We start from the raw sequence: 141,439 nt of genomic DNA, 5'->3' as shown, positions 1-141,439 counted from the left end.
CATTTCAGATTTAGACCAGATCTCCTTTAGAACTGAAAGCGAGACTAAGCTGAGACTTTTTGAAACTTTTTTCTGGAGGCAAGAATGAGAAACAGGAGACATAAGCTATCGTCTCATTTTAGTTTTAAACAGATCTCATTGTTGTCTAGGAGACAGAAATGAAACACTTTTGAGATCTCCTCTCTACATTTATTTTCCTATGGGTAGTGAAGGAGAAAAAGAGAGAAGCACAAAAAATTCCAACAGTTGCATGAATTTAAATTTGCAGGATAGAGATCATATTTATCTGCTTCACTCTATCTCTTCCTGCATGTGTAGACCCAGAGACAATGTGATGCTGGAGGCATTGCAATCAATTACATGGATCAACACGTCTGATAAAACCTTCTGACTGCAGAACACATCAGAACAAAAACAAGAGTTTTTATGAGTAAAGACACACAGTTTGGTTCTGTGTGTGTCCAGATGTGATTTAATTGAATGATATAATTCATTGTGCTGCAGAAGTTTTTGATCAGCTTCTCTGTGATTCCTCAGCGATGATCCTCAGAGTTTGGCTCATGCCTCTCGTTATATATGATACCCACAGCAGAACAAACACTGGTGATATATGGAGTGCTCAGCGGTGATTAAGGATGTGTGTTCTTCATAATGAAACTATGCATGTTTTTTTTTTACAACAACAAAAGGTTTATAAGCTAATTTATTGGCTTAATTATTGTTTCATTAACTCTTTCTGTGGACAGATGGAGTCATTGTGGATTATTCTTTATTTCGGTCCCTTCAACGCTTGGCGCCTCGCTGCAGCAGTTTTCATTTCACATCATTTTACAGTTAACATCCATAAATCCAACCTTGTTATCTTACAATTCTGCTGCAATTCATAATTGTTTTTGTCTGTGTCAAGGTACCCTAAAGCATCATTATCAAAGGTTTCAAAAAAGCCTTTAGTGTCTGTTTGACAGTCCCTGTAAGCGTCTGTGTCATGGAACCTTTAAGTGTCTATTTAAAATGACATTAAGCATCTGTCTCATGGTACCCTTTGTGACATACTCCCCTTAACATCATGTTAAAATAATAATTTAGTGTGTTCAAAGTTTCCCTGAACTGTGTCAGTTGTCTGTTTAAAGGTACCACTTTTATGATTTTCAAAAATCTCTTCAAGTGTCTGTTTTAAGGAACCCGTAAAAGTGGCATCTGGTCTAATAGTGGTGCCTGTGCAAGACAGGCTTTATATCCTCTGTCAAGGTTCCTTTAAGTTTCTGTTTTTGGTTCCCTTTTCCATCTGCCTTGGGAAACCATTCATCGTTCGTGTCATGGTACCCTCAGTGTTTGCTTCAAAATGCTCTGCCATCCGTTTCATGGTACCCTATATCAGGTTCAGGTTACTGTAGTTGTACCCGTAGGTAAATTAGTTCTGCAGCCAGTGAGATATCAGATCATGACATACAGAGTTACAAAACAGATGTGACACGAACAAACTATTTTTAAGTGCTAAACATATAAAAATATAACAAAAACTAATTGAACAATAAAAATGATAAAATCAATAAAATGATTAACTCAAGGTTCCATTGTTTGTGTTTTGGTTTCTCCTCTCCCTTCTTATTTTCATTTTATTTTACTTTATCTAATTTTTTTTGTTTAATCTTGATCTTTTTAGGGAGCTTTTTTAAAATCTGGCAAGGGAATACAGATATAAAGTAGCCTTTTGGCTAATTCTGGCATATTTACAGATGTGTTAATTAATATGAACGGTCCTTTTAAATGAAAAATAAATAAGTAAGGCATAATAGAGAACAGGCTGCACGGTGGTGCAGTGGGTAGCGCTGTTGCCTCACAGCTAGAAGGTTCCTGGTTCGAATCCCCGGCCGGGCGGGTGCCTTTCTGTGTGGAGTTTGCATGTTCTCCCCGTGCATGCGTGGGTTCTCTCCGGGTTCTCCGGCTTCCTCCCACAGTCCAAAAACATGCTCAGGTTGATTGATCGCTCTAAATTGCCCGTAGGTGTGAGTGTGTGCATGAATGGTTGTCTGTCTCTCTGTGTTAGCCCTGTGATAGGTTGGCGACCTGTCCAGGGTGTGCCCTGCCTTCCGCCCGAAGCCAGCTGGGATAGGCTCCAGCCCCCCCGTGACCCCTAACGGGATAAGCGGTCAAGATAACGGATGGATGGATATCAGAAAACAATCAACCAGTAAAAATAATAAAATCAATAAAATGCTAAAAGTGCTCAAGGTTCCATTGATAAGGCATATCAGAAAACAACCAATAAAAACGATAAGAATAATTTGATTAAATGACTTCAGTTTGTGCCAGGGTAGGAAGATCTGGACTCCAGTCTTAAAATTAGAGTTTTGAGTTTGCATGTGCAAAGAAAACGCTTTGATAGCAGCAGGAACAAAGCTGTTTTTGTACTGCTTTGTTCTTCACCTATCGGGACTGAAAACTGTCACCCAAGGTGAAGAAGCTGGAAATCACTGTGCAAAGGATGTGAGGCAGAGAGGTCCGTATCTGCTGTAACTTTGTACAGGGATGCTAGGTGGCCTGTGTGTGGCTCACCAATGAACCGGCTACACCATTTAAACATCTGGTTTAAGGGATTTATTTCCTTTAAAGGTATCTGACCAAACCATGAGACTACAGAAAAGGACAAATGAGATTCAATGAAAGCAGGATACACACTGCTGTTTGTACACACTGCTGCACAGTCGGCCTCAAAGTTCAAATCCATGTCAGTGACTGTCCCAAGGTATGTGCAGATTCCTTGGATTTTCTTGCATCTGAAACATCTAGGGTCCACCTCAAGGTTTCTTTGGCGTCTGTTTCATGGTACCCTTCTAACCTATCACAAACTACCATTAATGCAATGCTTTAAAGTGCACTTTATCGCCTGTTTGAGGGGATCCATTATCTGTGTCACGGTACCTTTACCATCTGATCATTTCCATTTAGAGGAAGGGTGAGGATTTCTTCTTCACTGATGTGTGAGTCTGGTTTTAGGTTCTCGTAAGCCTCTGTTTGTGGTTCCTTTTAACCATCTACTCCCTGATCTCCTCTCACCTTACAAGCTTTTCCTCTGCTTCTGTATTACGGTACCCTTTAGAGAGGATGTCTTAATGGTTCAAAAAATGTAAGAACACGTCAAATCTAATGGACCAAATCAAATGTCACATTTTGAGACTTCATTGCCAGTAAAATCTGCAGTTTCCAGACTTCCACTCTGACGCTGCTGATGAGCCGTGTTCTTTTGACCCAGTTTATTTGTGATACTCAGTGGACACACATCAATGAGAGCCAAGATCCTGTTTGCAATTACTCTGACCACACACACACGTAAAACCTCACACACCCCATAAAGCAGACACTTCTTACAAATCAGGAAGTGGAGTGTGTTAAGTTCTGTGTAGGCGTGAGTGTTTTATACAAGTGAATTCATGCATGGTTGTGTTACTGGCAGCGCTCGCTCTGATTCAGCGTTTTTCCAAGGAAATAATCTGCATTTGCGTGAATGTGGGTTACTCACCAAACCTGTTTGTAGTTTATATCTGAATGCATTCTAACTAATTCTCCAGTGTTGGTAACCGGCTCAGCTTACGTCTTTGTCTCCTCTTTTACCAAAACTCCTTGGAAAGGTTCAGAATTGAAACCATCAGGGAGAGAGTAATTACACTGCTTCTGATAAATGATGACCTGTCGCTGTGTGCTTACAAGGATCAACATTTCCAACTATAGACAGTTAACTGGAGCTGCTCTGATTTCACACTTTGCACATGCATCGCTCTCATAATCACTCACCTTCCCATTTAAGCTGCAAGATTCCCAGACTCTTCTTCTGCTCTGACTTTGCCACCACTGCGCTCGTACAGTTCCTCCAACATGGAAGCAACCACCTGCAGGCTTTTTCTGCAGGTAAGATCAATCTGCAAGAAGCATGGATACCAAACACAATGTGCTGCTGCTGCAAGAAAAAAAGATTTGTACCTAAGAAAAAACATTTTTTTAATCTCAGAATGGCATCCCTAATTTTAGCATGATTCAGCCTCTGCCTGGAACACTTTTACCTGCTTCTCTAGTGATATAAAGTCAGAAAAGATTTTGGGCTTGAGGGACCATAGACTGTATAAAATATGGACGTAGTATCCATGACGTCATCCATCTGTTTCTGAAGAGCTGTTTTGAGGCCAATCATCGGCGGCAGCCATATTGCTGCTGTGAAGCCAGTGTGACGTTAAGAGGCGGGCTTTGAGCCTCCTAGCCAACAGCTGCAGTGTTCCCACAGTCAGCTGAGCCTCTCATTGGAAGACTCGTAATCTCAATATCTTCAAAAATGCAGCATTAGAAATAAATTCACCCCCTTCACAGTGTGTGCCGATCGAGAAATGAGCTATCCAGACTACACTCGCTTTTTGTACCAGACTGTAATGTTTATTTCTGCTGTAAAGATCGGCTTTTTTGAATTGGTGTGTATGTGGTTTCCTGTACTTCTGGAGCCAGTCTCAAGCAGATCCTCGATGAACTGCAGTTTTTAACACTTCCCCATTGGGCTCATATTTTTAGACCGGAGGTTGCCGCTTGGACATCCCATGTTCACCACCTTACCCTCAAGCAGACTCAGAAGAATCCTCACACGGACAAACAGATTTAAGAACAGCTTCTTCCCCAAAGTGGTGGACATACTGCAGAACACGTGACCCAGCCCTACACCCAAAAAACTGTTTTTATTGACTCTAGCCACTTTTGCTAACAGCGCACTGCACATAACTGTCAGTTGCTTACTTACTTAAAGCGACGAATGCACATATTTTTATTTTTAGTACCTTTTTAAATTGTAGGGGAGAGTGGGGTAAGGTGAGCCAATTTTTACTTTTGTTGCTCTCTAGGCTAGAAATAAATAGACAGAAGTACACTTAAAACATATAATATATTTCAGGATGTTTCCTATCAATTGCAATTGTAAAAATGCTTCTAGTACAAAGAACCCTGAAAATATGACTTCCCAAAAAAAAGTGTAACTGTGGCTCAACTTGCCCCAGGTTAGGGGTAAGTTGATCCAAGTCAGTGGGTAAGTTGAGCCATCATGAGGTAAATTGACCTTCTGATTCTTTTAGTTTAAACCTGAGCCATCTCGACCATAAACAATATAATTCATACTATCAAGATATAAGTTAGCCTTTGCAGACTTTCAGAATCATGTAATTTCATGCACACCCTACCTGCTAAACCCTTTTCGTTCCAGTTATTGGGTACAGGAATGTTGTTCCTCTCTGCTAGTTCTAATGCCAATTCACAGCATTTCTTTGGAGTAAGGCCGTGGAACTGCTCAGCTAGCTTTTTTATGTGGTCTGCTAGATCCTTCTCCACCTCCTTTGTGAAGACCCTCTTTGCTTCTGCTGTTCCACTGTACCCTACTGATTTTACTTCCTTTACCTCCTTCTTTTTTATGTATCTCCGCAGGGTTGACCTGTCAACATTTCTGTCTTTAGCCACTGATCTGATGGATTTTCCACCCTTGACATCAGCTGCTGCTCTCTCCATCTCTTCAAGGGGTGTTGAGCCCCAGTTGGTCTTTCTTTTGTAGCTCCTTGGCATGATAGCTTTTCTAAAATGTTTAAAACCAAATCAGGTGTGTCATTCTACACTGAAATACAGTTTTATGCTTCAGAGACTTTACTTAACTTCAGTGCATGGTGGCGAGGTAAATTGAACCAGTGGCTCAATTTACCCCACAGCATATGGCTCATTTTGCCCCATAGACGCCATTTTGGAAAAAAACAGCCTAGCTAAGCCATTTGGGCTAATCTTTAGCTAAATGCTTCACTTGGTTTTATACGTTAGCAAATCACCAACATGCATAATATGCATTTTTAGACCTATATACATTTGCTTTGAAATAATATTCATTATAGCTGACATGCAGAAAATGTACTTCGACTAGTAAAAACATGTTTTTTGTGAAAAAAAATACCAACCAATTGTCCCATGTGCTTCTCTTGAACAGTGCCAGGTACAAATGATGGGTGCTTCCTGAATTTATGGTCACATGACAACAAATGTACACAGTTGCCTAGAAACAAGGGGTGGGTCAACTTACCCACTGGCTCATCTTACTCTCCCCTATTTATTGATTGATAGATTGAAAACGGCTGTCTGGAACTGCTGGCAAACGAAGTTTCGTTGTATCTCTTTCCAATGACAATAAAGTGCCTCTCCTATCCTATCCTATCCTATCCTATCCTTGTAGTCATGAAACAAGCTGAAAGTTATGCCTCAGCCGTTAGCTCTCCATTGCTAGCAGTTATGTTACATTACCTGCTGTTATAATGTTACAGCCGTCATGGAAGGTCCTTGCCGGCTGAATACCCTCAGGTTTCAGTAAGAGTTGAGACACAGATCCAGCTCCTTCATGTTTTTGTTTACTTTTATTCATTTAACCTTTATTTTACCAGGTAAGTCAATTGAGAACCAATTCTCATTTACAATAACGACCTAGGCGAAGAGGCAACACAGGCGGCATGATAATAAATAAAAAACAACAAACAAAAACAGAGAGGACAAACAAAAGGAGTCATTCATTCTTTTTCCTCTTTGGGAAGACATCGCTGTGACTTTACTTCACAACCAAAAGAACACTTATGAGCAACTTTCTAACAACGGACTTCCACCAGATCTGTGCCCGGTCCGGCTCCAACACGCTGCGGTCCAGCTCTGTGCTCCCTCGTCCATCGTTTTCAGAACGCAGGAGCAGGACCGCCGGACAGCTTTACTAACCATAGACCTTTCTGGAGTCCCTGAGCTCCATTGTCTCGTAGATTCCTCTGAGCTGCCGTAGACGTCCTCCTGCTGTGGACGATCTGGACTCCAGCTGATACGGACGTGCTGGACTCCAGCGGCAACAGCTTCTACAACTCGTCTCATCACTATCACCTCTCTCTCTCTTTTACTCCCCTCTATCTGTCTTTCCAGACCCAACTCAGTCGAGGCATGATGGCTGTCTAACATGAGTCTGGTCCTGCTGGAGGTTTCTGCCTGTTAAAAGGAAGTTTTTCCTCACCACTGTAACTAGCTAAATACTGCGATGTGCAATGCTCATGATGGATTAAGGTGGGGTCAGACTGAGTCTTACCCTGTCTTGGTGTTGGGTCTCTGTTCATAATTTGACATAGTGTGGTCTAGACCTCCTATGTTTGTAAAAGCGTCTTGAGATAACGTTTGTTGTGATTTAGCGCTCTACAAATAAAGATTGATTGATTGATTGACAGCTGGAGTCATGTGACAAAGGTTATCCCCGCGGTATCACTGAATCAAAGATTCTCCTCCTCCTCCTCTCCTCATCCATGTTGTCTTTCTGGTCCTCTGAAAACCTCTGACTTGTTGACTCCAGGCCTGGCTCCGCTCATCATGACTTTGGTTTGTTGTTGTAGTTAAGTGAAATACGATCTGGTGATAACACAGAGTGTTTTATTCTGAAAATTAACCGGATGTTTTCATTTTGTTTTGGTGAAACCTGACTTCCTGTCCCGCTCCATCTGCTCTGTTGAGATTGATGCGTCGTGCTCCGGGATCCGGCAACAGTAGAAGTCTTGCGTATCTGATCCGGAGGGCTCAGACCTGCCGGATCAGAGACGCAGCTGGAATGCAACGGAGTGGATCCAGTGGAAGTTAACACTTTAAACATTTTGAACATGCTTAGATGAACTTAATTTGTGTCAGGGTGGTTTGCAGCTGAAGCCGATTTTCTCTCAACTTGGCCTGTCCCTCGATTTCACTCTTCACTATCAGTTACTGTTTAAGAAGAGTCGCCTTCCTGCTGCAGTTTGTGTCGAAGGCATCAGAGGGAAAAGTTCATTTGTTGGGACTATTTTCAGCAACATGTTATGGTCTGGTGAGTTTTCTGCAGCCTGATGGTGACTGTGGGATTAAACTAATCTGATAAACATTTGGATCGTCAGTGAAGCATTACAGCAGTCTGATCTGAAGTCAGTCTTCTTCTTCCTCCTGTTGCTCAGCCAGTAAAAATAGTCTCTGAATTAACTTCCCTTACATTCTCAGTTCTTCCTACACCAAACAGCAACAATCAGACTCGGGGCATTGGTCCAGCTGTGAGCTTTTCTTGGCTCGAACATTCAAACTGCACAGTTCACGTTAACACACATGTCCCATGTTAACTGAACTTTACACACATATCTTGAAAACTAATCCTTTAAGGCTGCGTTTTCCCAGAAGCCTCCTGAAAATAATTCCTCCTCTGCTGCTCGGGAGGTGAATGTTGCCCAAATATGCTTCAGGGAAACCTGGGAAAGTTGCTTTCTGGATTTCAGCCGCTGTCATCATCTGAGCGGAGAGTACAGCGCTGCACGGCAGACAGAAGAAGAGGAGAGTCTGAAAGTTTCACAGGTTGCACTATGTCTGAGAAAAAAAAAAGGAGAACATGAGGCAGAACTTTTTGGTTTTGGAGGTTTTCTTTTCCCCGTCTGAAAGGTTTTCACCCTGAAGTCACGTCACTCATGTCACCTTTTAAATTCTGCTGCAGTTTTCCTTCAAACAGGGGGAACTTGTTCATGTTGTAAAACTTTGAAACTTGACTTTGTGCCAAAAACTAATCCATAAAACTGAGACAGTGTGAGCACTGATACAGGAGTTACTGTCTGTCATCAGACTAACAGATTCTGGTATGTCAGAGTCATAAAAACATGCTGATGCTCCTCTGAGTAAAATCAACTCTGTGTGTTGAGATCAGTTTCCTATAAAAATCAGAACCAGGGAACGTAAAATGAATCTACTGCAGGATATTATTCACATGCAGCTGCTCTGAAATCACTCAGACACACTCAGATCTTTTACTTTGAAGAGAATGTGTGTTTCTACACCGAGGCCCTTTTTTGTTTCACTGTCAATCAAATTAAATCCATAAACGTCCGCTCAGAGTTCTTGTTCTGAAATGTGCATGCTCAGATTATTATTTTAAGTGTTTGATGGCGTTACAGAAATTATAATAATAATAATAATAAATAAATTTTATTTATAAAAGTGCTTTAAAAGTCTTTCCAAGACACTTTACAAGAAAATAGATTATAAAAAAAAAAAACCCCAAAAAAACAAAAAAACAATAAATTATAGTTTAAAAGCCTTTGTAAATAGGTGGGTTTTGAGTGAGGATTTAAAGGTAACATGTCACGCTTTTTTCATCAACATATATCGGTCTAAGGGGTCCTCAAAACATGTCTTTAAAGTTTATGCTCAAAAAAACACTTTGAAATCAGATTTTGGTCTGCCTGAAAAACCCTCTTCTTCAGTCCTCCTCAGAACAGTCTGTTTTCTCTCTGACCACGCCCCCTCAGGAAGTGGGTGTGGCCTCGGCTGTCCAGCACGTTGATCTAATGTTTACATGTTGGCTGAATGTACACGGCTGCTCACAGACCCGCGTTACTTCAACCCTCTGAATCTGATCCAGAATCTGAACCTGACGGAGAGGCGCCTGCAGCAGGACCTTTCTGAACCATTGGTCACAGATTTAGTGTTTCTTGTTGTTTTATTTATCAGTATGTCGACGTGTGTCTTGGTACACAGCTACAGCTACGACATGTAGCTATGTGGCTATGCTAACTAGCGCTAGCACTTTTCCATGAAAACTAAAAATCATCCACTAGATCTTCAAATCTGCAGACGTGGGGAGTAAAACCGACCTTTGTGTTTATTAAGACAGCCTACAACTAGCATGCCTCCCTCCTAAGCTCCTTGTTAGCACACACGTGTGCAGCGAATGAAAAACGGAGGAGGGGTTGAGTTGTATTTTATACAGTCTATGGGCTGAACAAGCTCCGAGCTCTGACTTCCTGTTACAGACCGGATATTGTTGTTACGTAACAAAAACACGGAAGTCTGAAACGGCTGGTTTCAGCACACATTTACAGAAAGGTGGAGAAATCAGAACAGGGGCAGAATGGATTCTTTTCATTCTCGGGGGGTTTGTAGACAGGGACACAGATTTCAGGTAGAGAACCATTAAAAAGTCCATTTTGCATGATATGTCACCTTTAAATTTGGTGAGTGAGGGAGAGTCTAAGGGGTTGGGGGACAGAGTTCCAGAGGGTGTGTGGGGGGTGTGTGGGGGGTGGGGGTGGGGGGGCAGCGACAGAGAAGGCCCTGTCCCCCCAGGTTTTGTGCTTGGGTTTGGTGAGAGGCGTGAGGAGGTTGGCGTTGGTGGAGCGGAGGTTGTGGGTGGGATTGTATGGCTGCAGAAGGTCGGTGAGGTAGGAGGGAGCTGGGTTATGGAGGGCTTGAGGATCTTGTACTGTATTCTGGAGGTGATGGGAAGCCAATGGAGGTTCTCTGATCACTACAGAGATAGATAGATCCTATTTACCTTACAGCTCGTGGGAGTTGCCGGTCTATCTCTGCCTTGATTGGCTAATTAGCTCCTGTTACTGTGTGAGTGAAGTGTTTTAGAAGTAGACCAGCATCTCTAGTGGTCTATAGAACTGATGTTTATGAGAATTAACGTCTACTTTTGAAGCCATTCTTCAAAGTGTTTCACACTGAGCAGATTTGGATTGTTCCTGTGTTCACTACAACTCAACCCTGACTAACGTGTGGCGATGGCAGACAAGCAACTCTCCTGTTTGGTGATGTAATTACAGTTTTTGTCAAAGGTGTTTGGTGGCTATGAAGCTAGGAAAGGAAACATCTGATTCTGAAGGTATACTCTATCACTCTAAGATCTTTTAAATAATGTTGTCAGACATTTAAAATAACGATCTGAGCATGTAAGAGTCAAAACAAGCAACGCATTTCAGAGGACACATTTTTGCACAGGAGGATTCTGTTGCAGCAAATCTGAGTCAATTACATCTGAGTCATTCAAGCTTGAAGTGTGTAAACTTGCGCTCAAAGATACCAATATGTTACCTTGGAAGTCAAAGATTTTTATGATCAGAGCACTTCCTTCCTCTGTGTTTGTTTCAGACGAGCTGAAAGTACACAATCAAAAACAATGATTCAAAATATCCTTACTTTTGAATCTGAGTCAACATGTTTCCTCTACATCTTAAACAAAGCTCTTCCTCTCTGTAAACGGACTCACTTTAATGTCTCTGAGCTGAGATTCTCAGTCTCATTTTCACTTTCAGCTTTAGTCATATTTTATTTTCATTGTTTTGGTTACGAGACGGCAACACTGAGTGAGCTGACGGGTCGGTCTCTGTGTGTCTGCAGATATGCTGTGTTTCTCTGAGTGTTTGGTATGTTGTGGATCCTTTCTGCCTCAAGGCTTTAAAAAACAAAGAGCTGTTTTTTTTTAGTATACATCATTAAAGCTGCTGTGAGGAACTTTTGATTTATATCAAATTTGGCACCCCATTGTGGACAAAGTGATACCTCTTATCTCTTGTTCTGTACATGCAGAAGTAGTGTTTTCAACAAAAACCTCACCCTGCTGTCTTTTAAAGGTGACATATCATGCAAAATTGACTTTTTAATGGTTCTCTACCTGAAATATGTGTCCCTGTCTACAAAGAGCCGTTTCAGACTTCAGTGTTTTTGTTACGTAACAACAATATCCGGTCTGTCACGGAGTCAGAGCTCGGAGCTTGTTCAGCCCATAGACTGTATAAAATAATACTGAATCCCTCCCCGTTTTTCATTCCCTGCACACATGTGTGCTAACAAGGAGCTTAGGAGGGAGGCATGCTAGTTGTAGGCTGTCTTAATAAACACAAAGGTCGGTTTGACTCCCCACGTCTGCAGATTTGAAGATCTAGTGGATGATTTTTATTTGTCATGGATAAGTGCTAGCGCTAATTAGCATAGCCACATAGCTACATGTTCATAGCTGTAGCTGTAGCTGTGTACCAAGACACACGTCTACATACTGATAAATAAAACAACAAGAAACACAGAATCTGTGACCAATCCTTCAGAAAGGTCCTGCTGCCTTTCTGGCAGAGGTTGGTTTTACTCCCCACGTCTGCAGATTTGAAGATCTAGTGGATGATTTTTATTTGTCATGGATAAGTGCTAGCGCTAGTTAGCATAGCCACATAGCTACATGTTCGTAGCTGTGTACCAAGACACACGTCTACATACTGATAAATAAAACAACAAGAAACACAAAATCTGTGACCAATGGTTCAGAAAGCTCCTGCTGCAGGCGCCTCTCCGTCAGGATCAGATTCTGGATCAGATTCAGAGGGTTGAAGTAACGCGGGTCTGTGAGCAGCCGTGTATATTCAGCCAACATGTAAACATTAGATCAACGTGCTGGAGAGCCGAGGCACATCCACTTCCTGAGGGGGCGTGGTCAGAGGGAAAACAGAGTGTTCTGAGGAGGGCTGAAGAAGAGGGTTCTTCAGGCAGACCAAAATCTGATTTCAAAGTGTTTTTTTGAGCATAAACTTTAAAGACATGTTTTGGGGACCTCTTAGACCAATATATGTTGATGAAAAAAGCCTGATATGTCCCCTTTAACAGCCAGATTTATCACTCAATGTGATTATTTGCCATGAAAACAGTCAGAAAAGGATGTTTCTAAAGTCAAATGTCAATCATGTGGTCTGATACCTACCCCCACTGAGTGGTTTAAGGCATTAAAAATGACAACAGAGTAGGTATCAGTGTTGTTGTTTATGGTTTTGTTTGCTTTTGAAGGTCATAAAGAGGCATCAGTGTTGGTTTCAGTCTGTTTCTCAGCTGGTGAAAAACTCCTCACAGTGCCTTTAAACAGAAGATAAATAATAAGATAAAATAGATCTGAAATATGAAGACGTTTTGTCACATTAAGCTCTGTGAAAGCAAAGTCGTCTGTTCTGCTGCAGACCCGCCTGACGTCTCTCAGTGGACTTGTTTGTGACAGTCTCTATTGTCTCTGAGTGAGATGCTTACGTAACATGTTTCTGTTTTGGTTCACTCTCCGGGTCGAGACAGGTAAACACAATTTAAGTTCAGTTTAGGTTTCTGTTTGATGGTTGTTTAGCCGAATCCCACCCTGAAGCCAACTTTCACCAGCAGCTCGGTAAATAGGTCGGAGAAGAATCTTGTTTTGATGTGGAGGCGAAGCCGGAGGGAGACGTGACGAAGGTCATGTTGGAGTGTTTACGCTGCTGAAAACAGAAGTGACCGGGTTACTGGGGTGGTTTTGTAGAAGCTGTGGAGATATGAAGTTAGCTAAGCTGGATTTCTGCTCCTGATGTGAATTTTATTCAGGAGTAAACTTGATTATTTGACTTTGACTTTTACATTTGACTCTTCAGGACTTTAAAACCTCCTCTTCTGGTGGATCTGCAGTTTGAACTGTGAACATCTAAATGATCATTGCATGAAGTGAATTCAGTCAACCAGGTGTTCACTTCATGAAAAGTGAAGCCAATGCAAAAGTGCCAAAAACTGCAGTTCCTCACGTGACCACTAGAGACTGGCCCAAAGAATGAGTCAAACCCAGGCGTGCTGGATACGGCCCTGGTGGTGAGGCTTTCAGCAGTGTGACTGCACTCTGGTGGCTGGCTGCAGTATAGGTCAAAAAATCCGTCTCCTCCATTCATTTGAATGGGGGAGCAGTCAAACTTTAAAAAATAAATACACGTGGTACGAATGTTTCTCACATCCGTATGCTGTGGTGATATGTAGTTAGTATTTGACTGTTTTCTGTCCAAGGCCTCTTTTTCCTGAAAAGTTTCTTTTTCGTTAGTTATTAGCATAGACTGTATAAAATATGGACGTAGTATCCGTGACGTAACCCATCTGTTCCTGAGAGCTGTTTTGAAGCAAATCGACGGCAGCAGCCATATTGGTAATGCGGAACTCAACTAGGCAGAGTGTGACGTAGTGTGAGCCTCTTAGCCAATGGCTGTGTGTTCCCGACCGGGAGTCACGTCAGTCATGTCCTTATTTGGGCAAAACTCGTAATCCTAATATCTTCTGAACCGTCACGTTAGAAAAAAATTCACCCCCCGTACAGTGTGTGCCATTAGAGAGATTAGCGTTGTAGGGCCAAGCCGTTTTTTGAACCAGGCTGTAAACATGTTTATTAATGCTGCAAAGATCGTCTTTTTCCCATTCATATCTATGTAGTTTCCGATGTTTCTGCAGCCAGCCTCAAGCGGATTCTCGATGTACTGCAGTTTATAGCACTTCCGCATTGGCTTCATCGTTTGAGACCGGAGTTTGCCGCTTGGTCCAAGGCCTCTTTTTCCTGAAAAGTTTCTTTTTCATTAGTTATTAGAATTTAAAAAACGGGGTTTTACTTCCTGTTTCCTTTGATTCACAGCCGCCGTAGAACCAAACTTCAAGGGCACACAGCGTCTTGTGACGTTACGCTGTAGGGCGGAGCTTATTACAAAGGCTTCACAGGCTCTGGCTGCACAATGGCGGCAACCAGGAGAGGGATTTTTTGGCTTCAGAGCTGTACAACGGGAAGAGGCGGAGCAACGCTGTCCATTTTTATTTACAGTCTATGGGTCAAACCCAAGCGGCAACCTCCGGTCTAAAAATATGAGTCAATGCGGAAGTGTTAAAAGCTGCAGTTCATCGAGGATCCGCTTGAGGCTGGCTCCGGAAGTACCGGAAGTCACATACACATGAATGGGGAAAAGACGATCTTTGCAGCATTAATAAACATGTTTACAGCCTGGTACAAAAGACGAGTGTAGTCTGAATAGCTAATTTCTCGATGTCCTCTCACTGTGAGGGGGGTGGATTTTTTTCTAATTCGGTAATTTAGAAGATATTGAGATTACTAGTCTTCCAATGAGAGGCACAGCTACCTGCGGGAACACTGCAGCTGTTGGCTAGGAGGCTCAAAGCCCGCCTCTTTACGTCACACTGGCTCGACAGAAGCAATATGGCTGCCGCAGCCGATTGGTCTCAAAACAGCTCTTCAGAAACAGATGGGTGACGTCACGGATACTACGTCCATATTTTTTACAGTCTATGGTCAAACCCATCAGGCCCCATTTATGTCTGAATTTATCAAGTTTACAGCGTCATCCTAAAGTAGTTTTGACTCTTTAGATATTTACTTTATATATGAGAACTTAACGGCACACTTTGTTGACATATATCGTACTAATTTAAATGATATTAAGGCTTTAAATGATGCATTATTAAAGGCGGGTCCAGTCTGAAAAACGTGTGTTCTGAAAGCTGTCACTTTAGCTTTCTCAGCCTCCAAACTTATCAGGCTGGTTTGTGTTGTTTGTGTATTTCAGGGATGTATTTGAGTAAATACTGAACAAACAAAGTGTCCTGCTGTTTGGTTAAAGAAGTGTGTGTAAAGTTTTGATAGTTTATGAAGTCTAGCATGTTTTTGTTTAGGGCTTCGCTCTTATTAACAGAAATGTGAATGAACTGCATTTATATAACCCTTCTCTGCATGAGACTTTAAAGCTATCCCTAATAGCTGTTGGAGCTCCCCCTTCTGACAGGCTGCAGTACAGGTCTTAAACCCCGCCTCCTCCATGTAAACAGATGGAACATGAGTCAAACTAAAAAACTTAAAAACACGTCAAATAGATGTTCCTTAAAAGTGCTTTCTGTTTTAGAAGTTACTTCTTATGCTGAATTATGTGCAACCGTCATTCTCCAGAGGAGTTAAGTTATTTATTCAAGGTCTAATAATGATGATTGATCGACAGCTCTGTAGACAAATGAGGCTCCTGCAGCGCTCTTTCTCTGATTAGCAGAGTAATGCTCACACAAAAGTCACTGAACTGCAAGTGTCTGCTTCAAACTGACTCAAGGATCTGTTCTGCTGTGGACCGTACCACCTCAGGGATCTTTGTTTTATTGGGAGGTTAAATACTTTGTTGTTTAACAGAAAGAGTGTGAAATCACAAACCTCAGATTTTCTTGGCTCCACCTGTGCGATATGTCAGCGCCCATCGAGGGGGGGGATATTGGCTTCAAACCTCACTGTGGCAGGAGCCTGAAGGCATTTATATAATATACAATCCTTGCTTTTCTAGTCTTCGCAAAGAGCTTACACATGACATGTCACTTTCACACACTGATGGCTGTGTCTTTGGTTGCAACTTGGGGTTTGGTGTCTCCTCTTTGACGGTAGACTTCAGGAGCTGGGGATCAAACCGCCAACCTTCTGATTGAGAGATGACCGACTCCACCCCTGAGCCGCCTCACAGCTTCTAAAAACCACGCCATTTATTGCAGTCATTGCACGGGAGTCAGGATTGAAGTTTGCTTTTCCCTGAGAAGTTTTTAAGGAGCGCATACTGATGAGATGATCGGTCATTCCAAGATATCCTTTCACGACCTCCACCCTCTGCTCCCACGTGTGATCTGTGTGATGTGAGCGAGGGAGCCGGAGTTTATTCAGTTATTTACACAAATAAATAAAACCTGGAAAGCCTCCTCCTCAAAGATTCTCGTGAGAAACTGTGACTATACCTAACCCAACGCCTGCCTGCTCCTCTCCAGCTTCATCCTCACGCCTGAATTCATCCTGGCGTCAAAAAACAACATGGCGTCCGTTGTTTATTCAGTCTATTATGTAAACGCATGATCTGACAGTTAAAGATAACAAAGACAAGACGTTGTGATTGTTTATCTTCACTACAAGCTTCTGCAGATATTTACTAAAGAGAGCCGTGTGTGTGTGTGTGTGTGTGTGTGTGTGTGTGTGTGTGTGTGTGTGTGTGTGAAGTGTTAAGTCTTTCTGTGGTCACTCACAGCAGCATTCCTCACATAGTGCTGACCAAACATCATGAAATCAAATGCACCCTCCTCCCAGCCCTGCACACACACACTCTCTCTCACACACACACACACACACACACACACACACACACACACACACACACACACACACACACACACTCTCTCACACACACACACGGTGTTGATATCTCCTAAGCAGGACAGAATACAGCTGTTTCACTGCGTTAGGTTGTGTTGCGTTTAAAGCCTGTGGGAAAACTCGACTTTGGTGTTTAGTTGCAGCAGAGCTCAGAGGAGGGAGTGTAACTCCACAGACTCTTGTGTTTGTCAGGTGTGTGATCGTTACAGCATGTTGTCATGAAGGGTGAAGCCCGTGGTGTCACCAGAGGGAGCTGTGTGAAGTCTGAAAATGTCCTCCAGTGATGTCACTCGAGTCAGCATCCATCGACGTTGAAGACTTTAAGTTTTAACACAAATCTTTCTCCATCTCTGCTGCAGGCGAGATTTTGGAGGCTGCATTAGCTTCCACTGGAAAAACACGCCACCAGAGTCACAACACACAACGGTCTGAGGAAGAAGTGCATTGTGGGTAATGTAGGCACCGGGTTGGGATTTGCAGAGGACTGATTAAAGTTAACAACTACTTTATTAGTAACTTAACATCTAGAGCACGTTTCCCGATATGATGTCTCCTTGTTTCTTTTCCTATCTCCTTCTTCCCTCTCCTTACATTTTTTATCTTGTTATTCTCCCCTCTAATTGTCGTCCTCTTTCCTCATCTCCTTAACTCCTCTTCATTGTTTCTCCTCGTCTCCTCTCCTCCAATCTTTCCTTCCCTCTCATTTCCTCATTCCCCCTCCTTCACTCTCCTCCTCTCATCTCTCTTTCTCCTCTAACTTCATTCACTAAGTCTCCTTCTTTCTTGCCTCCTCTCCTTCTTTTGCCTCATATACCTCCTTATCATCACTCCTCCTGTCCTCTCCTCTTTCACTCCTCGCCTTCCCTCTTTCCTCCTCACCTCTCTTGCTGTCCTCATCTCTCCTCTCCTTTCCTCTCAAATCCTCTCCTTTTCTCATAGCCTCTTCTCCTCTCCTTCCTTACTCCTCTCATCTTTACTCTTTTCCTTTCTTGTTCTCTCCTCTCCTTTATCCTCCTCTCCTCCTTTCATTTCCCTCCCTTGTCCTCTCCTCTCTCACTCCCCTCCTCTCTCCTCTCCTTCCTTACTCATCTCATCTTTACTCCTCTCATTTCTTGTTCTATCTTCTTCTCTCCTCTCCTTTCCTCTCCTCTCAAATCCTCTCCTTTTCTCCCCTAGCCTCTTCTCCTCTCCTTCCTTACTCCTCTCATCTTTACTCTTTTCCTTTCTTGTTCTCTCCTCTCCTTTATCCTTCTCTCCTCCTTTCATTTCCCTCCCTTGTCGTCTCCTCTCTCACTCCCCTCCTCTCTCCTCTCCTTCCTTACTCCTCTCATATTTACTCCTTCCCTTTCTTGTTCTCTCTTCTTCTCTCCTCTCCTCTCTTTTATCCTTCTCTCCTCCTTTCATTTCCCTCAATTGTCCTCTCCTCTCATCTTCACTCATCTCCTTCTCTCCTCCGCTCTCCTCCCTCATCCCTCTCCTTCCTTACTCCTCTCCTCTCATTTCCTTCACTTGTCCTCTCCTCTCTCTCTCTCTCTCTCTCTCTCTCCTCACAACCTCTCTCCTTTCCTCCCCTCTCGCTTCTTCACTTCTCTCCTCTCCTATCCTCCTCTCTCCTCTCCTTTCCTCTCATCTCAAATCCTCTCCTTTTCTCCCATAGCCTCCTCTCTCCTCTCCTTCCTTACTCCTCTCCTCTTTACTCCTTTCCTTCTCCTTTCTTCTCCTCTCCTCTCGTCTCTCTGTGTGTTTCTGGCTCTTCTTTTGGGTCCAGGTTTTTAGGTTTGTGGTAGAATGAAATGAATACGCCCCATTAACAGATTTTCTGCCTGTCGTGTTTGTGTGTGTGTGTGTGTGTGTGTGTGTGTGTGTGTGTGTGTGTGTGTATATATTTGTGTGTGTGTGTATGTTTGTGTGTGTTTATGTGAAGAAAGGCCAAACTCCGGCAGAGAGGAGGGGAGGATTTATTACTGAGCTTAACTCTTATCTTCCTCTAGAGGGAGGACACAAAGTCCACATTATATAAAAGTCCCAGAGCTGTGTGTGTGTGTGTGTGTGTGTGTGTGTGTGTGTGTGTGTGTGTGTGTGTGTGTGTGTGTGTGTGTGTGTGTGTGTGTGTGTGTGTGTGTGTGTGTGTGTGTGAATGGATCATTTAGCCTCTGCATTATTTACTTTATAAGACATGGATGTCACAGCTCTGGAGTCCCATGTCAGAGTAATGTAAATATGCTCACTGTTTAACTCCTTCATCCTCATGTTTCCTCTCGTTCCTCTGAGGAAATCAGAAGAAGTTGAAGTCTAAATAATGTCTTCAAAGAAAAGAAGCGAGCAGATAACTTTAGTTTCCGTGTTTTGGCAAACTTCCAGGTCAGTGTGTCAGACGCTGAGTCCAGCCTGACAGCAGTGATGAACACCAGTCATTATCTGACCACGAGGCTCCTGGTGTTTCCTCTCCTGTGACTCTCAGTCACGGCCCTGCTGACTCCAACACGGCTCGCTAAATTTAACCCTCCTCTGTCCTCGCTGCAGTAAACACCTGCATGATGTCACCGCCAGCAGGAAACAAACAAACACGTTAAAAGCACTGAAGGAGTTACAGGAATAAATCAAACTTCATGCCTTCTGATTGTTTTGTCAAATGACGTCATGATCCAGTTATATTTAGGTCGAATGAGTCAGATCGTCACACGACATGTAGCCACAGTGTCTCTGCTTCAGATCCAGCTGAGGGTTTGTATCATCTCTGTGTCACAAATACTGTGTGGAAAAAGCGACCAGCATGGCAATGCTTAAAACTGTGATCACTGTAGAGGTGATGAAATACACAAGGAAGCATTCACAACAAAGAAAACACAAAGAGACAGCTTCAATCAATCTTTATTCATAAAGCGCCAAGTCACAGAGCAGGTCTAGACCGTACTCTATGTTCTATTATTAACAAAGACCCAACATCAAGACCGGATCAGATCCAGTCCCATCTTACAGACAGGACTCAGTCTGATCTCATCTTAATCCACCATGAGCAGAGCACTTTGCAGCATTTAGCAAGTTACAGTGGCAAGGACAAACTTCCTTTAACAGGCAGAAACCTCCAGCAGGACCAGACTCATGTTAGACACACATCTGCTGAGACCGTGTTGGAGAGAGGGATAGAGTCACAGTTATCACCTGCCACACCTGCTCAGCCTCTCAGCCCACTACATTTCCACTCCCCTTCGTTTACCTGAACCACACTCTCCTCATTAAGCCAACACAAATCACCTGTTTCTCATTACCTGCTGCCAGTATTTAAGTCCCGGTTTCAGCTCACTCAGTGCCAGATTGTTCTCTCTGCAAATGCAAGACTCTCCAGCACTTTTCCTCGGACTGATCTCCCGGTTTCGACCCTGCCTGTCCCCGACCTTCCTTCCTCGTTTCTGCCCTGGTAACTACCTCAGCCTTCTGTCCCCGACCAAGAGATTTGCCTGCTCCTCTTCTGTTTCCAGCCTGATCCTCCACACAGCGAAACCAGCTTCTCAACAGACATTGTGTGACCTGGTTAGTAAAGACTGTTACCTGCTGTTTCCTCCGGGCTCCAGTGTGCTGCTTTTGGGTTCACCCTCACACCCGTTACAGATAGAGGGAGATGAAGAGAGAGAGAGAGAGAGAGAGAGTCTGACACGTCCACAGCAGCAGAGATCCAGAGGAATCTACGAGACAAGGGAGCTCAGGGACTCCAGAAAGGTCTTTGGTTAGTAACTTTAATGGGACAGGAAGAGTTAAAGTGAGAGACAGGCAGATATATATTTTCATTTTATAGTTTAACCCAAATACCCAGAAATTGATGGATGGCTGCTTCTTTGTGGGGAGTGAGTCTCTGCCTCGGATGAAGGAGTTTAAGTATCTTGGGGTCTTGTTCTTGAGTGATTGTGATTGTGAAGCAGGTGGAGAAGAAGGTTGATCTTCTTATACTTACCAATCATTAAGACTTGTAAGTTGTGACCATAGACTGTATAAATAATGGACGTAGTATCCGTGACGTCACCCATCTGTTTCTGAAGCGTAGCTTTGAGGCCAATCAGTGGCGGCAGCCATATTGGAAATGTTGAACTCAACGTAACTGCTGTCGAGCGAGTGTGACGTAAAGAGGCGGGCTTTGAGCCTCCTCGCTGCAGTAAACACCTGCATGATGTCACGCCAGCAGGAAACAAACAAACACGTTAAAAGCACTGAAGGAGTTACAGGAATAAATCAAACTTCATGCCTTCTGATTGTTTTGTCAAACCCTGTCACGTCATGATCCAGTTATATTTAGGTCGAAATAAAGATTGATTGATTGATTGATTGATTGATTGATTGATAAAATGTTCCTGGAGAGAGGAACGTTTGGGTCTACTTGCTCATGCTGCCCCTGATGAGCAGCAGAAATTAGAAGTATGCAGACATTTTGAGAAATCAGCGTTTCATAGTAAAAAAGGAAACAAACATCACTTGCATGTCCTCTCCTCTGTGTGATTTACAGAATGACCTCACATGTAAACAAGAAGAAAATGTGCTGAGCGTCCACCACACTGTTTGTCAGAGCGGTCAGCAGAACAGGCCGTCTGAAGGTTTACAGCTCAGAGAGGAATAACTTCATTTCACTGTAATTTCATTTTCTAGGAATGATCCCTGTCAGAGATGTACAGATATGACTACGTACAGTTTAATTACAGGCTTCTCTAACCGCCATTGTCTCCTTCATTCAGTGTAAACATAAAAACTCAACACTGAGTCAACAACAACTACAGTCCACCCACAGGCTCCGCTGGGACCGGCTGTGATGGGCTCTCTGTGTGTTTGGCTCGTTGGCCATGTTGACCTTCTTCACATACGGCTCGTCTATGAGCTGCGGACAGACGAGCTAAACACTGACAATCCTGGTTTTCTTCCCGGCTATTAACGAGACAAAGGGCTGAGAGTCAGAGGAGTAGACTGAGTGTTGTGCAGCTGAATGTTCTCTTGTTCTCTCTCATTGTTTCAAAGATCTCACGACCCTCACATTTACTTACTGACCAACTAAAAAGGTTCTTTCTCTCATCCAGTGCCATCATAAGGGCAACGTTTTAACCAGTCTATACTTTTGGTCATGTTTAAATGCATGTAGAGCAACAGACATCCCATCATCCTCAGCGTTTCTAATTAATGCATGTCAAACATCTATAATACAACGAACATTTTACAGTTTTTAGGAAGGAAACAAGTCCAAGGTGGAGCAGACGGTGTGACATTCAGAGGGAGGACTTGTACAGTTTGATTGCTGCAGGCTAGATCGACTTCCTGGGGCTCTCTGTGCTGCAGAATGAGCCTAGTCGAGTCTCAACCTGCTCCTGTGTTTTATCAGGACGTTGTGGAGTACGTGTTGGAAATTGTCTTACACAGGACTCCCACCAGATCCGTGTCCTGTCCGTCTCCGATCCGCTGCGGTCCGGCTGGACAGTTGGAGTCACATGACCGAGGTTTTCCTGCGGTAATTCCCAAATCAAAGATTCTCCTCCTCCTCTCCTCATCCATGTTGTTTTTCTGGTCCTCTGAAAACCTCTGACCTGTTGACTCCAGGTCTGGCTCCGCTCAAAATTACATTTTGTTTTCATAGTTAAGTTAAAACCAATCTAATGAGGGGCGCTGTTGGCCGAGCGGTCTAAGTGCAAGCCCCATACTTAGAGGCTATAGCCCTGGTTGCAGAGGTCGCAGATTCGATTCCAGCCTCGACCATTGACTGCATGTCCTCCCCCACTCTCTACTCCCCACATTTCCTGTCTCTCTTCAGCTGTCCTGTCCATTAAAGGCGAAAAATGTCAATACAAAATTCTAAAAATATTCTGAAAATTAACCGGATGTGTTCATTTTGTTTTGGTGAAACCTGACTTCCTGTCCCGCTCCATCTGCTCTGTGCATATTGAAGCGTCGTGCTCCGGCATCCAGCAAAAATAGAAGTCTTGCGTATCTGATCCAGAGGGCTCTGACCTGCCGGATCAGAGACGCAGCCGGAACGCAACGGAGCGGATCCAGTGGAAGTTAACACATTGATTAGAATAGAAACCTTTCAGATCCGGTGCTGTGACGGATGGGAGACGAACTGGACAAGGATCTGGTATTTCTGGTATTTCTAAACCTCTGCCTTATTTCTGCACAAACCACAAAGCTGCAGTGTAATCCCTGCAGGACAACATGCACAATGGAGTGAAATGTGTCTGAAAGAGTTGTTTTTGTGAAGAGGAAGATGCATTTTTCAAAAGATCCCTTCAAAGACAGAAGACTCTGTTGGCAAAAGGAGTCATTTCACTTATCAGGTTAAATGTGCGTTGTGATATTGCTGCTGCAGAGCCATGTGTATGCTGTCCATTCACGTATAGGACTTCATCAGGACTTCTTCAGGCCAGCTGTGCTCCAGGTGTAAACCACAAAAACTCCAACCTATGACAACCAAATCATAACGGCATGATGTATGATTGATTACGCCTAATCTCTGTTTTCATGTGTGCAGCGTTTTCCAGATGTGTCAGAGTTTAGCATGGAGGTAAATAGAAACAGAGAATATAAACATTTAGGAGAGGAGTTTTGGCTGACAGGTTTTTAATGGCTCTCATTAGACAGTAAACTGCTCTGAGTTCAGACCACACCTTCTGCTGCCTCGCTCTTCCTTTCTCTAACTTCTCTGTTCTCCTTCTAAACCCCCTCCTTCCCTCCTTCAGGCCCCAGGCACTTCTCCCTCTCTCTCTCTCTTTCTCTTTCTCTCTCTCTCTCTCTCTCTCTCACCTACGCAGGGTGTCTCTCGCCCCGTCTTGCGGGTTTGGCAGGGCAAGGCGTTATTGTGCTTTGTGGTTCTGGAGGAACGAAGCGAATGAACCTCCAGCATGCCGAGTCATCAATCACCAAAACCTGTCACCTAAATCATGACACAGTCGTCATGGGGGGTGCAAGTCTCTGCACATGTGTGTGTGTGTGTGTGTGTGTGTGTGTGTGAGTGTGTGTCTTGGTGTGGCCAAATGCCATCACAACAACCCGAAGAGGGAAATAAAAATCCTCAGGGTGAGAACGTTTCTTCCACTCCTCACCTCTTCTGAAGGTCTTTCAGGTCGAGCCAGCACTCGTTCATTTTATGATGCACTTTCATTAACTTTCAAATTACATCATTAAAAACAAAAACACAGGATCAGGAGCTGTAGTGGATTTGTTTATGGGTGATTCATGGAGGCTAAAACCACGTGTGTTGCAGAGTCCTGCTGATGTAGTAGACATTGCAAAGAGAGACGTTTGAAACGTTTCCTGAAGAAGAAGGAAAAGGAAAACTGTGCGTGTGCTGGTGCTTCAGCTGTGCAGCTCTGACTAAGGGTGCTGACAGAGTTGATTTATGCCTGATGGGCTTCTGATAAGGCTGCACGGTGGTGAAGCAGTGGTGCAGTATAGCAAGAAAGTTCCTGGTTCACTCTCAGCTGGAGTCTTTCTGGAGTTTGCATGTCCATGTGCATGCATGGGTTCTCTCTGCATACTCCAGCTTCCTCCAACAGTTAAGAGGCATGCTCCAAACATTAGTCTTTGGGTTTTGACACGTTTTTGTAGAAACACAAAACACACAGAGCCCTGTTTCAGGATATCAGGCGTATATGGTTTAAAGTGCATGCTGCAGAGTTTATGAGAACATGTTCATCTACCTTTTGCACATCAGGGCGCTAAGTGAGGGGCTAATTGCAAAGTGAAAGGTGTCAGTGTTTATTATTTAGTATCGTTGAAGTGTTCGTTTTTCATGACTTTATAAAGACTGACAACTAAACTTTGCCCTGACGGATGATAACGAGACAAAACAGTCGGATCTGTTCGGATGGACAACCAGTCACATCTCTGCTTTCTTTTTTTAACCAATCATGTATCTGTAAGATATGCTGGGGTTCAAATTCTCTTCATCTCCATGCATCTTTTTCAATGTCATTGGATGATCTCACCGAGTGCATGTCAGTAAAAAGTCTGTTAAAGTAACTTCTCTTCTCTGCATCTAAACCATGCATGCACAAAGTCTCAGTGACAACTCTTACAGTCTCATATAGTGGGTTTTTTCATTTACCGAGTTGTGCAGCTGAAAGATGAGAGTTGGAAAGATGAACCATGTCTAAGACAAAAGCCCGAACATGGCGATCGCCTCATTGGAAATGCTGGCTACGAAAAACGTCCAACTACTACAGACGACTTCAAGGCATCCACCTCTCAGTCAACTCAGCTGCGCCTCTGATAATGTCTAACCCGGGACTTCCACCAGATCCTTGTCCGGTCACTCTCTGATCCGCTGCGGTCCAGCTCCATGCAGGACCGCCAGACATCTGGAGTCATGTGACTGAGGTTTTGATTCTCCTCCTCCTCTCCTCATCCATGTTGTCTTTCTGGTCCTCTGAAAACCTCTGACCTGTTGACTCCAGGCCTGGCTCCGCTCATCATGACTTTGGTTTGTTGTTGTAGTGAAGTGAAATACGATCTGGTGATAACACAGAGTGTTTTATTCTGAAAATCAACCGAATATTTTCATTTTATTTTGGTGAAACCTGACTTCCTGTCCCGCTCCATCTGCTCTGTTGAGATTGATGCGTCGTGCTTCGGCATCCAGCAAAAATAGAAGTCTTGTGTATCTGATCCGGAGAACTCCGACCTGCTGGATCAGAAATGCAACGGAGTGGATCCAGTGGAAGTTAACACATTGACTAGAATAGAAACCTTTAAATTCCTGTGCCGGGACTGATCAAAGGGACTGGGTATGGATTTGGTGGAATTGTGCCGTTATAATGCATAACTCTCAGCCTTAATAACCAATATGAGTGAGCTGCATGATAAATCCAGCAGAAGTGAGGTTCATAAACTAAATCTGTTTCTGTACCAGGCTGTGAAAATGTTTATTTATGCTGTAAAAATGAGCGTTAAAATGTGCTGCACTGCAGCATTGGTTTCATTTTTCAACCCCAGAGGTTGCTGCTTGCTCTCCCATAGGAAAATAAATGTAGAGAGGAGATCTCAAAAGTGTTTCATTTCTGTCTCCTAGACAACAATGAGATCTGTTTGAAAGCAAAATGAGACTACAGTTTATGTCTCCTGTTTCTCATTCTTGACTCCAGACAAAAAGTTGCAAAAAGTCTCAGCTTAGTCTCCCTTTCAGTTCAAAAGGAGATCTGGTCTAAATCTGAAATGGTTCTCAGGTATTTCTCAAGTGTTGTGACTCCTTTTGAGCTCAGGTGGAGAAATCAGGGAGCTCTCTCAATTGTCTCAATCTAACCTCATCCATTTGTTTTTGTCAGACTCAGTTTTTGTGTCTCAAGTTGAGCTCAGATGGAGCAAAGAAAGAGCCTGAGCTCATCTTTTCATCAACATTTACAGTGCCCTGCAAAATTAACATTTCAATGCAATTGTCCACAAACTTACAATTCTCATTAAAACATTTGAACCACTTCAAGATCAGATATTTAGATGTGAAATGATCTCTTCTTTGACTTCACAGTCTGGTCCTTCCTTTACAAGTCTGTTTGAAACAAAACAACTTCACAAAGATTTAGTGGATTTGAGAGAAATTGCAAAAGATAGAGATTTCATACCAGGTATGACCGACCATTTATTTAAAATATGGGCCGCAAAAAGGGCTGAACAGATTTATCCAGATTGTTACAATTCAAGAGATTGATTGGCAGAAGTGCTGGTCGCCTAGTGGTCTAAGCGGCTCACATACAGAGGCTACAGTCCTCGTTGCAGGGGTTGCCGGTTGGATTCCTGCCCGGTCAGCCATTTCCTGCATGTCTTCCCCCGCTCACTACTCCCCACATTTCCTGTCTCTCTTCAGCTGTCCTGTCAAATAAAGGCAAAAAGGCCAAAAATATATTTTTAAAAAAGAAGAAAATGAGCCATTAATGAGATCTCTCATTTAAGTCTCAAATAAGACTCATGTCATGGTCTCAACTATTTCTCCTAGTGAATTTTAGGAGAAACTAATGAGAACTATTTGAAACTTAAATGAAGTGAGAATCTCAATTTGGTCTCCGGAGACTTAGAAGAGAAAGCCTTGAGCAGGAACATTTTCCTCTGGGCTGACAGCACACACACTACTGTATAAAAAAAACTGATGCTCAGAGTTAAGTTACACTCTCTGAAGCAATCCCACAACATCAGAACAATTTGTTTCTTTTCAAATTTAGAGAAACAGTGTGTACGATAAGGGACAACAGCATGACTTCATTAGTTATTTAAATCTCCCAGTGTGCCGACAGCACCTGAAAGGATCTGATGTTAGCGAGCGTGTGCTTAACATCAAAAGAGGCAAGCTGTAGACGTTTAAATCTTAATATATGCAGCTGGGATCTATCGTTTTATGCATGCATGAACACTGACTGCATTAACGTCAGTGGGTCTGCAGACTTCAGTCAGTCCGATGAAGTCTTCTTCTACTTTCACTGGGCGTGCAGACTTAGAAGCTGCAGTGGGTCATCATTTGCATCCAGAGGAGATATTGAACAAAGGTCAGAGGTCATATCTGTCTTTGCTCCAGGTTCTGCCCCTCAAACTGATTGACTGTTTCACCTGCAGCCGCTGGACGTGTCGAAACTCCTCCACTGTTGCTTCAGCGCAGCAGATTTTGAAACCGGCTTGGAATGGAGACAGTTGCTCTTTATTGATGTCCTGTGGTCGAGGTAGTTCTGCAAAAATCTCGCCTTCGCTTACGGGACGAGGACGAGCTGATTGGCAAACCACGCTCTAAACAGGAAGTTGCAGGTTTTGTCAAACAGCGTTCGTTAAAAACACCCGTAAAGTGGTTGCTGTGTTCTCAGCTGCGTTCAGGCGGCATCTCCGACTCGGACGTCACCGAGGAGAAAACGGGTTACCTAACAGCTCCGGGTGTAGGACGGCAGCCAGGACGGATCATTCACATTGTTAATAGGTTTTATTTTTTTGGGGAACAATCAGTGCTGTTACGTCGTCCAGCTGTTGTGTGTTTAATAAGTCTCCATCCAAGAATGCCCAAAGATCTTAATGCTCTTATAGCTGCTGCTCAGTTCCCAGTGCCAGCCAACCAGTAAACCCATTCGATGTCATCCAAGGCTAACGCAGGCCGTCCAAGGCCATCCAAGGTAAGGCCACGAGCGGCTGCCATGTTATGACGTCGTCTTTTCAAACCCTGGAATTAAAAGTGCAAAGTCCAAACAGAGGAAAGTGCAGCGCCAGAGAGTTTTAAATTTGACATTTCAAATAAAACATTCAGATTAACATTTTTCTGTTCTTTTTACCAAAAACGGGCCAACGTGAGCGCAGAGGCCAAAACTCCAACGTGAGCGCAGAGGCCAAATCTCCAACCTGAGCCTCTTAAAGATGCAGCAGTCTGCAAGCATTCCCATGTTACAAACTTCACCTGTGCAGCTACACTTTACTCACAGTTTTATAACTTTCTAAGATCCTGACGTGTCACTGATGCAACCTGATACAATGCATCAGGAGAGTGGACGTTTCCATCTGATGTGAGGACGCAGAGAAAACACAGCAGAGCCTCAGTGAAGAGCTGCAGCTGCAGACTAAGATAGTTTAAACACGGACCATCAGTCTGCAGGATATTTTACATCCACATCCCCTTTGCATCCTGACTGTGAAGACTGGATGCATATCTGTTACTGTCAAAGCTGCTGTGCCAGAAATATGAAGCCCACAATCTAACTAACATGAGTCTGAAACGTGTCTCTGCAGAGCTTCTTTGAAAAGGGGAAAGGTCCAGATGGGAGCAGAAGAGCTTAACACTTCCAAGAAACAGAAAGCTGCATTTAATAAGAAATACCAGGAGTCCTACGGCTTTATCGCAGCCTTAAAAGTAAGTTTGAGATCACTTTAACTCTGGAGACATTAAAAGGAAGGCTGAAAACTTTCTTCAACTTCCAAAAACCTGTCCTTGTGAAGTGACGTTTTCAGTGACACGACCAAAATATTTACAAGAACTCTTTTGTTCCAAGAGCAATTCAATTATTAAATTCTTAGATTGCAAAATCAAACCAAACTTTTAAATTTCAGTTTCAGGAAACTCAAACAAATAAATAGCAAACTGTAGTATCCGTCTGTCCCCCGTCCAGGGTTTACAGGGGCCTGCATCATTTTATGACCTCAATTGTAGGATTTATGTATGTATGAACACATGCATGTGTCTATGTGCATGTGTATGTATATGCACATATATGTATATATGTGTATACATATGTGTTCTTATGTATGTGTATGTGTATATGCATATGGATATGTTTTATATTTTTATACTCCATATTTTATACTAACTCCTTAAAGGTGACATATCATGCAAAATGGACTTTTTAATGGTTCTCTACCTGAAATCTGTGTCCCTGTCTACAAACCCCCCGAGAATGAAAAGAATCCATTCTGCCCCTGTTCTGATTTCTCCACCTTTCTGTAAATGTGTGTGAAACCAGCCGTTTCAGACTTCAGTGTTTTTGTTACGTCACAACAATATCCGGTCTGTCACGGAGTCAGAGCTCGGAGCTTGTTCAGCCCATAGACAGTATAAAATACAACTCAACCCCTCCTCCGTTTTTCATTACCTGCACACGTGTGTGCTAACAAGGAGCTTAGGAGAGAGGCATGCTAGTTGCAGGCTGTCTTAATAAACACAAAGGTCGGTTTTACTCCCCACGTCTGCAGATTTGAAGATCTAGTGGATGATATTTATTTATCATGGATAAGTACTAGCGCTAGTTAGCATAGCTACATAGCTACATGTCGTAGCTGTAGCTGTGTACCAAGACACACGTCGACATACTGACAAATAAAACAACAAGAAACACTAAATCTGTGACCAATGGTTCAGAAAAGGTCCCACTGCCTTTCTGGCAGAGGTCGGTTTTACTCCCCACGTCTGCAGATTTGAAGATCTAGTGGATGATTTTTATTTGTCATGGATAAGTGCTAGCGCTAGTTAGCATAGCCACATAGCTACATGTTCATAGCTGTAGCTGTAGCTGTGTACCAAGACACACGTCGACATACTGATAAATAAAACAACAAGAAACACTAAACCTATGACCAATGGTTCAGAAAGGTCCTGCTGCAGGCACCTCTCCGTCAGGATCAGATTCTGTATATTCAGCCAACATGTAAACATTAGATCAACGTGCTGGACAGCCGAGGCCACACCCACTTCCTGAGGGGGCGTGGCCAGAGAGAAAACAGACTGTTCTGAGGAGGACTGAAGAAGAGGGTTTTTCAGGCAGACCAAAATCTGATTTCAAAGTGTTTTTTTGAGCATAAACTTTAAAAACATGTTTTGGGGACCTCTTAGACCAATATATATTGATGACAAAAGCGTGATATGTCACCTTTAAACAAATTCTGCTGTCAATCACCAGGAAGAATCCAAAGCACTCTCTCTGTTCTTGTCTAAAAATATTGTATTGTCTGTTTGTCTGTGAAGGCAAAGGCAATTTTCCACATTGTGGACAAATAAAAGTTCTAATCTAATCTAAAATGAAGTAGACTGGATGTAAGGAACAAAACTCTTTGTGATGGCGTCGTCTTGAGTTCCCCTGTGAAGTTTCTTTGGCATGTTGTGATACGTGATATCGAGGGAAACAACAGCTTCACTCCTACAGGACGTGTATGAGAAAATAACCAAACTACAACTCCTGAAAAGTGCAACTACAGTCGCATTAACCAGGAATCACTGGACTTCAGTGAGTCATAAAATTATCAAGGAATGACAGCACACTCAACTTACACTGATTGGACATTTTGCACATGCAGTCTGCATTTTATTTTATTTTTAAAGTTATATTTTTGGGGCTTTTTACCTTTATTTTATAGGACAGCTGAAGAGAGACAGGAAATGTGGAGAGTAGAGAGCGGGGGAAGACATGCAGGAGATGGTCGACCGGCCGGGAATTGAACCGGCGACCCCTGCAATGAGGACTGTGGCCTCTGTAAGTGGGGCACTTAGACCACTAGGCCACCAGCACCCCCATTCTGCATGTTTAAGATCTCTAACAGTGTTATCTTTAAAATAAAGAAAATAATACACTAGATTATCAGAACATGCACTGTGCAGCTGTCTCCTCACTTTAAGTCACAGTTTCAGTCTACACTGGTGCAGCACTGCAGCTTTTATTTGAGTAATAAATCATAAATAAAGTGTATTTTATTGCATTCATTTGATTCCCAAATAAAGACCCTGGTGAGAATAGCTTCACATTGTTAATTCAGACTTTAAACTGTTTCAAAATGCAAAATGATTGGATTTTTAATGTGATCAAAAGTGTGATTAATGGTGATTAATTTTGCAATGAATCTTGATTTTAAAGATAAATTGACAGCTGCAGTAATTCTCTTCAGTCTTCTTCTTCTGTGTCTTTGAATCTCACATGTTTTCGTGTTCAGCTCAGATCTTCTGTAGAGAATAATAATCCGTTATCACGAGAAAACATTAAGATATTTCCTCCATGCTGGAGGTCAAACTTTAAACCTTCCTTTCATCTCTAACAGGACGATGGTGTGTGTGCTCTGTCGTCATAAATCCCTGCAAACGTGGTTGTGATCTGCTGGAATTAGAAACTCTGCTAATCCACCGCTGCACTGCTGGCTGCCAGTCAGTGATCAACACCGAGCACTCCCAGAAACACACGCTGAGCGGCCTCTGAGGAGGAAAAACCCCTGAAACAATGAGGAGGAAATGTGAGAGCTGCTGGAGGATTTTCAGCCCCACTGTTTACGCCTCTCATTACTACTGAAACGCCGCCTCTCCGAGTGTTTTCATGATCTTGTCATCCGCTGTATCGGCTGCTCTGCGGTTCACCACTGTCCTGTTAAGTTACCAGAGTTTTCTCTGCAGCTCAGAGCTATAATTGTGGTTCAGAAACAATCTGTGGAAAACAAATAAACCCCTCCGAGCGAGGCCCGGCAGCTCCGCTCCGCCCTCTGAAGACTCTTTGAAGAATTTTAATCTGCTGACTGATTGAATCAATAAAAATCTCAGTAATGTGTGTTTGAAACCAGTTATTACCTTGTCATAACGCTGCGGTTTCCTTGATGGATGATGAGCTGATAGCGCTGCCTCCTCTCTTTAATTAAGGACAGGGTCAGCAGCCAATCAGAGCAAGGCTGCATGCTCAGTCTCGCCATTGGACGTGTGGGAGGTGTGATGTCACAGCTGTGGTACAATGTGGTGTTATGCCCGTACAGGTGTAGGGCAGCGGGGCTGATGTGTGGCGTAACCACAGCGGCACGTTAATGCAGCGTCATTATGTGCTCAGGCTGGTGATTGTTTCATGTCGCAGGGCAGACGGCGAGAACTTAGCGGCTGTCTGGGGTTTGTTTCGGTGCTGTTTCACCACACTGAGGGGCGGGGGGGGGGATGTCATCATGCGGGTGGACCCTGCCCAACAAAGAACTGACACAGGAGCAGACTGGGAGCTTAAACTGGGAATGCAAATGTCTAAAAATGTGGGGAAAACTGCTCCAAACAGAGGCTGAACTCCACCGATACAACTTTATTATGCTTCCTACCACGGGCTGTGTGACCTCTGACCTCTCGTCCTGGTTATCTAATTAATCCAGTTCTAAGACACACTGCAGCAAATGTACTCACCAGGATTCTTCTAACCTGTCTCCACTTGCCAAGATTCGTCTTCTGACTTCCTGTCATAAATTCAAATAGACTAAAGCCACACTTTGCAGCATTTAGCAAGTTACAGTGGCAAGGACAAACGTCCTTTAACAGGCAGAAACCTCCAGCAGGACCAGACTCATGTTAGACACACGTCTGCTGAGACCGTGTTGGAGAGAGGGATAGAGGGAGATGGAGAGAGAGAGAGAGAGAGATGATAGTGGGGAGACAGCAGCAGAGATCCAGAGGAACCTACGAGACAAGGGAGCTCAGGGACTCCAGAAAGGTCTGAGAAAAGAGAAAACTGAAGGAGATGAATAGAAAGAAAGAGTAAAATAAATGGTGAGGACAGGATAAGAAAAGGAGACACAAAGGAAGAAGAAAAATTGAAAGAAAGAAGGAATGAAAGAAAGAAAGAAAGAAAGAAAGAAAGAAAGAAAGGGGGACAGCAGTAAAGATAGAGAATGAAAGAAAGAAGGGATGAAATAAAGAAAGAAAGAAGCTTCCTTTAACAGGCAGAAACCTCCAGCAGGACCAGACTCATGTTAGACACACATCTACTGAGACTTACCGTGTTGGAGAGAGGGATAGAGGGAGATGAAGAGAGAGAGAGATGATAGTGGAGAGACGGATAGTAGTAGTTGTAGCAGCTGGAGTCTGGCACGTCCACAACAGCAGAGATCCAGAGGAACCTACGAGACAAGGGAGCTCAGGGACTCCAGAAAGGACTAAGAAAAGAGAGAAGAGAGGGAGAGGAGAAGAAAGAAAAAGAGGAGAATAAATGGTAAAAGAATGACAGAAGGAAAGGATGGGATAAGTAAGGGAGACATACAGGATGAAAAAACATGGAAAGAAGAAAGAAGGAAGGAATGAAAGAAAGAAAGAAAGAAAGAAAGAAAGAAAGAAAGAAAGAAAGAAAGAAAGAAAGAAAGAAAGAAGGGATGAAAGAAAGAAAGAAAGAAAGAAAGGAAGAAAGAAAGAAAGAAAGAAAGAAAGAAGAAAAAAGAAAGAAAGAAAGAAAGAAAGAAGGAAAGAAAGAAAGAAAGAAAGAAAGAAAGAAAGAAAGAAAGAAAGAAAGAAAGAAGAAAGAAAAAAGAAAGAAGGGATGAAAGAAAGAAAGAAGGAAGAAAGAAAGAAAGAAAGAAAGAAAGAAAGAAAGAAGGAAAGAAAGAAAGAAAGAAGAAAGAAAAAAGAAAGAAGGGATGAAAGAAAGAAAGAAAGAACGAAAGAAAGAGAGAAAGAAAGAGAGAAGGAATGAAGGAAAGAAAGAAAGAAAGAAAGAAAGAAAGAAGAAAGAAAAAAGAAAGAAGGGATGAAAGAAGAAAGAAAGAAAGAAAGAAAGAAAGAAGGAAAGAAAGAAAGAAAGAAAGAAAGAAAGAAAGAAGGAAAGAAAGAAAGAAAGAAAGAAAGAAAGAAAGAAAGAAAGAAAGAAAGAAAGAAAGAAAGAAAGAAAGAAAGAAAGAAGGAAAGAAAGAAAGAAAGAAAGAAAGAAAAGAAAGAAAGAAAGAAAGAAAGAAAGAAAGAAAGAAGCTTCCTTTAACAGGCAGAAACCTCCAGCAGGACCAGACTCATGTTAGACACACATCTGCTGAGACCGTGTTGGAGAGAGGGATAGAGGGAGATGAAGAGAGAGAGAGATGATAGTGGGGAGACGGATAGTAGTAGTTGTAGCAGCTGGAGTCTGGCACGTCCACAGCAGCAGAGATCCAGAGGAACCTACGGGACAAGGGAGCTCAGGGACTCCAGAAAGGTCTAAGAAAAGAGAGAAGAGAGGGAGAGGAGAAGAAAGATAAAGAGGAGAATAAATGGTGAAAGTATGACAGAAGGAAAGGATGGAATAAGTAAAAGAGACATACAGGATGAAAAAACATGGAAAGAAAGAAAGAAAGAAAGAAAGAAAGAAAGAAAGAAAGAAAGAAAGAAAGAAAGAAAGAAAGAAAGAAAGAAAGAAAGAAAGAAAGAAAGAAAGAAAGAAGGAAAGAAAGAAAGAAAGAAAGAAGGGATGAAAGAAAGAAGAAAGAAAGAAAGAAGAAAAAGAAAGAAAGAAAGAAGCTTCCTTTAACAGGCAGAAACCTCCAGCAGGACCAGACTCATGTTAGACACACATCTGCTGAGACCGTGTTGGAGAGAGGGATAGAGGGAGATGAAGAGAGAGAGAGAGATGATAGTGGGGAGACGGATAGTAGTAGTTGTAGCAGCTGGAGTCTGACACGTCCACAGCAGCAGAGATCCAGAGGAACCTACGAGACAAGGGAGCTCAGGGACTCCAGAAAGGTCTATGGTTAGTGAGTGTGATGACAGATCATGATGTGTTTCTAGTTTATGACTCCCTGTCGTCACATTCCTCAATCAGCGTTCATGTTTAGAAGTGCAGAAACATGAATACCTTGCAGAGTTATAACAGTCAAACACACTTTGGGCAAAGACAGAAGTAAAACTGAAACTAAAGAACATCCTCTCTGCAAAGAAAAACACTAAAACCAGTCTCTCTAACATGCTCCAAGTCTTTCGAACAAACTCCCAGAAAGTGTCAGGTCTGCTGAAACTCTCTCAGGTTGAAGATTCTCCTATTTCCAAACTGTCAGATTATATTCTGACTTTCTGTTTTTGCTGTTCTTTCTTTGCTCAGATTTTTCTCTGCTTGTTTGATGATGATTTTTAACTTCTCTCACTGTGTTTTTTTCCTGAGTTTTGTAATAATTATTTTTTGCCTTACTTTCATTAATAAAGAAGACTTCATACATTTACTTTTTACACTTCAAAGCCAAATGTTCAAAATCTGTCATCTTCTGTTTCCTTCCTGCACTTTTAAAAGTCTACCACTGTGATCAAAAGACCGAAAGCAGAAGTGAGACTGAGTAAGAGTAAGACTGAAACTCATTAAAGGAGACACATCACGCTTTTTTCATCAACATATATTGGTCTAAGAGGTCCCCAAAACATGTCTTTAAAGTTTATGATCAACAAAACACTTTGAAATCAGATTTTGGTCTGCCTGAAAAACCCTCTTCTTCAGTCCTCCTCAGAACAGGCTGTTTTCTCTCTGACCACGCCCCCTCAGGACGTGGGTGTGGCCTTGGCTCTCCAGCACGTTGATCTAATGTTTACATGTTGGCTGAATATACACGGCTGCTCACAGACCCGCGTTACTTCAACCCTCTGAATCTGATCCAGAATCTGATCCTGATGGAGAGGCGCCTGCAGCAGGACCTTTCTGAAGGATTGGTCACAGATTTAGTGTTTCTTGTTGTTTTATTTGTCAGTGTGTCTTGGTACACAGCTACAGCTACAGCTTCGACATATAGCTATGTGGCTATGCTAACTAGCGCTAGCACTTTTCCATGACAAATAAAAATCACCCACTAGATCTTCAAATCTGCAGACGTGGGGAGTCAAAGCGACCTTTGTGTTTATTAAGACAGCCTACAACTAGCATGTCTCCCTCCTAAGCTCCTTGTTAGCACACATGTGTGCAGGTAATGAAAAACGGAGGAGGGGTTGAGTTGTATTTTATACAGTCTATGGGCTGAACAAGCTCCGAGCTCTGACTTCCTGTTACAGACCGGATGGCGTTGTGACGTATGAAAAACACTGAAAACTGAAACGGCTGGTTTCAGCACACATTTACAGAAAGGTGGAGAAATCAGAACAGGGGCAGAATGGATTCTTTTCATTCTCGGGGGGTTTGTAGACAGGGACACAGATTTCAGGTAGAGAACCATTAAAAAGTCCATTTTGCATGATATGTCACCTTTAAGCTGCAGACTAAAACCAGACTGAAGTTGGAACAAAAAGCTTGAAGACTCTCTTCTCTCTCTTCTCGGCCCTCAAACCTTTCATGTTTGCACTTTGCTTTTATTTCATAACATCACTCCCTCCGGCGTCCGTTCTGCAGGATGTGAAGTGCCAACATGTAGAATAACACGCAGCGTTTTCCTCCCTGCGATGGTTCCTCTTCAGGAATGTTCTCATCACTCTTCAGTAAATGAAGCTCCTGAGGAGCTCTGACCATCCATCTGCTGGGAGGACGCTCGGCTCTAATCCCTCTGATGCCTCACAGGAACACGGATCCCGGTGTTAGCGCCCTCATATTTCTTTATCTTGTTAACTGCAGCGCCATTAGCCGCTATCATCTCGATTTATGTGACGGCATTACCGTTAACCTTCTGTTTCCTGGCATCAGCGCGCAGTTTATGGTTCAGAGTTCACCCCAACAGATTCTGCAGAAATTAAGCAACATGCGTTAAAAGTGCCTCCTTATCTGGGCAGTAAATTCAGTGGAGACATGGAGGGGTAGAAGCTGCTGCCGCTCAGTATTTATTAAGAAACGTTGACCCTCAGGCCGCACTGCTGCTACCGAAATATGTAGGTATCCATCTGCATCAGATTCAATCAGAGAAATGTACATCTTCTCCTTTTTTCATCAAATACTGAATCAGTTTGTGGAATAAAACTCTGCATTTCTTGTCTCATGTTTCCTATCTTGTTTGATTCTGATGCATCATGAGTTCTCCTTGTTGTGTTTGTCCTCCTTGTGATCACGTCCTGTGTTATACTGTCACTACCCTTATGTGTCCTCTCTCCATATGTGTGACATGTTTCCTGTTTTATTTTGTGAGTCCGTGCTCCTCATGTGTCAGGCCTTGTTTTATTTCCTGCCCTTGTGTTTCCCTCTGTTTTGATTGCTCCCCATTCGTTTCACCCGTGTTTTTTTGTCACATTGCTTCCCTTCTTCTGTGTTGGTTTATGACATCTTCCTCCTCCACAGAGATTCAGAGTGCATTATGTTAATCCACAGCTGATGCATGTTGCTGTTTATCATACAGACATGATTACATGAAGATTAGAGAAGAGGAGATGAAATACACGGCCGATGAGCGGGATCTCAGAAATGCTGTAAAAGCGGGAAATACAATGCTCCCGAGCCAACCAATCACAGGGCTTGCAGTCTGCGTCGATTCTACGCGTAGTTACATTTTGGAGGAGGTGCACGTCAGCTCACACGTAGGCCTCTGCATCATAGACTGTAAATACAATGGACAGCGTCACTCCGCCTTTTTCCGTTGTACGGTTTTGAAGCCAAAATATTCCGTTCCAGAACGATGCCATCTTGTACATTTTTCTGCAGCCAGTCTGTGCAGTAGGGAATTTGTGTGTTTCCCAAGCGGCAAACTCCGGTCTCAAACGATGAAGCCAATGCGGAAGTGATATAAACTGCAATACATCGAAAATCCGCTTGAGGCTGGCTGCAGAAACACCGGAAACCACGTAGATATGAATGGGAAAAAGACGATCTTTGCAGCATTAATAAACACGTTTACAGCCTGGTTCAAAAAACGGCTTGGCCCTATGAAGCTAATCTCTCTAATGGCACACACTGTACGGGGGGTGAATTTTTTTCTAACGTGACGGTTAAGAAGATATTAAGATTATGAGTTTTGCCCAAATAAGGACATGACTGACGTGACTCCCGGTCGGGAACACACAGCCATTGGCTAAGAGACTCACACTACGTCACACTCTGCCTAGTTGAGTTCCGCATTACCAATATGGCTGCTGCCGTCGATTTGCTTCAAAACAGCTCTCAGGAACAGATGGGTGACGTCACGGATACTACGTCCATATTTTATACAGTCTATGGTGTTTCCACTGTAATTTCTGTGTTGCCACGGTAACGAGCTCCGCCCCACAGCGTAGCGTCACGGGGTCCTACGGAGTTTCTCTCTACGGCGGCTGTCAATCAAAGTAAACCCGGATGTAAAAACCCCGTTTTTTAACCTCTAATAACTAAAGAAGAAGAAACTTTTCAGAATAAAGAGTCCTTGAACACAAAACAGTCAAACAATAACTACATATCACCACAGCATACGGATGTTAGAAACATTGGTACCACGTGTATTTATTTTTTAAAGTTTGGCCACAGACTTGTTCAAATGATTGGGGGAGACGGAGTTTTTGACCTATACTGCAGCCGGCCACCAGGGGGAGCAGTTTTTGTGGAAGCTTCACTTCCAGCTGAGCGAGCTGCACCCCTGCTCTGCGTAGGTACAGGAGCGACGCATTGTAACATGTCAGACTTTGTAAATATGTTATAATTCAACGCTCTGCAGCTTTACAGTTTTCACGTTACTGTTTTTGTGGATCTCAGATTTTATCAGGGAAAACTGACATATATATATTTATATATAGAGAGAGAGAGAGAGAGAGAGAGAGAGAGAGATTCATAAAAGTAAAATTGAACCTTCTTAATTTAAAATATCATCTGTTTAATGACAGACAGAGGGACGTGTGAGACGTGCTGTTTTGATGAAGTGTGACTGTGTTTACGAGGTTACATCAGATATTTTAGTGAGGAAAAAAACTCCTGAAATATGTTGAGAAAAAGTCCTAATCTTATCAAATCATTCAGATTCTTGTCAGATCTTGTTCTCGTTCTTTCTCCTGTGACCAAATATTTAAAAATCTACACTTTGGTTTTAATTAGAGGAGAAAAGCTTTTGTCTAATTGCACGTTTTTGTGAATTTTCAGGGTTGTAATGTTTAAAAAAGGCTCAATAAATAAAGTGTCTGATCTTTTTGAGTGACTGGAAGTAAGGTTGGCATGTGTGTGTGTGTGTGTTTGTTTGTGTTTGTGTGTGTAGCTTTGGAGAGCAGCAGTGAATCAGCACAAAACCTTAACTCTGAAAAAGAAAGAAGTGGTTTCAGAGACTTCCTCTTTTAGGGTGTGCAAACAGAAGAAGGGACGAGAGAGTGAGACACATGATGGACAGCAGGGAGGACCACGGGCGTCTCAGGACCAACACAAAAAAAACCTTGAAAAAAACAAACCCTGCAGAGCGGTGTTTGGCAGGCCTCGAATCCTCTTAGGGACCATGTGCCTGCTCGTCATCACAGCGTCTGCACAATAACACACAAATACCGAGCTGGGTACAGTCAGTTATATAAGAGTTCATACAGGCGGAGGGACTGTTCGCAGACCTTTAACAGCTAAAGAAAGGAGCAGTAAAGAGCTTAAAGAACCTCCAGTCAGCATGAAAAACAGTTAAAACAAAGCTCCACGTCACAGAATCAGACGCCTGAGGGTCACCGCACACCAAGCAGCTTCAACAACTGTAATCACTTCGGGACATGACCTCTGGCCCTGAAGGGACAAACTCCTGACTTAAAAGTGGACTCAATGCAGCCTCTGTGTAAGCTTCAGCAGGAGGATAAAAATAATACAACTCTGCGATTAAGCATCCATATTTAGCACAAACAGACCAAACTATTTCTTGGAGACGTTGACGATGCAGAGGTTTAGTAGGACGTTGATTTTGGGGGGTTTAATAAGTTATGTTAATTTATAAACAGCTGCAAAGATGCATTTAAAAAAGAATTAAAATCACAAACTCAGTGTCTGAAAGTAAGACGTTTCTGACTGGACAAACTGTAAGACATATAAGAAATAACCCTAATCATCAGGCCTCTTCTTATCAGATTAGAAATGGAAAAACGCCCTGATGAGAATCAGACTCGCAGCACTTTGAGCTCCACGCCCTCACAGACTTGTTGTGACTTCCTCAAACCTTCTGTTTTGGTCTCCTGACTGAGCTCCCACCACCTCAGGAACGCCCCTGGGTTCGGTGGGTGGGGGATTGACATATGACGGACACTCATCGGAGCAAGTCGTCCTACAGAAAGCTGTGGGTGTTGTTTAACTGTGGATGGAAACTGGTTGGACCACTCATCCCCCTGACCTTTGACCTTTACTGAGGGCTGCTGGTGATGACCTTTGGTGATGACCTTTATCGAGTCTAATAAACAGATTTCTGTTGTTTTGTTTTGTTTTGTTTGTCTTTGTTCTGTCTGTTTATTCTTCTTCTTACCCACTTTGTTCCCTTTCTTCAGTTTTGTTTCCTTATTCGTGCAAAGATAGATGCTTTATTTAGCTCTTCTTCATTTTGAGGTGCACGGTGTTTGACCGAGAGACGTGTTCAGAGAAACACACAAGTGCAGAGTTAAGTTTGGAGATAATCTAAAGAATTTACAGCTGACTGTGTTTTTTTTTTATAATTTACAAGATCCAAAAGGGATTCAAATATGTAAAGATATGAATGTAAACAAAATAAATATGAAAGTCAATTTTACAAATGTAAGAAAAAACCACTGAAACAGAAGACAACACATGGAGGGGATGATACAATATTTCATAACAGCCTCTTCAATCACTGAGATAACCCCTTGGTTAACATTCAAACAAAATTAATACTAACATAAATAAATAAATAAATAAATAAATAAATAAATAAATAAAAATGCAAAAATTGGTGATAGAAATAAAGAAAAATTAAAACAGAAGAAATACATATTAAGGTATGATCTTAAACAAGCGAATTTTAAACATTTATTATTTCATTATTATTTATTTTTTATTATTTCATAATTTAATTTACCTCTTTAATACTTTTTTTTTATTGAATGAATGTATCTATTTTGTAATTAAATTATTATTATTTTCCTATTAATTTATTTCTCAAATCATGTATTGTTATTATATTAAAACAGAAGGAATAACTTTAAAGGAATGAACTAAAACAAGTGTTTTTTATACAAATGAACCAAAACTAAAAGTCCTCTTGACCTCAGGACTCCTACTCTGTGCTGTTACCTTTTATTCTGACTTTATTTATCCCTAAAGATAATTAAAAAAATAAAATACACATCTTTAATCAAATATTAGAACATTAATTACTGATAATGTATGAAAGATTAATTCATAATTTAATTTACTTATTTAATACTTATTCATTCGTTTTTATTTTTGTTATTCTTTTTATTTTAATTTGTAATTTAATTATTTATTGTATCTATTTTCTATTCAAAATTATCATTATTTTTCCTCTTAATTTATTTTTCAAATATTTTTATTTTTTAATCAATTGGATATTATTTTTCTTGTCTTTTTTATTTTCACTTTCATTTTTTATTTTCATTCTTTTCTTTATATGTATATAATATATATTTATACGTGCCCTACATTGAAGTATTTTATGGGACATGTCATGGACTTTAATTAAAATGTTTACACTTTTTATAAATCTATTTTATGATTTATTTTTCTTATGTTTCCTTGAAAAGAAAAAACACTTGATTAAATTAAAAATATCTTCTGTACACAGCGTGTAAAAACTCAAATAATCAGCTTTGAAAAAGATAATAAAATAATAATAAAAATGACTGAATGAAAAAGTTCAGTGTCTGTGTCTGAATGCTTCTTTGTTCCAGCTGGTTCTTGTAGTGATACTTGTAAACAAACACACACCAACACGCACACACCGGGTTCATCAGCCTGCAGTTTAACAGTTTGTTAGACAGAAGAATGAAGCTCTCAGGTCTCAGATGTCCCGTGTGTGTGTGTTCACTTCCTGTTGTGTTATGGCGGCAGACTGTCAGGAGTCGCCGAGCCATCAGCCCGAGGTCGTCGGCCCGGTTTGAGGAAAAACAAAAGACGAAGATAGACGGTGGAGGAAAGGTTAACGTTACCAACAACAGAAGAAGACAAATATTCATCCTCTCCTTGTTTCCTTCACTATGTCCTCCTTTTACTCCCTTCCTACACCTGTCTCTGTGTTCCCTCTGACTTTTCTTCATCCTCTCCTTTCTGTTGTCTCCTAGTTCCCGACCTCCCTTCCCTTCCGTACCCCGCTTCTCCTTTCCTTTAATGCACCCTACTTTCCTTGAAAATCTTTCACTACCTTCTTTTCTCCTTCACTTCCTCCTTCCTTCCCTCCCATATATAAATTTTCCCTCTTTCATTTTCTCAAACTCAAAGTGTAAACTCACGGAGGTCAGTCTGTGGTTAACGTTGTTTTTCTAACTTTCTGTGAAATTCACGTTTGGAAATGTTGTCTGAGGTTTTGTATCCTCTCTAACCTCTGCCTGTCTGAGTCTGCCTGTGTGCCAGTCGACTCTTGTAAAGATCAGACAGCTCCATCAGCAGGTCACTTCATCGCACAGGTCAGTTTAATGCAGCTTAATTGAGTTTAAAGAGTGTTTGAAGAGGAACGCTTTGTCAGTTCAGGCAGATTCAATCAGAGGGGTGAAGTTAAACTCAACCTACAGAGTAGTGTCTCTGTGTCTCTCAACTCAACTTTCCAAAGAGGATGTTACTGTGAAAAATAAGACTATATATAAGGAGTGAATGAAGCCAGTGTGTCTTCATTATTGCAGCCTTTCCAACTCCAAGTTTGAACATTTTTCCTGTGCCATCATGTTTTCTCTGAATCAGGAAAGACCAAATATGGACGAGAGGTTTGGTGAACTGGTAGCGTTTATACACTGTGTGCTTATTCATTGACTGGTTAGTTATATAGTTAAGCACAGTCGTGTCCCTGGGTCTGTTAGCACTATTAAGTCAACACTAAGCAAAATAAGTTTTGATATTTGCATGAAAAATTGTAAAAAAGTGGTGGAAAGTTCAAAAATCTAACTTTAATTTGCATAACTTGAAGAACTAATAAAATTTACACAAGTGAGATTTGATGATTAGAGTGAGCTGCAGAAAAAAAATGTCATAATAGTCTGTAAGTGTGTTAATGACTGATGTGGAGTTTAACATGGCGCTCTATGAGGATCAGCTCACTTCTGAAGTCAGCCTCAAGTGGCCATCTGGGGAACTGCAGGTTTTAGCACTCAGCTTCTTTTTTGGGCCAGTGTAAAACTGGGGTTACCCTTGTTGGGGGCTGACTAATGATATTAATAATAATCTGTATGTATATAGAATTGTTCCGAGCTCCTGTTACAAAGTGCTTTACAAGAATGAAATGAAACGAAGCATTTCAAATCATCCATCCATCCATCCATCCATTTTCCATTCATCCATTTTCTTCCGCTTATACGGGGTCGGGTCGCGGGGGTAGCAGTCCAAGCAAATTGACCCAGACATCCCTCTCCCCGGCGACACTTTCCAGCTCCTCCTGGGGAATCCCGAGGCGTTCGCAGACCAGGCGGGAGATATAATCCCTCCACCGCGTTCTGGGTCTACCCCGGGGCCTTCTCCCAGTTGGACGTGCCCGGAACACCTCTAAAGGGAGGCGTCCGGGAGGCACCCTTATCAGATGCCCGAACCACCTCAGCTGACTCCTTTCGACGCGGAGGAGCAGCGGCTCTACTCCGAGCTCCCTCCGGATGTCCGAGCTCCTGACCCTATCTCTAAGGCCGAGCCCAGACACCCTTCGCAGAAAACTCATTTCAGCCGCTTGTATCCGCGATCTTATCCTTTCGGTCATGACCCACAGCTCATGACCATAGGTGAGGGTTGGAACGTAGACCGACTGGTAAATTGAAAGCTTTACCTTCCGGCTCAGCTCCCTCTTCACCACAATGGTCCGATACAACGTCCGCATCACTGCTGACGCCGCACCAATACGCCTGTGGATCTCACACTCCATTTTACCCCCACTCGCAAACAAGACCCCGAGATACTTAAACTCCCCCACTTGGAGCAAAGTCTCACTCCCCACCGAGAGAGAGCAATCCACCGTTTTCCGGCAGAGAACCATGGCCATTTCAAATCAATAAAAGCTAAATGTACTCTAATAAAAAGGATTAGCGCTCAGTGGAAAAACCCTTATTCTATGTCTGTGCTCTACTAAGGAAGTATATAACCTATGTGTAAAAGGTCATACTTTCTCAATTCTGCTGCACACAACCTTTATTTTGAAGGACCCAAATTAGCACCCACGACACCAACACAAAACTGATCTAACCAAACACTCATCTGGTTCGAGCACTTGTCTCTTTACAAACTTTGAGCATATGAGGTGACGCCTGCAGCTAGTCTGAGCTTCACTGATTTCAGACTTGACATGCCAGATCTCCCAAACCTATGCTCCCAATATGGTGGTCTATTAAAGCCCCAAGATGTCTGCGGTGTTCCTCTGCTCTTGTAATATTGTGCTTAGTTTTTGTAACCCTGGTGTTCTGTTATTGTGTTTAGTGTTACTTCCTTTCTCCATACACACCTTACACACCTGTGCCTCTTTGTCAATTAACCTGGCCTGTGTATAGACCCCTGTGCTTCCACTTACCCTCTGCCAGACTGTCATTGTCACTTTAGTGTGTTCATGCTCTCTAGCCTTGTTTTCCTCGTGTTTGCCTGCTTGATTTCAGACCTTTGTTGAGATCTTTGGATTTGAATTTTGTGGATTGCTGATTGCTGACTGGCCTGCTGTGGATGACCCATGGCCTGTTAAGTAAAGAAACCTGTCTTCTGAACTGCAATATGTGTCCTGGACTTTTCTCTGCATCTGAGTCCCAGTTTTGTCTTAAATTGTCACAGCTCTGTCATCGCCTCTGCAGCCCTGCGCCAGTACTGCGTTCAAACTTTCAGCCCCAGCATCCACCTGCAGGCTCAAGCTTTCGGGGCTTAAGACATTATCTTATCACTCCTCAATTGCATGTAAATAAACTTGCGAGGAGTGATGAGGCTGGACAACACCTACACTGTGTCTGAGCAGGGTGTTATGGACAGGAGTTTGTTAAATGCTGTGTTTTTAGTTCACAGTATTGTCATGTCATTTGGAGTTGTAGATTTTTTTTCTTACTTCTGGGAACAAAGCCAGAGAGCTCAGGCTGTCCAACTTTTACCTGCAACCACATGTATAAAAATAACCAGATGAGGAATAAGAAAAGATGGATGACGATAAGAAGGAATGGATTAAGCTAAAAACCCTCATATCTGCCCTTCGGCTGAGCGATGGTTGTTGGCGGTGCCTGACTCTGCCTTGGTCCTTCAGCACAAGGTCAGGATCTATAGTCATGATGCTCAGTGTGCTGACTGTTTTGGTGTGCCATTCCTCATCAGATTTACTCACACTTCCCTCCTGCACTGTTCACATTCTCCTCCCTTATGAAGCCTTTAAAAGCAGTCCTGATCTGTGATAAGCTCCTCCACCATCTTAAGCTCCAGTAAAAGTGAGGGAAATGAGCATGTGATTGCAGGGGCTGATGGGAAACCCACAGAGCCGTGTTTGTTTAGGTGACATTTTCAGTTTCAGTCTTAGCATATGACTATAGGAGTCAGCTTAAAGGAAGGTAATACACAGTCAGTCATTTCTAAGAACAGTCTACCTTAAAGTGGGCTCAGAGGGCACGCAGGGGTCAACTGGTTTGGGATCTTTAGGTTTAAGCTGATTGGACCTCATGCTAGCCGGCTAATACTAGCGGATAACGAGCCCGATGAAGGTGCGCGGTGTGAGGTAGGCCATGAAGAAGTAATCTACGGGCTTTACCTTGACCTGCTTTTACACCAAAGCTCATTTAAGTCACAAACTGCACTGAAAACACAGGACAAATAGAGGCCAAGCACAGGTCAACAAGGGTTCAATACATAGCTGGGATCAGGTGTAAAGGTCCAACTCATTCACTTAACTGTGTCCACAGAGTCTGCCTCATTAAACCTGACCAGGGTCCTTCAGTTTTTGTTTGGTTAGATCAGTGGTGTCCAAACTTTTTTCAAAGAGGGCCACATTTGATGTTGTCAGAATACCTCAGGGCCAGTGGCTCCTACTGAGACTTAGGAATCCTAAAAGTTAGATATGAAATCTCTATTTAATATATATATATATTTTTTCTCAATAAATCAGTAACTAGGTAGTCCTCAGTTCTCCACAAGTCACGTAAACATTAGCAAACTTTATCTTCTTCTGGAGGAAAATGTTTTTAAGCGTCGGGCAATGTGGGAAAAATAGTGTCTCATTATTTTCCTATGGCAGGATCACGATCTGGATTTAATCACACTTCTTCTTCATGTTGTTTTTAACACTGTTCTGACCAGCAGACAACATTTTTTAACAATAATTATTTTCCTGCGTTCTGAAGTATTTCTATGCATCAAATTTTGCCTTTTCTGTACAATTTCATAATTTTGATCTCGTCTTGTGTCCTCTTTTGTGTCTTCTGAACTTTCAGTGTTCATAAAGAACATTTTTAAATCATGATAAAAACATTAATTTGAAAACCTGTCAGCTTTAAGAGTTCTTGTGTTTCTTCTGTATTGCCGTCTTGCAGAATTCCCAGTGTTTTGGCTTTTAGTAGTCCATATGAAGCTTTTTGAGACGTTTCTGGATTGACTTTAGTTTTATTTGTGCGCTTGAAAGAAACTGCAAATGTACTGATGATTCAGAATGTGATTAATTTCTGTGCTATAAATAACACAATTTAAGATGGAGGCTTGGGGCCATAAATAAATGGACCTCGGGCCGCGATTGGCCCCCGGGCCGTACTTTGGACACACCTGGGTTAGATGTTTAAAGGGGACATATCACGCTCTTTTCATCAACATATATTGGTCTAAGAGGTCCCCAAAACATGTCTTTAAAGTTGATGCTCAAAAAAAAACTTTGAAATCAGATTTTGGTCTGCCTGAAAAACCCTCTTCTTCAGTCCTCCTCAGAACAGGCTGTTTTCTCTCTGACCACGCCCCCTCAGGAAGTGGGTGTGCCTCGGCTGTCCAGCACGTTGATCTAATGTTTACATGTTGGCTGAATATACACGGCTGCTCACAGACCCGTGTTACTTCATCCCTCTGAATCTGATCCAGAATCTGACCCTGACGGAGAGGTGCCTGTAGCAGGACCTTTCTGAACCATTGGTCACAGATTTAGTGTTTCTTGTTGTTTTATTTGTCAGTATGTCGACGTGTGTCTTGGTACACAGTTACTAACATGTATCTATGTGGCTATGCTAGCTAGTGCTAGCACTTATCCATGATAAATAAAAATCATCCACTAGATCTTCAAATCTGCAGACGTGGGGAGTAAAACCGACCTCTGCCAGAAAGGCAGCGGGACCTTTCTGAAGGATTGGTCACAGATTCTGTGTTTCTTGTTGTTTTATTTGTCAGTATGTCGACGTGTGTCTTGGTACACAGCTACAGCTACAGCTATGAACATGTAGCTATGTGGCTATGCTAACTAGCGCTAGCACTTTTCCATGATAAATAAAAATCATCCACTAGATCTTCAAATCTGCAGACGTGGGGAGTAAAACCGACCTTTGTGTTTATTAAGACAGCCTACAACTAGCATGCCTCCCTCCTAAGCTCCTTGTTAGCACACATGTGTGCAGGTAATGAAAAACGGAGGAGGGGTTGTGTTGTATTTTATACAGTCTATGGGCTGAACAAGCTCCGAGCTCTGACTCCGTGACAGACCGGATATTGTTGTTACGTAACAAAAACACAGAAGTCTGAAACGGCTGGTTTCAGCACACATTTACAGAAAGGTGGAGAAATCAGAACAGGGGCAGAATGGATTTTTTTCATTCTCGGGGGGTTTGTAGACAGGGACACATATTTCAGGTAGAGAACCATTAAAAAGTCTATTTTGCATGATATGTCACCTTTTAAGGGACTCCTGAATGCAGCAATGGTACCTGCAAACATCTGTAAAACACTTGGATGTCCTGGTTTTAACCCATTGACATATCCAAACAATGCACCATCATGCTCGGTGTTTAATTACGTCAACCCATGATGTTGCCAAAAGTTGTTGCTGTTTTAGAAGAACATCCTTTTTGCACAGTGAGTCATAGATCAATACTGATTTGTCCGTACATGCGTCAGTCGACCTTGATGTGCAGCTGTTCCTTAACCTAGCAAGTCATTCTGACGGGACCTGCTGAGTAACGTCAGGTACACAAGCTGACGTGCAAAAAAAAAGGAAGTCACAATTTTCCAAAGCGCTCCAGGAGAGATACAGTTTCCTTCGTGAAGAACAAGACAATGCAAACACTGTTTTGTGCACACTGCAGGCATCCATTGTGGATTTTTGAACTTCATTTCCATTGTTGCATTTGTTTTGGACTTTGGCAGGTGTTAAAGAAGATGCATTGTGTCTGAATTTTTTCAACACGTGTCACCTTGTAATGATCATTTAGGTTGTTGCACTTTTGCTCTGTTGCGCCTAAATGCAGTCGCAGTGCTGGAAGAATAAATCTCTAAACATTCTGAGAAAGTCTCAAATGCCTTAAATGTCATTTTGATTGATTTTCTCTCTTGTTTTCTTTTCTTTCTTCTTCCTGCATCTCTGTTCTTTTGTTCTCTGTTCTTTTCTTTGTCAGTGCATTTGTCACTCTGTCTTCATCTGTGCCATCTTTGGCCTTTTCTTTTGTTGTCATGCACCCAAGAAGAAATATATTTTCACAGCCCTGACTTGTAAAGATCGTGTTTGGAGAAAATCACAGAATGGAATGACGGAGTGGAAGCTGGTGGTTCTTTCTTTCACTCCTTTTTAGAGACTGCGGACAACATGTTTGTATAAATGAAGTCTAAATGCTTCTGACTGTAAAGACATGTTTCCACCTAAACTAACAGGAATTACTTTTCTGGAACTAAAAGGTTTCTCCAGCCTGTTTCTGTGCTTTTGTTGCAGTCTAAAGAGCAGGGATTTCTCCCCAGAACATGTTGAGTATTGACCCTCTGCTTCATGTATTATTATGGCATTAGTTATTGGAAAAGTGTCACTATACTGTGTGTGTAAAGTAAGACTAAATAAGTATTTAACTGTCTGTTAAAATAATGCATGACTAGCATTTCCTGCATTGGATTCACTTTTTTGAAAGATTGAAACAACCGTTATGAGACTCTTAAAGTATCTAAAAGTAGTATGGGAGGTCGAGCCTTCAGTTATCAGGCCCCTCTCCTTTGGAATCATGTACCAGTCAGGGTCCGGGAGGCCGACACCTTCTCTACTTTTAAGAGTAGGCTTCAAACTTTCCTTGTTGATAAAGCTTATAGTTAGAGCTGGATCAGGCTTGGACCAGGTCTTAGTTATGCTGCTATAGGCTTAGACTGACACACTGGGATCCTGTTTTCCCCTCTCTCGCTCCTCTCTCCTCCTGTCTCTCACTTTAACTCTTCCTGTCCCATTAAAGTTACTAACCATAGACCTTTCTGGAGTCCCTGAGCTCCCTTGTCTCGTAGGTTCCTCTGGATCTCTGCTGCTGTGGACGTGCCAGACTCCAGCTGCTACAACTACTACTATCCATCTTACCACTATCACCTCTCTCTCTCTTCATCTCTCTCTATCCCTCTCTCCAACACGGTCTCAGTGGATGTGTGTCTAACATGAGTCTGGTCCTGCTGGAGGTTTCTGCCTACGCGTTGGGTAAAGCTCGACTTCACCACCAGCATTATTTTTACAGCATTGTTATTGAGACGTCTGTCATGTGCCTGTCGGTTGCTATGTTGAAGCACAATGAAAAAATAACAAATACTTGTTTGCAGTGGAAACTTTTCAAACATTTTGCTGAAGCCCCGCCCCCAAAGTTCCTGTACTCTTTAAAATTACTTCTCCCAAAGGAGACATTATAGGAGTTAAAATAATGTCCATGAAGCTTCATTTAGATCCTGGTTCCTGCGGTGGAAACGCCCCCAAAGGTTCCCGGTCCCTGGTGGAAACGTCCTGTGGTGATAACACAGCTCAAATTAACCTCACACAGCCGCTCTTTATGGGTGTTTTTACAGGGCGGCGGAGGAGATGGCTGACAGACACACAAACAACTGTTATATCAGATGTTTTATGAACCGGAGGAGGTAGGAAAAAGAAATACTCCCTCATTGTTTCCTCAAGCCAAACATGAATCAAAGAGGAGCTCCGATATCAGCGCTCCAACAGACCTCAGTACGGAGCTCTGCGATGAGGAGGTATACGCAGATAAGGAGTGATGAAGATGGGGGTAATTGAGAGGGGAGAAGAAGGGAAAAAAGAGAGTGGTGAAACGAAACTCTGTGCAAAGCTCAGTTCAAGAGGCTATTTTTAGTCACAAAGTAAAGAACTGATAATGAGGGATTTAATGGATTAAGCACTTCAGTCAGAGAAAGAGAAGTCAGGTAAGTCTGGACCTGAGTGTGCAGGGTTCATCGGGCTGATCGAGGCATCACTTGAAGAAACTCAGACTCCTGCACAGCCTTACTTTTCAGAGATACGGTCGATCTGTCTCTTTCTGTGATGTTGTGAACAGAGGAACTCTAAGTGGTCGCTGTGTGATTGGCTGCAGAGATTTCTAGCTGCCTGTTTCATGCTTCAACACAATTCCTGAAGCGTAGCGTAGCAAACGTGAAAGTTATTTACTGCATCGGCACCCACTGTTTCTCTCTCTTTCAAAAACCACACACAAGCCCCCTTTCCACCTCTGCCCCTCCACATCTCCTGCTTTCCAAGACACTCCAAACTCTCTCCCTCTCGCTGTCCAAAACTCCTCTCAACTCCTCAAAACAAATCTCTCCTCCTCCTCCTCCTCCTCCTCCTCCTCCTCCTCCTCCTCTTCTCCTGGCAGCTCCCAGCGCCATGGGAAACGTCCTGCCTCAGTTCCAGGTTTCTCTCTTTTTTTTATTTGCTCCCCCCTGTTGAATTTTATTTACCCTTTTAGAGGTTTTGATGATGAACAGCCGTACAGCACTATCAGCTCTGCTGGGAGGAGGCCAGCAGAGAGGGAGGGGAGCTGGTGGAGGGGATAAGGAGACGGCCCGGGCTCGCTGACTTTAACAGAAGTTTTTTATAAAGTTTATTTAGAAATAAAATTCTTCCTTCTTTTCATTTACCAGTTTGATTGATCACTCTAAATTGCCTGTTGGTGTGAGTGTGTGTGTGAATGGTTGTCTGTCTCTCTGTGTTAGCCCTGTGATAGGTTGGCGACCTGTCCAGGGTGTACCCTGCCTTCAGCCTGAAGCCAGCTGGGATAGGCTCCAGCCCTCCGTGACTCCTAACGGGATAAGCGATCAAGATAATGGATGGATGGACTTCTTTTCATGACTTTATGGAGACGATAGGACAAAGGATAGAGCAGAAAACTAAGGAGAGAGAGTGGGTTGTAACCAAACCAAACCCTGAACACACAGTCATCTATGTGCTGAGTCTCAGTTTCACTGTAAATATGAAGAGACTTCCCTTTCAACCAGCACACCAGTGACATTCAAAAAAGGAGCCATCAAAGACTGTCAGCCATCTTTAAACTCAAAGGACTCTATGTTGCCCCCCGTCTCCTTCTGCTGCTATATCAAAGCATGACTCAATCCATCCTCCTGTACTGCTCCACCTGCTTCTTCAACATGTTGTCTGTTAAAAACAAGGCCAGACTCACACGCATAACCACCACAGCTTCTAAAATAATCGGCCTCCCCACACCAAACCTCACAGACTTAAACCACAAGGCCATCATATGCATCGCAACCTCAACAGAACAGGACATCACACATCCACCAAACACCCACCTCATCCCACTCCCCTCAGGACGCAGGTACACAGCACTGAGGTGCAGAAGGGCTCAGAGCCTGATCCCTGCTGTTATAGCAAGCCTGAACTAAAGGCCTCACTGAATTACACAACTCTGTCTGAGTGTTGATGTCTTGGTGGACAGTTTGTTGAGCCTACAATGTGTTCTTGTGTTGGTCTATGTCTGAGGAAATGCAGAGAAGTGCTGTGGAAAAGAATTCCCCCAAGAGGACAATAAAGCAGAAAGTCTCTCAAAGTCTTCACTCTGGCTCACTTCAGCAATATGAACCCCCCAAAAAAACCCGACTCACGTCCTGACTTTGCCGACATTAGGATGCAGACTTCTAACGAGTGAAGAAGAGACAGAGCTGATTTTGAAAATGTTTGTTCTTCCTTCTTTTCATGCCTTTATGGAGACGATAGGATAGAGGATAGAGGATAGAGGACAGAGCAGGACACTAGGAAGAGAGAGTGGTGACATGCTGCAAAGGGCCATGGGTTGGAACCAAACCAAACTCTGAACACAGTCATCTATTTCTGATCAGTCTCAGTTTCACTGTAAATATTAAAGGTTACATATCACACTTTTTTCATCAACATATATTGGTCTAAGAGGTCCCCAAAACATGTCTTTAAAGTTTATGCTCAAAAAAACACTTATAAATCAGATTTTGGTCTGCCTGAAAAACCCTCTTTGTCAGCCCTGCTCAGAACAGGCTGTTTTCTCTCTGACCACGCCCCTTCAGGAAGTGGGTGTGGCCTCGGCTGTCCAGCACGTTGAGCTAATGTTTACATGTTGGCTAAATATACACGGCTGCTCACAGACCCACGTTACTTCAACCCTCTGAATCTGATCCAGAATCTGATCCTGATGGAGAGGCGCCTGCAGCAGGACCTTTCTGAACCATTGGTCACAGATTTAGTGTTTCTTGTTGTTTTATTTGTCAGTATGTCGACGTGTGTCTTGGTACACAGCTAGAACATGTAGCTATGTGGCTATGCTAACTAGCGCTAGCACTTTTCCATGAAAACTAAAAATCATCCACTAGATCTTCAAATCTGCAGACGTGGGGAGTAAAACCGACCTTTGTGTTTATTAAGACAGCCTACAACTAGCATGCCTCCCTCCTAAGCTCCTTGTTAGCACACATGTGTGCAGGGAATGAAAAACGGAGGAGGGGTTGAGTTGTATTTTATACAGTCTATGGGCTGAACAAGCTCCGAGCTCTGACTCCGTGACAGACCGGATATTGTTGTGACGTAATAAAAACACAGAAGTCTGAAACGGCTCGTTTCACACACATTTACAGAAAGGTGGAGAAATCAGAACAGGGGCAGAATGGATTCTTTTCATTCTCGGGGGGTTTGTAGACAGGGACACATATTTCAGGTAGAGAACCATTAAAAAGTCGATTTTACATGATATGTCACCTTTAAGAGGCGTCACTCTGGCTTACTTCAACGATATGAACTCAAAAAGAAACCTGATTCACTTCGATTTACAGGTCTGAGTTTGCCGAAATGACGTCAGGATGCAGATTTGGAAAGATTACAGAAGAGACAAAGCTGACTTTAAAAATGTTTGTTGAACGGAGATCCAATCGATCATTTGTGATGCGTTCCAGGACATCAGGAAAAAATGAATTCTCTGTTTGGCTTCAAGAAGATTTGTTGCTCATGTTAAATCTTTGATCTAGAACAGATTGTTTTCTGCTCTTCATGCAGATATCTGTTCATAAAGAGAAAGAAATGATTGTCAGATTCCATACGGGGGATTAAGCTCTACCTGCTTTTGCTCTCCATACACCGCTCACCCTGCAGACACTAAAACCTGCTGATACATGATCTGTCAAGACTCCTGAGTACACACACGTTTCACATCTTTAATCTGTTAATAAAGTTTCTTCTCTTTTCCTTCAGAACTTCTTCTTCTTAACTTTCCAAACTTCTTCCTTACTCCCTTCTTTCCTTTGTTTTCTCCTTCGTCTATCTTTTTATTTCTCCCCTCTCTGCTCTTCCATCCAAACTTCCTCTTCTTCCCTCCACTCTTCACTTCCTTTAACTTCCCACCCCATCTCCCCTTTTCCTCCTCTTTCTCTTCCATCTCCTCCTTTGCTTCACTCCCTTCTTTTATGCCACCTTTTATCCTCTTTTCCACGCTCCTCCGCTGCTCCTCTCCGTGTTCGTCTTTGGCTGCTCTCAGTGCTTGATGGTTGCAGAGTGTTGCCTCATGCAGCAGACCTGCAGAGGGAGATCAGAAGCAGCTCTAACTGCTTTAGTCATGACTTTCTCTCCAGCAGCCTGAACGCTGCTGTCTTTAATATTTCAGGCGTCTGCTGCCGGCTCGGCATTATCGCACCATGATGACATTTAGAGGCGAGGAGGTGTAACGCTGCTCCGACACGACCGCAGGACACAAACAGCCGATGAAGAGAGAAGAAGAAGAACTACTTACATCCCTTCACTTCGGCTGAGGATGTCAGTAATAAGATCATTTCAGGTTAAAGAAAAGTTCATGTGTGTTATCAGTTACTGATTTATACCGTCACTTTGTGTCTATTTCTCCCTCCAAAACTCTTCCCGCGGTCGGGAGCCAAAGTCAGAATAACTACATGAGGAGAAGTTTGACTTTTTGGACACAGCATCGATCAGGATGCACGACTCTCAGAATCAATTGATCAGTTTCAATTCATCGTACAGAATTGTACTTAAAGTTAAGACTTTAAATATGCACATGAGAGACCGAAACCCTCTGATCGTGCACGTTGTTTCATGGTTGCTGTGGTAAGCAGGGTTCAGGCTAACCTTTCGTTGACATCATTAAAAACTGAGTGACTCTGAAACATTTTTCTGCAGGGCCCAGTATTTTTGTTGGAGCTCCTGATCTGACGGACGGGCTGCTGTGTTCCTGAGGATGATCAGGCAGTCAGAGATAGATGTCTGCATATCTGGAGGATTGTCTCAGTGGATCAAACAAGCAGAGGGTTTGTTTCTTTGTTGTTGTGACTGCGGGGGTGATGTGGAAACCTGTGGCTAAACGCAGCAGCCAGGGTTGTAAATCTTCACACATGAACTCCTGACAGTTCCTGGATGATTTCAGGACATTTGGGCGCTGATATGTTCAGAAACGTATTCACACATGCAGCTCACAGCAGGAGATCGTCAGTGATGGATTCACTCTCACAACTACAACATGTACACAGACTTTTCAATGATATAAACACAACAGTGGAAAATAATATTGACGACTGAGGCGAGCACTGAAGAGGCTACAGCAGAGAAAATGTACTCAGAGTGAACGTCATCACTCCAGAGGGCACTCTGGTGGTCTGTCTGGAGTCTAGCTATGGCAGCGTTGAGAACGTTGGACGCTGTAGTCAGGTTGGCAGAGGGGGGGTGTAAACAGCTACCAGTATGACATGTGAGATCTCCCTGTGCAGATAATATGGTCTGAGGCCCACAGCGCTCTCTGTGCTATCCCGGTCTGCCCGGTCAGTCAGGAAGCCGTCAATGGAGACGTTGTGGTGGGGAATATCCTGATGCAGCCACGTTTCCATGAAGCACACCATGCTACATTCCTGAAACTCATGCTACGGACTATCACCTGCTGCTTGGACCAACTGGCTGTCACTCTGACTTTCTTCTGAACATGCAACCACCTGAACAATACCGGGGATATTTAGGAGAGCAGTGCATGTATAAAATGATCTGTCACTAAGTGGAGGATCTCTAAGTGGTCCAAGGATGGATGTACTTTCTCTGGCATGTTGATGACAATTTCAGGAAGTACAGGGAAAGCCAAAGCAAGAGACATTAAGGTAAACTGAGCAGCAGCTCCTCTCTGGAAGTTGTCATTTAGTTGAAGGTTATTCTATTTTTGTGGAATCTTAAGAGCAAACACGTTCTGCACTGAGGGGCTTCACAAGGACAGAGATAAGCACAAGGAAGCATAAAAACAGAGAACGAGTTCATTTTCAAAAACATATTTCTTTTTGATATAGATTCCTAATAAAGTTACATTTTCAAGATATCTCTGATTAGTCAAAGCCACCCAACCTCAGTTGATTGATCATACCAAAAGCTAGTATTAGAAAAACTCACTATCACTTCTCTCTCTTACTCCCCTCTATCTGTCTTTCCAGACCCAACTCGGTCGAGGCATGATGGCTGTCTAACATGAGTCTGGTTCTGCTCGAGGTTTCTGCCTGTTAAAAGGAAGTTTTTCCTCACCACTGTAACTAGCTAAATACTGTGATGTGCAATGCTCATGATGGATTAAGGTGGGGTCAGATTGAGTCTTACCCTGTCTTGAAGTTGGGTCTCTGTTCATAATTTGACATAGAGTGGTCTAGACCTGCTCTGTTTGTAAAAGAGTCTTGAGATAACGTTTGTTGTGATTTGGCGCGATACAAATAAAGATTGATTGATTGATTGATTGATTGATTGATTGATTGATTGATTGATTGAAAAAATATGTTTTTTTGAAACATTTTTTTAACTGTTTTTGCAAATGAACTCTTCTTCAATAATTACTCAAGAAACACAATTAAAGCCAGGACTTATGAACAGGTCTTAAGCTGTTTCTTAAAGCCTCAGAGTTTGCCTGTCTGATGACCTCTGGCAGGTTGTTCCAGAGTCAAGGAGCTGCTGCAGGAAAGGCCCTGTCCCTGGCCCTTTTTCTATCCCCGATTAGGACACAGTCAAAACCTCACGTTGGGGGTTTTAACCCTTAAAGACCTAGGCCATTTTTGGGAGCGCCAGACTCTCCTAAATTTATTTTGAATATGCTGAATGAGACAAATGTGATATCAATGGAAAGTTGAGAATGTCCGCTGTAAATGAGTTTTTAAAGCTTGTTGATATGATTAGTGGTTCAAAAGTTATCAAACATTTAAGAACAAGTCGCTGCCGCTGGCTGTCTAGATCTTTGAGGGTTAAGGAGTCTGGTGGTGCTGTAAGGGTTGTGGAGTTCTGAGATATAAGTAGGGGTGAGACCAGGGAGATGTTTGTGCAAACAGCCCCTGTAAAATATCTGCAGGCAAAACAGCCCCAGGAATACACAGACCCTCCAGATGTAGGTGAAGCTGCAGCATCTTGCATGAATGCGGGAAAGCAGGACCTTAGAGCGTCAGGTGTCAGGTCCTTGGCATGCCTGGCTTGACCGTGCACAGCTACAAAATGTTCCTACAGTCCCTGAGGCTGAACATATGCAGGGCATGGCTTCAGGATCAGGTGGTTATTCTGTTTATAAAATATAGAGACAGATTTGTTCATATCTAATCAGAGGAATTACTTACTTACTGAATCACACATCCAGCTCTCCTCTTCAAGGCTCCCTTTTTCCCACCTCCTCTTTTTGGTCCCCACATCCTCCACAACTTGTTCTCACTCTTCCCTTTGTGGTCTCCTTCACCTTCTCTTTTTACCCTACTCCGCCCTTTCAATTTCTTCTCCACCGCCTCACGCCTTCTCCACATCTGTCCCTCCTTTCTCATCCTATTTCTTTCCATCATAACAATCCCCTCTCATCCTTCCCCCACCATGTTATTCCCCTCTATGCCTCTGCAGCTTCTGTTCTTCCTCAGCCTATGGATGCTTTCGTTGTCTGTAATTTCCTGAATTGACATGCAGGTGAGGGAAGCTGTGTTTAGACTCTTCTCTGCGTTTAAGAAACACGCCTTAAAAACTTTAAAAAAGAAAACCCTGTAACCAAAACTCAAGCTTCAAAAGTCAAAGTTTTCCCGCTGAGGAATGTCTCAAATCATACGGCATGTTTAACTTGTGTGTTTGTTGCATCATGCTGCAGAACTTTACACTCCGTGCCTCCTGTTGGGGATTTTCTGCTCTCAGATTCTCTAATGGATCAATAAGGGGTTGAGAAAATGTACCCTGAGGTGTCGGTTGGTGTAGCGGTTTCAGCTTTCTCCCCTATAAACAGAGGCTTTAGTCTTTGTGGCAGCCGGCCCTGGTTCGATTCTTGACCTCAACTCTTTGCTGCATGTCTCCTCCGCTCTCTGCTCCTCACATTTCCTGTCTCTCTTCAGCTTTAAATATGCATGATATAGAAGCTGTGTTTAGCTTATATGTAATAGAATGTTAGTTATTTGATTATTATGAATGCTTTCTTTAATAGATTAGATTTATGATCATATTTTGTATATTTAGAATAATCCGTTTTTTAATTATTAGTATTTTTTGCTGCAGGTACCAACATGCACCTGTGTGGGCACAATATTTTTTTGATAAGTGCAGCCATGCTCTCATTTTGCTTATTTACTTTTGGACAATGCACCATAAGAAATGCAGAACTCTGGCATGAACGACGGCCTTCTCTCACCTGCACACACCTCATCCCCTCACTGCATCAGAGCCTCTTTCATAATGTTTGATTTGAATGTGATTTTGATTTCAACACAGGTGGTCACACACACACATCAAATACGGAGCATGCATGTAAACACAAACAATGGGTGCAACACTTCTCTGCAAACTTTTCCTCACTTGCAGAAGTTAAAACCTGTGACCTGTGAGTAGAGAGTGACACCTGGTGGTCGGCAGCAGAAGTGCAGTCTCACTCATCTTGACAAACTTGAGGCCTTATGATCATTAATTCCACTGCTTTTAATGTTTTTGACTTTAACTCAAAATGCTGAATGGTAAGAATACTTCCTTTTAGCATCCTTTGCTTGTTTGTTGTCCTTCAGCCTCACTGAAATAAGAACAAGTCATAGAAGACATCAAATATATCTTATTTTTAAGCACCGAAGGACAAAACTTGAACATGTGTCTCTGAACTGCATTATCGTGTTTTATGGTCACACCCTTTGGATGGACTTGGAGCCCAGATTTAGACATAAAGTTTGGATGTTTGCATGATCTAATATAAACAGAACATTTTGTTATATAAGCAGAAGAAGCTGTGAGATCCCCAAAAAACGTAACCTGGTCTTCTTCACGCTCCTCCCTTTCTTCTAAAGCCAGCATCCACTGTGTCACTGTGCAGGTGTTTATGTTAGTGTATCCTCCCCTGCATGTTCCAGCATGCTGATTTACTATTAAATGACCTCAGCTGTATTATTTTATAACTGTAATTGTGTTAGTTTTCTTATGTCGTGTTTCTTCAGCACTTTCTCTCCACCCTCAGGGGGGGCGTCAGCACAGTTCAAAACGCACCCTCCTGATGTCATGGTGATGTCATGCACTCAGCCGCTGCTGTGAGAAAACACACACACACAAATGCACGCATGCACGCACGCACACACAACCACACACACACACACACACACACACACACACACACACAGATTTGAGTCAAAGCTTCATGAGTTTACTCTCCAAACTGTGCTGACAGATGGAGTTCAGGCTGCGTGAAGCTCAAACTCGTTCAAGATGACTCCAACCTTCTTGGTCCAATGACCGTTTTTTCACAGTGTAAGAAGAGAGCACTGCTTTCACTCTGAGCCAAATGGACTTCATTGGGCCAGGATCCTCTTTCCCCCGAGGTGGACCTCCAGCTGAGTCCTGAAGCCACCCCCTGCAGAGATCCTGCAGAGCTCCTGCAGCCTCCACAATGTCCTGCTGTCTCCTGGTCTCTCTTGGTCTCTCCTTTCTTCAAGCTTTTCTCAAAATGAGTCCCGACCATCTTCTGGTTCTTTCTGGCTCTTTCTTCTGGTACAGTCCTTGATATATTGTGGCTCCTACTTTGTTCTTTCCATCCTTTTTGGCTCGTATCTATCTCTTGTTTTTCCCTCTATCTTCCGCCTGAATTTGAGCTATCTTATGACTCTTTTCTGGATTCTTCCTCTTGTTTTGCATCGATCCTCTGGGTCCATCTTGGCTCTTTCTCGTTGGCTCTTCCTGGCTCAGCCCTGGCAAACCTCTGGTCATGTTCTGGCTGTCCCTTTGTATTTTCTGGGTTGTGTCCCTGACATTGTCAAACTACTGTCTGGATCAAGTCAAGTCAAGTCAAACTTTATTTATACTGCATGTGGCAAACACAAGGAAACACAATGTGCCTCACAATTATGACTCATAAGAGTACGAATCAAAAGAATAATCATTGTACAAAATACACAGCATGCATACAAATACACACACACACATACACATCCAAAAACCTACATGCACAACACAGTTATTGTCCTCACACAGAAATATAAGCGCTGTAATTGGTGTGTAGCTGATTAGCATGTGTTTTGTTTACTGAGGAGCGGAGCCAGTTAGAGCTTTGTACACAGGTTTTAAATCAATCCTCACTTGGACCAGGAGCCAACAGAGAGAGAGACCTAAGAACCTTTGTGATGTGCTCAAACTTGTTATTTGTGCAGCTGCACCTTGAATCAGTTGTAGTCGCTGGATGTTTGATTTTGGAAGGCTGGTAATTAGACAAGTAGACTATACTTGATGTAAAAGCATGCATTAAATATCAGCACCTGATTGTAAAAGACAGACTCTGAGTTTTGAGATATTTTAAGATAAGGATGATGAAATGCAAATGTGTGTTTTTGGATCTTTGTTTTTCTTCGTTCAGTTGTCATGAATTCTCTGTCATCCAGGTTTTATCATCAAGGCTCTAAATAAGGGAATGTATGTATAAAGTCGGTTGAAGTGTTGTGAATCATCTGTGTAATCATGGTATTTATTTGGTCAGTACTTCCTGTACTCTGGCTCTTTCCTGTTCCAGTTGCAGCTATCTGCCGGCTCTTTTCCTGGCTTGCTTCTGGCTATTATCTTGCTCGTTCCCAGCTATCTGGCTCTTCTTCTGTGTCTCATTCTGGTTATCTCCATCCTCTTTTCATACTCAGCTCTGGCTGTCTAAAGTCTCTTACATGGCTCAGTCTTAAGTGGCTTCCTCTGGTCTTGTCTTGGCTAGCCTATGGAAGTTAATTGTCCTGGTCTGCCCCAGTTTTCTTCATGTTCCTTTCTGGTTGAGTTCTCACTGTTAGACTCTTGTGTCCAAATCCCACTAAATTGACCCTTCGTTCCCCTTCCTTCATTCCCTCAGTCCTGCTCTGTCCAGGTTTAGTTAGTATAAACCCCTCAAAGTTTAGCACTTGCTCATGTTACAAAGACCTGGGAGGATCTGTTATTTCTGTGTGGTCCAGGGGGGTCTCAGATTTGGTGGTATACAGAGTCTTTGTTTTGAGCTAAGGTGGGTGTTTGGTTTGCGTCATGCAGCGTCATTTTCAGAGATCACTGAGGGGGATCTGAGTGATGTCAGGCCCAAAGGAAACAAATGACAAACTGAAAGTACTGTGGGGGGGACACCTGATAGCCAAGACCTCCACAGGACTGCCATATCTATCTATCTATCTATCTATCTATCTATCTATCTAGATCTTATTTATGTTACCTTTATTTTACAAGGTAAGTCAACTCAGAACCAATTCTCATTTACAATAACGACCTGGGTGAAGAGGCAACACAGGTGGCATGACAATCTATCTATCTATCTATCTATCTATCTATCTATCTATCTATCTGTCTGTCTGTCTGTCTGTCTGTCTGTCTGTCTGTCTGTCTGTCTATCTATCTGTTTATCTATCTATTTTTAATTTATTTATTTTAACTTTACTTTACCAGGTAAGTCAACTCAGAACCAATTCTCATTTACAATACCGACCTGGGTGAAGAGGCAACAGGTGGCATGACAATCAATCAATCAATCAATCAATCAATCAATCAATCAATCAATCAATCAATCATTCTATCTATCTATCTATCTATTTTAAATTTATTTACTTACTTATTTACTTAAAAGTGGCGTATTTAGATAATCAAAAAGAAGAAACAGCCAATCATTAAGTTCTTTAAACTGGGACCATGAAATAGCCTATAATTTCATGAAAAACTCCTATAATGATAATTATCTGGCATTCAACTAATCGATTAACCGACTATTCGACCCTTCATTTGTACTTTGGCACATGTTTTGCAGATATCTTGGTTTCTTTAAATTAAAAACAACAATGCAATCATTTCCAGACACTCACATTTCAGCATCCCTCTCACACGATGTCGTCGTTTCTCCAAAACATCTGAAACCTTGAAGTCATTCGCTTTTTGGTTCCTAGATTTGTCCTTCAGCGGCTTCCGTGGTCGCGGAAGCAACATGGCGTCCGACAGCGACAGCGACGAGGATTTTGTGACTTTCGGGACTCCTTTGGAGCCTCTGGAGGAAGGTAGAGACACTTTTAAATCCTCTATAATCTAACTTCTTCATTGCACATTAACACGCTTCATATTGAGGCGATAATTAGAACCCAACGGCTCTAATGGGTGCTAAGCTAACAAACAGCTAGCTGGCTAACAAGCTATTTAGAGAAACACCAAATGTTATTCAAGTGTTTACTAATTTAACTTTATCCTGCCAAAGTGATGAAAATACATCTTTTTAGATCTCTGAATCAGATTTATAGTGAAAGAACACTTTGTGCTTGATAATTCGGCTTACAATAAATTATCAAAACAGGTTATTATTCTATTCAAATTCAAGATTTGTTGTCATGTTGCTTGCACAATTATAGTGTGTTGTAAAAGTTACTGTATTTTAATAACCCCTGAAATACAAATTAAACTATCACCACATTAAGAAATTGTATAAGTTTGGTCCTTCATGTGAACTCATGTATCCTCTTGGTGTTAAACTTATGTGCATACTTCTATCATCAGATATTAATGTAATACATCAGTTTTAGGCAGCTAATGGTTAGTATCATCCACCCACTTAAATTAATCTTAATTATGAGGATTTATAATGCATTTAAGAGAGTCAAGTGTAGGATCTGAGCCCTGTGTTTACTCTCTCTAACATTGAGAATGTGAAATAATGTGTGTTAAACATGTGGTTGTATGTCTGTGTGTGTTTGTTGTAGATGAGGCCCCAAAGAAACCCGTCCCTCTCCACGAGCAGACAGTGAAGGATGAGAAGGGACGATATCAGAGGTTCCATGGAGCGTTCACTGGAGGTTTCTCAGCCGGTTACTTCAACACAGTCGGCTCTAAAGAAGGTCAGTGCTGCCAAATCCTTACACCTCCTCACCTGCTGACCTTTTCTGACCCGACAGATCACTGCTGACCTGATGCACACTTCCAGGAAGGTTGTCAACAAAGATAATAACATGATTATCCAGAAAGTTTGACCTTCACTTAAATATGTTCCACCCAGCTTCTGTCTTCATTGTTTCTCTGAGCATCTGTGTATCTACTGTTGTCGCTATTTTCTTAATAAATCAGTTTATTTCTGTCTATTTGAACGAAGTAGGATGGTAAGATAGTGAAAAATGCCCGTCTCTTCCAGAGTCACAGCTGTTGATATATTTAACATTGTGTAAATAATGACACTCAAATAACTACAGCCACACAAATCCATCTGTAGAAGTGATTGCATCTCTCCAAACCAGCTGAGGATTCTTTTTAAATTGAACATTTTGTTGTCTGCTGACTGGCAATCTTCAGAATTGCTGCATCAGTATTATCTTTAAAACCACTTGAAGACTCATTTGTATCCAAAGCTTCCTTAAATTTCTTACATTTGATCAATGGTGCTTCATTTATGCCTTCCTACAGTCCACCAGTGTTTGAAAGTCCTCTTTTATTCTCTCTGTTTTCCTCTTTTATTGTGATATTTCAGTGATCTATAAGCACACATTCTTCTTCTTCTTCTTCTTCTTCTTCTTCTTCTTCTAATTGTTATTATTATATGTGATTGTTGTGTTGTTGTGTCCCTCTGTAGGCTGGGCCCCGTCAACCTTTGTGTCATCACGGCAGCAGAAACCTGACAAACAGCATCATGCCAGACCTGAAGACTTCATGGACGATGAGGTACTGCTGCATTCACTAATTACAACAAAAGTTATCCCTCAAACCTTTCCATTGGGGCTTAAATTCGTCCATTACAGCCTTATAATGAGAAAACTAAAGGCTGGAGTAATAACAGTCACTTTAATTTACTCTTTGTGCAGAGAGACGTAACTTACTATTTTTTTTTCTTGTGCATCAGGACTTCGGTGAGCACGGCATCGCTCCCAGAGAGATCACCACCAGTCTGGAGTTCACGTCCAGTCGCAGAGACGCCGTCAAAGAGAAGGCGAGAGCTGTCAATGCTCAGTCAGCACTGATCCCTGGAGACACTCTCCTGGAGGAGCTGATCGCACCTGCCAGGTAATTATGCACACCTCTGAAAACCAGGACCAGGATCTTCTGAAAAGGAAGTGTATTCAGGAGTTAGAGCTGCTTGTTGAGTACTCTCTGAGGTGTGTTTGATTTGTTTCTCAGGTTATCCATCGGGGTGGAGCTGCTGAGGAAGATGGGCTGGAAGGAGGGTCAGGGTGTCGGGCCTCGTGTGAAGAGGAAAGCTCGCAGACAGCAGACTGGTACGTCTGAGAGTCCAGTTCAGAGCTGCTCCCACTGCAGACTGAGTTCTAGTCGTACTTGTAATGTTTCTTTATCGGAGCCTGTGTATCTTTCTCTTGTAACATGAGTCCTGTATCTTTCTAACCTTCACTTCTCTCTCCTTGTGACAGATGGAGGTCAGAGACTTTTCGGCTGCACGCTGCCCCCTGCTGGATCAGAGGACTCAGAGGTGGGTGAAACAGCTTCTGTCCTTTCCAGAACCATCTGCTATTGTCTGGAGATGTTTTAGCCTCTGTCTTCTGATTTGGCCACCAGATATTAAGTGTTATAGATGTACCTCGTCCTTTAGATTCTGGGGTAGTCCTTCCTACGTCAAGTCTGTCCTGACTCGTGTCCTCTCAGTTCAACACCAGACTCGTCTTTAGCTCAGGAAAAAGAAAACCCTGCTCCAGCAGACACAGGTTTCATGTCTCTTCCTCTTCCTCTCTGCAGGAGGGTGATGACGATGAAGAGTTTGCTCCAGAGAACGTCACCTTTGCACCTAAGGACGTGATTCCGATTGACTTCACTCCTAAGGTGGGGGTTCAGGGTCTTGGATACCGCGGTCTGGACCCCGGCCTCGCCCTGCTGGGTGGGGGAGCCTCTGAACACATTGACCTCTTCAGACCTCAGTCTGAGGCCAGGAGCCGGCTGTTTGGAGGAGCACAGAGAGGCCAACGGAGAGGAGGTGTAGCCGGACAGGTGAGCCAGATGAGGTTTGACATTTTGACGCAAGACAAAAAGTTATTGTAACTTAATGTGGCTACCTGTGACCTTTGACCTGCAGGCGTTCGGGGTGGGAGCCCTGGAGGATGACGATGAAGATGTTTATCACAGAGACTCCATGTCCAGATACGACAAAGTGCTGGGAGGAGAGGAGCCCGGGGACGGCCTGTACGGCTGGACGGCTCCACAGCAGTACAAGAAGAACAGAGGTAACACAGACGGGAAAACCTGAAGGGTTCTGGGAAGTTTGTCAAGTTTTGAATGACAAAGATCAGGCCAACAAACTTAGGATTGTTTACTCAGACACGGCAGCTCTTCAGATAAAAGCTGGAGCTGACAGAGTTATTGGTCGACTATTATTTTACTGCTGATATGAGACAAGTTGCTAAGTCCACATAGGAAAGGATTTTTAATTCATACACAAAAAGTTAACAGAAGAGAACCATGTGGGACTCTTCAAGATGAAATCTTGAGTCAGATTTTTCTGCAATAAAATGTTAAAAAAACCTCTCATTTAGATTAAGGTTTAGGCAAATGGGCGGTTTGTATCACAGACCTGTCAGGGTGCAAACCGATGTTTAAACATAACTGAATATACTTTTTAATAAAGTCTCTTTTTTGATGAATTCTTCTTTTCTTTCACTTTAAAATGTTCTGAGAACTCACCCACATTCTCTGTTCTCAGACAAAAGCAGAGATGCGTCATACCTCGGCAAAATCCTGGAGGGATTCACTCTGGCCCAGAATCCAGCCAAGGATAAAACTGTGAGCATCATAAAACCTTTTTTCATCCATCACTGACAAATGAACTCTGTCACTAATGTGATCGTCTCTGTCTGTAGATCTTCCCTCCTCCTGACCTGCCCCGAGACTATCGTCCGGTCCATCGTTTCCGCCCATCAGTTGATGTTTCCACTCTCTCTGGGGTCAGCCCCGCTCTGGCTGAGGCTCTGAAGACTTCCAGAGGACACATGGTCAAAGAGGAGCCTGAACAAGGAGGACGTCACCAGCTGGACTCCAGCCAGAGGAGGACGATGCTGGGAGAAGACACCCTGCAGGGTACGACTTAGTGTCAAAACCAGCTGATAAATGTGTGAGAAAGACTTGCAAGAAAAAAAACTGAGTAGACATTTTCTGTACAAATCTAAACTCATGGAAAGTCTAGGTAGGCAGAAATGAGTGTGTCTTTATTCATAAGAACTTAGTGCTGATAGATTTCTTTGATCTGAATAAATAAAAATGTAAGTTTCCCTCTTCTTCCTGAACCTGGATCAGGTCCCAGCTCAGTCATGGAGCTGCTGAGTCCTCAAGACAGAGAGCGACTACAAAACCTCCGTAACTCCTCCGGTGTGCCCCCCATTAAACCCCCAACCTCAGTCTCCCAGGAAGCCTTGCGGTCTGCAGTGACTCTGGCTGGGTCTCTTGCTGCAAAGGCAGCCGGCCCCTCCGACTTCCTGCAGCAGCAGGAGGCTCTGGCAGCCTGGAAGGGAGTCCAGACCACCTCACACACCTTCAAACCCTTTGAGAAGAACCCCAGCAAACAGGCGCGCTATGAGATGTACGTGAACCGCCTGAAACAGGGAGAAAAAGGTGAGAGGTCCAAGATGTCCCATCATCCTTTGCAAACGTGTCTTACCACAGTCTGTTCCTCAGAAGACTTTCACTGTTCATTCATTGTTGAGAGAGGAGAGAATCTAAAACAGTTAGATTCAGGCGTCACGGATGGATCCAGATTCAAACCGGTCCTCTTCCTCTGTGTGTCTCAGACGCTCTGGATCAGAGTTTGGACTGCGGGTTGACGGAGTGGGAGCGAAGCCGTGAGCGGGAGGAGTTTGTCCGAGCCTCCATCCTCTACAGACCCAGCTCCTCTATGCTCAACTCTCGCTTCACCCGAGGCAAACACGAGGAGGATACTGACAGCGTGGAGGTCAGCAGGGACGAGGAGGTGAGGGGACAGCTTCAGAAATGATTCTTAAAGTGTTCAGCTTAGTTTGAATCATCCTAATTTAATGTGTTTGTTTAGGGTTGTTGCTCTGTGAGACATTTGAAGGGATCACCCTGAAAGGTCTAAATCTAAGAAACAGAGGCTAAGACAACTGAGCCTACATTTCCCACAATGCACCTGAATATCGCCTTTTATTAGAGCATATCTACAGTGTAAATGTCTGCATGCAACACAGACTGTACGCTTCAAAACAAGGCACAGGGAGTATCTGAGCAGAAGGGTTGAGTTTGGAGTCTAAGCGTCTGTTTGTGGTCGTTTTGGTTTCAGGGTGACGTGGACGACAAACAGTCCGCAGTAAAGATGAAGATGTTTGGAAAACTGACCAGGGAATCGTTTGAGTGGCATCCTGACAAACTGCTCTGCAAGAGGTTCAACGTCCCCGACCCCTACCCCGGGTACGTCACACAGCCGTTTGATCATGACAGGAAGTCCCATCCTGATTCCCCTGTTTGTCTTTGAACGGTTTCTGTTCAGTTTGACTCTCATACATCCTTCAAACTAAATAACTCTGGCTGTTGTTGCTCCCTCAGGTCTGGTATGATCGGTATGCCGAAGGTGAAGAGGGACAAGTTTTCAGTCTTCAACTTCCTGACTGTAACTGAGACCAAAGACACAGCAGGTAAACTCTTTGGGCATTTTAAAATTCAGTTAATTATGTAAACATAAAGATAAAATATGCCTGAGCCCTAAAAGGCAATGATTCAAATCACTTCCTACATTGAAGTGTGATGCAATTATTCCCATGTGGGTGACATTATCCTCTGGACTGAGTGCTCACCTCCTTCTCTTCCTCCTCAGCTCCTTCACAGCCTCCAGAGCCCGGGAAGAGGTCTCGGTGGGACGTCTCAAAGCAGAAGGAGAAAGAGGAGGAGGAGAAGAAGAAGGACCCGCTGAGTGAGCTCCTCAGCGCTGCAAGAAATCAAACTGACACCAAACCCGTACTTGCTCTCCCTGCCTCCACCAGCACCAGCCATCAATCTCCAGACCACAAAGCAGAGGAGGTGAGTCCAGAACATGTGACCAAACTCACTGAGTCTTTCAGTCAGTGGGGAAGTCTGACCCTGTGTCCTCTTTGTTAGGAGAAGGCCAAGGAAGGTGTTGCAGAAGAAGAGGAGGAGGAAGAGGAGGAGAGCAGACCTCCAATGGATCTGTTCAAAGCGATCTTTGCCGGCTCTTCAGATGAGAAATCCTCGTCTTCATCAGAGAGTGATGATGAGGAGGAGGCAAAGGAGACAAAGAAGGACGAGGTGCAACCGCAGCCGATAAACCTCTTCAAAATCCCCGCTGTTCCCCCTTTCTCTTCCTCTGGCCCCTCTTCTTCAAAAACATCCAGCAACACGTCTAACAAACAGACAGGTAAGAACAGACGTAACATATGAAACACACATTTGTTTTTATTTGTTATCTTATAAAAGTCAGGTCAGGTTTTTGATGTGGAGGAGAAAACTCTGTAAATATCTAAGAAAATGAAGCTTGTGCTGCCGGTAAGGTTGAGAATACATCTCTAGCTGTCTTTTGAAAGTAGAGAGGGACTCTGCAGATCGAATGCAGTTGGCCAATTCATTCCACCATTTAGGGGCAACAGAAGAGAAGAGTCCAGCTAGTGATTTTGAGGCCTTGTGTGCTGGAAGCACTAGGCGCTTTTCAGAGGCTGAGCATAGTGGGCGAGAAGGGCAGTAGACCTGGATGAGGGGTTCCAGGTAAACTGGAGCGGTTTTGGTTCCTGCTTTGTAAGTCATGATTAGAGTTTTGTATCTGATGCGAGCTGCAACTGGAAGCCAGTGTAGTGAGATGAGCAGGGGAGTGACATGAGCTGTCTTAGGCTGGTTGAAGAGCAGACGTGCTGCTGCTGCGTTCTGGATCATTTGCAGAGGTTTAACTGTGAATGCAGGGAGGCCTGCCAGTAGAGAGTTGCAGTAGTCAATGCGTGACATTACAAGAGCTTGAACCAGGAGCTGTGTTGCGTGTTCTGTCAGGTAGGGTCTGAAATGAAACAATGCCACTGTCATGTTTTATTTTAACGTAGACTTTGTCATTGATTCAGTAACATAGCAGGCTGTCATTGAATGAAAACTGTCTGACGATGGAGAGATATCAGAGAGGAATTGAGGGATTTTCAAACTTCCATTTTTTTTTTTTTTACATGTTTTAGGGTCTAAAGAACTAAGAAAAAAGAAGACAAGTTTATTTATAGAGCTCATTTCTGTTACAAGGTACTTCAAAGTGCACAAAATAATGTTGTGATTGCTTCAGGAGATGCTTTAGCCAGCAGGAGCAGGTACATCTGACCACATTCAGCTCAGAGTTGAATGGTCATTTCTGTTTTTAGAGTCAGATAAAATCACAAAATCAAGATCAAGTTGCTTTTTTGAAACCAAGAACATCTTTTACATTAAAATATAAGCCAGCAGACTTTGATTTAGAAATATAGTACCTATACCTAAAAGACTAAGGAGTTGCTGATCTGCCTTAATTGTTAGCATACTGATGCTGTTTGACTTCCAGACTTGAAATATGGAAACTAACTGTGCATAAGTGAACACAATTAAAAAGGGATAACAAACATGCAGTTTAGGGGTAGAAGTGGAGTTTAGATGTTCGTTTTTGTTTCTAACTTTCCCTGCTGTTTGTTTATTTTAAGCCGTGGTCTCAACTCTGAAGTCGGCACGAGAGGAAGAGGAGTTTGGTCCGAAGCTGCCGCCTCCTTCAGCTTCTCGCTGTGAGTCCACGATCATCTGAACATCGAAGACAAACAAACATCACACTCCTAAAAACTGAAATTATTTTAATCTGGTTTCACAAAGTTTATCCTGGAATATGAATGTTGAATTAGCTCTGCCTGTTGTTCCCCTGCTCAGCCACAGGAGGCGCCACCTCCGCCCGCTCCCTGACTGAGGAGGAGACGCCGAGCAAGAGGAGCAAAGACAAAAAACACAAGAGCAAGAAGCAGCACAAACACAAGAAGGAGAAGAAGGTAGAGAAGTGAATCAGAAGAAGATCAAACTTCTCCCGACTGTTTGGTTCTTCTCGGCTCACTACATGTATATTTATTTTTCCCACAGAAGAAGAAACATAAGAAGCACAAACACAAAGGGAAGCAGCAGAAGAAGAGTAAGAAGGAGGCGTCTGACAGCAGCTCAGGGGACAGTGAGGAGGACAGCGACGGTGAGGGGGGACAGGTGTCAACGGAGGAGCTGCTGAAGAGGTCAGAGAGATAGTTCAAGAGTTAAAGAGTGACATCAAAAGAATACTTTCTTAATATATAACAAACTGTTTTAATATCTGTGTTTCCTCGACAGACTGAAGACGATCAAGTCACAGGAGACCTGGTGAAGAATCATGAAGCGTGTCCTCTGTGAGGACGACCAACACTAGGAAGAAAACACACATCAGAGCCGACCTCTGTCCTCTCTGCCTTCAGCTACACTAGAGATTTTCTGTTGGTTTTGTTTAGAATAATAAAATGATTCACTTTTAAATGTGATGGTTTTTGTTTTTGTTGATTTTTACTGATTTGGTGTAATTTATGTCAAAAATAAAGTAAAAGGTAGGAGAAAGGGAAGAAAAAGTTAGTAAGAAAGGAGTAGGATGTTCAGAGGAAGTATTCAAGGGATTAAAAGTCTAAGATTCATTAAAAACCTTTTATTGATAAGTAAACTTTCTTTGAGAGCTGAAACTTCCACAGTCTGTTATTGACTTTAGTCCGTGAAGGCAACATAACAATTAACTGTTGCTATGGCGACTGTCACAGTGAGGAGCTAAAGTTTATGCTAACAAAGTTTCCATCGAAAACTTTAAAATGACTACGAAAACCATCGACCCGTTATCAGTGAAGGATCCTCCGGGAGGAGAGGAGGGGTCAGAGGAGACTGAAGAGGAGGAGAGATCAGGAGGAGAGAGGAGCCGAGAGACTCAGGTAAGAGGAACGTTAGCTCGACCGTTAGCCAGGTATGCTGCGTTCACGGACATGCATCGTTCGTCTACAGCAGGGTTCTCAAACTTTTTGGAGCCAGGGACCTTACAGGTGAGAACACTGTCTAAGGAACCCCTCATAACTGTGACACAGATTAATCACATTAGTGATGTGTCATGATCAAAGTCTGCGGCTCTGAGAGTCGATGCTTTATAGTGAATCAGAAGAGCCGGCTCGTATCCAGAGAGAGCCGGCTCCCAGTTTGTTCCTTTCCCTGCTAGCTCTCACAGTGCTCAGCCCCAGCTCTGCTGGCATGGCGGCCATACGGCCAATCACGTGAGGATATAGGATACAGGTGATGGAGGGGAGGCTGTGTATCATATGGAGATAATATTGTGTCTTTAATATGCAATCAAAAATAATGGATTTGAGAACAAAAAACAATTTTGCAAACAAAATTATGATTTGAAAAATATGAAATAATGCTATGAATAAAGGAAATATATTTGTGATTAAAAATGTATCTTTATAAATCCACTCTTTTTTTGTTACAAACAAAATTATTATTCTCACTAACCACAGATTTGTTTGCGTTTCCAGTTTTTGCGTTTGCGTTTCCAGTTTTTGCGTTTCCAGTTTTTGCGTTTCCAGTTTTTGCGTTTGCATTTCCAGTTTTTGCGTTTCCAGTTTTTGCGTTTCCAGTTTTTGCGTTTGCGTTTCCAGTTTTTGCATTTGCGTTTCTACATAACTGTCATGGGCGGGACCTCCCCTGAGAGATGCAAGAAGCCTCCTGATTGGTCAGTCTCACTCAGAGAGACGGTGTGACAACTTCCGCCCCAACAAGCTGTTGCCGCGAAGGGAGACATATCAACATCGAGAAACAGGTACGTTTTGCGTAACATACCTGTCTATTTTCTGTCTTATTGGTGCTATTAAGGTTACACTTGTCGTTCGTTCTTCCAGTGTTTTTTTCCCCTAACCGTTTTAGACGGCGGTATCAGACATTAACACCTAACACGCTGTGTGCTCGTCATTAGTGACTGACTTTATTACCGCCCGGCTTTAGTGACAGTTATCCCAATTTCATAGTTATTGGCCTGTTTATAAATAAATAAACGAACTTTTTCATTAGATATACTATCAGAACAAATCAGGAGGCGTGTGTGTGGATTGTTGAGGGGTCATTCCTCCTTTAAGTTAAGTAAAAAGAAACTAAAAGCATAAAAGGGGCCATATTTTCACTGATCTTCAACCCTTAGGGTTTGATCATGTTTTATTTATCACTGTCGCTGGTACCAGAAAGCAGCATCAGGAAGCAGTTTACTGAGGTAACTGTTATTATGAGCCGGGCGGTAATAAAGTCAGTCACTTATGACGAGCACACAGCGTGTTAGGTGTTAATGTCTGATACCGCCGTCTAAAACGGTTAGGGGAAAAAAACACTGGAAGAACGAACGACAAGTGTAACCTTAAAAGCACCAATAAGACAGAAAATAGACAGATATGTTACGCAAAACGTACCTGTTTCTCGATCCAGCTGTGTTGTATTTACTTACAGACAGGCGCTGTGTTCTGCTTCAGACACAAGATTCGCCACACATTTACAAACATATTAACAGAAGTTCTTGGGTCTCATCTCACATCTACTGCAGCAACAATGGTCGGATCAGTGAGCAGTGCATCACAGCTACCCACGAAAGTCATTAAATATGTAAAAATAAAGTATTTTCAAACTTAAACAGAGTTGGATTCGTTCCCACGAGAGCAATATGTGATTAAGTCAAGAGACCGCTACCTAAGCTCGTGAGCCACGAAGCTCACTTTGATTCAGTGATTCTGACAGGTATCCATCAACTACGTCATCATCCAGGTCACAGCCAGGGAACATGTTAGTCTGTGTTCACCTGAAACAACTGGTTTCCTTGAGTTCATATCAGGAAATACTGGACCATGTTTAGCGAAAGTTTCCTCCAAACTACGGCCTCATTAACCTCTGAACTGCAGCACACTACTACACCTCACTCTGTGACAGGTAAATACTTTATAACGGTGACCATCTAACCCACAGAACTCGGTTAAAGTACACCTTTAGACGGTTTACGTGGAGCCGTGGGAACACAGTGCAGGAGGAGTTTTCAAGTCGTGTCTCAGTTAGAGTTTACTACAGGAAGAATAACTCCGGTGAAGGAATCACAGGATCACAGACATCTACAAAAATATATGCAAAGACGAACAAAAACACAGACTCGATCTTACGCGAACAAAATTCACGAGGCCAAAAGTCTCATTCCACAAACACAACCACTATGCCACGAACTCTACTGAGATAATATAGTTCTGTCACTGAAATATTATACACGCTCACGTGGGGTAACATTTTGGTCTGTGCTCGTCTAAAACAACAGATTACTCTGTGTCTGTGTGAGGAAATACCTCAATATATTTAGTAAGGTGTTTGTAGGTAGAGATGCTTTATTAGCTGCTGCCTTACAGCACACTTCAGACCTACACATATTCACAAAGGCAAAAAGTGACGAACATCAGGTAAAGTGTTACCTGGCGTGGAGTTCAATAATGTTTTAAACAGTGATTATAAAATACATTGCGGAGCAACACTGTCCTTTGTCTTTTCTTAGCTGTATTTTTGTAGATGGCTGTGATCTTTTGATTCCTTCACCCGAGTTATTCTTCCTGTAGTAGACTCTAACTGAGACACGACTTGAAAACTCCTCCTGCACTGTGTTCCCACGGCTCCACGTAAACCGTCTAAAGGTGTACTTTAACCGAGTTCTGTGGGTTAGATGGTCACCGTTATAAAGTATTTACCTGTCACAGAGTGAGGTGTAGTAGTGTGCTGCAGTTCAGAGGTTAATGAGGCCGAAGTTTGGAGGAAACTTTCGCTAAACATGGTCCAGTATTTCCTGATATGAACTCAAGGAAACCAGTTGTTTCAGGTGAACACAGACTAACATGTTCCCTGGCTGTGACCTGGATGATGAAGTAGTTGATTGATACCTGTCAGAATCACTGAATCAAAGTGAGCTTCGTGGCTCACGAGCTTAGGTAGCGGTCTCTTGACTTAATCACATTTTGCTCTCGTGGGAACGAATCCAACTCCGTTTAAGTTTGAAAATACTTTATTTTTACATATTTAATGACTTTCGTGGGTAGCTGTGATGCACTGCTCACTGATCCGACCATTGTTGCTGCAGTAGATGTGAGATGAGACCCGAGAACTTCTGTTAATATGTTTGTAAATGTGTGGCGAATCTTGTGTCTGAAGCAGAACACAGCGCCTGTCTGTAAGTAAATACAACACAGCTGGATCACGGAAACCAGTTAGCGTAGAAACGGTAGAAACCAGTAGGGCGATAACAGCGGCAACAACTTGTTGGGGCGGAAGTTGTCACTCCGTCTCTCTGAGTGAGACTGACCAATCAGGAGGCTTCTTGCATCTCTCAGGGGAGGTCCCGCCCATGACAGTTATGTAGAAACGCAAATGCAAAAACTGGAAACGCAAACGCAAAAACTGGAAACGCAAACAAATCTGTGGTTAGTGAGAATAATAATTTTGTTTGTAACAAAAAAAGAGTGGATTTATAAAGATACATTTTTAATCACAAATATATTTCCTTTATTCATAGCATTATTTCATATTTTTCAAATCATAATTTTGTTTGCAAAATTGTTTTTTGTTCTCAAATCCATTATTTTTGATTGCATATTAAAGACACAATATTCTCTCCATAAGGGTTAGGGTTCTTCTCAAAGACCGGGCAAATACTCACTGAGAGGAGAAATCGGATCAGCCCATCCAAACTGAGGCATCTGATTTTACTCAATGCAAACCTGAGGACATTAATAATGTTTGGTTCTGTTTGCTTGAGTTTGATTCCGGTTCGGTTCTGGTTCGGTTCCGGTTCGGTTCTTGCTTGGTTCTGGTTGAGTTTGGTTTTGATTCTGGTTCAGTTTGCTTGAGTTCGGTTCCGGTTCGGCTCTGGTTCGGTTCTGGTTCGGTTCTGGTTGAGTTTGGTTTTGTTTCTGGTTCGGTTCTGGTTCGGTTCCGGTTCGGTTCTGGTTCGGTTCTGGTTCGGTTCTGTTTCTGTTTCTGTTTGCTTGAGTTCGGTTCCGGTTCGGTTCTGGTTCGGTTCCGGTTCGGTTCTGGTTCGGTTCTGTTTCTGTTTGCTTGAGTTCGGTTCCGGTTCGGTTCTGGTTCGATTCCGGTTCGGTTCTGGTTCGGTTCCGGTTCGGTTCTGGTTCGGTTCCGGTTCGGTTCTGGTTGAGTTTGGTTTTGGTTCTGGTTCGGTTCTGATTCGGCTCTGGTTCTATTTGCTTGAGTTTTGTTCTGGTTCTGTTTGCATGAGTTTGGTTCTGGTTCTGGTTCTAACCCTAACCCTAACCCTAATCCTGACCCTAATCCTAACCCTAACCCTAACCCTAAACCTAACCTTAACCCTAATCGTAATCCTAACCCTAACCCTAATCCTGACCCTAATCCTAACCCTAAACCTAACCCTAATCCTAACCCTAACCCTAATCCTAATCCTAACCCTAACCCTAACCCTAATCCTGACCCTAACCCTAACCCTAATCCTAACCCTAATCCTAACCCTAACCCTCACCCTAAACCTAACCTTAACCCTAATCGTAATCCTAACCCTAACCCTAATCCTGACCCTAATCCTAACCCTAAACCTAACCCTAATCCTAACCCTAATCCTAACCCTAACCCTAATCCTGACCATAACCCTAACCCTAACCCTAACCCTAATCCTAACCCTAACCCTAATCCTAACCCTAATCCTAACCCTAACCCTAATCCTAACCCTAATCCTAACCCTAATCCTAACCCTAACCCTAACCCTAACCCTAACCCCGACCCCAACCCCAACCCCAACCCTAACCCTAACCCTAACCCTAACCGTAATCCTAACCCTAACCCTAATCCTAATCCTAACCCTAACCCTAACCCTAACCCTAACCGTAATCCTAACCCTAACCCTAACCCTAATCCTAATCCTAACCCTAATCATAACCCTAACCCTAACCCTAACCGTAATCCTAACCCTAACCCTAATCCTAATCCTAACCCTAATCATAACCCTAACCCTAACCGTAATCCTAACCCTAACCCTAACCCTAATCCTAATCCTAACCCTAGGATTAGGGTTAACCCTAACCCTAACCCTAACCCTAATCCTAACCCTAACCTTAACCCTAACCCTAACCCTAACCCTAATCCTAACCCCAACCCCAACCCCAACCCCAACCCTAACCCTAACCCTAACCCTAACCCTAACCCCTAACCCTAACCTTAACCCTAACCCTAACCCTAACCCTAACCTTAACCCTAACCCTAACCCTAACCCTAACCCTAACCCTAATCCTAACCCTAATCCTAACCCTAACCCTAACCCTAATCATAACCCTAACCCTAACCCTAACCCTAACCGTAATCCTAACCCTAACCCTAATCCTAATCCTAACCCTAATCATAACCCTAACCCTAACCTTAACCCTAACCCTAATCCTAACCCCAACCCTAACCCTAACCCTAACCCTAACCTTAACCCTAATCCTAACCTTAACCTTAACCCTAACCCTAACCCTAACCCTAACCTTAACCCTAATCCTAACCTTAACCCTAACCCTAACCCTAACCCTAATCCTAACCCTAACCCTAACCTTAACCCTAATCCTAACCCTAACCCTAACCCTAACCCTAACCCTAACCCTAATCCTAACCCTAATCCTAACCCTAACCCTAATCCTAACCCTAATCCTAACCCCAACCCCAACCCTAACCCTAACCCTAATCCTAACCCCAACCCCAACCCTAACCCTAATCCTAACCCTAATCCTAACCCCAACCCCAACCCTAACCCTAACCCTAACCCTAATCCTAACCCTAACCCTAATCCTAACCCCAACCCCAACCCCAACCCCAACCCTAACCCTAACCCTAACCCTAACCCTAACCCTAACCCTAACCCTAATCCTAACCCCAACCCCAACCCCAACCCTAACCCTAACCCCAACACACACACACACACACACACACACACACACACACACACACACACACACACACACACACACACACACACACACACACACACACACCTTGCTATGATGTTTTCTTGTTCCTGCAGGTCCCATTCAAAGTGTTGAAAGGCCACAGCGACACCGTCACTGCAGCTCAACTCTGCTTCAATGACAGCCGTGTCCTCAGCTGCTCCTCAGACCGCAGTGCCATCCTCTGGGTGAACTATTCCTCTCATTGAAGAAGTCTTCATCAGTCTGTGGAGATGTCTTCAGTCCTCTGTTTGATGATCTGTAAAAGTTGTGAACCTGGTATTAAACTAAAGCTTCTGACCTTTGACCTGTGCAGAATATAGAGAGCTGCAGACCTCTCAGGGTGTTCGATGGACTTCACAGCAAAAACATCACTGAGTGCGCTGTGATCCCAAACAGCAACAGGTGAGACAAAAACAGGAAGAGTCCACTTTTAAGATGAAGAATACATGGATCAGTTTCAGCCGTTTGCAGGATTCAGGGGGGCCTGCCAGATACAGGTTATCTCTGCCTAGAACACATCCTGCTATATGGTCTAAATGGAATACTCATGGACAAAATGAACTGAATCCTGTATCATTAAGGGCTTTAAACTAGTGATAGAAACAACTAATCAAGTGAGAAGTAGACCTATTTTCTCATAGACCATTATGAGACCACCCTTTAGCAAGCAGAGGAGTCAACCCATGAGTTTCACCCATTATAAAGAGGGCAGGGTGAAGGCTTTGACTTCAGATTCTGCATCCACCTCTGATTCAGTCAATGCCAGAAACTAAAGCTGAGTCTAAAGTTTCTCCAGAGAAAGTCAGAGGATTATTAACACCAGGAAAACTCTGAACAACTACTACACTAAAGAAAAAGCTGAAATAAAACCTGAAGAAGTCAAAATAAAGTCAGTTTTCTGGGTATCAAGTGGTTTAAATCAATAGATTTGCATTTAAAGGCACCTAAAACTAACAAAGTTACCTCATGTCAGGTTAGATTAAACCTTTATTATATTAATTATATTCATCTTAAAATATAATGTTAACAATTACAGGACGTCTTGTGTCTGTCAGGATGGTCACAGTGTCCTGGGATAAGGAGATGGTGGTCACAGACCTGGAGACCGGACAGACTGTGGTGGGTCTTCTTCTTCTTCTTCTTCCCATTCTAGTCTTTCTCTTTCAGTTACATGATGAGGGTGGACTATTTTTCTAATTAAGCAACCTGTAGTGAAATCTCATCCTCTTCAGTTAACAACTTCTTGTTTTATTTAACTGGTTTGTAATAATCAGTCTGCAGGGTCACTTAATATTCTTCTTCTTGACAACATTATGCATGTGTTAGAAAACAAGCTTAAATAAGCATGTTGATTTATATATGTGGCCCTTATAAATTAAAGGAGCAGATTATACAAAATAGTTCTTAAGCAGTCTGGTCATTGTTTCAGTGGAGGTGCAGACTGGTGGGGCTGCTGACCTCCTGCAGCTCCTCGTCTGACGGCCGGCTGCTGGTTTGTGCTGCAGATCCTCAGAACAGCATCTACATCCTGGACGCAGCTGGAGGAGAGACGCTGCACCACGTCGGTGGTACTTCACCTCAGTGTGGTCACACTCTGTCAGCTCTGTTTATTGGTCGTCTTTAAGTTTATGTATGTGTTTGTTTCCTCTCTCAGGTCATCATCGCTCCACCATCACACGTTGTCGGTTTGACCTTCAGAGCCAGCGAGTGGCCACCGTGTCTGCAGACCGGAGGATCAAGCTGTGGGACCTGCAGAGCCGGAAAACCACTTTGTCTATTGACAGGTGAACAACGGTCCACTGAACCTTCATCAGACTTTCCACCTCTCTTCATCTCCTGGTTTTATCTCCAGCTGCTTGTTAGTTTATGCTCAGATTAACTCCAGTGAATGATCCTGGAGCCTGTTGGAGTGAGGGCCCTGGGTATTTGCTGATCGGCCTTGATGATGATGAACCTGAAACAAGCTGGATTATCCTATCAGCTCTTTCTCATCCTGTCTTCATGTGTTGTTGGTGTTGTTGTTTACGTCTCTCCTGCAGTAACCACAACAACGTTGTCTCTGACTGCTGCTTCACCAACAACGGGCACTTCCTCTGCACGGCATCCTGGGATAAGAGTTTGAAGCTGTGGGACCTGCATGCCGGAGGGTTTCGTTCTCACGGTGGGACGTCCTTACAGAGGAGCCATGAAAGCAGCGTCAGCTCCTGCAGCTTCTCCACTGACGGTGAGGAATCTGCTCTCACTCTTCACTTCAATCTAACCTTAGGGTGAAAATAAATGTGTAATAAAGTGTGCAGGAGGGTTTTATGGTTTATGTTGATGTTTGAGTCCAGCAGATTTTCATGTCATGTGTCCGTAGCAGACTTGCTTGTGTCGGGCTCCTACGACCGGACTGTTGCACTCTGGGATATGTCCACCCTGTGTCAGACTCTCATCCTGAAGGTAACTCAACGCTCTGTTTTGTACAGCTCACTCTGTGTTAATCATTCAAAGGTATCATATGAGTGATTTTTATTTTTATAAATGATATTTGTTGTCTTTGTTTCAGGGACACACTGATTGTGTGACAGACGTGTCGGTCAGCACTGACAAGAAGTTAGTGGCCTCTGCCTCAAAGGTACTGAAGCTCTCAGTCTGTTATCTATATGAACTCATTAACTCTGCACTGATGAGTCTGCTGCGTTCATGTTAAATATAATAATGTTTTCCTTTCATGCTGACTTGTTGAAATAACGCAGGACTTTCAGGATGGTTTTGTGTGGTCGGGAAATACAATTAGGGGTTAGTGTCTTATTTGTATTCTTATTTTTATTCTGAGAATTTTGGTTTTTACATTTATATTTGAGTCTTCTTTTTTATTTTTTTTATTTATTTATAACTTCATTTTTATTTGTATTATTGTACTTATTTATTTATAAGGAGCTGAGCATTTCAACATATTGTTATTCTACTTTAAACTTATTATTATTTTTCTTCTTCCGTGCCGGGTTTCACAGCCTTCAATTTTGACTGATTTTAACCGTTCAAATTTTAAACTCTTCAGCTCCTTCACCTCTTTCAGGCTATATCTTTTCACATATTCAACCCATAGACTGTATAAAATATGGACGTAGTATCCGTGACGTCACCCATCTGTTCCTGAGAGCTGTTTTGAAGCAAATCGACGGCAGCAGCCATATTGGAAATGCGGAACTCAACCAGGCAGAGTGTGACGTAGTGTGAGCCTCTTAGCCAATGGCTGTGTTCCCGACCGGGAGTCACGTCAGTCATGTCCTTATTTGGGCAAAACTCGTAATCCTAATATCTTCTGAACCGTCACGTTAGAAAAAAATTCACTCCCCGTACAGTGTGTGCCCTTAGAGAGATTAGCTTCATAGGGCCAAGCCGTTTTTTGAACCAGGCTGTAAACATGTTTATTAATGCTGCAAAGATCGTCTTTTTCCCATTCATGTCTATGTGGTTTCCGGTGTTTCTGCAGCCAGCCTCAAGCGGATTCTCGATGTATTGCAGTTTATAGCACTTCCGCATTGGCTTCATCGTTTGAGACCGGAGTTTGCCGCTTGATTCAACCCTTATACTTTTTGAATAATTCAACTTTATTTAAATTTAATTTAACATTGAAACAGATGGGGCGGAATCTTCAAATCCACTTCAACTTCTTCAACTACTACAGCTCATAGCTTCAGCATACTTTCACTTATAGACTCCATTCAAACTTTAAACTGTTCACAAGACTTTCAGCTATCTACACATGTTTCACTTCTTTGATACCTTTCACAGTTTCACAGATTTCACTGTTCAAAAATTCATCAAATTTCAGCTCTTTCCTCACTTTAACATTGGTGTGTGTGGGGTGGAACTCTGGTGAGCAGAGTGAGAGGTTCAAAACTTAGAGTGGGCAGGCTGGAAAAACGATGGGACATGGCCTCTGGAAAAATTGCCAGAAAATCCACAAATTTCACTCCACATACACAAATAAGACATCAAAACGTTCCCTGCCTTCTCCTGCTTCTGTCAAAGAGGTAACCAAAACCAAAGATTGTACCGTTGAGCCAGCAGATCACCAACTGTCAGAGAAAGTCTCTCTGCTCGGCCATCTGCCGTAATGTTAAATATTTCTGGAGGGCAGCACACGTTTCACTTTTCTTAACTCGCTGCCCTGACTACATTTCTGACTGTACAGACATGAAAAACACATCACTGTGTTCATCACAGTCTTCTGATGCTCACGGTTTGATCCTTTTTCTGATAGCTATTACGGTTATCGCACAGTGTCGCCATATGTAGACCCTAATTTACTCCATGAATCCCATTCTTAATCAACTGTCCCACAGCAGTTACACAGCTGGTCCCATCACCATGGCAACAGTTAATGACAGTTGGAGACACAGGTGATTCAGATGACCTCATCAGTTCTGACTGACACAAAGACACACGCACACACACACACATACTCACACACACACGCACACACAGGTGACTCAGATGACCTCCTCAGTGAGTGACAAACACACAAACACACAAACACACACACACACACACACATACACACATAGGTGATTCAAATGACCTCATCAGTGAGTGACAAACACAAAGACACATGCACACACAGACATACACACATACACACAGGAACACAAACACACACATGTACACACACTCTCTCTCTCACACACACACACCCGCACACACACACACACACACACACACACACACACACACACACACACACACACTAACACACACACATACACAGACACACATACACAGACACACATACACACACAGGTGATTCAGATGAACTCATCAGTGAGTGACAAACACAAATACGCATGCACACACACACACACACACACAGGTGATTAAGATGACCTTATCGGTGAGTGACAAACACAAGCACGCACAAACACACACACACACAAACAAGTTATTGAGATGACCTCATCAGTGAATGACAAACACAAACACGCATGCACACACACACACGCACACACACACACACACACACACACATACACAGGAACACAAACACACACATGTACACACACTCTCTCTCTCACTGGTTTAATCAATGAGACCTAGTGAGACCTAGTGTGAGAGACCTCCTGAGACCTAGTGAGACCTAGTGAGACCTCCTGAGACCTAGTGAGACCTAGTGAGACCTACTGAGACCTAGTGAGACCTACTGAGACCTAGTGTGAGAGACCTCCTGAGACCTAGTGAGACCTAGTGAGACCTACTGAGACCTAGTGAGACCTAGTGAGACCAAGTGAGACCTACTGAGACCTACTGAGACTAGTGAGACCTACTGAGACCTACTGAGACCGTCTCCGAGTTCCTGACTGTGATTGGCTCAGATGCTTCAAAGGCTTCACTACAGACGGAGGGCGTCACTATGTCTTCTCATAGTGAGCTGGATATACTAATATTCAGTCATGTTATTCTTTAGGAGAAGACAGCTCTGCTCTAAAGGAGCTGTTTCATTGTGTGCATAGAGTTTGAGGAGGAAGATTTATATCTGATTTAAAGAAACAGTGTCTGAAAACTGAAACCCACCCTTAAAAACAACAACTTCTCTTTCTTTCTTTCTTTCTTTCTTTACTTCTTTCTTTCTAAATTAAAACTCAAAACAAGATCATTTTAAGATTGTTTGACTGAACAAGATATTTATTTGTTAAGTGAATTTATCTTAAATCAAGAGGAAGAAGACATTAAGACTGAAAATCATAATCTTTCACTTGGTAAGATTTGGAGTTTTTACAGTGTTCAATGTCAGAGGACCCGATGGTGTTTTCATTCCCATGGATTTAGTCAGCATGGAGTTTCAGGAGAGTGAATCAGTGATGGTAGGCTGATAAAAAAAACACTCATTTTTAACATTGATAAGTAACACCATGAAAATGAATTCAGATGGAATAATAGGAAATAAAGTGATATATAAAAACATTTTCTTTTTTTCTACTTCTACTGAGACCTAGAGAGACCTACTGAGACCTATTGAGACCTAGTGAGACCTATTGAGACCTAGTGAGACCTAGAGAGACCTACTGAGACCTAGAGAGACCTACTGAGACCTATTGAGACCTAGTGAGACCTACTGGGACCTAGTGAGACCTAGAGAGACCTACTGAGACCTAGAGAGACCTACTGAGACCTATTGAGACCTAGTGAGACCTACTGAGACCTAGAGAGACCTACTGAGACATAGTGAGACCTAGTGAGACCTGGTGAGACCTGGTGAGACCTGGTGAAGATGAAAGCATGTTGGAGAAGTTCGAGCAGAGAGACAGTAAACAGTAGATACACAACAACTCTGAGTCAGACATGCAGGAATCCAACTTCATAGAAATAACTTTCATTCTAAGAATTTAATGTTAAAGTTGTTTTTTTTTTTATTGACATTTTTTAGGCTTGATGCATTTTTTACTATTCTAAAGGTTTTTTTTCAAAGTTGATTATGATGGGAAGAAACCGGAGAACCCGGAGTAAACCCGTGCAGACACAGAGGAACATGTTACTCTGTGTCTACCTGATGGCCCGTTACGGTCTGGGCATGTTGGGGGGGATTGGGGGAACAGATGAGCTGGGGTTTTCCTCCTGGTCCTGCCACTGCATTCTCAGATGTTTGTATTGGCGCCGACTGTCAGGAGTGATGGCCTTTTTAAACCTCCTCCACAAAGACACGTTCTCCATATCAACGAGTCTGTCCTGAACTTCCAGCCTTTCAGTCTGCAGCTGGTTCTTTGAGGATGCAACAAGATCTTGGAGCTCTTGAATCCTGTTGGTGTTGTTTGTTTCCTCTGCTGCTCTTCTGGAGACCTCTTCCTGCAGGGCCTTCATCTCCTGCTCCAGGGAACGTTTCTCCTCCTCCAGATTCTGAACCTGCTTCAGGTCTCTGCTGGATTTCAGTTGTGCCTCCCGCCTGAGTTCCTCCTGTTTCTTTTGGAGGGTGTCAGTCCTCAGCCTTTCAGCCTGCAGCTGGTTCCTTAAGGACTCAAAAAGATCGTGGAGCTCTTGAATCCTGTTGCCATTTTTTATTTGCAGGCCCCTCGCCTCCTGCTCCAGGGAATCTTTCTCCATCTTCAGATTCTGAACCTCCTCCAGGTCTCTTCTGGCTTTCTCTTTTACTTCCCTCCTAAAGTCCTCATGTTCCCTCTGGAGGGTGTCAGACCTCAGTCTTTCAGCCTGCAGCTGGTTCTTTAGGTCCTCCAGCTGCACGTCGGTGCTGGTCTCCCTCCTCATGTATTCCAGCTCCTGATCCTTTCTCCTCAACCTCTGGGCCATCTCTTCACGCTCCTGTTTGGCCTCGTCCAGGCTTGTCTGGAGGTTGCGAGACAACACCATCTTATTTTTCAGTTTGAGGTCCTGAGATGCAATGAGAGAATTCAGGGACCGTTTCTCCTCCTCCAGATTCTGAACCTGCTTCAGGTCTCTGCTGGCTTTCTGTTGAACCTCGAGTCTAAAGTCCTCATGTTCCTTCCGGAGGGTGTCAGCTCTCAGTCTTTCAGCCTGAAGCTGGTTGTCTTTGTTCTCAACAAGACGTTGGAGCTCTTTAATCTTGTAATACTGTAACCCTCTGCTTGAGGGGAGCCTGTCGTCCAGATCCAGGTTTTCTGTCTGCCCTGTGGTGTTGGTCTCCCTCCTAAAGCGCTCCTGATCCTTCCCCATCAACCTCTGGGCCATCTCATCACGCTCCTGTTTGGCCTCCTCCAGGCTTGTCTGGAGGTAGCGAGTCATCACATTATTCTTTTGCTGATGCTGTTCCCGAGCAATTAGCTCCTCCAGCTCTTTAATCTTGAGATCTTTCATTTGCAGGGCCTTCGCCTCTGGAGAAAGTCCCTTCACCTCCAGATTCTGAACCTGTTTCAGGTCTCTGCTGGCTCTCTCTTGTCCTACAGGGGGGCGTTCTTGCCTAAATTCCTCCTGTTGTTTCTGGAGGGTGTCAGCCCTCAGCCTTTCAGCCTGGAGCTGTTTTTTTAGGTCCTCCAGCTGCATGTTCGTGTTGGTCTCCCTCCTCATGTCTACCATCTCCTGATCCTGTCTCCTCAACCTCTGGGCCATCTCATCCCGCTCCTGTTTGGCCTCGTCCAGGCTTGTCTGCAGGTTGCGAGACGACACCATCTTATTTTTCAGTTTGAGGTCCTGAGAAGCAATAATGGAATCCAGGGAGTCTTTCTCCATCTTCAGATTCCGAAACTGCTTCAGGTCTCTGCTGTTTTTTTCTTTTACCTCCCTCCTAAAGTCCTCATGTTCCCTCTGGAGGGTGTCAGACCTCATTCTTTCAGCTTGCAGCTGGTTCTTTAAATCCTCCAGCTGCAAGTCAGTGTCGTTCTCCCTCCTCATGTCTTCTTGCTCCTTTCTCCTCAACCTCTCTGCCATCTCATCCCTCTCCTGTTGGGCCTCATCCAGGCTTGTCTGGAGGTTGTGAGACACCACCATCTTCTTTTGCAGCTTGATGTCAGCGTTCAGCCTTTCATCCCTCAGCTGCTTGTCCTTACTCTCAACAAGATCTTTGAGCTCTCTAATCTTGTTGAGCATCACCTCAGCCTCCGTCTCCTTCTCCATGGTATCAGCCCTGCTCAGGGACTCTGAGTTCCTCTTGTTGTCCATGTGGAATCCTTGGGTTAGTTGGTGTCTTGAATGTAGACCAGTTTAAAGTCACGAGCCTTGCTGACCGCTTGTCTCAGGTTGGATCTGTGAACTGCTGAGGGTTTGAGGCTTGGTTTACTAAGTCTGAAACCCTTTACTACTATGACATCACAAGGAGATCTGCCTTTGATGTTGCTCCTAGTAAATCCTTATGACCTCATAGTTTTCTTGTCACACACTCACTGTTGCTAGGCGCCGTGTGGGCAATCTATGCATTAAAAACCAAATTATTCAAGATTAACATTCCAATTAGAATCTGGACCAAAATATTCGATAGTGTGATTGTACCTATAGCTCTGTATGGAAGTGAGATCTGGGGCCCCCTCAGTAGACTGGAGCATGGCTCATGGGACAAACACCCAATAGAAGCTCTCCATACTGAATTCTGTAGAAGAATCCTAAATGTTCAAAGAAAAACTCCAAATAACGCCTGCCGAGCAGAGCTGGGACGTTTCCCATTACTATTAAACATTCAGAAACGGGCAATCAAATTTTGGACCCATCTAAATTTAAGCCCAAAAGACTCACTTCAATATAAAGCACTAAAAACCCAAGAGCTGAACCCTGAAAACTGTCCCCTTAGTCAGATGGTGAGGAAGCTAATCAGCCAGACTCCAATCAGCACTGATCCAAAACACAACCAAATGAAACTCATCATGAAGCACTCCAAAGATCTGTATTTAGATCACTGGAGAAACCAAACAAAGACCCAAAGTAGAATGAATTGTTATTTGACCCTAAACCGTGATTATAAATTATCTGAATATCTGTGCAGTGTCAGAGATACAAAACAAAGATGTATCCTGACCAAATACAGGCTGAGTGACCACCAGCTGGCTATAGAGACAGGGAGACACAGACAGACATGGCTGCCCAGAGAGGAGCGTCTATGTGCTCACTGCTCTACAGGGGACATAGAGACAGAGATGCACTTCCTCCTCCACTGCAGCAAGTTCTCTTCTCTAAGAGATTCCCACTACAGGGACATTACTAACATGGTACCAAACTTCCCAACATTAACCCCAGAAGAGAAACTGTCAGTTCTCCTGGGGGAAGGGTCAGCAGCTCCTCTGGCTGCTAAATATGTGTCTGCCTGTCACAGCCTGAGGGACGCACCATCCCATGGGGTTTGATTTTGGGTGGAGGTTTTGTGAGCGCGCCGAATCGGGTGAGGACATTGAGATATGCTGTATAGGTGACACCATCGTTCATTAATGCATATAAAAGATGTAATACATGGTTGATATGTATGTGATGAATATAATATGTAATGAATATGGTGTGTGATTAATGTATATATGGTGAGTGTAGTGTGTTGTGAATATATATAATGTACTGTATGAATTTATGTGCTTTGGCAATAATATCTCGTTCATGCCAATAAAGCAAATTTGAATTTGAATTTGAATTTGAGTGTCTGCTTGTTGCAGCAGCTCTCTCTTGGTTCGTCTTCTTTCTTTCTTTCTTTCTTTCTTTCTTTCTTTCTTTCTTTCTTTCTTTCTTTCTTTCTTTCTTTCTTTCTTTCTTTCTTTCTTTCTTTATTTATTTATTTATTTATTTATTTATTTAACCAGGTAAGAGAATCATTATGTTCAACATATTGCTATTCCTAAACTTTATACTTTTTATTATGTTATTATGTTATTATGTTGAAATGCTGAGCATTCAGAGACCTGAAAACCTTCTTCTGAGAAAAGGTCCCACCTACGTGTTCTAATGACACCAGCTGGTTCATGTTTTCTCTGGTTTTGAGTCCCTGTAATAATCTTCTTGCTCTCCTCAGGACTGCACCGTCAGACTGTGGAACATAGAAAACATGGAGGAAATCCCAGAGGTCGTTGAGAAGCGGGCGGCTGAGGGAGCTGGGAATCCCATCCTCAAGGTAAAACACTATCTCAGCATCATTTCAGATAAAAAGTACTTGTTCTGAGAAACTATACTGACAAATTCATCAGCAAAGAAAGTTTGGAAAACTCTAGGTCTGGATCGAGTATATTAAGAATTTTTATTTCAGCTTACAATTCGCAGCCAGGTTTCAAAACTATCTCTAAGCTATACAAAGGCCTCCAGGAGTTAAGAGGAGCGAGTACATCCTACATAAAGGAGAAATGGGAACGTGAGGGTAACTTTGCAATCTCGATGGGGGAGTGGGAGGATTTAAATGCCAAGCAATGGAAGTCAACTAACTCCCTGTCATGGAGAGAGTACAATTGGAAGAACTTGGTTAGGTTTTTTATAACACCTGTACAAAAACATTCAGAGGGGCAGACAGCATGTTGGAGAGGGTGTGGGACTCGGAGAGCAAACCACTTTCATGTGTTTTGGGATTGTTCAGAGATTGAAAATTACTGGAAGTCAATCAGAGATAGTATGGAACAAGTTTTAAAAACTAAGATTGATTTATGTTTTCAAGTATTGTATCTGGGTAAGATGCCACCTCAACTCCTCAGCTTTTCCAGAGTGTACAGTCATGGCCAAAAGTTTTGAGAATGACACAACTATTAATTTTCACAAAGTCTGCTGTTTCAGTTTTTGTAATGGCAATTTGCATATACTCCAGAATGTTATGAGGAGTGATCAGCTCAACTGCAATTAATTGCAAAGTCCCTCTTTGCCTTGAAAATGAACTTTATCACCAAAAACACATTTCCACTGCATTTCAGCCCTGCCACAAAAGGACCAGCTAACATCATTTCAATGACACACAGGTGTCACACACATTAACACAGGTGTGGGTGTTGATGAGGACAAGGCTGCCGATCAATCTGTCACGATTGAGTGACTGGACACTTTAAAAGGAAGATGGTGCATGACACCATTGTTCCTCATCTGTTAGCCATGGTTACCTGCAAGGAAACACGTGCAGCCATCATTGCATTGCACAAAAAGGGCCTAACAGGGAAGTTTATAGCAGCGAGTAAGATTGCACCTCAGTCAACCGTCTATCCAATTATCAAGAACTTCAAGGAGAGAGGTTCAATTGTTGCCAAACAGGCTCCAGGGCGCCCAAGAAAGTCCAGCAAGCGCCAGGACCGTCTCCTGAAGGTGTTACAGCTGCGGGATCGGGCCACCACCAGTGCAGAGCTTGCTCAGGAATGGCAGCAGGCAGGTGTGAGTGCATCTGCACGCACAGTGAGGCGAAGACTTTTGGAGGAAGGCCTGGTGTCAAGGAGGGCAGCAAAGAAGCCACTTCTCTCCAGTAAAAACATCAGGGACAGACTGATATTCTGCAGAAGGTACAGGGACTGGACTGCTGAGGACTGGGGTAAAGTCATTTTCTCTGATGAATCCCCTTTCCGATTGTTTGGGGGCATCTGGAGGAAGGCTTGTTCAGAGAAGATGAGGTGAGCGCTACCATCAGTCCTGTCTCTTGCCAACAGTGAAGCATCCTGAGACCATTCATGTGTGGGGTTGCTTTTCGGTCAAGGGAGTGGGCTCTCTCACAATCTTGCCTAAAAACACAGCCATGAATAAAGAATGGTACCAGAACGTCCTCCGAGAGCAACTTCTCCCAACCATCCAAGGGCAGTTTGGTGATGAAGAATGCCTTTTCCAGCATGATGGAGCACCTTGCCATAAAGCAAAAGTCATAACAAAATGGCTCGGGGAACAAAACATTAAGATTTTGGGCCCTTGGCCAGGAAACTCCCCAGATCTTAATCCCATTGAGAACTTGTGGTCAATCCTCAAGAGGCGGGTGGACAATCAAAAACCCACAAATTCTGACAAACTCCAAGCATTGATTATGCAAGAATGGACTGCCATCAGTCAGGATTTGGTCCAGAAGTTGATTGACAGCATGCCAGGGAGAATTGCAGAGGTCTTGAAAAAGAAGGGTCAACACTGCAAATATTGACTTATTGCATGAATTCTGTGTAATTCTCAATAAAAGCTTTTGATACTTATGAAATGCTTCTAATTGTATTTCATTATACCATAGAAACATCTGACAAAAACACCTAAAAACCCTGAAGCAGCAGACTTTGTGAAAATGTAATATTTGTGTCATTCTCAAAACTTTTGGCCATGACTGTACATGTTTAGAGTAATGCTGGTGGCCAGCAAAAAAGCCATAACGAAAAAGTTGTCATGTCAGGATTCACCTGCATTAGTAGATTGGTTTAATGTGATGCATGACATTTTTGTAATGGAAAAACTAACGTTTACTCTGAGGCTCAAAAGTGATGTTTTTGATAAATGTTGGAAAGGATGGATTGAGTTCATTAACCCCCATAGAACAGATTTCAGGTCAAATCTACAGCTTTACTGTAACTCCCTTAGTTCACTGCTACACATGGACTGTTGTGTTTTCTTTGTTTGTTGTAATTTTGTCTGTCCTCTTTGTCTTTGTTTTTCTTGTGAAAAAAAAGTGATAATTTGAGAATGTGCTGTATAAATCTATCTTGAACTTAAATAAAAAGAAAATTGAAAAAAAAAAAAAGTACTTGTTCCTTTATGGATCTAAAACTCTGTCAGACTTTTGAATACTGACAGGACCGTGTCTCTGTTTCCAGTGTGAGGAGTGTGGAAAACCGTTTCCTGTCTGCAGACTACAGACCTCAGATCTGCTCACACAGTGCTTCTACTGTCGACTGAAGGAACCCTCCAGACACCGACCACAGCCTCCACCTCTCACGTGACTCTCCCTCACAGAATCTTAATCACAGACACTTCTTCTTCTTCTTTTACAGCGGTTGGCATCCATCCTGTTGATGCATCACCGCGGCTTCTTATGCACAGTTTTGTCTCTGATTATGCTTTTAAACAACCTTAATAAGAGATAATTGAAAAACTGAACTTTTATACAGCCCTAATGCCTTATTCATGACATTAACAACAATATAACATCTAGAAATAACACTTTCAAACATACTTTAATCAGTATTATTTCACATCAGGTACATTTAGTTCAATCTTCACACATCCTTCATTTTCTGCATTCAGAGTTTCCTCTCTGTGTTTCACATTTAAAAACAGTCAAGTGATGAAATGTGTCCAGCGTTGAGTTATTTATGTAAGGCCTCTTTGAATATGAAGACAATGAAAACACACTGAACTAAAGACAGACGCTTCACTTTCCAGCTGTTGTTACAAACAATGACGTAGTTGCTAGCACCGATGTGTCCCCCTGTGAAGTAACCACAGACCCCCTTCATGTACTCGTGTCTTTTCACAGGCTGAGAAACTTCTAGATCAATAAACTAGTTTGTTAATGAATGACATCACTGGTTCAAGCTTCTCCAGCACTTTTCAGACTCGATGCGACGTAAAGGACAGAAACATGATCGTTAGTGTCAAACATTGAGGACAGCAGCTAGAGTCGGAGTCAGGTTAGTGATGAAGAACTTATGGTCTGCAGGAAATCTAACCCTCAACCTCAGCTGCCGCACCCTGACCTGTGATGGTGCAACTACTTCCTGTCCTGAGAGACACGGGTAACCTCACTGCGGCTTCAACATTCTACATTTCTCCTCGGACGTTGCAAGAAGAAGGTAGCAGCATGAATGTCATGACAGTCTGGACTTCAGGTTCTGGTTGTTTCAGGTTCTAATTCAGTTCTGAGAAGAGGTCAGGAGGGTTCAACCTCAAAGTGCCATGATCATCCTGAAGCTGCTCCTCCTCTGTGATCAGGAGGAGTTGAATCTGTGCCTCAGTCCTCTCCTCTCTCCTGAGCTGCGTTGATTGTCTTCAGCAGAGCTTCCCGGCTGCATCAGAAGGTGCTCTGCAGCAGACAGTGGCAGCCGCAGCCCGCCGGACACTCGTCCTGCCGCCTGAACCAGTCCATCATGTGACTGGTGTGTCCTCCGTGACCGCAGCTCAGGCAGAAGTTGGAGGAGCCGCGTACGGCCACGTGACAGATGGCACACTGGAAGGCCAGACGTTTGCAGACGGCGCACTGAGTTCCTCGAGCCGGGTTTCGACAGTGACAGCAGAACACGCCAAACTCTGCAGAGAGACATCAAGGAGGACATCAGTGACAGCCTACTTAGTGGAGAACTGGAGCAGAAGAAAGGTAAACCACTCACCGATGCCTCTGTGAGGTTCAGGAGGACAGGAGGCGAACTTCAGCACGTCTGCTCTCTTCTCCCTCAGACCCCAGCGGTACAGGATCTCACCGTAACACTTCTTAAAGTCATCAAACTGCAGCATGTTGGCCGGGTCCAGCAGCCTGCAGGAGAGAGAGAGACGTGTTCAAGAATCTGAGTAACATAAAACCAGCTCTGTCACCGTAAAGATCCATCTGAACTACGTCACCTCTTGTTCATGTCGTGCTGCTCCCGCTCTCGCTCCCGAGGATCCGTGTAACCTTGGTTCCCGTAGCGGTAGTCGTCAGGGGAAGACTCCCCCCAAGGGTTGGCGTGCTCAGAGTCTCTTCCTGTGAACAACAACAGAACATCAGACCAGGAGACAGTGATGTAGTACTCCAGCTAACCTGTAGGTGGTGCTGCTGTGGAGTCTCACCTGTGTTCCAGTTGGTGGTCGTGATGGAGTCCGAGGTGCTGGAGCATGAACCTGAAGTGACGGAGCTGGACGTGTAGCTGGGCTGAGATATAATCACATCACATGATTATTACGTCTCACATCACTGCCTGATCGAGCCTCTGAACGTGCATCGATTCATTTAGTTTGCCTGACAGTCTGTGGAAACATGAAGCTGGAAACAGACTCACATATCTCGAGTGGTGTGGAGGGAACATGGAGGAGCGTGATGGATTATTTCCGAACAGAGAGTAACAGTCTGCAGGAGACGCCTGAGCTCTGAACACGCTGCACAGCATGGCCAGAGTCTGGACGTCGCTCATGTGACTGTAGTGATCCAACCTTTTGATGCACAAACACAGTTATTAGACTTCCCTTCCTTTCTTTCTACACTGATACTTCCCTCCTCTATCAAAGACATTTCTATCATGCTCTGCAAACATCTCTCCCTCAGCATCCTGCAGAGTCCTGTACTCATTTTGACACTTAATCAAAGTAACGCTCCATCAAGGAAACATCTTCTGATAAAATGCATCTGCAGGAAACATAAACTCACAGGGTCTCCAGCAGCTGACGTCCAAACGGGTGTCTGGCCCAGGGGGTCTCTGTGTCTGGGTCTGAGTCTGGACTCAGGTCTTGGTTTGTTGCTGCAGACGCTAAAGCCCACACCTGCAAAATCAAAGAGACACAAACACAGATATGACTGACTGACATGTTATCAGACGTACAGTAACTAAAAAACTGCTGCACAGTGCAGAGTCCTTTTAATTTATATTAACATTTCCTCTTTTGTTTGCACATGCACGCCTGAACTAACAATCCTAACTCAGCACAGTACATTTGATCAACACAGACAGATAAAATCGAACCTTTGCTACATCTCTGCGTCCGACTGTGAGTGCCGCCGCTGCGTTCTTCTGGCATGTTTCCTGGATGTCGTTCATGTTGAGACTGAGCGAGACAGAAGATGAGAAAGCAAAGAAACAGAAACATTTCACAGAGCTGATGCATTAAAGGGTCACTTCACCTAATATAAGACCAACACATCTCACAAGGTAGGGATAAATCAAAAGAAATGTGTCGACACTTTGTTTTTATTTGTGCATTTTTTGAGTAATGAAGGCTGTAATGCCAAAACTTGAGCTGCACAAAATACATTTCCATTGCTATAACTTTGGGGAGGTTGTTTTTGTATAAATCTTTGTGCATTGTTAGTTACAACTTGAGGAAAAATACTGAGTGTTGTTTTCTGGATGATAAGAACTGCAAGTTCGGTTTTAGATTCCCAAAGTGTCTGTTGAGACTCTTTGTACGCCCAGCTTGGAGCGACTTTTAACTCATGATTAAGACATCAGATTGAGGAATGGTAACTGAGATAGAGTAATCAGAAGTTGTTCAGGCTTAAAACATCAGAAACAAAACCCTCTGTTATAATTGATCCCCATGTTGAGGTGAGCTTGTTGTATTTGCGCTCTCACATGTAGCTCTCTCCCAGAGCCTTGTGGACGGGCAGCAGACATGAGATCTCCTGGATGATGACCTTCCCGGCCAGTTTGATGGGACGGTTCCCGTAGTCTGATCCCTCTCGCTTCGTCTTGAACCGCCGGGATTTCTGACAGACAGACAGACGGAGAGACAGAGAGGAGGAGGAGGAGGAGGAGGAGGAGGAGGAGGAGGAGGAGGAGGGACAGACGGCAGGCCCAGAGGAGACAAAAAGCACCACTTGATTAAAAGTGGTCGGATCGACAAATTACTGTAGCAGACCGTTCACACTGCGAGACACTGAGTGACGGAGGGAGAGGGCAGAGAGTCAGACTGATTCTACTGCTGCTGCTGTAGTGTCTGTGATTTCAAAGAGACCTCATTGAGTTGACAGGATGCCTTTAAACACATTTTCCTGCTCCTCCTGGGAGATATGGAGGCATTACGAGGCCGTTTGAAATACCTCAGCAAGCTTGTGGTCCCTTCAGGGTTTCATACCTCCACGGTGACTCTGTGTCTCGCAGCGTGAACACACGGTTAGTGTACAGATTATAAACGGACTCATGTGTAGCCTGAGAAGCTGAATTACATTTTTTTTAAAAGTTTAAATGAAGGTTAAAGACTGAGTCGTAGTTCTTCTGGCGACCACATGAACACTCCTGTTGTTGTTGTTGTTGTTGTTAGATGTTAGTGAACATTTAAAGCTTTAGACTCAGTTGAGTTGTAGATGCACAATTAGGAATTTTGCATAATTAGTGTCCAGTAGGGATGTAAGGATATATCACAAGACGGTGAAAAATCAATACAACTAAGGGTGGATTAAAATCGATTCAACAAAATGTGTATTGCAATATTATTTTTAAACAGTAGAGGGCGATATCTGCATTTCACTCCGCTTGTTCAGCATCATTAAGTCTCTTGAGCTGCTCTCTCTCATCACTCCCTGAGTTGATCAGAACAGACATGGAGGCAGCAGGTGAAGACCGAGCAGGTCAGGATGTTGTGTTTACAGTCTGAGGGACGGCAGTGTTTTGGCTTTCCCTGATATTCCTGAAGAACAACATGTCAATTCACAGCCAGGAGCATGAGCTGCACTTTAGTTTATTTAAAGAGATTTACCTTATTGGTTTGTGTCCTGGAATTTTCATAGTCTTATATATATGTAGGGAAGCCCTTTAAACGTCCTCAGAAAGTCAGAATATATAACTGTGTTGTTACTGGCATATATCTTTGTATTCATTCACTGGGAAGGTCACTGTCCCTTTAACAGAGCAGAGGGTTAACAAGCGGCTCCAGTAAGTCTGGGTCTGTGAGGCTCTCAGTGTGTTCATGACTGATGAGCTGCAGACTTCAGGGAAGATTTGTGTGTCATTGCCAGATGTAAGTACCTCAATTTAAGTATGTTGTGACAATTATTATGCCAACTTTGAAATGTGTTACAGTTTCTTTATTGTTGTGCTGTGAGCTGTTTTGTGGAGTCCTACAGATTTGATTACGTGTTTGATAACAGTATAGTTACGTGTGCAGTGTTTTTCTCTCATTGTGAGCTATCGTTGCTAATCTAATTCTTATTGTAGTTGTTGTAAATTGTTTATTGTATCTCCCACAGATACCACATTCATCTCTGAATAAATCACCTGAACTAGAAGCTCAGCCTCCGCGAGTCTTTTACAGGATTCACACCACCATAGTGTTCACCGCTCTATTCCGCGCAACTGTAGAGGCCCTAGACCTCTGTTACAATATATATACAGTATATATGTAAGAAGAATGATTAACTCTTATATCTTTCCAGTCTAAATGTCAGGTGCAGAGTAACTTCCTTCCTATGTCATCCAATGCTGCTGGGTGATGGGTGAGACAGGGTCAGTGTAGTAATCGAGGTCTTTCTCCCTGCTCCTGTCTTTATCTGTATGTTGTGACTGACTTAGTGTCTCCAGACTAGAGCACCGCTCTTCTTCCCAGTTGTTTTGTTTCCTATTGTCCAAATATGGGTATCTAGCTTTAGTGTCGTCTTTGGGGATAAAGCACCATGTCAGAGGGATGGTCTGGGAGAACTGACTTTGCATTGCACTGCACTCTCTTGCCTGTGTACTGTTATGTTATTTCTCCTTTGCCAAGTTCTACATAAACTATTTCAACGTAAGACATCAGAGTCTCCTGAGTCTTCTGTGTCCAGTGTCCAGTGTATTGATTAATTCCACCACAGATTGAATATTTCATACTCTCATTTGGGAATCGTTCACTTTCCATTTCTTTAGAATTGTTCTGAAGTTTTACAACAAAGTATTTTTTGTACGGTCATTTTTAGTTTCTTTGCAAGGTGCTGAAAAAAGTGCAGTGGTTTTATTTGAGTTCCAACACACCTTAAAAATGAAAATGATTACTTTGTTTACAAAGAAATATAAGAGAACAAACATATACTGCTACTGTCCATATCTGAGAACTGAAATAAAATAATAGTTATTTAAATTTAAAAATCATCAGAGAGTCGTGAGTGAATCGGATCGTGGGTTGAGTGGATCCTTACATCCCTAGTAGTGTGTAATTTATTATGCTACAAGCTGCAGAGCTAACAGCGTCGTAGATGAGCTGGAGATGTTTACACTGTTAGATGCATGTGTGCAGGGACTTAGCCTTTAAGAACCCACATGTCCCAGAGTGACTCAAAACCAGACCCCCTTAGTAAAGGAGAGTCTGCTGGTCTGTGTCTGCACAGAGCTGCAGCCAGGAGGACAAGCCGACCCCACCCCTGCAGCTCAGAGATCACAGACTTCTTGTTGTCGTCTTATCGGAGTTTAATGACTTCATGTCTGGGTGCAGAGACTTTCTTGTCGTCGTCTCTTGCATCAAAGCCCAAATTGAAGACACACTTTGTTATGTTGTTTTGTAAGAGGCACAGCTGTGAGGACTTTAGCAGCGATGTTAAAACTGCATGTAGAGACACTCAGCGGAGGAGAAGAGAGAGAGAGATGAAGCAAAGGATGGTTTGATGGAGGACAAAGCTCAATACCGGCCAGTCACGGAGGGTTTGGACAGACCAGCGGCGGGAGGCAGAGATTGGGAGCTTCTGATTGGAGGAGAATAGGTAGGAGGCATGGCCCACAGCAGCATGCGGGGGGGCAGGTGATTGGCCAGAGAAGAACAAGGTAAGAAAAATACAAAAATAACAAAACAAACAGGAGCCCATCAGAGAGAGAGAGAGAGAGGGAGACGGGCCGCTGACATGGTTCAAAAATAAAGTGTGGCTGCTGCAGACTCATCACCTGAAGCTCCACATTCCCAGGCCCCCTGAACTAACCACCAGTTTAGTGCATTTGCTGGAAACGTAGATGCAAGCATGTTGAAGGATTCCACATGTTTACACTTTCAGTATGGAGGCTATATTATGACAAACATACAAACCAAGGAGAAGAAGAAGACTCCAATAAATGATGACTCTATCTTTAAAAACTCTCAGACACAGACTCATAAATCAAGTCTCATCACCTTGACTCTGTTCGTTCAAAGTCATGTCCCAATAAAGACACTTCAGGCCTTTGGAAATGATGCAGACTTTGTTTCAGTTTCTAAACTTCTGGGTTATTTTATGTGAGACACCGACATCACAAGAAATCATTCTTATTCAGCTGCAAACACTTTTCCCATGTTTACATCCCCTCCTGTCCTTATCTGGAGTTTAAACTTGAGACAGAAAACCGTCTGAGCTGAGGAAGAGTCGGACACATTGGGACTTATTTCATCCTGAGCTACTGCTTTAAGTAATCTTGTTCTCAGATAAGAGGGTCTGGAGGAGCAGGTTTCATGTTCAGATAACTTTCTATACATAATATAAAATAAATGTTGACTAAACTTGTTCTTGGATTATGAATCAGTCACTGTTAGCTTGTTTACGTTCACCAACAGACTGATCTGTGGTCACTTTTGCTTTTACTCGCTCAAGGGGTGATGAGAAAACACTCACACTGAGGAAAAGCAAGTTTTGTACCTTCAGTCAGACAGCAAACCTCAACAGGTGTGTGTGAGTCTGTGTGTGTGTGTGTGTGTGTGTGTGTGTGTGTGTGTGTGTGTGTGTGTGTGTGTGTGTGTGTGTGTGTGTGTGTGTGTGTCTCACCCGTTCTTTGTAGTAGAAGGAGGAGATGGAGACGGTGTCTTTGTCCGAGCGAGTCGGGCTGCCGCTGTACAACCGCAGAGTGCTCTGAGACTCTGAACGCATCTTCATCGGGGTCAGCACTCCGCTGTGATAGGCCGACAGAGCTGACAGGGACCTGAACACACACACACACACACACACACACACACACACACACACACACACACACACACACACACACACACACACACACACACACACACACCAGTAGTATGACATCATGTGGCTTTCAATAAGAGGGATAAGAGAGATATCTCAGTGGGAGGGTTTTACCTGGGAGTGGGTTCAGTGGGCGGGACTGAGCGGTGCATCGTGATTGGTCGGGTGAAGTAAACAAGGCAGCCAGTGCCACAGAAACGAGCACCTGATGTCCTCGGGAAGGGGATGTTGGCGTCCTGCAAGAAGAGGGGGATTATTTCCAAATGCAGAGTACAACAGAGCGAAGCCTTCCTCCTCTTCTTCATCAACAGACTGAGAGGGAATCATTCTGTGAGCTCAAACTGCTGCTGCAGATCCTGATTCCTGTGGGAGTGAACAGTCTCGGCTGCAGCAGAGTCGACATGTTTGTTACCTGATAGGAGCCGTACGTGTTGGTGACTCGGGGGAACGCCTGCAGGGCCGGAGTGACGGGGTTGGACAGGACGAAGGGGCCGGAAGCTGGACCATCCTCCTGCGTCTGTGGAAGAAAACGTGAGGATGGATGACTGATGATCCTGCAGCTGTGGAGAGGCTGCATCATGGTAGCTTAGTGAGAAGAGTAACCACCCACCATGTCTGACTCCAGACAGGACACCAGCTGCCGGACGCACGGCTCCAGACAGTTCTGGTTTCTCTTCACCTTCTGCAGAGACGTGTCGGTCAGAATCTGAACACAGAGAAAAACAAAAAGTGTCGATGATTAAAAGTTTAAAAACAGGTACAAATGAGATGAACTAAAGAGGAGGTCGTGGTGCATTCAGGAGCGTCTGTACCTTCTGGATCTTGACCTTCATGGCGGAGGAGATGGTTGTCGGTGAGACGAACTGGAAGGTTGGAGCAGCGTTGTTGGGATACTGAGCGGGAAACTTCACAACCAGGTGAACCTGATGGCTGCCGAAGTGAGCCGACACCACACAGCTGCGGTTCAACGCGTCCATCTGCAGGGAGGAGAGGGAGAAGTGAGATAAGACCCCGAAGACCACATCAGTAAGAGAGACCTGCAGTAAACGTCTCAGTCTCACCTCCACATTGACGTTCCTGATCTGCAAGTTGACCAGAGAGAACTCCTGCTGCAGAGTCTGAGTCAGACCTGATCCCCCCACCGAGTCCGGACGACCTCCAGAGTCTGGATCTGTAGACGGATATGAAACCAGGAGGAGACACACGATGAAGAGAGACCATGAACATGAGGTTAGCTTCATGCAGCTGCTTTGTTTTCTTCTCTGTCAGGTTCGTTGTAATGTCTTGTGAGAAGCTTTTTGAATCACTGCTGCAAAAATAAAGGTTCATTGCCTCCTCCATGTTTTAGAAAGCTATAGAGTCCGTTACCAAACCTTAACTCTGTCTTCTTCCTACTCTGCAGGCGACACACTCCCAAACCTCAAAGCCATAAGCATGATGAAACAGCTTTTCCCCAACGCTTTTAAACACCCGACTCTGTGCTTTGAAATCTGATGATATTTGCAGATTTCATGGAGCGTCATTTTACACGAGGGAGCAGACACCCTGGAGCCAATCATGACCGACTTTTCTTAATAATAGCTCCATGCATTTAGCTTTCCACAACCAACATTAAGGCATGCTTCAGAGACCCATCAGCTGTTGAAGATGAAGTATTTATCTGCAGTAAGGTTGGAGAAAAGGCCTCGTTGCTTCCTCTCTCACCCTGCAGGTTGTCAGCAGACAGGCCGACCCCGTGCTGACTCTCAGGCTCATGAGACGACAGAGACTTCTCCGACTCCACGGTGAGAGACATCCCCTCCATCAGGTCCTCCACGTCACTGACACACAGCTGCACAACAACAACAACAAAAACACAGACATCAGGCTGATGAAACATAGAGAACGATGAGAGATCTCTCTGAGGTGGCACACTGACCTTCTGCAGCTGAGGGTCCACCCTCCAGATCCTCAGAGTCTGGTCTCTGGACCAGGTGACCAGCTGGTAATCCTTTGAGCCTACATGGTCCACAAACAACAAGAAAACAACCTCATACAAGCACTGTGTCCAGACATGTTGAATACTTCTGAACACTTAAACTACAGTGAGGAGGGAAAACACAAAGTGACTTTACTCGTTAAGAGAGCAAATATGTGAAGTTAAATCCATCTGACAGAAAACCTGCAGAGTCAAGTTTGTGAGATGCTTCTGTTGCACAGTAATGAAGCCCGGGACATGAGGTAGATTAAGAGGTTACATCTAATGGCTGTGATTTAATCGTTGAAGGATAAAAAACTTCCTATTTAAACATTTAAATATCTTTAAAAAAATTGAGGAAGGAGTGCTGCCTGGATTCTTGCTTCAAAATCCTGGCTGTTGACGGAGGAAGACAGTGATGGATTTAAAGATCCACACTAATGGCCTGAGTCTTCTCATGACTCAGATATTGAGGAAAGGTCCAGGATCATCAGCCTAGCCTAGAAGCAGGGGAACAAACAAATCCACCTTCCCACTCTGTAGATTTTACTTCTTTGTTTTGTTTTTCTGGTCCTGTTTATTGAGCGAGTAAAGCTGCACAATGTGTGTAAACCTTCCCCGAATGCCGCCGTGTGATTGGTCACCTTCTTTCTGCGGCCTCCACTGGAACTCGAGCACCACGTCGTCGTGTCCCACGAAGGCGTGGACGGGGTTGTTGAGGTCGAGTGTGCTCCACAGCAACAGACTGTTCTCTCTCCTCAGCTGAGGAACCATCACTGTGACCAGACCGTTAGAGAAGGGCTGACACACACACACACACACACACACACACACACACACACACACACACACACACACACACACACAGAAAATAAATCAATCAATGCTTTTTTTTTGGTAGTCTCTATTCTTTACCCAGAGCCTGATTCATCCTCAAACATGCACTTTGTCGCTGTAAAGCTGTGATGGGTGACGTTTCACCTGATGTGATCTGTGTTACTCACCGTGTACCTGGCCTTCCACACCGGCACCTGGCAGGACAGGATGTTCAGATACTTCCTGGGCTGTCGGTAATCCCAAAACTGAACGCACAAACACAACAAGGGGGAAAGTTCACAGCAGCTGTTTCTGGTTTCTGCAGAATCTGTAGATGCCATCATGTGTCAGCGATGTGTTCAGGGCCGCTTGTTTTTTCTCACCCTCACTGAGTTGTCCTGGCTCGATGTAGCGAAGATGAACTCGTTGTCAGGATGCCAGTCGAGGCCGTGGATCTTGGACAGGTGAGCCGCCACATACTCCACCGCCGTGTTCGGCTTCTGCTCGCAGAGAATCAGACACTCACACCTCTGACGGATACACCAACAGCTCAGATGATTCACGTGTCTCATACTTACTCTTTTATCCCAGATCCGAACGTCTCCATCATGACTGGACGCTAACAGGTACTGGTTCTTCCTGTTCCACTTCACCTGAGACGCTCCAGCTGCAAACAAGAGAGGAGCGATGAGATTTAAAAAGGTGTGAAGACGCTGGTTAGTTTAAATATTATGCCTGGTCCTTAAATACTTACCCACGGCAGAGAGAGCCACGGTGGGTTTACGGGTGTCTCTGTGGGAAGTCAAACATGGAAGAGCTCAGAGGAGAAACCAAACCACTGAGACAATTTCTCTCTTTGGAACAAGATCCTGATAAATATTAAAGGTGACATATCATGCAAAATCGACTTTTTAATGGTTCTCTACCTGAAATATGTGTCCCTGTCTACAAACCCCCTGAGAATGAAAAGAATCCATTCTGCCCCTGCTCTGATTTCTCCACCTTTCTGTAAATGTGTGGTGAAACCAGCCGTTTCAGTTTTCAGTGTTTTTCATACGTCACAACGCCATCCGGTCTGTAACAGGAAGTCAGAGCTCGGAGCTTGTTCAGCCCATAGACTGTATAAAATACAACTCAACCCCTCCTCCGTTTTTCATTCCCTGCACACATGTGTGCTAACAAGGAGCTTAGGAGGGAGGCATGCTAGTTGTAGGCTGTCTTAATAAACACAAAGGTCGGTTTTACTCCCCACGTCTGCAGATTTGAAGATCTAGTGGAGGATTTTTATTTATCATGGAAAAGTGCTAGCGCTAGTTAGCATAGCCACATAGCTACATGTCGTAGCTGTGTACCAAGACACACGTCTACATACTGATAAATAAAACAACAAGAAACACTAAATCTGTGACCAATGGTTCAGAAAGGTCCTGCTGCAGGCGCCTCTCCATCAGGATCAGATTCTGGATCAGATTCAGAGGGTTGAAGTAACGCGGGTCTGTGAGCAGCCGTGTATATTCAGCCAACATGTAAACATTAGATCAACGTGCTGGACAGCCGATGCCACACCCACTTCCTGAGGGGGCGTGGTCAGAGAGAAAACAGAGTGTTCTGAGGAGGACTGAAGAAGAGGGTTCTTCAGGCAGACCAAAATCTGATTTCAAAGTGTTTTTTTGAGCATAAACTTTAAAGACATGTTTTGGGGACCTCTTAGACCAATATATATTGATGAAAAGAGCCTGATATGTCACCTTTAACACTGTGATTAAAACCTTCAGAACAATCCTCTACATGAACGTCATGGTGAGACGGAGCTGATGATGGAACATTAAAACCAGAGCGTCCTCTCACCTGGTGTCCCAGATGTAGATGTAGGTGTCCACTGAGCTGGTGACCAGGAACTCAGGTTCAAACCAGGACCAGTCCAGATCACTGAGGACATAAGGAGGTCAAACACAGAGTCCTTGAACACATCACACAGAGGCTCCACATACACTCCACATACGGCGGCCTGTTGTTACCTGATGACTCGAGTGTGCGCCTGCAGCGAGGTGTGAACCTCTCCGCAGCCTTCCCTCCACGAGTACAGATCCACACGCTGGTTACTCTGCAGACCACACACACACTCTCAGTGACACTGATGTTTATGTTTACATCATCTTCACACACTTTCAGTTCTTTATCAATCAGAAGAACTCACCGAGGCAGCGAAGACGTGCGACTCTGAGCGGTGAGGGTTCCACTGAACCGTCCCCACGTCCCATTTACTCTGTCGGCTGATCTTCCTCGGAGGTTCAGACGGAGCCTCCAGGTTCACCAAGTACAGGAAGCGTCTCCTGGAACACGTTCAGAACAAGAAAACAAGATGTGAGCAAAGCTTCTCCTGATTCAGGATGTCAAGGATGTTATCTCTGCCTCTTGTTGCTCCTCAGAGTGGGTTCACATGGTTTAAATTATCATCCTGCATGTTTCTCCTACAGTTTATTTAACATCACTTAGAGGAGCATTTCTTTTCGTTTGTCGAATGATCGGAACTACGACAAAGATTCCTCCACAGCAGGAAAAGATTAAATATCCTGACCCATCATCATGTCACTCTTTTAGAAAATAATGTCAGATTCTGCACAAGTTTCACGTTCATCTTAAGTTAATGCAAATAGGTTCAAGATTTTCTCGTCCTCAGTCGGTCCAGCACTCAGTGGCATTTATCTGTATTCCTCTCCCACTGTGGAGAACTGCAGTGCACTCAGGGAAACTGAACTTACCCGGAGAGTACAGCATGTGAACCCAGGCAGTCCACTGACATGGCGGTGGCCTGAAAATGAAGAAGAAGAAAGTTAGTTAGTAATAAAAAAAGCTTTAAGATTTAATTTAGAGATTTTATTTTATGTCTTGTCTTTAAAGTTATTTTTAAGCTTGACTGCTGCCTAAGATCCTATAGAAGGGTCCTGCTAGTGGTATCTTAATCCTAACTGGTTCCTTGAATATCTCCAGTATCATCTGGTGTTTTCTGAACACTTGGTTTTATTGTACTTTTTAACTGATGCATGGGTAGGCAATGATATATTATGCATGTATGGGGTCTTATTTATTATTTGCTTTTATTTAATAATATTATTTGTCCTGTTTTAATTGAAGAGCACTTTTAAAGTTTTTTTGCCAAGTGTTATTATGATAACTATACAGCCTAGAGTCTGATACATTTCTATTTTTTATTTATTTAAAGGCCCTGTGAGGAGTTTTGAACTGGCTGAGAAACAGACTGAAAATGACACTGATGCCATTTTATAACCTTCAATAGCAAACAAGTCCATCAGCAGCAACACTGACACCTTCTCTGTTGTAATTTTTAATGCCTGAAACCGCCCTGAGGGGGTAGGTGTCAGACCACATGATGGACATCTGGCTTCAGAAACAGCCTTTCTTTGACTGTTTTCATGGAAAATAATCACATTGCCTGATAAAGTGGACTGTTAAAAGACAACAGGATGAGGCTTTTGTTGAAAACACTACTTTTGCATGTTTAGGACAAGAGATAAGAGGCATCACTTTGTGCACAAGGGGGGCGCCAGAATCATTACAAAACAAAAGTTTCTCACAGCAGCTTTAAATAATAATTTTATTTGAAGAAATCTGAGATCTATTTAAAGGCTGAACTTTGTTTTTTGATATGAATATTAAAATAGGAATATTTTCAATAAGTCTGTCGAAAAATTGGGACCAAAATTGATCTATTTTTTACAGTGGAAAAATAAACAATATATTAATAAAGCACAATAAATTTAAATAAAAAACTCAATACAATCTTTTTAAAAAACTTATTTAATATGCATTTCAATAAAAAAACATTAGTTCCTGATTCTAAATTAATACAAAATATATAAAACCTTTACTGAAGGACTATTTTGTGTTTTATTACTTAATATTTTACGATGTTATTAACGAAAATAACAAAAACAGTCGTGCATGAATCAATCAGAGGATATCTGCAGGTCAGAGTGGCTTCATACAACATGTTGCTGGACTTTAATGGTTAATATTATAATCCATTCAGGAGTGTATTAAACTTAATGGTATCTTTAAATGTGTTGTATTCAGTAATAAGCATAGACTGTATAAAGTAGTAACAGAGTAACTTGTAAACTTTTACTGTGTCTCTCTTCTGTTGACACAGTTTGAGTCTGTTTCTCTTTATAAATCTCTCCTCCAACAGTTCGCCTCTCCACCTGATCATTCAGCCCCTCTCCTCACACCTGACTGTCGGACAGAAGTACCTGAGCATCCCGGAACTCCACCACCACATTCTCACTGCTCCAGCGGGCCGCCATCTTTCTCCTTCTTCTACCGTCAACAAAACGTCACGTGGTCATACTGAGAGTGATGCTGCGTTCAGGAACTTTAGAAAAACGGAAAACCGCATTTCTAAGATGATTTCTGCGATGCTACCATCGAAATCCTTCATTAATGGCTCTCTACAGCGAGAAAGAAGACATATTTCAATGGATTTAAGTATCAATTATTTTTATTGTTACAACTTCTTGCTCTTAAGAAGGTCCTACAACGTTTTTAAATTGAAATATTAAAAAAAACTCTTGATTTAACGACTAAATTAAGCAGAATCACGTTTAATAATTTAAAAGTTGTTCATAAATTATAAGTAAGAATTATAAGTATTTATAGTTAATTGATCACAGCGTTATTATCATGATTTGTCTTATTTTTAGTGTAGTTCTCATATTTCCGAGCAGAGCGCACCTTCGTTGTTTTCTTTCATCACGTGACTCTTCGGCGTCTCCTGATTGGTCGATCCACAACCTGGCCTCTCATCCAACATGGCGCCTACCCTGGTGGAGCATGTTGTCGCAGACGCAGGAGCGTTTTTAAAGAGAGCACCTCTCCAGGTGAGATTATATTCATGTTTTAAAGATTTTAAAGATTTTCTTTACAGGTTAATTACTGACTGTTAGCCTGAAGCTCTTCGTAGTGTCTGTCATAGTGAAGACTGAGGCCTAATATTGGGCCCTCAGCTGCGCACACAGGCAGGGAGCATGAATATGATGGGCTGGAACCTGAAATACATGTTATAATGTCAGTTATAGATCAGTATATTACATCCCTGTCCATGTTTACCTTAGTGTCAGTGATAATCAAGCTTCTGCATTGAGTTTGATTTCATTTCAGATTTATGACGCATATGAATGGAGAATATATTCAAGGATTTATTTATTCTGAATGTTTATTTTAGATTAATTCGAATTTTTTGAGACATAACTTTAAAAAAGACAATGTTATAATAATGTAATGATTTTTAAAAAATAGTATTCCTCCATTTTGACTCTAACAGAGCTTGCACTTCCCTTCAAATCGACAAAATACAGAGTTTACTTACACAATTTCAGCACTGAACATGCACAGATTATGGGATATAACAAAAGAACAGACAGATTTTTTTTTTTAGAGGAAAACAGGAAAGAAAATGTTAAAGAAAAAAAAAAATACTTCAAATAAATTAAAATAAATACAGTAAATTAATAAAATAAGTAAGGATACAAAAACATAACTAAAAACAATGCAAGTTAAAAAGACCAGACAAATACTAGAAATAAATGAGTTAAATAAATAAGTTAAATTAATATTAATATTAATGTGAGAGTGAAGTTTCATCCCTGATCCTGAGTTTTAAAGTTGTTGACATTCTTCTCTGTGGATTTGTGTTGCAGGAGATCGGACAGAATATCTACACTCTGAAGGATGTGGTGGAGGAGATCAGAGACAAAGCCACCAGGAGGAGTCTGTCCTTTCTGCCCTACCAGCTTAACTTTATAGAGCCAAACCCGGATCACATCAGACTGGGTAAACTATTCTGAGCCTTAAAACAAACAGGGAGGGTTGGGATTCAATGGCACTCAAACATAATGAATCACTTCAGAGTTAATTTTAGTTTATATTAAATTATCTTCATACTTAAAAACAAGGGATGGGAAAAATGTCCATGTCCTGGATCATGAAGTGCTCTTCAGTTAATCAGATACATCATTCAATTATTGACTTGTAATTCATCAATCATCACAGAATCGCTGTATCGTGACATTATCATTGTATCAGGTTTTAAATCATGAGTTACCCTGTAGTCCCCGCCCTCTCATAAATACCAAATTCCATCCATCTGGGGTCGGGTCGCTGGGGTAGCAGTCCAAGCAAATTGACCCAGACATCCCTCTCCCCGGCGACACTTTCCAGCTCCTCCTGGGGAATCCCGAGGCGTTCCCAGACCAGGCGGGAGATATAATCCCTCCACCGCGTTCTGGGTCTACCCCGGGGCCTTCTCCCAGTTGGACGTGCCCGGAACACCTCTAAAGGGAGGCGTCCGGGAGGCATCCTTATCAGATGCCCGAACCACCTCAGCTGACTCCTTTCGACGCGGAGGAGCAGCGGCTCTACTCCGAGCTCCCTCCGGATGTCCGAGCTCCTGACCCTAAAAAATACCAAATTCACTTTATATAAATATTTATTTATATGTTGTGTCTGTTTTTCTCTGAGCATCCTGTTTGAGATGTTAGGAGCTTGGTTCATGATGTTTGTTTTCATATTAAGAATTGGTGTATTTGTCTCTGATCTCAGTGACCGAGTTCTCCAAGAAGACCGGAGACTACCCGAGTCTGTCGGCCACTGACATCAAAGTCCTGGCTCTGACCTACCAGCTGGAACTGGAGCATGTCGGCTCACAACACCTGAAGAAGGAACCTGAAGTCAAGGTACCTGAGAGACCTCTAGATCTGTTCCTCTTCTCCTTCAAGGGCACAGACTGGAGGATTAAGCCCAGCTTTTAATCAACATCAACCAATGAAATCAATAATTCTACAACAGGAGAGGATAAACCAGCAGTAGATCACATTTCTTCATCTTTTAAAGTTTATTTTCAGGCTTTTATGTCTTTTATTGAGAGGACAGTGAATAGAGCAGGAAACTGTAAACTTTGTCCTGTTTGGTTTTAAGGTCATGTTGAGGCGTCACCAGATAAAACCTCCTGACAGGAGTCTGGATAGAGCCTCCAGGCTGTCTGTCACGGCGGTCAATCCTGTGTCTTCATCAGATTGTGACGTTTGAACATCTCTTGTTTCAGGTGAATGTTCAGAGCACACGTCGCCACCCAGAGAATTCCATCAACGTCGCTGGATTTCACTTCCCCTCTAAGGTGAAACTCTCAGAAGCTTCTCATTACATTGTTGTTTCTTCACACTGAAGAGTGAGAGTGTGTGAATGTGTGTATCTCGGCTGTCTAACCTAAAACACGTTTCATTGTTGATGTTCTTCAGAAGCCGGTCGACAGTTTGAGCGGCAGACAGACTCCAGCAAAAACCGAGACGTCAAACTCAGCGGGCGGCGAAGAGTTTAACACTTACAACTTCTGGAGAACGCCGCTGATGTCCTTCGACAGCGAGCTGCTGGAGTTACTGGTGAGTCTTCCCAGAAAGAGCCGCCGCATCGCACCAGTGTTTGTTTGATAAACGGATTGTAACTCCCTCCAGTCAAGACACGGACACAAGGCGTTCCTTTTCTTACGGGCATTTATTTTGCACAATCAGTGCCTTTGAGCATTTAATAAAAATCATAAAATCAGCTTGATAAAGCTTCAACACAAATTACATATACACATAACACACTACTTATCAAATCAAATCAATATACATAGAAACTTTATGCTGTTTAACTTATAATCACATCTAAGAAAATAATTCGGGCCACACAAACAAACTTTAACACGTACCTCACTGGCCCCATGAACTGTAGGGGAGTAAGACGAATATCTGGCTTCCCAGCTCTTTCAATGTGCAGCAGCTTCCTTCTCTCTGCATCAACCTTGCTGCATGGCAAGCATGAGGTGCATCTTGCTAAGCCCCGCCCCTTTCTCATGTTCTGGAAGCTTTCACTTTCTGAGGAACAATTCTTATTAACTTATATTAAACAGCTTAAAGCTGGGGTAGGTAATCAGATTTAGATACACTTTTTGTTATACTGGTTAAAATGATCTTTATGTCCTGATGGTAATCAATACATAATGTGTTCTTAAAAAAGAGTGAAGAAAAGCTGCTATCTACAGCCGGAGTAAACCTGGGAAAACACCAACCAATCAATGTTTTTTGGGTGCCAAAATTTTAAACCATTCAAATCCCGTCCTGCCGTTCTGCCCGCCTCCTGCAGAGCGTACATTTCCCCGGCGTTCACTCCCCGTCTCCTGCCTCTGCTTCCCCTGACTCTATTTACTGCCCCTCTCGCTCGACCTCGGGCCTGTCCCCTCTGACCTGATGAGGTGCTTTGCTCAGGACTGTAGTCCGGATCAGAGTCTAAAAAGCTCTCACCAACAAGCAAAAGAGTTAATGACATTCAGTAAGTCCTACAGAAATGTAGATGTACTGTAGCGTCCGCCTGGACGCTGTAGTGATGACGAGCCGATTGGTGAACACGTTGATCTTTAATAACCGGTCACTGTCGGCCGTTACCACGCCAACCAACAAAACAACAATCAATGTTTGAATGAATGAAGAACTTCTCCTCTTGTCTCTCCTCTCTCCCGCTCACACACTCTACACCTCTCCTGATGCCTTCACTGACTGTCAACACTGTAGGAATTAAGAACATCTACACTGAACAGGTTTAACAAACAGTAGAGCTGTTACAGTGTTATATATGTGTTATAACTTTTCTCCTGATATCGTGTCACCATGACAACTGGATAATGCTAGCATGATAGTTGTGAGTGCTAACAGCAGCCATGTTTGTTTGTGTTTTTAACTTTCACTATGAGAATGTTTTGGTGAGGACCGGTTTTGAATCAATCACCATCATATGGTCGCAAGTCAGCGGCGCTCGTGCATGTGAGCGGGGGGGGCGTCGTTTTGGAGGAGCTCTGAGGGAGGAGGGGAGGGGTTAGACGGAGTCATGAGGAAATGCTACATTCAAATTCATGCTAGTTTTCCGAGACTACCAACCCCAGCTTTAATATTTGAACCTTAAATTATTCCAGTTTTTAACTTTAATTATTATATGATTTAAATGAATTAAATGTATAAACTGAAATCACTGGCAGCTACACGGATCATATGTGAATGAAATGTCAGAAAACTTTTACAAAGAATCACAATTTCCCAAACTGACATCTTCAAATGTCTCTTTTTCTCAAACCCAAACTTTGTCTTAACGATACGACAGAAAGCTGCAAACAGAGTCATTCATACAGTTTGAATCAGCACTGTGCTTTCTAAATAAAACCATAGCTAGAGGTGAGATGTGTCACAAACTGATGTCTGGTCGTGTCTTTCAGGATCCTGTCGACGAGCTGAACTCAAAGAACAAACACAAACAGACAGAAACACAAACAGTCAAACAGACGGTGACACAGAAGGACACACAGACGTCTTCTGACAGCGACGAGTTCAACAGCTTCCACTTCTGGAGAGAGCCGCTGCCGACCATCGACGACAGCCTGCTGGACTTACTGGTGAGTTTACAAACACTCACACTGACCGACTGAGTTATTTATTTTGGCTCCTTAATGATGTTTGTTTGTTTGTTTGTTTGTTTTGTTTTGTTTTGCAGAAAGATGACAACATCTCCAAATCAGGCAGCGGATCACTGCAGACAGACAAGCCAGGGAACCAATCAGACGATGAGGATAAAGAGAACGAGCCTGCAGATGAAGAAGAGGAGGAGGAGGAGGAGGATGATGGAGGTGGTTGGATTACTCCCAGTAACATCCAGCAAGTGAAGACCGACTCCGGTGATTGGACGGCTCCTGTTGATGTCAAAGTCGGATGTTTGACCACCGACTTCGCCATGCAGGTAAGACGACCAATACCGGTCTGTAAAGACCCTGAAACCAGGTCACTTAAAGGAGGGTCCTGTTTTTACACATTGTCTAACTTTTAATACATTACCTTCCCTTATATTACCTGACTCTCTTACTGATCTTCTGGCTGTGTAAGATCAGAATCAGAATCAGCTTTATTGGCCAGGTATGCTTGAACACACAAGGAATTTGACTTTGGAAAACTGTGCTCTCTTTGTACAAGGCATAAGAATAAGACATACAAATAAAAAATAATAAATAATAATAACAATAACATCAGCTATAAGTACAAAAGATGAAATACATAAGATGCTTGATTCTGATTGGTCAAAACTCCTTGACGATGGTTATTAACTTTCACTGACATGAGCAGCACCAGAGACAAACTGATCACACGTCATGTCAAATCAATCCACAGAAAAGAGTTCAGACACATTTAGCTCCTGCTTGTTGACACCACAGACCGTAAGGTGAGGTAAAACCGTTAGCTTCCCACAGCATCAAAACAACATGGCTAAAACGCTAGCTTCAGTTAGCATGCTAAATCAGCATGCTATGGACATTTTGAAATTGGATCCTAATAATAATCATAATAATAATTCATGGGATTTATAAAGCGCTTTTCTGAATACTCAAAGTCGCTTTATATAGAATAAAAGTAAAAATAAAACATGAATAAAACAAAACAAGGACAGAGGTGGGGCGGGGTTAGAGGTCATGTGTTGTATTCTTTTTTGAATGATTGGAGTGAGTCAGAGATACAGCATTACAAGAAACGGCAGATGAAACAGGCTGCAATGAAGCAATCTGCAGACGTTTTATTGGTTCATCATGTTTACAGTAGCTCAGTCCATAGGGACTTGACTTGGGAACCCAAGGGTTGCCGGTTCGAGTCCCAGTATGGACGAAGATTGGCAAGTGGACTGGTGGCTGGAGAGGTGCTGGTTCACTTGCCAGGGCACTGCCAAGATGCCCTTGAGCAAGGCACCGAACCCCCAACTGCTTGGGGTGCGCTGGTTGATGGCAGCATCCTCACTCTGACATCTCTCCCTAAGTGCATGTCCACTGCATGTGTGTGCATTGTATAAATAATAAAGTACGTTCTTCTTCTTCTTCTTCTTCTTCTTCTTCTTCTTCTTCTTCTTCTTCTTCTTCTTCTTCTTCTTCTTCTTCTTCTTCTTCTTCTTCTTCTTCTTCTTCTTCTTCTTCTTCTTCTTCTTCTTCTTCTTCTTCTTCTTCTTCTTCTTCTTCTTCTTCTTCTTCTTCTTCTTCTTCTTCTTGTGTTAGAAAATAATGAAATGTTTCCTGAGGGGACGTCAACAGTTGTCTTGTTTTACAGTCACAGTTTGAGCAGAGAAACCTCACCTTTGCTCAGATTTTCTCAGGGGAGTGGTCAGAAGAGGTGCCAGATTATCTTCTGTTGGTTAGTTGATAGTTGATTTTTTTACTTCCTGTCTTTCCAGAACGTTCTCATCCAGATCGGACTTCATGTCCTCTCCGTGAACGGGATGCTGATCAAACAGGCGAGGAACTACATCCTGAGATGTCACGCCTGCTTCAAGTGAGTTCATCCAGTCTGTGAATATCAAACATCGCCTTCTTCAAGCTGCGATGCTACAAAATTAAAGAAGCATTCCTGATATGCTCCTCTTTAAGGCTGCATTTATCAATGATCAGTTTATCAGTTACACCTGACAGTGCCGTACCTCTGCATTACAACTAGTCTATGAGCTGTAACCTGTTTTAATTTAATGAAGATGACAGTGTTTGAACTAGGAGTGTAAATTTCAAGTGTTCTCCCTGATCGATCTTTGGAAATGTTAACGATCAATTATTGATTAATCACTACAAAAAACGTAAACGTTTTCCATGTCAAAAATATAAAAAATGCGTTTTTTCCCCTGAATCAAATTTTCCTTCACGACACAATGTATATAACTGACAGTATTGAATATCTACGGATCGTATTGAGGTGTTCAAAATGTTAAACACGCTGAATATCAACGTGTGGAGCAGGCTCATAATCTCTGCAGACACACAGTCATAAAAGTGAAGGCTCAGACTTCAACAAGGGAACTGAACAGAAACATGTTTCAGACTCACAGTGTCCAGTATCTGTCGACTCGTTCTTATTGAGAAAAATAATCATGTGAACGCGGTCAGGTGTCAGCCGGGAGCGCAACCGGGTCAGAATCAGTCTGGTGGTGGAGGAAAAAAAGCGCTCATGGAGACCTGTCACTCAGCCGCAGCCCCAAGCTGAGCGTCACCTTCAGTCAGCTGATTCACATCCAAACATGCTTTAAACTTCAAACACCTCCCTGATAGCTGAACCAAATATGAGACCACATGATGTTTGTTCCAAGGGATAGAAAATCAAAACAAAATAATGTGTTTGAGTAAGTTCTTAACAATCAATTAATCGTTGACATCCCTAGTTTGAACCGAACAGTCAAACGTCTTATCATGTTTCTGTTTTAAGTGGAGGGGTGTGTTTGATTTCAGGACGACGAGCAACATGAACAAAGCGTTCTGTCCTCACTGTGGAAACCAAACCCTGAAGAAGGTGGCGATGACGGTTAACGAGGACGGCAGCAAGCAGATGCATTTCTCCAAAAACCCCAAAGTGCTGAACTCAAGAGGACTGAAGGTAAGACAGAGACACACCCACAACACGACTCAAACCATGAAACATCTGAACCTGTTACACCTCTACAGCTCTTACCATGTTCCCTAACCTGATAATAACCCAGGAGTAGTTATAAACATTTAGTAAGTACAGATTCCTCATTCATGTTGGAGTGAGGATAATCTCCCTCTCTCAGATAGAGAAGCTGCCGCCTCATTAACCCCTCTTCTTCTTCTCTGCTGTGTCGTAGCACGCGCTGCCTCTGCCTCAGGGAGGGAAACACGGGAACAACCCTCACCTGGTGGAGGATCAGCGTTTCCCCCAGCAGAGACTCTCCCACAAAGCTCGCCAGAAAACCGACGTCTTCAACCCGGACTACATGGCCGGAGGTTCGCCCTTCTGCGAGAACGACATCTACAGCCGAGCCGCCAACCTCAACATCAGAGACGGGCAGTGCGGGGGCGGGCGGAGACGAGCCAACCCCAACGCCACCCACAAGAAGTTTGTCAAAAAGAAGTGAAGAGCTGGAGACGCGTGGTGACGTCACCAGAGGACTTTTGTGACCTTTAAGGATCAGACTGGATGTTTATCATGTTTGAATCTGTTTCTCCTTCAAGTACAAAACCAGCAGTTCCCTCAGTCGTCATGTTGAGACCGATGTATTAATATAATGTAACTCCATTAAACCCTAATAAATGTTGAAACTTCATCGGCTCTCTGTGGTGTGAAAGTGTGCCGTAAAGGGTCTGAGTACTTCCTCCAACACTCTTCAGATGAAGGTTGAATCATGAAGTTGTGATCAGTCTGAGTTCATGTGATAACAGACCAAACACTCGTTTATAATTCAGGCTGCTGAGGTTTGATCCACTTTATTTATTCAGCAGATTAAAACACATTCATCCTGCAGCTTGAAAAAGAGAGTTTGGCAGTAAGAGAATCTTTTGTTAGAATAATTTATTTATAAAATATTCACAAACACACCAACGAGTCCCAGAGTCTGTAATGATTCTTCAAACACCCCCTTATATGAATCAGTCAAAGCTGCAGAAACAAGCCTTTTAAAAGCGTCTCATCATTCCAGAGAAAACTCTTCCTCCTCCTCCTCCTCCTCCAGCATCGCCTCCTCATCCTGCTCCTCTGACTTTGTCACTGTCACTTCAGACTCAGAGTCCCCGAGACCGGACCCGGTCTTTGCTGAGTCTGGAGACTCTGACTCCACCTTTACATCAGGGTCTTTTATTGTTTCTGCGAGCTGCGGGTCAAACGTCAGGCTGCCCAGCTCTGAGCTGATGTCGAACTCTGGGACCGGGGCCGCCACGGGTAACGGTTCTCTCTCAGGAAGCACAAAGTCCAGAGGCTCGAGGATCGAGGAGAGGTCCACGCTGCCCAGGCTGCCGTGCTTATGAAGCTGAGTCACAGGAACACCTGCAGAATCACAAAGCACCAACCTTAGAGCGCCATCTAGAGGCTAACATGAGTATTGCACCTACTATGTCTACATTAGAGGGGAGTACTGGTGTTTCTGGGAATCATACTTTTTGGTTTTTATTCAGATTTGAGAATAAGAATGACAAAAAAAAAAGATATATTAAGAGAAAGAAAAAGATATGTGACAAATTGATTTACATATAAATAATTACAAAATACTTGCAACTAAAGCTGTTTAGGACCTGCATAAATAGCAGATTATTATCCATCAAATCAACATGAAAAGACTAGTTTGATAAAAATGAAGCCACTAATAAGCAGCTAAACCAATCCTCACCCAGAATGAGAGCCAGCTGAGCCGGAGGAAACAGGACCTGCAGGCAGCGGTTCAGGAACGGCAGCAGATCTTCAGCGTACGCACAGCAGAACTGAACAAACAGCTCCTTCTCTCTGCTGCTGAAGGCCGACTCCTCCGCCCGGTGGAACACCAGAATCTGACGGGTCACCTGACGGGAAACAAGAGCAGCGAGAATGAAGACAGATGAAATTGTAATATAAAGATCTCGCCTGAAATATTGACCGTACACTCAGTGTGGAGGCTCAAACAGTGTGATTTAAAGAACTTTTCAGCCCGTGACCCCCAAAATATGGGTGCCAAAGACTTGCGACCCCCACTGTCCCTCAAAGTGATTTAATGTGTCTTCATTTAGCTGGTCTGCAGAAAATGACCCTGCCTATATGAGCATGTGTCTGTGTTTCCTGTGCTGTTTTGAATGAACCTGCTGCTACTGATGCTTTTGATAATTAACTGTTCACTAACCCTAAACTTAGGAGTCATCTGGCAACAAAGAGAGGCAGAAAACTCATTACATTTTCTATTTTCAGGGTTTTATTTTGAGTTTAGCTTGTATTTTTGTCCATATTTTTACTATAATGGGTAAAATGTACTATTTTGAGATAACTTTAAAAAAAACATTCTGTAGGACATCTCAAGACCCCCCCCCTTTGCCTCACAACCCACCAGGGAACCCCTGATCTAAAGGAGATTCTTGCACTGCAGTGTTCAAGGTTAAGATGTTTAAATCATAAAGAGTTCAAAGAATAATTAGAGTTTCAATCCTTCCCTTTCAACCATCAACTAAGAAGACAATAGGGACTAATGATGCATCCATAATTCCAGCTAAATATGACCTGACATGCCTCTGAGTTCCTCTATATTTCTTTGAACTCTCATCCTACGTGTGGAACCAGATGAAAAAGTGAACATCATTAATGACATGAAGAATACAGGAAGGATAAAAGCTGCGTACCAGCTTGAGACCGTCTTCAAGACACTGTGTGATGTCCTGAGCCAGTCCTACGGGGCAGCAGAGCCGCAGGTCGTTGAAGGCCGTCAGGATGTTGTTGAGGAAGCAGGCCAGCGGCTGGAAGTCCAGCAGGGACATGGGGGGCTGCAAGGTGCCAGGTTGGGTGCTGGGGGCCACAGGGGGGATGGTCCCTCCCAGCACTGAGGGCAGTGAGATGAGCGTGTACAGATTCATGTCCTCCTGGAACTTCTCCACAGCCTCCTGCACCGCTCCACGGAACGTCTCTGCCGCCACCCGCTGGAACATCGGCGCCAGCTGCCCGCGGAAGTCCGCCCCCACCCTGCTGAAGGAGAGGCCAAAGTACATGCACTGACCCAGCAGGGAGTCCAGGCGGCCTCCCACACCCCGCTGCAGATCCCTGTCCAGTGTCTCCAAGAACTCCGCCACCTTCTGCACCACCCAGCCGTGGAAGATGGCTGCTTCGTTCACCGACACCTGCCCGCCTGCAGGGGGCAGCAGCGGGTCCTCGTCAGAGAAGATGGCTCTGTACTGGGTGATGATGTCGAACAGGTGGACTCTGCAGGCCTCGATGGTTTTGGTGATGTGGAAGTAGGGGTCGTCTTCAGGGATGGCAGTGAGGATGGAGTTGAGCCAGGTGCCACGAGCCTGCAGGAACTTCACCCGGAGCTCCGCCTCCGTGAACACGTCCATCCTGCGCAGGTATCCAATCACACGCAAGCAGACGGGGAGCTGAGAGTTGCTGCGAAGCTGCTGCAGGAGCTGGTTGAGCATCAGCTGAGTGGACTGACGCACTTCACGAACAATCCCCTGAAACACAAGATGTAAAGAATGAATCTGATTAGTCGGCATGCTTGATTTGATCTCAAGTCAAAATTGTAGAAACAAAAACAAAAACAAAGCTTATTATCTGAAAACAAATTGACTATGTTTGTGTGAAATCATTTGTTTGTTGAATAGTCAACACTGTAAGCATGAGTTCTTAAATACATATAATTTGGGTCTCAGATTTCTTAAAAGGCAAGGCAGCTTCATTTGTATAGTGCATTTCATACACGAGGGCAACTCAATGTGCTTTACATTAAAATATTAAAAGCATTGGAAACATTCAGACAAGCATAAAAGAACACAATTAAAATGACAAATATAATAAAACAGAAAAGAAAAGGAAAATTAGAAATATATTAAAAATTACATTAAAATTTTAATTTAAAGTGAGTTAAAATGAGCTAAGATAGGAAGGCAGTGGGAAATAAGAAAATCTTAATCTTTGATTTTAATATTTCCATGTCATAGCATCCTGCAGGTAGGTGACTAATGATGGGATGACACTGGAAACACACTGGGGACATTTTTTATCGTCCCCACTTTGGAGCTAGTGTAACAGTGTGTTTACATCAACATGTTTTCTAAAGATGAAAACATATAAATAGAGAAAAGTTAACATAAACTCAAATATATGAAATTAGGATAGCTTTGTGTATTTTTGCATTTCATGTATAACATGTTTTCTGCTGCAAATTTACCCTGATGGATGTTAATTTTAGCCATTATAAAGAAAAGTTATAATTTGATATATTTTTTTAAGTGTTTTAGTGAATTCTTAATAAACAAACTTAGTATTTTTTGTATTTAAAGAAATGTAAAACTTGCAAAACAATGTGCTTTACATTAAAACATTAAAAGCATTGGAAACATTCAGACAAGCATAAAAAAACATAATTAAAATGACAAATATGATAAAACAGAAAAGAAAAGGAAAATTAGAAATATATTAAATTAGGATAGCTTTGTGTATTTTTGCATTTCATGTATAACATGTTTTCTCCAGCAAATTTACCCTGCTGGATGTTAATTTTAGCCATTATAAAGAAAAGTTATAATTTGATATATTTTTTGAAGTATTCTAGTGAATTCTTAATAAACAAACTTAGTATTTTTTGTATTAAAAAAATGTAAAACTTGCAACAATACTGCAAATGAGACTTCCCAAAAGGTGCATAGTTGTTTCAGTAGCAAGTCAACAAAAAGAGCAATTTAAATGTCCTTTTTTATCCTTTGCTAATTGTATTTTGCTCAACGATCTTAAAAAAGAAGATTTAAATATGCATTATGATCAAGGCAAGGCAGCTTTATTTGTATAGCGCATTTCATACACGAGGGCAACTCAATGTGCTTTACATTAAAACATTAAAAGTATTGGAGACATTCAGACAAGCATAAAAGAACACAATTAAAATGACAAATATGATAAAACAGAAAAGAAAAGGAAAATTAGAAATATATTAAAAATTACATTAAAATTTTAATTTAAAGTGAGTTAAAATGAGCTAAGATAGGAAGGCAGTGTCAAATAAAAAAGTCTTAGTCTTTGATTTAAAAGAGGTGAGAGTTGGAGCAGACCTACAGCTTTCAGGGAGTGTGTTCCAGATATGTGGAGCATAATGACTAAACGCTGCTTCACCATGTTTCCTTCTGACTCTTGGGACTGAAACCAGACCAGTACCTGATGACCTCAGAGGTCGAGGTGGTTCATACAGTAGTAGCAGATCAGCCTAAACCATTCAGTGCTTTATAAACCATCAACAGCAATCTGAAATGTTGAGACAAGCTGAGGAAGACATCTTGGGATTGAGTATTATCTAGTGTTTGAATCACAGCCTTCTCAGATGGACCTGCACTCACCTGGATGACGGGCAGTGACGAGTGCTTCTTCTCCAGCCTCTTCACGTAAGCTGCCAGCTCCAGAGCCTCCTCGTAGTATCCGTTGCGAACGCAGGTGTCCATGAGCTGAGGGATCTCCAGGATCTCCAGGATCTCTGTGTGACGATTCAACGTGAGGCTGTTCATCCGACGGCTGGCTCCGATCTCCTCCGCCTCCTTCATGAACCCTCTGAAGGAGAAATAAACACAGAGAGAGAATGTCTTTACAAAACTGCCATCCACATGTTAGTTCAACAGTTCAGTTCGTCAACAGGATCCTGAAAGACACGAGCAGACATCAGTTTGTGTCACATAGCACCTCTACCTATGGTTCTATTTTTAAAAGCATGTTACTGGGAGTAATGCTTTTAGAGTCCATTTTAAGATTCTTTTATTTGTTTTTAAATCTTTAAATGGTCTCACCCCGCCCTACCTCTCTGAGCTGATCCATCTCTACGCCCCTGCTCGGTGCCTCAGGTCAGCTGATCAGCTGCTGCTGGAGGTACCGAGGTCCAAGCGGAAGCTCAGGGGGGATAGGGCTTTTTCTGTCGCTGCTCCCAAACTGTGGAACGATCTTCCTTTAGCCGTTAGACAAGCCTCCTCACTGTCCACTTTTAAAACTCATCTTAAAACCCATTTTTTATTCCCTGGCTTTCGACTCAGCATGAGACCCTGCTCTTGTTTTAGTGCCTTTTTCTTTTTTTTAACTTTATTTTATTTTATCTTATTGTTCTTATTGATATTATGATTTTATTGTTTGTTTTTATCCATTATGTTTCTGTGCAGCACTTTGTGTCCAGCTGCTGTTGTTCTTAAAGTGCTTTATAAACAGGAGACAGCAGGTGAGGCTGGGGAGCATCAAATCCAGCACCCGGACCATCAGCACTGGCGCCCCACAGGGATGTGTTCTCTCCCCACTGCTCTTCTCCCTCTACACCAATGACTGCACCTCAGGGGACCCCTCGGTGAAACTCCTGAAGTTCGCAGACGACACCACCGTCATCGGTCTCATCCAGGACGGAGACGAGTCTGCTTACAGACAGGAGGTGGAACAGCTGGCTCTCTGGTGTAGTCAGAACCATCTGGAGCTGAACCCGCTCAAGACGGTAGAGATGACAGTGGACTTCAGGAGAAGCCCCCCCCCCCCCCCCCCCCCCCCCCCCCCCCCCCCCCCCCCCCCCCCCCCCCCCCCCCCCACTCCCCCCCCCCCCCCCCCTCACCATCCTAAACAGCACTGTGTCTACTGTGGACTCTTTCAGGTTCCTGGGATCCACTATTTCCCGGGACCTGAGGTGGACCTCCCACATAGACACAATCAGAAAAAAGGCCCAGCAGAGGATGTACTTCCTGCGTCAGCTCAGGAAGTTCAACCTGCCCCAGGAGCTGCTGATCATGTTCTACACCTCCATCATCCAGTCTGTTCTGTGTACCTCCATCACTGTCTGGTTTGGCTCTGCAACCAAACTAGACAAACACAGACTGCAACGGACTATAAGGACTGCAGAAAAAATCATCGGTGTCGACCTGCCCCCCATCCAGGACTTGTACCGGTCCCGGGCCAGGAAACGGGCAGGTAGCATCACCGCTGACCCCTCACACCCTGGACACAAATTCTTCAAACTCCTCCCCTCCGGCAGGCGCTACAGATCACTGTGCGCCAAAACAACCCGCCATAAGAACAGTTTCTTCCCCCAGGCTGTCACTCTGATGAACACTAAACCATAACAGTGTCATACCTGTCAGATAAATACTCTCTGTAAATATACATGTAGATATACAATGCAACAATTCTCAAGCAGAATTCCATATTTCTATTTTTTGTATTATTTAACTTCTATTTTATAATGTAAAACTACCTCTGCAACTCACCACTGCACTTTATCATATTATTTTAGCCTGTACATATTAGTCAAGCCTATTTGTTGTTTCTTTGTATTTATAGCTAAGGTTATTGTTATTATATTTTCATTTTATTTTTATTGTAGTTCTTATTCTTATTCCTATTCTTATGCCTTGTACAAAGAGAGCACAGTTTACTGAAGTCAAATTCCTTGTGTGTTCAAGCATACTTGGCGAATAAAGCTGATTCTGATTCTGATTCTGATTCTGAAATAAAGTTGAGTTGAGTTGAGTGATCCAACCACCTCCATCATCCTCATCCTCCTCCTCTTCATCTGCATCCACAACTGTTTCCACAGTTTTGTTGAATATAACAATCCAGAGGGGCAAATTCCAGTTTAGGAGTTGTGCATGTGTTGCTTTAGGGCTCTGTGATGGTTTAACTCATTATGCATGGATGATTTTTTGCTGAATAAATGAGTACTCTTGTAAATTAAATGTGATACCTTCATCCCAGTATATGTCATCACAAGGATCAGCTGATATATTCCATGTCTGATACACTTTCATTCAATCAAGGTAATATATTGTTCTTTTTTAATACATCTCTAAATCTGGAAGAGTTCATCATGTCTCCCTCACTGACCTGCATCTCTCCCCGAAGCTGGGCAGTTTGTCCAGCAGCCGGGACACGCTGCTCTCCACCCGGCCGAAGTCCCTGTAGATGTGCTCGGTGCAGTCTGCGGTCCGGATGAAGGTCTGGTAGTTGGAGAAGGCCAGCTCCCGGGTCTGCTGCAGGATCTGAGCCCGCTCCTCGGCCAGCCGCTCCGGCTCCCGGCTCAGCTTCTCCACCCCGAAGGAGCTGAGCTCGGACAGGTAGGCCGTGAAGTCCGGGTTGTCCCTCCAGCTGTCCGGGAAGCTGTCTTTAAAGATCGACGCCAGGATACTCTCATCCTCCACGTCCACCGCCGCCATGTTGGACCACAGTCTGTGTTGGACAGCTCTGAATAAACCTCCTACTGCTGCTGATGAAGGGCTGTCAGTGACGAACACTCATTTACACTAATAACACATAATCTGATTCATGCATTAAATAATATAAATGTTTACAACTTGAATTACTTTCCAAATAAGCAAACAGAGCGGACAGCAGTGTTGACAACCACTTCCTGGATCTTCTTCTTCTTCCTTTACTGTTCAATGCGGATTGTGATTAGACAGGTTTGAATGGACACAGCGCCCCCTACTGGACACTACGAAGAGGATTAGGGCCACAGGAAAATTAAAATTAAAATTAAGGTCAAAATTGTTTTTTATTATTATTATTATTATTATTATTATAATGAGAAAAAAGTAATAATTCTGAATTTAATCTCAGAATTCTGACTTTTTTTCTCAGAACAACAATAATAATAATAATAATAATAATATTAAAAAAATGTGACCTTAATTTTTTTTTCCAGACAATCCTCTTCCCTACTATCATTTGGTAGTCATTATAAACGGTGGAATATCTGTTACAAAGGAAAATTATGCTTTCAAAGCATAGATCCAGATACATAAAACAGATAGATAACTAAACTAAGAAAGCAAACAAATATAGTAGAGTATATTTCATGCTAAATAAATCCATTCCTGTATTCTTCTGTTTCATTCTCTGCACCCACTGATTCGGAGTGTATTATTGAATCTATCTGCTGTTAAAACCTCTCCTTGTAAATAAGCAAGACAAAACCTTCTATGACAAGTAACACAAAATTATGTTTTTTTTAGCTTGTACACACACATTAGCATTGTTTGACAACAGAAAGGATGAAAAACAGTTGCTGTATTTCATTTGAGATGCATGCAGTTTTTTTAATACACATCAAGCTTTTTAAATGCTAAGTAGGCTCCATTGTAATTAAATGTCATTTTGCTTCCACTTACATCAGCTTTAACATTTAAATACTGATTTAATGCTAATATTATGACGATAAACAGATACAGTGGAAGAAGGAATCTTACGGAAGAAGATTAGGGCCATTGGAAAAAAAATGTAAATATAATTTTTTTTAAGGTGTAATTAATCAAAAATAAAATCTGAGATTAATGACAGAACTCTGAGAAAAAAGTCCGAATTTTTGAGGACAAGCAGACAAAAAAAAGTTTAAGGCTCAATTTTTTTTCTGAGAAAAAAATTGCTTTCTGCTGTAATCTCAGAATTCTGAGAAAAAAAGTCAGAATTATAAGAGGAATAATAAAATAACAAAAAACACCTTTAAAAATGTTTTTTCTCGCCTGCCCTCCCAAAAATGTTTTTCAGAGGTCCTAACCCTCCTCTGTAGAATCTGGCTGACTTTAAAGGCATAATTCTCCTTCGTAATGGATTTTTCCACAGTTCATAATGATGCTACCAAATGATAGTGATCAACACGTCAAATAATATAATAAAGAAATACATATTTAAACACTTTTTATACAGTATTTCATTGAGGACAAACCATCTTCAATTAAAGCAGTTTTTAGTTTTATTTTATTGTATTTATTTATTCATTTTGTATAATAACTCATGTAAAAAAAAAAACATGATACTGTTTTATTTCCTTGTTGTTAACAATTATCTGTCAATAAAGTTTTTGTTTTTTTTAAACGTAGGTTTACTACGTCAGCGGAAGTACGTGGTTTGTGGCTCAGTTGCTAAGCTGCAGCCGCCGAGGAGACACCAGACTGTCAACAAGTTCTCATGGGTTCCTAAAACAGCTTAACCATCGACGGTCTGACCTTTAAACTTTGACCCCCCGAGGAGTCCGATGGTTACCGGCGGACAGACGAAGGTAACCCGACCCTGAGGTTTGTTTCTCTGTTTATGTGACCGCTCTGATGACAGCTAGCATTAATTAGCTAACCTGCTGCTTTAACAGGTGAGCTGCTAACCAGCGTTAGCTGTTAGATCATCCTCAGTAATCAGAGACTTTAAGACTCTTCACCAGAGTCTACAGTCTTTATTCATTTATAGTCAGCTGTTTTCACTGTTTCTGATACAGTCCTCACTTTAGCTTATTAATGTGTTTACTAAATGACGTTTGATAAATGAGTTAAGATGTGGATCTTAATACGATTACTAAACATTAACTCTGCATTAAGATAGATTAAGTTAGCTATCTCATTACTGCTGCTTTACCCAAACCCCTTTGTGTTAACTGGGACTCTAACGATCCAAGAGGGAGATTGACTGATCATGACTTCATTCAATCAAACAAACAAGATTTATTAAAATGCTCTCCAGTTAACTACAGAGAGAAGGATTCAATTAATAATAATGATGCTTTTATTTTAAGAGCACTTTTCAATGCAGGTAACAAAGTGCCTCAGAAAAACAATAAAAACAGAAAGGTAAAACATGAAAAATAGAATATTTATTATTATAAAGGTGTCTTGAGTGATGAAATGAAATAAGGGACTGACTCTGCAAGTCTAATTTCCTCTGGCAGGCTGGTCCAGAGTCGCAGCAAAGGACCTCAGACTGTGTCCTGGCTCTGAAATACACTATCTGGACGCCTGACCAAAAGGGACTATAATGACATTAGAATCAAAAATTCACTTTAAAATGGAGTTAGTCTCCCTTTTGCAGCTGTAACAGCTTCCACAGATGTTGGAGTGTTTCTGTGTGAATGTGTGCCTGTTCATTCTGGAGAGATCAGGTGCTGATGTTGGACGAGAAGGCCGGCTCGCAATCTCCGTTCCAGCTCATCCAAAAGGTGCTGGATGGGGTTGAGGTCAGGGCTCTGTGTGTTTCCAGGTCTTTATAGTCCTTGCTTCTTGCACAGCGGCTCAGTCATGTTGTAGTAGAAAAGGGCTTTCCACAAACTGTTGACACAAAGTTGGACGCAGAGCATTGTCCACAATGTGTTGGTATTCTGAAGCATTAAGATCAGAGATAAGAGGCCTGATTGAAACACCTAGATTCAGTAATGAACAGATGTGGATAAATGCTTTTGTCCATGTAGTGTATGCAGAGGGAAAAGAGTATTTCAAATCAATCCTTAAAGCTCCTGTGAGGAGTTTTTGAGAAGTTGTGATTCAGGTCCAAATTGATACTGATGTCTCTTCATGACCTTCTAAAGCAAACCAGACCATCAGCGACACGATTAACAACTTCCATATTTTTATTTTTGATGCTTGAAAACGCTCAAGGGGGTAGGCGTCAGACCAGATGATTGACAGCACGCTTAAAAAAAAAAGCATTTTTACACATTTTTAAAGTCAAATATTCGCAATAAGTAACACATTAGACTGTTGGTGAGAAAGACTCTACCTGAGTGTGAGCAGGACAAGGTCAGAGAAGTTAAAAGATGTTTATGTTTGCCTATAGGGGGCGACAAAAACGACACAAGCTGAAAGTTCCTCACAGGAGCTTTAAACAGCAGGTAGTCCAATGTAGGGATGCTAAATTTGAGGTGATGTGGGATCATGTTTTAGTTCTAGTTAAAAGCCGAGCTGCTGATGACTTTATGAACATTATTTTGCTCTGTTTCTCTGGAGAACAGCATCATTTATATTTTGTCTGTATTAAGCACCAACTTTAAGTCATTGAGGGTGTTACACAGATTGTTTAAAGAGTGTTTGAAGTAATTGACGGCAGGTTGAACAGAATCAGCAAAATAATACAATACAGAGTCATCAGCATTTAGATAGATAGTAAATAAAACCAGACTTAAGACAAACCCTGTGGAACAACAACCCTCATAACTGATTAAAAAATAGAAAAGTGTTAGATTAGGTTACATATTTATACCCGTGGGTGGATTTGTTTTGCAGCAAGATGATGATGTCCAGTTTGACATCCAGTTACAAACAACATCAACATGAAACCACACAAACCAGTCGGAAATGTCGAACTATCAAAACACAAAAACATGATATAAAAGTACTCTGTCTCCACCGCCCATAATTTAAAGGAGAGAGAAAAAGATTGAAATGTACATGGATTGATCATTATAGGAGTTCAGTTATTTAATTCACAGTTTCTGAAGTTGCAGAAATGCTAACCTCTAAGCTCACCTGTTCAGCTTCTTGAGGAAGTGGAACCTGCTGAGATGTGAGAATCAACATCCAGACTCAAAGGCTCAACAAATATGGAAATGCATACATGAATTATAAATCTGTTTGTGAAGCGAACTTCTCCTCAGTGAAGATAAAAACAGCATGAATATGTGAAAGACATTAAGATAGAAAGGTGTAGGATTAATTCACGCTTATTGCACTAGTACTCATTAAATCACTGTAATGAGATGAGACATAAATGTCCTCCTGTTGGGTCTGCAGGAATGTAACATGAACACTGAAATAATCAGCTTTAGTAATGTAGTACGACCTGCAGCCCGACATGTTATACAGCCCCTCTTTATCTTCTTAAAGGCACCACACTGAGCCCGTTCACATTCCTCCTCTCCACCGTGACCTATACTGAAGCAGTGCTGGAGAAGCTGTGCAGTGTGTTTCCTTTTTAGAGAATCAGGTACACTTAAAGTCACAGTACGCTTTTTTTTAAAAACCATGCAGCTGTTTGATTTCTGTTATTCCTGTTCAATCTGAAAGTCAAAATGTATGCTGCTAACTAAGACTTATCTGTTGCGGTTAATAATTGGGTCCCAGAAGACTAAAGCAAAGCAAAACCTGAGTATCTGTCTGGATAAACACTAAAACTGTGACAGTGATACCAAAATATAAGAGCAACAGCACCCCAGCTGTTTGTGAGGAACAAAGTCTTACATGATCGTGTGTGTATCTGCAGAAATCCAACACCGTGCTCATGTGTCTGTCGTCTCTGCAGGAGGAGGACGCTCAGAGCTCAGGCTGAAAGAGAAGCTGATGTCTGTCCTCGGTCGTCCTGACTTAACTTGATGCATTAACCTCGGCACTGGTTGAGGATTTCAAACAAAGCAGCCAGGCTCCCAGTGTGACCAGTATGGCTGCTGCCAACACCACCAAGATCTCATGGAGGCTACGTGAGTCACACCTTCAAATAACATCCTCTTTTATGGTGACTGGAGATATTGATCATACTCCTCTCTTTGTGTTTTTGTGCAGAGGAGTTCGAGGCTCACTCCCGCAGCGTTTCCTGTTTGTCTCTGGCAAAGAGCTCCGGCCGCCTGCTGGCCACAGGAGGGGAGGACTGCACGGTCAATATCTGGGCTGTCAGCAAGGCCAACTGCATCATGGTGAGACATCGCTGATCACTGTTTTACTGTCATGACCATCAATCTCTCTTCTTTGACTTGTTGTGTTTGTTCTGTTTCTCAGAGTCTGACGGGTCACAAGAACCCAGTGGAGTGTGTCCTGTTCAACATTTCAGAGGAGCAGGTGGTGGCCGGTTCAAGGTCTGGATCAATACGAATCTGGGACCTGGAGGCTGCAAAGAGTGAGATCTAGTTTGTTGCCTTTTCTGCATAACCCAAATCCTCTTCTCCACTTGTGTTTTTATTATAAACACTATCAGAAGTTAGATTATCTCTCCAAGGTGTAAAGTCAGTTTGCAAGTTAAGCTCAGGGCGTGGAGAAATGTGGTCTTGGAGATTCTGAACCTTCAGTCCTGCAGTCAGTCGATGTAACTCTGCTGCTTCCTGTCCTCTTCAGGTTTAAGGACTCTGATGGGACACAAAGCCAACATCACCAGCCTGGGCTTCCATCCGTTTGGAGACTTCCTTGCCTCAAGCTCCATGGACACAAACATCAAGGTGTGTGTGTGTTTATTCGTGTGTTTGTGAGGACAGATTCTAAGTTTTCTTTCCTGCATTGTGAGGACTCTGTTGCTCGTCCACACGGCTTTAAGGACTGAATATAAAGTCTTGATTTAAAGGTGAAGTTTAGAGTCAGGGGCTGGGTAATGCTTTTTATCACAGAGGGCTCTTAAGACCATTTAAATACAACCCTGTGAGTATAAACATGTGATCAAGAATGTGAATCTGCATTAATGATGTCATTTCCTTTTATCTGACCATGAATGTGTCCTCTCTGTCAGCTGTGGGACGTGCGGAGGAAAGGATACGTGTTCAGATACAAGGTAATACTTGAGCGTGTGTGTGTGTTTTAAAGATTCATATTGTTTCAGAGATGGTTTAAGATGATCTTTTCACTCCCATACACAAAGTCCACAGCTTTTAGTGTTAATATAAAGTGATAACTTCCACTGCCTCAGAACATAATGTTGCTTGTTCTTGTGTTTGCACTGCAGGGTCACACTCAGGCGGTGAGGAGTTTGGCCTTCAGTCCAGACGGGAAGTGGTTGGCCTCAGCCAGCGACGACTGCACCGTCAAGGTACAAACTGGGATAAAAAGGATATTCAGCATGTTTATTATTTTGAACACCTCAATACGATCCGTAGATATTCCATACTGTCAGTTATATACATTGTGTTGTGAAGGAAAACTTGATTCAGGGGGGAAAAACATTTCCAAAGATCGAACACTGAAAATACTTGATATTTACAACCCTAGTTTGAAGTAAATGTGAGGACTTTTATTATGTTCAGTGTTAAACCAACAGTGAATGTATCCTCTTTCAGTAAGTGTGTATCACAGCCTGAGGTAAAGTGTCTCCTGTGTCTCAAGTTACAAAAGCTTTCCTCTTAGTCATCAGATTTTTATTTTAAAGGTGACATATCATGCGAAATGGACTTTTTAATGGTTCTCTACCTGAAATATGTGTACCTGTCTACAAACCCCCCGAGAATGAAAAGAATCCATTCTGCCCCTGTTCTGATTTCTCCACCTTTCTGTAAATGTGTGTGAAACGAGCCGTTTCGGACTTCCGTGTTTTTGTTACGTAACAACAATATCCGGTCTGTCACGGAGTCAGAGCTCGGAGCTTGTTCAGCCCATAGACTGTATAAAATAATACTGAATCCCTCCTCCGTTTTTCATTACCTGCACACATGTGTGCTAACAAGGAGCTTAGGAGGGAGGCATGCTAGTTGTAGGCTGTCTTAATAAACACAAAGGTCGGTTTTACTCCCCACGTCTGCAGATTTGAAGATCTAGTGGATGATTTTTATTTATCATGGATAAGTGCTAGCGCTAGTTAGCATAGTCACATAGCTACATGTTGGTAGCTGTGTACCAAGACACACGTCAACATACTGACAAATAAAACAACAAGAAACACTAAATCTGTGACCAATCCTTCAGAAAGGTCCAGCTGCCTTTCTGGCAAAGGTCGGTTTTACTCCCCACGTCTGCAGATTTGAAGATCTAGTGGATGATTTGTATTTATCAAGGATAAGTGCTAGCGCTAGTTAGCATAGCCACATAGCTACATGTTCGTAGCTGTAGCTGTGTACCAAGACACACGTCGACATACTGATAAATAAAACAACAAGAAACACTAAATCTGTGACCAATCCTTCAGAATCCTTCAGGTCCTGCTGCAGGCGCCTCTCCGTCAGGATCAGATTCTGGATCAGATTCAGAGGGTTGAAGTAACGTGATCTCTGAGCAGTCGTGTATATTCAGCCAACATGTAAACATTAGATCAACCTGCTGGACAGCCAAGGCACATCCACTTCCTGAGGGGGCGTGGTCAGAGAGAAAACAGACTGTTCTGAGGAGGACTGAAGAAGAGGGTTTTTCAGGCAGACCAAAATCTGATTTCAAAGTGTTTTTTTGAGCATAAACTTTAAAGACATGTTTTGGGGACCTCTTAGACCAATATATATTGATGAAAAAAGCGTGATATGTCACCTTTAAAGCACAGTTTGGGGAGGTTGGAATATTTAGTGATATGTAATGGTCAGATTAAAAAGGATTTCCTCTGGCTTTATGTTGTCTTTTGTCTCCTGTCTCCATCAGCTGTGGGATCTCACTCAGGGAAAGACAATCACAGAGTTCAAATCTCACACGGCGGCCGTCAACATCGTTCAGTTTCACCCCAACGAGTACCTGTTGGCATCAGGCAGCTCCGACAGGTACGACCTGAGAGCCTGTTTCAAACACCTCAGGGTGGATTGTAACTCCCGTCAGGACTTCGTTTCAGCCGCTTTGCTCTGATTGTTGTTGAAATGATTAAAAAAGTTCACCCTGTTGATGTTGTGTAATCATAAAGCTCTGTATGAACATGAACTGTTACTGTTTCCCACCGCTTGGTGTTTTAAGCTGCATTATTGTGACCCTAATCCTGGACGCTAACAGAGAGTTGGTGTGTTTGTTTTTCTTGTTCCTGTGTTTGTTTGTCCTCAGGACCATCAAGCTGTGGGATCTGGAGAAGTTCAGGATGATTGGCTCATTGGAGGGAGACACGACTCCCGTCAGGTGAGTTTTTGTTCACAGTCAGAGTATCAGGTTGAACGACATGCTGCAGAACTGTGACCTCTGACCTCTGCTCTGTGTGTTCAGGAGTATATTCTTCAGCCCTGATGGCAGCTGTCTGTACAGCGGGGCCACAGACTCTCTGAGGGTCTTTGGCTGGGAGCCCGACCGCTGCTTCGATGTGGTGCCTGTGGGCTGGGGGAAAGTCGCTGACCTCGCAGTGTGCAACCAGCAGCTGGTGTGTAGCTCCGCCTACAGGATCAAATCAGTACTGTTTATTATGAACCTGTATCCTGTATCCTCATCTCTCTGCTCTCCTCTGCTTTGTCAGATCGGAGTGTCTCATGAGCTCTCCAGTGTGTCGTCCTACGTGGTGGATCTGAAGCGGGTGAAGAAGAGCGGTGGCTCTGTGATCCAAGGAATCATCAAGGACAACCAGCCGCTCACAGAGCCCAAGGATCCCAAAGGAGCAGCGCTGCGGAGGAACTACGAGAGACCCACAACCACCTGCAGCTCACAGAGGTTCGGCTCCCGATCACACAGACGACACATCAGATGCATCAGTGTACATTTTATATTGCAGAGTTTGTGCACCTGATTTTCTTCACAGTTTAATCACAACAAATGTTATCTCAAGACTCTTTTACAAACATAGGAGGTCTAGACCACTCTATGTCAAATTATGAACAGAGACCCAACACCAAGACAGGATAAGACTCAGTCTGACCCCAACTTAATCCATCATGAGCATTGCACCTCGCAGTATTTAGCTAGTTACAGTGGCGAGGACAAACTTCCTTTAACAGGCAGAAACCTCCAGCAGGACCAGACTCATGTTAGACACACATCTGCCTCGACCGAGTTGGGTCTGGAAAGAGGGATAGAGGAGAATAAGAGAGAGAGGGAGCGGTGATAGTGATGACACAAGCAGTAGAAGCTGTTGCCGCTGGAGTCCGGCACGTCCACAGCAGGAGGACGTCTACGGCAGCTCAGAGGAACCTACGAAACAAAGGAGCTCAGGGACTCCAGAAAGGTCTATGGTTAGTAACTTTAATGGGACAGGAAGAGTTAAAGTAAGTGATGAGGGCGTTGAGGGGGGAAGGGGGTGAGATAGGATCCCAGTGTGTCAGTGTCAGTTCCCCTGGCAGTCTAAGCCTATAGTAGCATAACTAAGACCTGGTCCAAGCCTGATCCAGCTTGATAAGCTTTATCAAAAAGGAAATTTTGAAGCCTACTCTTAAAAGTAGAGAGGGTGTCTGCCTCCCGGACCCTGACTGGTAGATGATTCCAAACATCCTGAAACAACAAGTTACAGTTTAATATCAACAAGAAAGAAGAATATGGAACCAGGTTTCACTTGTAAAGAAAAGCTTCAGATGGTACCATCAATCACATTTAAGCGATACATGTAAAATCCTGGTTCTGCTGTCACTCAGTCTAATGTTGTGATGTCATCAGGTTGAGGCAGAGTTCAGAAGCTGATAGGCGGAGCCCTGAAGGTGAGAGGCGGAGCCCGAGTGAAGACGAGGCGGAGGAGAAATTGTCGTCCGCTGAAATCCACAACGCTGAAGATTTCAAAGAGATCTTTCAGCCGAAGAACGCCATCTGTAGGTCGACCATCAACAAACAACCGGATTAAACCGAGTTCATCTGAAGAGTCGTGTTTGACTTTTATGTGTCCCAGTCATGATTCAGTTCTTCTCTCTTCCAGCTCGCACTCCTCCCAAGATGTCTGAACCTTTCCCTGCTCCTCCAGAGGACGGTGAGTCCGGCATAACTCCACTGTCAGGGTGCACAACCTAACCCTAACCCCTAGCCCCTAGCCCCTAACCCCTAACCCCTAACCCTAACCCCTAACCCCTAACCCCTAACCCCTAACCCTAACCCCTAACCCCTAACCCCTAACCCTAACCCCTAACCCAAACCCTAACCCCTAGCCCCTAACCCCTAGCCCCTAACCCCTAACCCCTAACCCCTAACCCAAACCCAAACCCTAACCCTAACCCCTAACCCAAACCCTAACCCTAACGCCTAACCCCTAACCCAAACCCTAACCCTAACCCTAACCCTTACCATAACCCCTAACCCCTAACCCTAACCCTAACCCCTAACCCAAACCCTAACCCCTAACCCCTAACCCAAACCCTAACCCTAACCCCTAACCCCTAACCCAAACCCTAACCCTAACCCTAACCCTTACCATAACCCCTAACCCCTAACCCTAACCCAAACCCTAACCCCTAACCCCTAACCCCAAACCCTAACCCTAACCCCTAACCCCTAACCCCAAACCCTAACCCTAACCCTAACCCTAACCCCTAACCCCTAACCCAAACCCTAACCCTAACCCTAACCCTTACCATAACCCCTAACCCCTAACCCTAACCCTAACCCAAACCCTAACCCTAACCCCTAACCCCTAACCCAAACCCTAACCCTAACCCTAACCCTTACCATAACCCCTAACCCAAACCCTAACCCTAACCCTAACCCTTACCATAACCCCTAACCCCTAACCCTAACCTTAGTCAAAACACAACACAAACAGCGCTCTACATGAATAAGATTATAACTCTGTAACTGTAGGGATGTGGAAATATACAGCTGTTACATCGGAGATAAATTCAAAGTAAAGTAAAGTTAATTTAGCTCAGATAAATTCAAGTTAAAGTAGATTAAAGGTAAAGTCAAGCACACAGGAAAGTGAGGTTTTAAAAGTGTAATCAGACACAGGAAGTGTAGAACCTTTGTGTGTGCCGTGTTTGAGATCGAGGACTCTGAGGAAGGTTTGATTTGTCTTTCTCTCCTCAGAGACGATCTTAGCGATCGGCCGTCAGCTGAAGGATATGATATCTCCGTTTCCCGACAAGCAGCAGGTCAGTGAACGCAGCAGAAGCTTCAGTGCTTCCCTCTGAGTGTAGTGTTCATGTTTTGTAACATAAAGGTGTTTCAATGTGTTCCAGGCTGCTCCGCTGGCCTCCTCCACCCCTGTTCAGAGGGTGGAGCCTACAGTGGTGTCGTGCGTTAAGCGCCCTGTCCCCTCGGCTGTCGTCCCACCACCTGCCAACCCTCCCTCCTCTGGCCTGCCTCCTCCCTCTCAGCCTGTGGTCATCACGGCGAAGTCCAAACCACAACCTAAAATCATCCTCAGCACCAGGAACGAGCCCATCGGCCTGAACGTGGCCGACTTTCTGCCGGTGAGCTTTTTTATTCAAAGGAACAACTTCTGGAAGAGTTTCTTTGCTTTGCTGTTGAAAATTGATCATATGGAAATCTTAGTTTATAGTCCCTGCGTCGTTGGGTTGGAGTGTAGAGGAAACCATATTTGTTTTCTGTCTCTCTCCTCAGTCTTCTCCAAACAACCGAGCCGGCGCTCTGAGCGACGAGGAGGCGCTGTTACAGATCAAAAAGGGTCACGACACCATGTGTGTGATGCTGAGCAGCCGACACAAGAACCTGCAGACGGTCCGAGGGGTGTGGGCCCGGGAGGACATCAAGGTGAGACTTACTTGCTCAGGGCAGGATTGGTAAACAATTTCCAGCAGCCAATAAAACAATAACTGAATTCTGCATGGATGACTTCTTCACATCCTGTGTTCCTCCTCTCTGCAGAGCGCTCTCGATGCTGCTGTCTCCATGAACGACCTTTCTATTGTAGTGGACATCCTCAACATCATCAACCTGCAGCCGTACGACACACATTCAATTACTCTTCAGAAATACTTTTAAATATGTAGAGAAGATATTCATTAAATGCAGTGACTTCCACTACAGATATTCATTATATTCCATGATATCTTTCATGGTATTATAAAAACATAAACACATTTTTTTTAAACTGTTTTGATTGGATAAAGTCAAATGTAAGTAATTGTGGATGAACGACACTCAGACCTCATGTTTTAATCCTGAATCGTGATCCTAACCCTTCCTCCAGGTCTCTGTGGAAGCTGGACCTGTGCACAACGATCCTTCCTCAGATTGACAAACTGCTGCAGAGTAAATATGAGAGGTGAGCGACTCTGAGCACACCTTCTTCCATTCTGGATTATGTCATTTAATGTATTCGTAGTTTTCTCTCTAAGAAGGCAAAGAAGTGTAAAGAGGAGGAGAAAGTTTAAATTAATATAGACTAAATCCAAGTCCAAGTCCTGGTGACTCGGCTAAACGCTGGTTTGAAGCTGCTCTTTAAAGAACCATGAAGATAAAACAGAGCATCTAAACTCCCTGTCTTATAACACTCACATCTTTATTTTAATTCAATTAAAACAGTCTTTTCTGAAAAACCTGTAAGACTGTAGAATAAGTCCTGCAAAGATGAGATGACCCAGACATGTGTCATAAAGGTGTGTGTGTGTGTGACCGTCTCTCTCTCTCTGTGTGTGTGATCAGTTACATGCAGACCGGCTGCACGTCTCTGAAGCTCATCATGAAGCACTTCTGGATGCTGATCTCGGACACGCTGAAAGCAACGCCCTCTGTGGGAGTGGACATCACACGAGAGGAGCGGTGAGTCACAGCAGTCTAAAAATCTTAAAGGCATTGAAGAACAACTCTTTAAAAGTTGATGTTTGTCTCGTCCTGCAGACAGACCGGACTTTTGTGACCAAAGTGCATTATTATGATGCATTTATCTCTGCATCTTTTTGTCCTTTGTAACTAAATTGTAGAAAAATCACTTTATTTGCATTCATCTCTGTAGTGACAGATTTCAGCCGACTTGCAGGACACAGGGAAACTGCTCAGAGACAAGTGGACAGGCACTCTGCGAGGGAACTAAACTCAGTGCTGGTGCTTTAGGCGTTTTTCGCCCAGAGGAACTTTACCCCTGAAATACGTGCGTTTCGACCGGTGGACCCAGGGTCTAAATTTAGTTCAGGGGTAGATAATCTCCCCCCTAAAAAGCCCCTGCTAGGGGGGGTGGTACTTTTCAAAAAGCCCCGGGGGCTTTCAGAGGGCAGGGCCTGCAATGCTGAACGTGTCTGATTGGTAGATTAACCGCAGTGTTTTTATTCCTCCCTCCGTCCACAATAACATCACACACATCTGTGATTCTCTTGATTTCTCTTTCTTTCATTAGTTTTTATTTTTTCTATCTTTTTTGTATGTGTGTGTACTTTTCAAAAGAAGAAGCTGTGATTCTCTTGATTTAGCAGCTTGTAACAGTAGTCTTCTCTCAGCACACCGTGAATGCGTCTCTCCTCCCGGTGTTCCGGTTTTCAAAGTGACCCTGTAAACTGGAGACCTTCAGCTGAACGTGTCAGTGTTTGTGGAGTTTACACAGCTGTTGAAACACAGAGGGAGTTCCTGGGAATGCAAACTAGTTTAGCTTTTATTAAGATTTCAAAATATCCTCATCAGATATTTAATGATCGTCTAAAGATGTTTATGAGGGATGCATCCGGCTGAGAGTCTCCAGTTAACAGGGTCGCTGTTTAAACCAAAACACCGGCCATGTTCATGTTTTTCTGCTTTTGGAGCACAATTTCAAATTTGAGGACATTTTTTTTTTCAACAGGAACCGGGTCAACTTTTTTGTCAAATTTTTTTCGATTTTTTTTTTTTTCAATTTTTTTTATATATATATATATATATTTTTTTTTTTTCGAATTAAAAAAAAAAAAAAAATCAAATTTTTTTAGTCATCTTTTTTTATTTTTTCAAAATTTAATTTAAATTTAAATTTTTTTCAATATTTTTTTTCAAATTTTTCCGAAAAAACCATTCAGTCATTGTTTATTCCATCTGTGATTCACTTGATTTCTCTTTCTTTCATTAGTTTTTATTTGTTCTATCTTTTTTGTATGTGTGTGTACTTTTCAAAAGAAGAAGCTGTGATTCTCTTGATTTAGCAGCTTGTAACAGTAGTCTTCTCTCAGCCCTTCGTGAATGCGTCTCTCCTCCCGGTGTTCCGGTTTTCAAAGTGACCCTCTAAACTGGAGACCTTCAGCTGAACGTGTCAGTGTTTGTGGAGTTTACACAGCTGTTGAAACACAGAGGGAGTTTTAAGATTCAATATCCTCATCAGATATTTAATGATCGTCTAAAGACGTTTATGAGGGATGCATCCGGCTGAGAGTCTCCAGTTAACAGGGTCGCCGTTTAAACCAAAGCACCGGCCGATCTCTGCCACGGCTTTTTGAGTTCAAAAGGATTTTAAAGCCGTGTTGAAACGTCTTTGCTACTCGGGGCCCCGCGGTCGAAACGCAGACAACAATGGGGGCACAGGAACCTTTTATTTCAGGGTAAAGTAGTTCTGGGGGCTAAAAGACCCCGGAACTCTTGGTCGAAATGCACCTTTAGTGTGCATCAAACTCACTCAAAGCTTATAAAGAGGTTAAATTAGAAACGGGATCTTGTTAATGTTAGAAAGAGAACAGTCTTCATCTCCTCTGGATGTAAAAACATCATGAGGTTAACTTTTTAATCTGGAGCTTCAAAAACATCCTGATTCTCTGTCATGGTGTCGAGAGTTTGAAGCTTTGTAATAGCAGAACAAACGTTTGTCCTCTGCAGCTTCCTGTACCTGTTCCTTTCTTTTATCGCTCTTTGTTATCATGATGTGACCTCTCCTTTACTACGATCTGGACTGATGATGTGTTTGTTGTGTTTTGTTGTGTTGCTGTAGACACCACAAGTGCAGAGCGTGCTGCAAGCAGCTGAAGAACCTGAGCAACGTGGTGAAGAACAAATCGACGCAGGTCGGCCGTCACGGCAGCGCCTTCAAAGAGCTGCAGCTGCTCATGGCGCCGCTCGACGACGCTCTCTGAGAGAGACTGAACTGAACCACCCGAATCCAGCCTGCCAATCAGACGGTGGGGGATCCTCAGGTGTCAGCTGACCTGCAGCAGGAGCTCGCTCCAAGCTTCACCTGTTCAAACATTTCTGCACTTTGTGTCTCGATGTGGTCATGTGACTGAAACCCTCCAGAGGCCTCCGTCACTCCCGATGGAGGGAGAAGAACTGTGTGAATAAAAGTGTTATTTAATCTTCTGTTCTCTAAAGAAACACGCTGACAGTTTGAGGTTTGTCAAAGAATCATGTCGGTTTGATGAGCGTCCTGCAGGAAACAGTCTGACACAGACGCAGGTCTGAGTCCTGAACGCAGACTAATGCTGCAGTACAGAAGCCAGAGACTCAACAATCCACGGGTTCAGCTCATCACAAGCTGCAGGGTCGAGTTTAAGACGGTCAGCTCTCCCCTCTGAGAGTACAACGACAATCTGAACAAAAATATCCTGAGAACAAAATCTAAACTAAACTCAAGTTGAAACATTCCTGAGAGGTTTGAATGGATCTCCTCATCTCTCAATAAATATGAAATTGAAGCCAGCAGTCTGTTAGCTTAGCTTAGCACGACGACTGGAAGTAGCTAGTCTACCAAAATCCTCCTCAGTGCACCTCTCACTAATGAACACAGGTCGTTACTGTAGAGATAGTCTCACCTGAAATGTGGATCTGTCGTTACACTCTGAGGCTCAAACACTCGATCACTTTGTTACACTGGATGTAGACTAGAGGTTTTTTTACAGACTTGCTGAGAGCACGGACTCGTTTTGTTCTCAGGATGTGACTATCATTGACTGACTTTCTCAAACACAGGAGTTCACCTGAGGAGAGAAAAACCAGAACCACATTCCCAGACACTGAAGAGATTTTAAACATCGTCATTGTCCTTTTCTACTCTCTCTACTTTTCACACTGTTAGATACACGATGATAAATGTACAGTTCTCCTGTTTATTTAAATAAAGTTGTACATGTGGGGACTCAGGACTGAAGACTTATTCCAACTGTCTGCATGGACTGATTTGTTACTTTAAAGATGTACTAATAAATACTTTTACAGTGATCAAACTCACTGTGTTAAACACAGACATGACTCTATAGTGGAAGTCACTGCATTACAAACAGACATGACTCTGTAGTGGAAGTCACTGCATTAAACACAGACATGACTCTGTAGTGGAAGTCACTGCATTAAAAACAGACATGACTCTGTAGTGGAAGTCACTGCATTAAGAACAGACATGACTCTGTAGTGGAAGTCACTGCATTAAACAGACATGACTCTGTAGTGGAAGTCACTGCATTAAAAACAGACATGACTCTGTAGTGGAAGTCACTGCATTAAGAACAGACATGACTCTGTAGTGGAAGTCACTGCATTAAAAACAGACATGACTCTGTAGTGGAAGTCACTGCATTAAAAACAGACATGACTGTAGAGGAAGTCACTGCATTAAAAACAGACATGACTGTAGAGGAAGTCACTGCATTAAAAACAGACATGACTGCAGTGGAAGTCACTGCATTAAAAACAAACATGACTCTGTAGTGGAAGTCACTGCATTGAAAACAGACATGACTCTGTAGTGGAAGTCACTGCATTAAAAACAGACATGACTGTAGAGGAAGTCACTGCATTAAAAACAGACATGACTCTGTAGTGGAAGTCACTGCATTAAAAACAGACATGACTCTGTAGTGGAAGTCACTGCATTAAAAACAGACATGACTCTGTAGTGGAAGTCACTGCATTAAAAACAGACATGACTCTGTAGTGGAAGTCACTGCATTAAACACAGACATGACTCTGTAGTGGAAGTCACTGCATTAAAAACAGACATGACTCTGTAGTGGAAGTCACTGCATTAAAAACAGACATGACTCTGTAGTGGAAGTACTGCATTAAAAACAGACATGACTCTGTAGTGGAAGTCACTGCATTAAAAACAGACATGACTCTGTAGTGGAAGTCACTGCAGTAAAAACAGACATGACTCTGTAGTGGAAGTCACTGCATTAAACACAGACATGACTCTGTAGTGGAAGTCACTGCATTAAACACAGACATGACTCTGTAGTGGAAGTCACTGCATTAAACACAGACATGACTCTGTAGTGGAAGTCACTGCATTAAAAACAGACATGACTCTGTAGTGGAAGTCACTGCATTAAAAACAGACATGACTCTGTAGTGGAAGTACTGCATTAAAAACAGACATGACTCTGTAGTGGAAGTCACTGCATTAAAAACAGACATGACTCTGTAGTGGAAGTCACTGCATTAAAAACAGACATGACTCTGTAGTGGAAGTCACTGCATTAAAAACAGACATGACTCTGTAGTGGAAGTCACTGCATTAAAAACAGACATGACTCTGTAGTGGAAGTCACTGCATTAAAAACAGACATGACTGTAGTGGAAGTCACTGCATTAAAAACAGACATGACTCTGTAGTGGAAGTCACTGCATTAAACACAGACATGACTCTGTAGTGGAAGTCACTGCATTAAACACAGACATGACTCTGTAGTGGAAGTCACTGCATTAAACACAGACATGACTCTGTAGTGGAAGTCACTGCATTAAAAACAGACATGACTCTGTAGTGGAAGTCACTGCATTAAAAACAGACATGACTGTAGAGGAACTCACTGCATTGAAAACAGACATGACTCTGTAGTGGAAGTCACTGCATTAAACACAGACATGACTCTGTAGTGGAAGTCACTGCATTAAACACAGACATGACTCTGTAGTGGAAGTCACTGCATTAAAAACAGACATGACTCTGTAGTGGAAGTCACTGCATTAAAAACAGACATGACTGTAGTGGAAGTCACTGCATTACAAACAGACATGACTCTGTAGTGGAAGTCACTGCATTAAAAACAGACATGACTCTGTAGTGGAAGTCACTGCATTAAAAACAGACATGACTCTGTGGTGGAAGTCACTGCATTAAAAACAGACATGACTCTGTAGTGGAAGTCACTGCATTAAAAACAGACATGACTCTGTAGTGGAAGTCACTGCATTAAAAACAGACATGACTCTGTAGTGGAAGTCACTGCATTAAAAACAGACATGACTGTAGTGGAAGTCACTGCATTAAAAACAGACATGACTCTGGAGTGGAAGTCACTGCATTAAACAGACATGACTCTGTAGTGGAAGTCACTGCATTAAACACAGACATGACTGTAGTGGAAGTCACTGCATTAAAAACAGACATGACTCTGTAGTGGAAGTCACTGCATTAAACAGACATGACTCTGTAGTGGAAGTCACTGCATTAAAAACAGACATGTCTCTGTAGTGGAAGTCACTGCATTAAACACAGACATGACTCTATAGTGGAAGTCACTGCATTAAACACAGACATGACTCTGTAGTGGAAGTCACTGCATTAAACACAGACATGACTCTGTCGTGGAGATCACTGCATGGGCTCAAAATCCCTTCCAAAAAGCCCCCTGTGTTTTAATACTGTTGTCGCTTCATCTACAAATGGAGGTTCAAATTGTACCGTGCTAAGAGAAACCATTTCCCTTTAAAACTCCAGAAACTGGTCTCCTCGTTTCCCAAACGTTCACAGAGTGTTGTTCAAAGAAGAGATGATGCATCACAGTCGTAAACACAAAGACACAGATCAGCAGGTTTGATTTTTAGAGCGTTTATTAAAAAGGGAATACAAAAAAAACAAACTGTAGAAATCTACAGCAGACACGAAGCAAGCAGACGGTTTTATCATCAGGTCAACAACACACAGCAGCTCATCGCGTTTCTAAGCATTCCTGTCACTACAACTACAACTAACTACCAGCTCCGCCTGCTTCATGTCACGCTCAGCACCGGGTCAACAGCTACAGGTCTGTCCTGTTAGAGGTCAGAGGTCACCTCATCAGTTTTATACAGAGGTGACCGAACGACAGCGGGAGCTCACGAGGAGAAGATTGGAGTCTTATTATTGATGAAGGAGCCGAAGAGAGACGAGGCTCCGTCAGCTCGGAGTAAAAACAGGAAACATCCACAGGAACGGAAAAACAACAATCATGTACACAGAAGATCTCCTCGTATTGCTCGTGTCTCATTGGACAGCTTGATATCAGTGGAGTACCCTGATTGTTTCGAGACGGACTTGCAAGGACTAAGAGCCCCGGTTAGAAAACTACACAGGATGATTCAAGACGAGCGGCAAAACAAGATCAATCCGACCGTCTCTGGGATTGTAGCGAGAACTCGTTCAGTTCAACCTCAGCAAAAAGTTCTCAAGGCGCACATCCTCAAATCAAACAAAACAAGCAACGGGATTAAAGCCTGTCAAACATAAATATAGAACCATATTATGCATATATTAGAATCAACCACATCTGGAACTGTGGGTTAGAAAATAATCTAAAAGTTTAAAGTGCAACTTTACAAAGAAACAATAAAAAGAAATACTGTGATTGGAAAGCATATACTGCAAGGAGAGGGGGGGCAGAAAGTGTTCTGAGGTTTTCAGTCCACATCGGAGGAGCTCGAGAAAGTTTCAAGCGTCAGTGGTTTCTCTTCAGAGTCTCTAAATGTTCAACACAGCAAAGAAGAAGCCTCAGAGATCAGCACGTTTGGCCTCGTTCACCGTTAAAGCACGAGTCTGTAAAGTTGAGTCTTTGCTCCCTCAGATTGTGGAGGTTAATAAATCCAGGGAGGAGGAGAGGAAGGAGAGAGAGGCCCTCAGGGTGTTGGCTGGCACCCTGCAAACGTGTCTCGTGGTCTCTCTCAGGCCGTCAGCTTCAGTCGTCCTGCAGAGAGAAAACAGAGCGTCAGTCAGCGGCCGTGTGAGCTTTCACTCTGTCAAACCATGTCCACACTGCTGCCCATAAATGTGAAAACTCTTTCATCCAGCAGAGATATCCCAGCAGCACTCACACGGATCAGACGCAAAGTTTGAACAGACGTTCGTGCTCCGTGAAGGGTGAACGCAGCAAACTTTGTCGATCCTCTCACTCTCATGAGTCAACAATGTGTCTAAATAAACCTGCAGAACTAACACAAGACGAGCTCCTCTGCCTCAGCTGTACTGTGTGTGCAGGGTAGGGCTGGTTACTGTGTTTTAACACTAAGATATGAT

The 141,439-nt window shown here is 43.0% G+C and overlaps 7 protein-coding genes across 17 annotated transcripts; 4 read left to right on the top strand and 3 right to left on the bottom strand.

Moving 5' to 3' along the window:
- Positions 1-61,725: 61,725 nt before the first annotated feature.
- gpatch1 (G patch domain containing 1) lies at positions 61,726-70,279 on the top strand. Of its 2 annotated transcripts, none has more exons than XM_034679869.1 (20): positions 61,726-61,857; positions 62,551-62,685; positions 63,411-63,499; positions 63,678-63,838; positions 63,953-64,050; positions 64,201-64,259; positions 64,523-64,771; positions 64,857-65,004; positions 65,481-65,560; positions 65,638-65,854; positions 66,071-66,385; positions 66,562-66,740; positions 67,068-67,195; positions 67,331-67,419; positions 67,599-67,801; positions 67,886-68,156; positions 69,442-69,519; positions 69,659-69,774; positions 69,863-70,005; positions 70,100-70,279. In XM_034679869.1, exons 1-20 carry the CDS (start codon positions 61,788-61,790, stop codon positions 70,131-70,133), a joined length of 2,862 nt encoding a protein of 953 aa, XP_034535760.1. In that variant the 5' UTR covers positions 61,726-61,787; the 3' UTR covers positions 70,134-70,279. The 2 variants fall into 2 exon arrangements, with proteins under 2 accessions (XP_034535760.1, XP_034535759.1); XM_034679868.1 differs by having other exon boundaries at positions 67,880-68,156.
- A 228-nt stretch (positions 70,280-70,507) lies between these two features.
- On the top strand, positions 70,508-90,662 carry LOC117810191 (WD repeat-containing protein 88-like). Of its 3 annotated transcripts, none has more exons than XM_034679882.1 (11): positions 70,508-70,716; positions 76,866-76,976; positions 77,105-77,193; positions 77,847-77,910; positions 78,221-78,359; positions 78,446-78,575; positions 78,831-79,015; positions 79,154-79,233; positions 79,340-79,408; positions 87,224-87,322; positions 89,955-90,662. In XM_034679882.1, the coding sequence occupies exons 1-11, from the start codon at positions 70,600-70,602 to the stop codon at positions 90,078-90,080; spliced, it is 1,209 nt and encodes a 402-aa protein (XP_034535773.1). In that variant the 5' UTR covers positions 70,508-70,599; the 3' UTR covers positions 90,081-90,662. The 3 variants fall into 3 exon arrangements, with proteins under 3 accessions (XP_034535773.1, XP_034535772.1, XP_034535774.1); XM_034679881.1 differs by having other exon boundaries at positions 79,151-79,233; XM_034679883.1 differs by lacking the exon at positions 70,508-70,716 and adding an exon at positions 70,728-70,824 and having other exon boundaries at positions 79,151-79,233.
- LOC117810187 (trichohyalin-like) lies at positions 83,141-85,634 on the bottom strand. Its single transcript, XM_034679875.1, has 2 exons — positions 83,608-85,634; positions 83,141-83,544 (listed from the first exon to the last, which is right to left on the bottom strand). The coding sequence occupies exons 1-2, from the start codon at positions 85,399-85,401 to the stop codon at positions 83,332-83,334; spliced, it is 2,007 nt and encodes a 668-aa protein (XP_034535766.1). The 5' UTR covers positions 85,402-85,634; the 3' UTR covers positions 83,141-83,331.
- wdr59 (WD repeat domain 59) lies at positions 90,296-104,856 on the bottom strand. Of its 2 annotated transcripts, XM_034679866.1 has the most exons (26): positions 104,759-104,855; positions 103,250-103,299; positions 102,685-102,820; positions 102,506-102,591; positions 102,336-102,416; positions 101,242-101,279; positions 101,066-101,154; positions 100,871-100,987; positions 100,676-100,753; positions 100,316-100,472; positions 99,633-99,712; positions 99,419-99,545; positions 98,776-98,885; positions 98,527-98,691; positions 98,325-98,420; positions 98,127-98,231; positions 97,829-97,950; positions 97,517-97,670; positions 93,399-93,532; positions 92,790-92,871; positions 92,477-92,589; positions 92,112-92,262; positions 91,903-91,984; positions 91,696-91,816; positions 91,467-91,609; positions 90,296-91,386 (listed from the first exon to the last, which is right to left on the bottom strand). In XM_034679866.1, the coding sequence occupies exons 1-26, from the start codon at positions 104,810-104,812 to the stop codon at positions 91,151-91,153; spliced, it is 2,907 nt and encodes a 968-aa protein (XP_034535757.1). In that variant the 5' UTR covers positions 104,813-104,855; the 3' UTR covers positions 90,296-91,150. The 2 variants fall into 2 exon arrangements, with proteins under 2 accessions (XP_034535757.1, XP_034535756.1); XM_034679865.1 differs by having other exon boundaries at positions 99,419-99,712; positions 104,759-104,856.
- Positions 104,857-105,258: 402 nt separating this feature from the next.
- nob1 (NIN1 (RPN12) binding protein 1 homolog) lies at positions 105,259-113,666 on the top strand. 2 transcript variants are annotated; one of them, XM_034679879.1, is made up of 10 exons: positions 105,259-105,385; positions 106,205-106,337; positions 107,106-107,239; positions 107,608-107,679; positions 107,804-107,941; positions 109,807-109,983; positions 110,082-110,324; positions 111,795-111,892; positions 112,834-112,978; positions 113,208-113,666. In XM_034679879.1, the coding sequence occupies exons 1-10, from the start codon at positions 105,317-105,319 to the stop codon at positions 113,475-113,477; spliced, it is 1,479 nt and encodes a 492-aa protein (XP_034535770.1). In that variant the 5' UTR covers positions 105,259-105,316; the 3' UTR covers positions 113,478-113,666. The 2 variants fall into 2 exon arrangements, with proteins under 2 accessions (XP_034535770.1, XP_034535769.1); XM_034679878.1 differs by having other exon boundaries at positions 107,801-107,941.
- Positions 113,667-113,894: 228 nt separating this feature from the next.
- Positions 113,895-121,467, bottom strand: cog8 (component of oligomeric golgi complex 8). Of its 2 annotated transcripts, XM_034679877.1 has the most exons (6): positions 121,375-121,464; positions 120,899-121,288; positions 118,396-118,603; positions 115,696-116,520; positions 114,723-114,891; positions 113,895-114,382 (listed from the first exon to the last, which is right to left on the bottom strand). In XM_034679877.1, exons 2-6 carry the CDS (start codon positions 121,225-121,227, stop codon positions 114,030-114,032), a joined length of 1,884 nt encoding a protein of 627 aa, XP_034535768.1. In that variant the 5' UTR covers positions 121,228-121,288; positions 121,375-121,464; the 3' UTR covers positions 113,895-114,029. The 2 variants fall into 2 exon arrangements, with proteins under 2 accessions (XP_034535768.1, XP_034535767.1); XM_034679876.1 differs by having other exon boundaries at positions 120,899-121,467.
- Positions 121,468-122,889: 1,422 nt separating this feature from the next.
- katnb1 (katanin p80 (WD repeat containing) subunit B 1) lies at positions 122,890-137,309 on the top strand. 5 transcript variants are annotated; one of them, XM_034679872.1, is made up of 21 exons: positions 122,890-123,084; positions 125,653-125,752; positions 126,068-126,242; positions 126,325-126,455; positions 126,538-126,655; positions 126,871-126,971; positions 127,256-127,297; positions 127,469-127,552; positions 129,082-129,197; positions 129,469-129,540; positions 129,625-129,775; positions 129,869-130,059; positions 130,996-131,144; positions 131,249-131,299; positions 132,349-132,413; positions 132,501-132,734; positions 132,886-133,035; positions 133,150-133,226; positions 133,475-133,549; positions 133,930-134,046; positions 136,166-137,309. In XM_034679872.1, the coding sequence occupies exons 3-21, from the start codon at positions 126,203-126,205 to the stop codon at positions 136,305-136,307; spliced, it is 2,106 nt and encodes a 701-aa protein (XP_034535763.1). In that variant the 5' UTR covers positions 122,890-123,084; positions 125,653-125,752; positions 126,068-126,202; the 3' UTR covers positions 136,308-137,309. The 5 variants fall into 5 exon arrangements, with proteins under 5 accessions (XP_034535763.1, XP_034535765.1, XP_034535762.1 ...); XM_034679874.1 differs by having other exon boundaries at positions 122,905-123,068; XM_034679871.1 differs by lacking the exon at positions 125,653-125,752 and having other exon boundaries at positions 122,905-123,068.
- The last annotated feature ends 4,130 nt before the right edge of the window (positions 137,310-141,439 follow it).

The sequence above is a fragment of the Notolabrus celidotus genome, chromosome 3 (genome assembly GCF_009762535.1).
Source record: "Notolabrus celidotus isolate fNotCel1 chromosome 3, fNotCel1.pri, whole genome shotgun sequence".
NCBI classification, from domain to species: Eukaryota; Metazoa; Chordata; class Actinopteri; order Labriformes; family Labridae; genus Notolabrus; species Notolabrus celidotus.
This window is presented reverse-complemented; position numbering and strand designations above follow the sequence as displayed.

Excerpts from the sequence above, each read along its gene's own strand:
- LOC117810187 (XM_034679875.1), bottom strand. The coding sequence starts at position 85,401 with ATGGACAACAAGAGGAACTCAGAGTCCCTGAGCAGGGCTGATACCATG. Across the intron at positions 83,545-83,607 it reads AGGCCCTGCAGGAAGAGGTC|GCATCCTCAAAGAACCAGCT; the intron begins TCCAGAAGAGCA and ends CAAGATCTTGTT.
- cog8 (XM_034679876.1), bottom strand. The coding sequence starts at position 121,227 with ATGGCGGCGGTGGACGTGGAGGATGAGAGTATCCTGGCGTCGATCTTT. Across the intron at positions 116,521-118,395 it reads CGTCACTGCCCGTCATCCAG|GGGATTGTTCGTGAAGTGCG; the intron begins GTGAGTGCAGGT and ends CTTGTGTTTCAG. Across the intron at positions 114,383-114,722 it reads TCAGCTGGCTCTCATTCTGG|GTGTTCCTGTGACTCAGCTT; the intron begins GTGAGGATTGGT and ends GTGATTCTGCAG.
- katnb1 (XM_034679872.1), top strand. The coding sequence starts at position 126,203 with ATGGCTGCTGCCAACACCACCAAGATCTCATGGAGGCTAC. Across the intron at positions 127,298-127,468 it reads GATACGTGTTCAGATACAAG|GGTCACACTCAGGCGGTGAG; the intron begins GTAATACTTGAG and ends TTTGCACTGCAG. Across the intron at positions 127,553-129,081 it reads GCGACGACTGCACCGTCAAG|CTGTGGGATCTCACTCAGGG; the intron begins GTACAAACTGGG and ends TGTCTCCATCAG.
- wdr59 (XM_034679865.1), bottom strand. The coding sequence starts at position 104,812 with ATGGCGGCCCGCTGGAGCAGTGAGAATGTGGTGGTGGAGTTCCGGGAT. Across the intron at positions 100,754-100,870 it reads GCCAGGACAACTCAGTGAGG|TTTTGGGATTACCGACAGCC; the intron begins GTGAGAAAAAAC and ends TTGTGCGTTCAG. Across the intron at positions 98,692-98,775 it reads TCAGGAACGTCAATGTGGAG|ATGGACGCGTTGAACCGCAG; the intron begins GTGAGACTGAGA and ends TCCTCCCTGCAG.
- nob1 (XM_034679878.1), top strand. The coding sequence starts at position 105,317 with ATGGCGCCTACCCTGGTGGAGCATGTTGTCGCAGACGCAGGAGCGTTT. Across the intron at positions 107,240-107,607 it reads AGAAGGAACCTGAAGTCAAG|GTGAATGTTCAGAGCACACG; the intron begins GTACCTGAGAGA and ends CTCTTGTTTCAG. Across the intron at positions 111,893-112,833 it reads AGATGTCACGCCTGCTTCAA|GACGACGAGCAACATGAACA; the intron begins GTGAGTTCATCC and ends GTTTGATTTCAG.
- gpatch1 (XM_034679868.1), top strand. The coding sequence starts at position 61,788 with ATGGCGTCCGACAGCGACAGCGACGAGGATTTTGTGACTTTCGGGACT. Across the intron at positions 63,500-63,677 it reads AAGACTTCATGGACGATGAG|GACTTCGGTGAGCACGGCAT; the intron begins GTACTGCTGCAT and ends CTTGTGCATCAG. Across the intron at positions 65,855-66,070 it reads GGGAGAAGACACCCTGCAGG|GTCCCAGCTCAGTCATGGAG; the intron begins GTACGACTTAGT and ends AACCTGGATCAG.
- LOC117810191 (XM_034679881.1), top strand. The coding sequence starts at position 70,600 with ATGACTACGAAAACCATCGACCCGTTATCAGTGAAGGATCCTCCGGGA. Across the intron at positions 78,360-78,445 it reads GACGCTGCACCACGTCGGTG|GTCATCATCGCTCCACCATC; the intron begins GTACTTCACCTC and ends TTCCTCTCTCAG. Across the intron at positions 79,234-79,339 it reads GTCAGACTCTCATCCTGAAG|GGACACACTGATTGTGTGAC; the intron begins GTAACTCAACGC and ends TCTTTGTTTCAG.